Source organism: Pelophylax lessonae (genome assembly GCF_965119305.1).
Source record: "Pelophylax lessonae genome assembly, chromosome: 5".
Taxonomy (NCBI): Eukaryota; Metazoa; Chordata; class Amphibia; order Anura; family Ranidae; genus Pelophylax; species Pelophylax lessonae.
Window position 1 is genome coordinate 449,306,351 of NC_138772.1, and position 144,179 is coordinate 449,450,529.

The 144,179-nt window shown below is 43.5% G+C and overlaps 2 protein-coding genes across 2 annotated transcripts; both read left to right on the forward strand.

Moving 5' to 3' along the window:
- The first annotated feature begins 6,059 nt into the window (after positions 1 to 6,059).
- On the forward strand, positions 6,060 to 55,453 carry RDH10 (retinol dehydrogenase 10). The gene is made up of 6 exons (XM_082257449.1): positions 6,060 to 6,647; positions 12,253 to 12,491; positions 36,801 to 36,899; positions 38,217 to 38,362; positions 51,369 to 51,500; positions 54,893 to 55,453. Exons 1-6 carry the CDS (start codon positions 6,365 to 6,367, stop codon positions 55,014 to 55,016), a joined length of 1,023 nt encoding a protein of 340 aa, XP_082113575.1. The 5' UTR covers positions 6,060 to 6,364; the 3' UTR covers positions 55,017 to 55,453.
- Positions 55,454 to 68,022: 12,569 nt separating this feature from the next.
- Positions 68,023 to 75,591, forward strand: LOC309556552 (E3 SUMO-protein ligase ZBED1-like; the record flags this gene model as incomplete). The annotated part of the gene is made up of 3 exons (XM_082259000.1): positions 68,023 to 68,119; positions 74,589 to 74,932; positions 75,136 to 75,591. The coding sequence occupies 3 exons, from the start codon at positions 68,023 to 68,025 to the stop codon at positions 75,589 to 75,591; spliced, it is 897 nt and encodes a 298-aa protein (XP_082115126.1).
- Positions 75,592 to 144,179: the final 68,588 nt, after the last annotated feature.

The window sequence follows — 144,179 nt, forward strand, 5'->3', positions numbered from 1 at the left end:
AATCTTCATCCTGCATGGGCATGCCAGCTCACCTATGCTTTCACATGAAGTTAGGTATCCCTGTCATCCCTTAGGACTTGCCAGGTTTGGTCAGACTGGTAAATTTAATGTGGGAAACTGAAATGCTGAAGTGTAAAAATTGTATGACAGCCACAAAAGACTGAAAATAATCAACACCACAGTATAATTTGTAATATATCCACATGGTCAGAAATATGTGCTTGTAAGGATAAACCAATGTGGTCTGAAGAACCATAATTTATATAATTTATTGTATAGACATATGTCCTTGTTACATAAACAGGCAATGCTTCCAGCTGATCCTCTTATCTTTGTGATGATAAGGTCTATCTCCTTAGAAACAAAGGAATCAGTGTAGTCTCTAACAACCTCAAATGTCCACAATGCACTTAGTAGACAAAACTCTGTTATCTTTGCCAAGGCTGTAAGTGATATGATTGAACTCATTTTGTTTTTGGCAAGAAGAAGTACTACAAAAGGTCCCCATGGACAACTCAATATTCAGCTGATTCCTGCTGAATGAACCATATTTCAAGCTGTGTGATTCTGAAAGCACCAACTGGCTTGACAATAGTTGATTTATAAAATGACTGAGCCGGGTGGCAAAGTATTGGTCAAACAGTGACTGCATCCTATAAGATTAGGTCAATGTGTGGGTATTCGGGCAGCTGCAGGTGCAATGGCTGTCGTAATACAATACCTAACAATGGTGGTTCCTTCATCCTTGCTGTAAGCTGTTTGCATGGATGAAGGAATCAATTGATTTTTTTTAAGTTCAGCCTGCGAGCTGCGCAAAAGAAAATCTAGCCGCCTATGGCAGCCTTTACTAAAAAAAATACAGTGTACCAGACTTTGTGATGATACTGCAGACCTGTTGCATGTCATTTTTAAAAAAGTTTTCTGAAACCTTAATTTATACCGTACATTTCTTAGCAGATGTCTACCTACAGTATATGGATGAAAGTAGAGTGGTAACGTGGGTGATGTCATCATCATCATACAGTTGCCATTACAATGAATTGAGGAAACCACATAAACTTAGTTTGTGTGAATTGGGGGTCTGCAATGATTGCTTCCTGAAGTCATTTTCTATGTTCTTTAATATTGGTGATTTTAGGGGACCCTGCCTCCAGATCATTTATTTCATCAACAATCTTCCCATAAGATTATAGGTATAAAAGCATTTACCGTATTTTAGGAATGTTATTTACCCGGCCGTGAAGTCCTTCCTTATGCAGACATCCTAAAGCCCTGAGACACCTTGGATGTAATGTCACCAGCCCCCCCCCCCCCAAAATCACAGCTGTCACTCACGTGACACTTTATAGTATTCCTTGTTGCTCCTCCCCTGGCTATTACAATAAAGGTTATGCAGGTAACTGAGGGGGTGAAGGAGCTGGATCAGCGCAGACAGTAATACACACTTCCAGAAGAGTGGAAGGTATGCAAAGAGAAAGGCAGCTGTGTTGAGGAATTAAGGGAGAAGTACAGCCAAAGCTCGTTTGGCTGTGCTTTGACTGTGGATCACAGGAGTGCAGTCCTGTGACCTGTTTTCAGCAGACAGCAGGCTGAAGCCCGTTGTTGGCTGACGTCATAGAGCCGGTCCAGGCTGGGAAAAGATTGAGACTATATAGTTGGGAACTGCCCATATGCCTGGACCGACACTCAGCCCCCTGACCTAGTATTCAGAGTCGGCTTCAGGTGGCCTTAAGAATGGGGTCTACCAGGCTTTTGGCTAGGCAGACCATGGAAACCTTAATCCCTGTCAGGAGCCTTGCGCCCCGGGGGATCAGGGTAGAAGTCCTACCCCTTCGGAGGGTGCACTAAAGCACACCCTTAAGTGCACTTTATTGCGTGTGTTTTACATGCATGTTTTTTGTTCACTTACGGGTTTTTTCGTTGTAAGTTTTGCACCATCGCGGACTTTAAAAAAAAAAACAGTGACTAACAGTCACTAGCTCTCTGCTCAGGGAGCCCTGAGAACTGAGCGATCAGCGGTGCTTGATCTCTCAGTTCTCAATCTTAGAGTAAGCGGGGGGACAGATGCAACATCGAACCAATGCTGCATCCACCTAGGTAAGTTTGATTCAAGAAAAAAAGGAATTCCCATACTTCTCTGTCAAATATGCCTGAACTAGTCAAATTTTCTAGCTAGTCAATAAAGCGTTGTCTATATTAAAGCGGAGTTCCGCTCAAAAGTGTAACTTCCGCTTTAAGTGGTCCCGACCCCCTGATATGCCACATTTGGCATGTCATTTTTTTGGGGGGGGAGTGGGGGCGTGTACCTAGTTTTGACAGGTACCCGCTCCCACTTCCGCTCGGGCCGCCTAGGCGGCTCGGGCGGAAATTCTCCTCTCCTTCTCTCTTACTGCAATCTTCTGGGACACTTCACAGGTCCCAGAAGATTGCCTGGCCAGTCACAACGTGCAGCGCGCCACACGAAGCGCAGTGCGCACCCGGCTGTGAAGCCGCAAGCTGTCACAGCTAAGTGCCCACACTAGAGATGCCAGCGCCGCGGGAAGAAGACGGAGAGAACCGAGGCTCCCCCCGGCCCCATCGCTGGACCGTTGGACAGGTGAGTGTGTGTTTATTAAAAGTCAGAAGCTACACTTTTTGTAGCTGCTGACTTTTAATAAACACAAAAACCAGTGGAACTCCGCTTTAACCACTTCCCGCCCGCCCTATAGCAGATTGACGGCGGGAATGGGGTTGTATTATCCTGACCGGACGTCATATGACGGCGGCAGGATAATACAGCTCTGCGCGCCCCCCGGGGGCGAGCAGAGCGGCGATCGGTGATTCGAGGTGTCAGCCTGACACCCTGCATCTCCGATCTCGGTAAAGAGCCTCTGACGTAGGCTCTTTACCATGTGACCAGCCGTGTCCAATCACGGCTGGTCACATAGTAAACAGGAACAGCCGTTGATCGGCTTTCCTTAGTTCGTGCCTGACAGGCGGCTCCCCTGACAGGGGGGGGGGTCGGCACTGGTAATCAGATCATTGATTACCAGTGCAGACCCTCGGGGGGGGGGGGGGGTGCCACTAGAACCACCAGGGATGCCCACCCATGACCCCAGGGATGCCCACCTATGACCCCAGGGATGCCCACTATGGCCACCAGGGATGGCAATCAGGGCTCAAAATTGTATAACATAAACGAAAAAATTTTTTTTTTTTTTTTTCAAACTTTTCGGTCTTTTTTTATTTGTTTAGCAAAAAGGAAAAAACCCAGAGGTGATCAAATACCACCAAAAGAAAGCTCTATTTGTGGGGGGAAAATGACATAAATTTGGTGTAGGTACAGTGTTGCATGACCGCGCAATTGTCATTCAAAATGCAACAGCGCTAAAAGGGGAAAATTGGCCTGGGCAGGAAGGGGGTGAAAGTGCCCTGTATTGAAGTGGTTAAGGAAAAGCGCTAAAATATGCATTTAAAAAATCAGATTTTTTGTGCTTTTATCTGCAATTTTCTCTTTAACCCATACATTGCCCAGAGGTCTTATCATTTCTTATTGGGCTGTATATAGCCAATACCTAGCAATGAATAATGACTTATGTGGCACCAAGTGTGACTATTTATTCTATTATCTCACTAGGATTTTATATATGTATTTAAAGTATTTGAAGTCATGTATACATTCATCCATAAGACTGCATGGATCTTTTTTTTTTTTTTTACACACTTTTTGTTGCACAGCTCGCCCTGACAGCTTATTTCCTATTCACTTTGTACATGTAGTCTTTTGTGTACTTCAAGCAAAGGTTCTATTTTAGGTTCATTCATTTCTTGAAATGAAGGGAATTTTCTGTTTGATGTGATGTGTACTCAGTACCTGTCTGCTATCTCCATCCATTGTTCTCGCTTCCTCTTCACTATGATAAAAAAAATCCATTCTTATGTGTACAGAAGAGGAATCGATGAAACGCCAGCAGTTCTAAACAGAAAATCAAATGTTACACAACTGGAATCATTCATTCACGGCTGTATCTCCTTTCCTGCAGCACGGTAAAATGTTGTGCGGATAAAGTGCCAGTTCTGGCCGACATGGTGGGCGGCATTCTGGCCGGTGAAAGTGTAGATCAATGATGTTTTTTAACTTTTTTTAAATGTGATCCTGAAAATTGTAGAAATGAGTTGCCGTGAAGGATAGAACCAAACACTGCAGCTCACCTGAAGGCTTTGTTTAACCACTTAAGCCCCGGAAGATTTTACCCCCTTCCTGACCAGGGCCTATTTTTCGATTCGGCACTGCGTGACTTTAATGGACAATTGCGCGGTCGTGCGACGCTGTACCTAAACCAATTTGACGTCCTTTTTTTCCCACAAACAGAGCTTTCTTTTGGTGGTATTTGATCACCTGTGCGAGTTTTACTTTTTGCGCTATAAACAAAAAAAGAGCGTCAAAATAACAATATTTTTCACATTTTTTTATAAGAAATTCCCCCCAAAAAAATTTAAAAATCAAAATTTTTTAACATTTTAGGCCAATTTGTTTTATGCTACATATGTTTGGTAAAAAAAATCGCAAAAAGCGTATTTTGATTGGTTTGCGCAAAAGTTATTGTGTTTACTAACAAAGGGAAAGATTTTTGTCATTTTTGTTGTTTTTTTTTTAACGCGTAATGGCGCGATTTTTTTTGCGGGACTGCGACATTGCGGCGGACAGATCGGACCCTTGACTGACATTTTTGACACTTTTGGGGTTACCAGTGACATTACTACAGTAATCAGTGCTATACATATGCACTGTTACTGTAAAATGACACTGGCAGTGAAGGGGTTAACTTTTTTGAGAGGCAGGGGTTATGTGTGTCCCTAGGGGCGTGATTCTAACTGTGATTGGCTGTGGCTTGAGGTGTAGGAACAGTGATCAGCGGTCCTACATAGTAGAACCGTATTATCTCCATTCTTACACAGGGGAGAATGATAGGCGGCTTGTTTACATCAGCCGCCTGCCTTTCTCCCGCTCTAACGGACGATCGCGAGTGACCGGCGGACATCGGGTCTGTGGTGCTGCGGTCGGCAAGCGGTTAAAGCTGCCCAAAGATTATTATTATTTTTTTTTTCATTCAGCCAGCAGAAAAAAAATCGCAGATCGCCGCCATTACTCGTTAAAAAAAAAACAATAAAAATGACATAAATCTTTCCCGTAGTTAGTAAACGTAATAACTTTTGCGCAAACCAATCAAAATACGCTTATTGCGATTTTTTTACCAAACATATGTAGCAGAAAACAAATTGGCCTAAAATGTTAAAAAATTTTGATTTTTACATTTTTTTGGGGGGGAATTTCATATAAAAAAATGTGAAAAATCTTGTTATTTTTGCAAAATTTATGCTCTTTTTTTTGTTTATAGCGCATGATCAAAAAATCTCACAGGTGATCAAATACCACCAAAAGAAAGCTCTGTTTGTGGGGAAAAAAAGGACGTCAAATTTGTTTAGGTACAGCATCGCATGACCGCGCAATTGTCCGTTAAATTCACGCAGTGCCAAATCGCAAAATAGGCCCTGGTCAGGAAGGGGGTAAAATCTTCCGGGGCTTAAGCGGTTATATAAGCCTCAGAACCAGTGTAATGAATGTGTGGCCTGGTTTAAAGGGATGAAGTGGTAACTCTACAGAGGAGAATGAAAACTCCAACAATCTAACCAGACACTGATGGACGTTTTAAAACGGCTATAAACTGCTGATGAGAAAAGGTATGTATCTGTTTATATTTACTAAAATAATTGCATTTCCATGTTCTGTGTACTGTGGGAGACCAGATATAGTGAATGCTGGGTCCAGGGTTTAGTAAACCTGTCAGTGGTCATAATGTTCTGGCTGATCAGTGAGGTGTAATGACTAGTGATGGTGATGGCAGTAGCGGAGTGTGAGGTGTGGGCGGAGTTAGCGGTGAGTTTAGCAGAGCTCCTCCCCCCAGGCGGCATGTGAGGTTTTGGGCGGAGTTAGCGCTGAGTTTTGCAGAGCTCCTCCCCCCAGGCGGCATGTGAAGTTTTGGGTGGAGTTTGCGCTGAGTTTTGGCCCCGCCTCCTTTACGCTGAGTGTGTGCGGGTTGTAGCGGGCGGGGCTGTGCGGAGTCCCGGTGCCGGGTATATAGTGCGATCCCGGGGCCACAACATGCAGTGTACAGGCCCCCATCTCCGGGACATCACTCCTCATTGGTCACACAGGAGGAGCCGACTCTTCTCTGCCAGCCGGGCACACAGTACTGCGGACGGGACATGGGTGGAGGGAGTGTGAGGATCTCCGAGCATTGACTTCACCCCGACACCAACCGGCACCCCATCCCCCCTTCCTCCTCCTCCGTCACCCACCGCACCGGACTCCTCCACCGGGACTATGAACATCGTGCTGGAGTTCTTCCTCGTCACTTTCAAGGTCCTGTGGGCCTTCGTGGTGGCCGGGGCCAAGTGGCTGGTCCGCCCCAAGGAGAAGACTGTCACCGGCCAGGTGTGTCTCATCACCGGGGCTGGCAGCGGCCTCGGCCGGCTCTTTGCTCTGGAGTTCGCCCGCCGCCGGGCACAGCTCGTCCTATGGGACATCAACACCGACAGCAACGAGGAGACCGCCGGCATGGTCCGACAGATCTACCGGGACCTCCAGGCCGAGGACGCCCTCCGGGGTGAGTGACACATCGGGCACCGATCTCTGCACACACCGATCACTTCACACACACTCCGATCTCTGTACTTACCGATCACTACACACACACACCGATCTCTGTACACACCATACACCCATCTCTGTACTTACCGATCACTAAACACACACCCATCTCCGTACATACCTTTCACCGATCACTACACACACCGATCTCTGTACTTACCGATCACTACACACACACACCGATCTCTGTACATACCATACACCCATCTCTGTATACACCAATCATTACACACACTCCGATCTCTGTACATACCTTTCACGATCTCTCTACACACAGATCTAACGGGACCTCCAGGCCGAGGATGCCCTCCGGAGTGAGTGACACTTTGGGCACCGATCTCTACACACACACACCGATCTCTATACATACCATACACCGATCTGTATACACACACCGATCTCTACACACAGAGACCGATCTCTATACATACCATACACCGATCTCTGTATACACCGATCTGTATACACACACCGATCTCTATACATACCATACATCCATCTCTGTATACACCGATCTGTATACACACACACCGATCTCTGTACATACCATACACCGATCTCTGTACACACAGATCTAACGGGACCTCCGGGCCAAGGACGCCCCACAGAGAGCACCGATCTCTATACACAGTCCACACCATACACAGATCACATGCTCATCGCTACGCTGATCGCTGCACACACAGATCTCACCCCGATCTCCATCGTGATTACACAAGCTGTACACTTTCACCAACTCTGCCCCCAGCACCGATCTGATTATACATGTGATCCCCAATTATATGTAGAGGAGAAATCCCTCCACAACACCGACTGTCCCATCTATGTCCCGACCATCATTGGGACTTCCCTGGATGGACAGTGCTGAACTCTGTAATAATTATGACATCTAGGATCAGGACTGAATGTGGAATTGGGACTAATAATGGGATGAATGACGGGTTTGGGAGGAATCAGGACATCTATAATGATGGATATCTACTATCAGGACTTATAATAATGGGGATAGCTAGGATGGGGCATGTTGGATCAGGACTAAGAATGGGACATCTCCAATGATGGGACAGGTAGGTGCAAGACTAATAAGAATGGGGACATCTGGAATCAGGACTAGGAATGGTGACATGTTGGATTGAAATAAATAGGACAGCTAGTATTAGGATGTCTAATAATGGGGACAGTTAGGATTGGGTCTAAGAATGGGGATATCTGGGATCAGGACTAATAAGGACATCTAGGATCAGGAAGAATAATAATGACATGCTGGAACCGGGCTAAGAATGGGACATCTAGAATTGGGATTAATGATGGGGCAGCCAGGATAAGAGCTAATAATAATAATGGGGACATCTAGGATTGGGACTAAAAATGGGGGGCATCTGGGATCAGAATGAATTATTAATAATAATATTATAATTATTATTCAGGATTTATCTAGCGCCAACAATCTACACTGCGCTTTACAACATGAATGGGCATTTATAATGATGGGAAATGGTGGATCAGAAAGAATAATGGGGACATATAGGATCAGGAAGAATGATGGGGACATGGTGGATCAGGAAGAATAATGGGGACATGGTGGATCAGGAAGAATAATGGGGACATGGTGGATCAGGAAGAACAATGGGGACATTGGTGGATCAGGAAGAATCATGGGGACATTGGTGGATCAGGAAGAATCATGGGGACATTGGTGGATCAGGAAGAATCATGGGGACATGGTGGATCAGGAAGAATGATGGGGACATGGTGGATCAGGAAGAATAGTGGGGACATGGTGGATCAGGAAGAATGATGGGGACATGGTGGATCAGGAAGAATAGTGGGGACATGGTGGATCAGGAAGAATAGTGGGGACATGGTGGATCAGGAAGAATGATGGGGACATGGTGGATCAGGAAGAATGGTGGGGACATGGTGGATCGGGAAGAATAACGGGGGCATGGTGGATCAGAAAGAATAGTGGGGACATGGTGGATCAGGAAGAATATTGGGGACATGGTGGATCAGGAAGAATGGTGGGGACATGGTGGATCAGGGCTAAAGCTGGATACACACTATATAACTTTGATTTTCTTTCAGCTATGTAGTGGACGGTCAGCCTGATTGCACACACATTGGAAGTGTTTAGATTTGACCTATTGTATGATTTTGGTAAATCTAAAGAACATTGTATGGTGTGTATCCAGCTTTAGAATGGGACATCTCAGATTGGGACTAATGATGGGACAGCGAAGATCAAAACTAATAATAATGGGAATATTTGGGATCAGGACTAGTGATGGGACAGCTAGGGTTAGGACTAATGACATCTAGGATCAGGACTAAGAATCAGACAGCTAGGGTCAGGAGGACTACTGATGGGGACATCTAATGGGAATAATATTAGTGATCTCCAGCATTGCTGCCACAGTTCCCCATGTAGTCCCTTCTATAGTTCATTGCAATGAATTTCAGATTTTAAGGTTTAGTCCTACATAATCCCCAGCAGGCAGTTTTTTTTTTTCTTGATCCCAGTGCACACATTGCCAGGAAAGCCTTTTCACATGATGTTCAGTGTCAGCTGTATTCCGGTACATAGACTGCCAGACTTCCGGGATTTTCCCAGCAATAAAACAATGTTGACACTGGGCTCAGCAGGTGAAGTGGGACTGTGCCCGGGGTAGACGGCGAGGTGGGTGAGGGAGGTCTGTGTCCGGGGTAGATGGCGAGGTGGGCGAAGTGGGACTGTGCCCGGAGTAGATGGTGAGGTGGGTCTGTCCCCGGGATAGACGGCGAGGTGGGTGAAATAGCACTGTGCTTGGGGTAGATGGGTGAAGTGGGACTGTGCCCGGGGTAGACGGCGAGGTGGGTGAAGTGGGACTGTGTCTGGGGTAGATGGGTGAAGTGGGACTGTGCCCGGGGTAGACGGCGAGGTGGGTGAAATAGCACTGTGCTTGGGGTAGATGGGTGAAGTGGGACTGTGCCCGGGGTAGACGGCGAAGTTGGACTGTGCCCGGGGTAGACGGCGAGGTGGGTGAAGTGGGACTGTGTCTGGGGTAGATGGGTGAAGTGGGATTGTGCCCGGGGTAGACGGCAAGGTGGGTGAAGTGGGACTGTGCCTGGGGTAGATGGGTGAAGTGGGACTGTGCCCGGGGTAGACGGCGAGGTGGGTAAAGTGAGACTGTGCCTGGGGTAGATGGTAAGGTGGGACTGTGCCCGGGGTAGACGGCGAGGTGGGTGAAGTGGGACTATGCCCGGGGTAGACGGCGAGGTGGGTGAAGTAGGACTGTGTCTGGGGTAGATGGGTGAAGTGGGTCTGTGCCTGTGGTAGATGGCGAGGTGGGTGAAGTGGGACTGTGGTTGGGGTAGATGGGTGAAGTGGGACTGTGCCCAGGGTAGATGGGCTAGGTCGGTGAAGTGGGACTGTGCCCAGGGTAGATGGGGGTAGGTGGGTGAAGTGGGACTGTGCCCAGGGTAGGTGGGTGAAGTGGGACTGTGCCCAGGGGTAGATGGGCAAGGTGGGTGAAGTGGGACTGTGCCCAGGGGTAGATGGGCAAGGTGGGTGAAGTAGGACTGTGCCCAGGGGTAGATGGGCAAGGTGGGTGAAGTGGGACTGTGCCCAGGGGTAGATGGGCAAGGTGGGTGAAGTGGGACTGTGCCCAGGGTAGGTGGGTGAAGTGGGACTGTGCCCGGGGTAGACGGGCGAGGTTAGTACATTATCTTGTGTAATGACCAGACACAGCCGGGGTGTAAGTATTGGATTACTGATTGATGTTGGTGAATTGTAGGTGTCCCCTGGTGTACGCCACGCTGGTTGGAAAGCTTGCATTCCTAATCAGTTAATATGTTTTCCTATGTACAGTACAAGATCCATCACTGGGCTCTGCTCATACATTACACAACACTTGGTTTGGCTGCGTATTGTCTTATTTCTGATCAAAGTACAGTCCCAGTTTGTTTTGGACGAGATCCCGTTCCTTTTTGCATAAATAAATGCCCGCTACATCTGTTATTAGTATAATGTTAAAAGCTGTGCGTTTTATCATCCATGTGCCCGTCCAGATGACGTCATTGGAGAAATGAGCAGCGCTCTACTAAAGTAAATAGTGTAGTAGCTTTGATGAATGAATTCTGGTACAGCGATGGAATAACATGCTTCCTGCCAGAAGATCTGGAGATATTGTCCCCTAAAACTGGCCATACACTACACAACCTCACTCTACAATCTCCTATAGATCTACTAACAAGTATGGATTGCAGGAACTGCCTGATTAGATACATAAGATAAATACTGCTTTGGAAGCAATTGTACGATAATCTGAGCGTTACTACACAGCTTTTGAGAGCCGATCCCGATCGTTCATCCGATATTATCTGATCGGACAAGCATGAACATTTTTCTCGTATGACTTTAGTTTAATCATTACAGTTGTCGTTCGACAATACATTACATCACTTCCAAATTTTTATTCTATTGCACGAGAATTATCGTAACTTTAGTAAACCTTTTATTTTTAATATGAAACTAGCATACAAAAAAACAGACAAACATTGATTTGATGAATCCAGGGTGGATTTGATTTAAATCCATAGTAAAAAAAAAGCTTCATTTAAATCCACTCAATTTAAATCCTAATTTTTAAAGAGCAACTGTCATCTCTGATCTGCTGTTGACTCACCGAAGTCCTATTCACTTTATTGGGGCAGCTGGTGATGCGGCAGTGACACAACAAGGTGGCGGCAGCAGCAGGTAAGTGGATGCCCGATAACAGGTGCTGCCATGACGGATCTGAAATGACAGGTGCTCTTTAAATGGAAGGACTCATTCATACTGGTAGTGTGAATGCATCAATGTAGTGCATATTGCAGAATATACATATATATGCTACATAACTAAGCTCCATTTCATGCTGAATAAACTCAGTTTTTTAAAGATACAATACAAATTATCTTTATATATATATATATTTTTTTTTTTTTTTTTTTTTACTCCAAAAGCATTTTAATAAAATAAATACATTTTAATAATTATTATTATTTTTTTGTTTAGATTCACCCATGGTGGATAAATAAAAGATTTGACAAACTGATTGTATAGTGTTTGCCCACCTTTACCCTCCCCCCCCCCCCTCCCCAAGGGCTTTAAAGCTCAAACATGAGGTTTCCATCCTATTTTTTTTTTTTTTTGTGCCTGTACACATCGGAGAGTCATATTGTCACTCAACGTTTCTAAAAGGTTTATTATTATTATACAGGATTTATATAGCGCCAACAGTTTGTAAAGCGCTGCGCAATGTGAGGGAAGACAATACAGTTACAATACAATTCAAACCAGGAGGAATTAGAGGGCCCTGCTCGTTAGAGCTTTCTTGGGGGCCCAATAGATTTTGATAGGAACCCTGAAAAACACATGATTTATTGTTAACAACCGTCTCCTCCCCCTCCTTGTAACTAGCTCTGCATTGGTTAAAACAAACTCTCAAGCTTAAAAATGCCAATAAATAAAATTAAAATTGCTGTGAAAAACGCTGAGGTGTGACCCCCAGACTTACCCTGTTCTTTTATTCTTATTACAGCGGGAAATCCTATTGAGGAAGACGTGCTGCCGAGCTCCAATCTCCAGGTTTATACATACACTTGTGATGTAGGCAAGCGAGAAAGCGTCTACACGACGGCCGAAAAGGTGCGACGGGAAGTCGGCGATGTCTTTTTGCTGCTCAATAATGCCGGTGTGGTCTCGGGACACCATCTCCTCGAGTGCCCAGATGAACTCATTGAACGGACTATGATGGTTAATTGCCATGCGCACTTTTGGGTAAGATTTGCAATTAAATCTTTGTGTGGGGTTTTATTTATTTTTTTTATCCTAGTAGCATATTTGTTTACAGACCTAACTACTTTTACTGTACTTGTTTGTTCCAAAATTTTGGGATCATCACTCCAAACTTTTAAGTGTCTCTTCTATTAGATCTGGGCTTCTGTAGCAGGGATCCATGGAAGCCTAGGGTTCCCCCAGAGGTTGCTAGGGGTTCCTTGAGTGATGACCTCTCAGATAGGTTTCCCACTGACACCATTGATTCCTTTAGCTATCTATAAGGGGGCAATTCATCTCCATGCCCACAAGTGTAGGGAGCACGGGAGAGTAGGCAGTGTATACTCCTTCCTTAATATAATATCATACTTTAACAATAAATATAAATAAATAATGCAGACAAAAATCTGGCCGCGGCCGTTTATTACTGGTTTAAAACATATTAAATACTCAATAAATATCATCTTAAAACCAGCCCAGCCACTATGGCTCAGGCTTTATCAAATAAATAAAATTTATTAAAACATCCAGTAATAAAACACTTGTCCCCCTTTGTAAAACAAAGGTGACCCACTACGTAATAAAAGCCGCGACAACAGGGGAGGGGGGGTCTGCTGCTGCTCCTGAGGTGAATGAGCCCCTCACAGCTGAGCTCACCTATTTATATCCTAACTTCCCGCCTAGATTCTCCTCAGAGCTCCCCGTGCCACTGCAGGTGCATCCCAGTCACCTGCAGCTACACGTGACTCTTTACCTCAGGTACCTCATCCCGCCTTTTTTTCCCTGAGGAAAAAACCCGGGAAGACCTAATGACCTGAAACTGACCTTTCTTAGTTCTAGCTTTCCCCGCCACTTCTCCCATGTGGAAAAGGGGGCATATAAAATGCCTACCCTTTTCCTTTCATTCTTCCCACTTGCCATCGCACTAATGTATTATGAGTTGTAAGTATTGTCATTTTTTAGCAGGGGATCTCTGGGACTGGAAAGTTCTTTCAAGAGTTCCTCTGTGTTTTGAAAATTGGGAGTCTGTATTAGAGCTATGTATTGGTGCTACAAATGTGAGATATTTTAGGAGCCATGCACACATAGGCAGACAAAATGCCACTTTTGGATGCGTCTCGTGGTTCTATCTGTCTCTAAATGCAGTTCTATGTGGCCATGCACATCAGGCGTTGAGGAGCATTTCCAGGCATTAAAAAAAAAAAAAACGCCAAAGTGCCCAGAGAGGAGCTAGGAGTATAATTTTATGCATGTAAATTGTATTCCAATGAGCAGTAAAATATTTTGGCCAGTAAAATGCATTTGCGCTCAACACCATATGCACCTACGTGTGCGATATTGAAGGAATTTTTTGAATGACCTACTTCTCACAAAATGAAGTTGTAAATTTAAAGACTTGCGGACAGAGAATACTGTATAGCCTAAACGCTCCTTAACCACTTCAATACCAGGCCAATTCCGACACTTCTCGCATATTGTATCAAAAACACATTAAAATATCCTAATGAAATATTCCAATAAGTGGGGGCCTTCCACAAATCGCAAATGATCAAACACCATAAATAAAAATTGGATGTGGGCTTAACACACACTGCTGGTGTTTGATCAGTTCTCACATACATGAAAAAATCTCCTTATTTATTTGGGTTTGTTTTTTGCTAGGAAATTACTTTAAACCCTCACATACATACATACATACATACATACATACATACATACATAATGTGTGTGTGTGTGTGTGTGTGTGTATATATTACCAGAGGCACTATAGAATAAAATGGTGGGTGTTTTGTTTATTTTTTTGGCACGTTATTTGCACAGAGGATTTTCAAATGCAAGTTTTTTTTTTTTTTTGGGGAAAAAAATACACTTTTGAATAATTGAATACCCAATTTTTTTTGTAAAAGATAATGTTATGCTGAGCAAATAGATACTGAACATGTAAGGCTGTAGAATTGCACCAAAGTACGGTACTTAAAATTCTCCCTAGGCGACATTGCAAACACATTTACAGGTTACTAGTTTAGAGATACACACGAGATCTGGTGCTAGAATTATTGCTTCCACTCTTGCGCTCTCAACAATACCTCACAAGTGTGGTGCGATTACCGTTTACATATGTGTGCAGAACTTGCGTATGCGCGCAGATTTGCATGTGGGGGACAGGGAAGCTATTTATTTATTTTTTTTCCCCCCTCTCGGGTCTAAGAAGTTTCTCCAGTTACCATACAATCCTATCCTGTGTGGATGTGATTGGTGGCACTCGGGACAGAGGAAGTGACCATGCAGCCTTCAGAAAGTACACTCCTGGTTATCCTGCGAGGTGCTCTCTGGATTCTAGCTGGATAATACAAAGTTTTGATTAATGGGACTTCTAAATTTTAGCAACGTTGTCATGTTTGCTGGAGTACACCCATAGCTTACATTGCTTTGTTGCTTTGAATTGCTCTTCAATTTGTTATACCTGTGCAGCCTTATGTATGAGATCTATCTCTGTATATGTCTGAGCCTGGTGTTTGCCACTAAAGTGGTGTTAACCCCCAAAACAAACATTGTCATATCACAACTTGCCAGTTCTTAGATGAGGTGGCTGCATTCGTTTTTCTTAAGCTTTTTGTTTATTTTTTAACCTGGTGATCCTGCCATTAGACAAAGCTATCCAGACAAAGTGGCAGTTAGAGGGTGGAGACAAACCATTTACCACTGAGAGGTGTGTTTGCATTGATCAGCTTTAATTTATGTATCTCTTTTTTTTTTTTTTTTTTTTTTTAATTTTTTCTTTTTATCCCAAAAGGGCAAAAAAAAAAAAAATAGCTGTAATTGCTTAAAAAGTGTTAGGGCTCTTTCACACGGTCCGCTCCGTCGGCGGATCCGTGTTGCTCATCAGGGATCGATCCGCGATCCCCGCTGAGCCGGGCGGATGACAGATAGGGTTTCCATCCGTCCAGATTTCACGCACAGGATCGGATGCGGGTGTCAGCGGAGGTGTCTCCGCTGACACCCGCTGCCCCATAGAGCTGCATGGTGGATCCGATCAGATCCGCCTAAAAAACTGACAGGCGGATCTGATCGGACCGCCCATGTGAAAGAGCCCTTAGCTGGAGTTCAGCTTCAGTTTGCTAGTCAAGTCCATTGAAATCTGTTAAAGCATTTTAACACTACTAATTCTGAGAGAGCTGAGCTGACAGGAGGGAAGGGACACCCCCCCCCCCCCCGTCACCTTTTTTATCTCCTGGTGTCAGGGAAACTTGACTGCTTTGGGCAGTACTTGTTACTTATTGGGCTGTGTTATGTCTGTACTGTTGTGCAATCTTCAGAGCTGGGAGACAGTCGGAGTTATTGGGCATCAACTGTCAAACCACAGGTGAATTTTGTCTTCCTAATTCTTAGTGTGGAGCTAAACCCATTATTTAACAGTTTTTCAAAAAGTTTCATGTTCCAGGCATGTCAGGGTAGCTAACTGTCACATTGGTTGTGCTCTCAACCAAACTGTCACACCATCCAATGGCTGATGTCATTATTATTGGTGGCATGATCCGTGCTCTGTCACCGCTGATCAGCTCTCCTTACATTCTGTCAGTGTAAGGCAAGGAGACCCGATAACTGACATTTTCTTATTTTACATGTGATCAGCTGTGACTGCACACGGCCAATCACATGGGTAAAGAGCCGTGTCATTGACCTTTTACTGATATCACACCGTGTCCCAGTGACACAGCGCCTGCCATCGCTGCATGCCCCGCGGGTGATAAAGCACGGTGAGGCTTATGACGGAGGTAGTTAGGGCTCATTCACGCCATGTCCACCTGAGTCCATGTAAACCATTTTTTACAGCTGTGTAGCATAAAAATAGTGTTTCTGCATTTACTTCACAATGCACAAAAATGCATAGTAACATTTTTGATCCTTGATTTGGCCTGCACAGGGGAAAAAGTTTAAACGCATGCAGCGTGTTAACCACTTCCGGACCGCCCGCTGCAATTTTACGCCGGTACTTTGACGGTAAATATCGGTGTTATGGCAGCTGATAGCTGCCATAACCCTGGTATTTTCTTACAGGGCGGGCAGTCCTCTTTCTCATAAAAGTGGTCCCAGTGGCGGATTCGCCATGGGATGACTTGTGGGTGGCAGGAGAGTTGGCGCCCCCCCCTCTCGCCGCTTCCCATTCATTTTCCCCGCTTACTGGATCCCTCGGTAGAGGGTAAAACGATCCAGTCAGTCCATGTCCCAGGCAGGAAGCTGAGTGAGGGCTCCCTCCCAACGTCGTTTCCCCCCCCCCCCCTTTTTTTTTTTTTTTCTTTGCTTTTAAGGGTAGATGTGAGGTCTTTTTGACCCCAACAATAATTCTAGCTCTAGACTTCCTCTGTAACTCTAAACTGGTAACCTGTAGAGATTGTTAAAGCGTCACCTATGGAGATTTTTAAGTACCAATGTTTGTCGCCATTCCATGAGCATGCTTGAAGCATGACATGTTTGGGTATCTATTTGCTCGGCGTAACATTACCTTTCACATTATGGGAAAAAATTGGGCTAACTTTGTGTGTGTGGTGTCCCCCCCCCCCCCCCCCCCAAAAAAAAATTGCGTTTGTAAGACCGCTGCGCAAATACTGTGTGGCATAAAGTATTGCAATGGTCTAAACTTTATTCTCTAGGGTCTCTGCTAAAATAAAAAAAAAAAAATGTATGTATGTATGTGGGTTCTAAGTAATTTTTCTAGCAAACAATACTGATTTTAAAGCGGAGTTCCACTGGTTCCTGAATGGTTGGGCAATCTTCTGGGGCCTGTGACGTGTCCCAGAAGATTGCAGGGAGGGAGTGGAGAGGAGAACCTCCACCCAAGCTGCCTAGGTTGCCCGATCGTAAGTGGGAGTGAATACATGTCAAAACTAGGTACCTGCGCCCCCCCCCCAAAAAACAAAAAGAAAGATAGCTGCCCCCATTTCCTCGTTAGAAATATGTTGGGACCCCCTCCAGTATTTGAGCTCATCAGGGGGTACTTTCCTGTTATCCTTCTAGATCATTGGTGACTACTATGTATTCTAGAGAATCTCGTGGGGCGATTCTCACATTTATGAATGGAGACAGACAGGCAGACATGGGGGTTTATCAAAGTGGAACTAAAGTAAAAAAAATACTTACCTTTTTGTTCCAAACGGTTCAATGCCCATGCTCGCTACCACCAGCATCTGTTCTCCAGCTTCCTCCATGTGTTGGTCTTTGGCCATCTTGATTGTACAGCATGGGATGCCCTTATTCCTATGCGTGTGCAGAATTGCAGTCATCTCAGAACAGGCACTGTGCCCAGACGTAGACTGAGCTGTGCATGTGCAGTTCTGTGTGCTTTCTACAGAGGACTGGGAACAGGCGAGTAAGTTTATTTAAGAGACCTCACATGTCTTCTGTAATGAGTCTGCCGGTTCCCTGTTTTTCTACTTTAGTTCTTTCATTTTGTCACTTAAATGTTAAGTCTAGGTATTGTTTTTGCATAGCTAAATGTTCCATAATGGGCGATCCCTGTGGAAGGCAGGAATCAATGTAGTAGTGGCCGCTACTACAGCAGTCCTCACTATCTTCAGGACCAGCTGCTCTATTATATAATAACCACAGGGGGTCACTCCCATACTTTGTCATTGGTGACGTTCAGAGAACACTTAGAATTTTTTTAGTGAATGCTAGATGTTCTCCGATTGGACAAAGTATAGAGGTGGTGCTCGTGCAGAGTGTGCGACACCCCCCCGTAGTTATTATTCAGTTATTCACCGTGGGATTCAGTAGAGAGTGAGGATCGCTGTAATAGCAGCAGCTACTAGAGTAATTCTCCGCTTCCACGTGGATAGGCCAGCTATGGAATAATCCTACTTCATTGTTCCAAGCTGGAACAAAGTCATCAAAAATATTCATACCTGGAATTTTGACTTTAAAGGTTGATAACCCGCATAAAACTGATCTCTCAATTTGTCATTTGTACACCTAAATAAAAGAGCAAAAAAATAATTGGCCAGCTCAGGTTCAATTTTTATTCAATCAAACCTGACCCGTGATGATAGTCAAATACTTTGTGCTGTCATTATTCTGCCCCTTGTGTTCACTGATAGAATAAAGAGCAGGTCAGTTCTTCCATTCTTTACTATAAAATGTTCAACCCTGATTTCTACCGTAGCTTTGGCCTTCCCCCAGAACACTCCGGTCAGTGCTCTCAGCCATTGGTGCTAAGAGCGCTGATCTGGAGCCGGTTGGCTGTTGGTTTTCCAGCAAGCTTGTCCGACAGAAGTCGGCTGAACAGTTAGCTTCTGTTGGACCGTCTGCCATACACTCAGCCTGAATGTCGGCCGGTTTTTATTGAATCAGCCGATGTCTCCTGACATTCAGCCCGAGTGTTCTAGTCTTAAAGGGAAACTCCAGTCAAAAATATATATATATATTTTTTTTTCCTATTAATAGTATGTTAAATATCTTTCTTTGATATTCATTTTCTGGCTAGCTGCTTGTAAAGCTTACAAAGTCTTATCTAAACTAGACAAACGTTATTCCTGTTCTTCACCGACAATGCTATCTCCCTTTATCTGTATTTGGTAAGCTGCCTTTCACTTCCTAAAAAGGTTGTCAGCCTTTCTTAGACAGACATGCCTAGATCTGCCCAGCCCCACCCCCCCATCCCTCCTATCCTTCACAGAACATGATCTCCTGATAGCCTCGTTTAGGCTAGCAGCTTTTACATAGAGCGAGAGGGGGGCGACTTGTCATGCAACTTTGGACACGTAAAGTCGCGTGACAAGTCACAGCCTATTGACTTCAATGGCACCCATTCATCTATGTCACTTTGAAAATCAGCAATTTTTGAAAAGGCGCCTGCACAACTTTGATGCGACCCACGCCAACCCACCCCCCGTGTCCAGGTTCCTTCTCCTGTGGTAGTCTTCATTCAAAGGACAGCTATACTGTATATGTGCTCCTTCCACTCCCCGTGTCTGGTGTGAATTATTGTTTTCATTTTCTCATGAATTCGGATGTACAATGCATCCTTACTGATGTGAGAATGTTGGGCATGAACCTTTGATAAGCCCCTCCCCCTCCCATTCTGTATACACCCACTCCCTGGAAGTGATGTCACTAGCTTTCAGTAACCACACTCACTTGCTGCTCTTGGAATCAGCAGGAAGAGGGATTGAAGTCATGTGACAGCACTGATTACTGCAAAATAAAGAGAGAAAACTGGGATTTTTTTTTTTTTTCCATTTTGACACATAAGGCTGAACTCCACTCACATTAATGATTGCAAGGGAGAATTTAAGGTATTGGGCTGTAATTCGGCTTTAATCTCAGTATCCTGAGAATCATGTAGGATATCTGGTCACCGAGAGCCCAGCTGTCCTTGAAACTTGGAGAGCTTGTCATGTTCCAGTGCTGCATTGTCTTTGTTCCACCTTTTTAATGAATGAAAACTGGTGACATCTCTGGGTAGAAAAGGACGTATTGTCTGAAGTTCTGAGAATATGTCAAAGGTTATTTTTGCTTCAATTACTTTTCAGGAAGGTTAAGACTAGAATACTACAGCTGGCTGCAAGCCCAACAGTAATTTACAAACCGGCTAGGGAACCGAGTCCATGAGATGTAGCTGGTAATACCCCAACTACTGGTCATCTGTGACTCTAGGCTGCCGGTCTCTGCCTTTATTTCTAACACTATAGTGGCTGATAGTATTTTGCATCCTAGTGGCTGTCATGAATTCAGGTATAAAGACTTAAAACTGTATCTAATCCAAGAGCTAACATTCATCTGCTGCAGTTTACTACTCCTTTTGGCTATGGTGGCTGCATTTTCCCTTTTTTTTTTTTTTTTTTTCCCCCCCGACGACCCCCCCCCAGTAATATATTCTCTCCTAGGGTGACAACACTCACTCCCTGTACTGTATCTACTGAGAAGCAAAGTTGTCATCGGACAGAAGGTGTTAGGACTACAGGACACCTCCCCTTCTCTCCTTCTTCATAACATAGGGCGAGGTATCTTTTAGTTCAAATAAAATCTGGCACAATGGTAACGAATAACAGAGCAGCAGAGTGTACTGGAAGATATCTGCTCACTAGATTTCTGGCAGAATCAAGGGGGGTTTTTACACTTTAACTGATATCACAAAATTCTTCTAGCATTATATTTAACAGACCAAAAGGACAAAAACTGTGCTGGTTTGTCATTGCTGGATTTAGAGCAGCAGTCGCGCTATATATATATATATATATATATATATATATATATATATATATATATATATATATATATATATATATATATATATAATATTCCATGTTCATGGCCGGGCTGTGATGACGTCACACACTTGTTCACATGCATGGGAATCATGACTCCAGCACAGCGCTCTGCATTATTGCCCTGAATGCAGAGTGCACTGCGCATTAACCTCACCGGCTGCTTGTGTTGTGGTGATCTCCTCCTAAACGTAGCAAGTTTAGGAGACTTCTTATAAGCTTGCCTGTAGGTACAAAATCTGACCTCCCAACGACTTTTAAGTGTGCATGTCACCTTTATCACTTTCAATCATTAGTTTACATTCTTTTTCTATTCTTCATTCTTTTACAGTGAAGACTAGGGATGCACCGATCCCACTTTTTTGGACCCGATACCGATATCTGGTGTTGTGAAATCACCGATACCGGAACCGATCCGGAGCTACACACAAAGCAAGCGGCTGCAGTACAGAGCACAGCCGCTGCTTCATGTGTACGGCTCCTCCATTCACAGGCGGAGTGTATCTGATATCCCTGTGAGCCGGGACTATACAGGAAGTAGCGGCTCCCATCCCATACTACTACCTCACCTAGTAAGGGATGGCTGAGCCGTTGCAAAGCAAAAACCGGATCGGCCAGTGGGTCGGTCAATGTTACCGATCCCCCGATCCAGCTATAATGGCCATATCGGCGCTGATATCCGATCCAAATATCTGATCGGTGCATCCCTAGTGAAGACTACGTATGTCATGATTCAGTAATTAATAAGTAGCTTTGATCTGCACAGAAAATGTAGATATATGAGTAAAGGTGGCCAGACCAATCTATCTCTAAAGATCCACAACCCGTCCACTAGCCATAAACTTCTGATTTAGACTTCCATTCAGTCAAACCGAGTCGATTGGCCAGGGTGGAATATTATCCGTCAGTAGCACCGGGATACTTTGCTCATGAAAATGACTGTAAGTTTGGTGGTCAGATTGTGAGACTACATGATGAAAACAGAGATGTGATCGCTTTATTTATAGTTAAAATTGATTGTACCTTACTATCTGTCCAAATCCCTGTGTTTAGCATATCAATTAGAATAATTGATCTTTATTCAACACATTCAATAGGAAGAGATTGATTGATTGATTTATTTTCTGATCAATCATTTGTTGGCGTGTGTATGGCCACCATAACCTTATTTCTTTGCTTTGAGCTCTATTCTGAGAAGGGTGAACTGACAGATTGGCCATTAGGAATGGGTAAAGCTCTGAACCTCTCACAGGGTGTCAACAAGACTGGGAGGAAGGAGAAATTTCAATGGGAACATCACAAAAAAAAAAAACACTCTCACATGGTTTTAATGCTTCTCCTCTATAAGATTGTGTGTTTAAAAAAAAATTGGCTGCAGCTCTGGATGTTCCAAATTCAAAGCTTCCTATAGTGCTCATTGTATTTCAGTAATAGAGTCCATCCTCGTCTATTCAGTGTGTTGAATGGAGTTGATCGCAAAGTGACGCACTGCACTAGAAAATCCCTACAGAGATCACAGATCTGTTATTTTTGTACAGGCTTGTCCATAGACGGGCTTCTAGCCAAGATTTCTCTATGCATTTGTGAGTGTTGGTAGTAACTGCGGGGGAGAGGGTCGTATGGGAGAAGCATCTTTTTACAGGGGGTTTAAAGTCCTCATACAGATGTCAGTAAGTAAATAAAACAGCAGGGGGCACAACAGCTAGCAATATCCTTAATGTTCCTAAGGTTAACTGAAATTATAAATCAAAATATGTCCCATCTTGCCTTTTTGCTTGCAAAATAGTACCCCCCCCCCCTAATAAACCTCAGATGCAGACAGTATGCTCTTTGCGGACCTAATCCTTCCTCACCTCATATCTAAAGCTGGGTATATGCGTTGAGTTTATTTGAATGGGGAAAAAAAACCCTGACAACAATGTGTGATGCGGGGTTCAAGACCGTTCGACAGAAGCCAGTCATTAGATACCACCACCATGATACATTTTCTGAAAGCATAGGACCAAGAATAGATCAACTATGCTACTCCTTCCTGTGTGGGGTTTTTTTTTTTTTTTTTTTTTTTTTTATATACAGTCGGTTTCGGTACCAAAATTTTATATATATATATATATATTTGGCACCTTTAGCACAAGGTAAATGTATCCCTTTTTAAATACCATTTATGTCTTCACACTGGTCTGTTGGGCTTCCGTTGTGATGTTAAAAATCCTGCCTGCTGCATTTTTGGTCGTTTAAAAAAAAAAATGCACCTCCCCATTGAAAATGCAGTAAGAACACAATAATGCATCAGTGCTACGTTTTTGATGCACGTTTTAAGTCCCATGACCTATGAAATGCACCAAGTACAGTAAAACTGTGGTTTTAAAAAAAAAAAAAAGTGTTTTCCTTCCATTATCTGCAGCTTTTTCTCTCATCTGCAAAATGACGATAATCCCATTTTTGGTCGCCAAAATGTTCGTGCATCTCTAATTTATTAGTTGCACACAAACACTCCATAACTTACAAAATTCCTAGAGATAAAACTGTTCGGTTAATATTTCACAAATATAAAATGTTTCCCTTTTTTTATGAAAAGGCAGAAATTGCAGGTATGCCAAACTGTATACAGCCATGGCTGCCTCAGTTTTTATGATGGCAATTTGCATATACTCCCGAATGTAATGAACCGTGATCAGATTTATTGCAATTAATTGCAAAATCCCTGTTTTTCCATGGAAATGAACTTAATCCCATAAAAATTATTTCCACTGCACTCTGGCGGTACTCAAGCTCTGGCGGTAGGGGTGGGGTGGGGTGGGGTTGGCATCCCCCTGCCAGAACACAACAGCTCGGTGGGGGAGATCGCTATACTAAAGTTGGATTGTTAGTGTGTGTATATATATGTATGTGTGTATATGTGTATATATATATATATATATATACATACATACATACATATATATATAAATTTCCCCCCCCCCCCCCGGGTTGAACAAGAAAACTAGTAGTGTGCACTAGGCTTTAGTCTTTCTCTCTGCAGCACAGTGCTTAATAATCACTGTGCTCTATACAAAGCACTTCCTGTTCATTCACAAATTGAAGAGATTGTAAACACGTGACTGATGTTTGCTTCCTTTAATGAATGGACACTGGAGTTGTCATACTATTCCTTCATGGTGTCTGCTTATGGAAAGGATCAATACATGAGAGGCATATTGATCCAAAACAACATCTAAGTGATATACTAAACCTACAGGTAGGCTGGAACCTACAATAATAAAGATAAGAGTACACAACTATGAGTCCTAAACAAGATTGCCTTTTATTATATACCTAGGTGACCCCTATAGAGAGATACCCACATATTATGGGAGTAAAAACTTTGTCCTATGCATACCAACCTGCTATCCTGATAAGGTGATTATCTTTCCTACTTTTTGTATGAGTAGAGTGGGGGAATTTACTCCTCACAATACTATATATATATATATATATATATATATATATATATATATATATATATATATATATATATATATATATATATATATATATATATATATATTTATATTTATTTATTTATTTATTTTTTTTTCTTTTTTTTTTTCTTTTATCTTGTACCTAGGATCATCACGACAGATCTGTGTGTGTATGTATACAACACATTTTGGTCCTAAATTTATTTTCTCCCCTGTGTCTGCCCCAGGCAGGGTTAATTTGTTGGGGGTTTGGCGGAGGGCTGTGCTAGTAAGCCATATTTGTATTTATTATGATGTTCATAAATACAGATTATGTTTATGAAGCACTAATATTGAGTCTGTTCTAAGCGAAAACTCTTTGTACATCTGCATGGTCCTGAAAAAAACCTTGCGTGAAACGCGTCGACCAGTGAACAGACAAAATATCTATACCTACACGAACCTTTATATGTACCAACTTAACCATATCTATGTATGATGTACATGACTGAAATTTTAATAGGCGACGTTGGTCTCCTATGTACAAGCTGAGCTTATTTAAGGGCCAGTTTTGTCATTTTATTGAGATGTGGTTTTAGATCAATAAATGTGATTTTAAGATAAATCTATGTAGTTTTAGATCTGTCTCATGTTGTGCCCTTAAAGTCCACGCATGACAGTGGTTCCTTGTGAACACCTGTTTTGCATTTTTCTGAATAGATAGGTCGTTGGCACGCTCAAGATATCTCTGGTTTTTCTTCTCTTCTGCCACAATCCTTACAGCAATGGCAGGAAAAGAGGTTAAAGATGAAGGTTGTTGCCGGCATTGGAATGCTGATGCCTGAAAGTGTGTGGGTTTTGTGGTTTGTTTTTGTGTTTCTCCCCGCGCCCCCCCCCTCCTTTTTTCTCTTCCATGTGAATGCAGGAATGCTCCCCCAGTTGTGTTGTATTCTGACAGAGGGACTTTCCCCCCTTCACCATCAGAATGCACGGATCAGCGCTGCAGCCTATTGCCTGCAGTGCAGATTGAGTGGACCTATACAAAAAAGTGATAATAATTTTTTTTTTTTTTTTTTTTTATTAGAACCTTGATCAGTTTTAGAACCTTGATCAGTAGACTGTTTAACTACATCCCGCCCGCCCTATAGCAAATTGATGGCGGGATTGTGGTTGTATTATCCTGACCGGACGTCGTATAGGGGCGCGCAGAGCGGCGATCGGTGATGCGAGGTGTCAGCCTGACACCCTGCATCTCCGATCTCGGTAAATAGACTACTGACATAGGCTCTTTACCATGTGACCAGCTGTGTCCAATCACGGCTGGTCACATAGTAAACAGGAAGAGCCGTTGATCGGCTTTCCTTAGTTCGTGCCTGACAGGCATGAGTAAAGCAGCGCCGATCGGCGGCTCCCCTGACGGGGGGGTCGGCACTGGTAATCAAATCATTGATTACCAGTGCAGACCCTCGGGGGGGGGGGGGGGTGCCACTAGATCCACCAGGGATGCCCACCATGACCCCAGGGATGCCCACTATGGCCACCAGGGATGGCAATCAGGGCTCAGGGAGCCCCCCATTGCCCTCCCCATCAGTGTCGCCCACCAGTGCCCATTATTGCCCACCAGTGCCACCCCATCAGTGCCTCCTCATCAGTGCTCATCAGTGCAGGAAAAAACATATTTATTTACAAAATTGTATAACCTAAACAAAACTTTTTTTTTTTTTTTTTTTTTTTTTTTTTCAAACTTTTCGGTCAGCAAAAAAGAAAAAACCCAGAGGTGATCAAATACCACCAAAGGAAAGCTCTATTTGTGGGAGGAAAATGACATCAATTTGGTGTAGGTACAGTGCAATTGTCATTCAAAATGCAACAGCGCTAAAAGGGGAAAATTGGCCTGGGCAGGAAGGGGGTGAAAGTGCCCGGTATTGAAGTGGTTAACCACAGAGTGGTCAGACATGGATCAAAATTCAGACAATCCCTGCTAAACCGACTGAATTTTGGTCCATACATGGCTAGCTTAGGATGTGGCCATACTATGGTGTTATGGGTCAAGTAACCTGTGAGAGCTTCTTTGTAATAATGCAATTTTTGTTTTTACGGTTTGTAAAGTGAATAAATTCGGCAGTGCCTCTTTACCCTAAAGGAGCCCCTCGTATATCCACGGCGCTGAACACTTAATGAACCAGCAGTTTGCCTTTAAAACAATCTGCAGTTTCTCTTGTTATGACCTTCAATGATTAACAATATACTACAGTGAATGTATTTCACAGTTGAGTAGCTTTGCTGTAAGCATACTTATTGTTGTAGTTTTAATGACTGCGGATGGCAAATGGCCTACTTCCCTTTTCTTTACAAGCCGGCGTGGTTTAGTTGCTCTTTATTAAACTTCTAAATAAGGCCGAGATATTTATTGCTGATAAAGGGGCAGCGTTTTTACGAGCTGGAATTGCTGTGCAATAATTGATCTTTTCCCCAGATTTTGTCCCATGACTGCAAAACATGTGTCACTTTTTAGCAATGGCCTTTAAGGGCTGCCTTCTCCCAAATGAAAGGAAATTGACGTAAATTTGTGAAATACAATGAATGTGCTCCGCTGGGCAAAGAACAGATGTCTACAAGCATCTCTTGATGTCATCTAGCACCTCCAATGACGAGAGCCATCTGTAGGACGGAGGCAGCCAATTTCAGTGGTAACTAGTTTATTTCATACAGTGCATTGTTTTCTCCCGGCAGCTGCGAATTGTGCTGTAATGCTAGTTCAAATCTACTAGATAGATAAGGACGGGGTGTGCTATTGTCACGTCACCACAGCTTCTGATGCTGGTAAAGTCCAGTTAGATTTGTAGGGATGGGTCATGAATTGTAGAACACCCCAGTAGTCTCTTCGTTCTGGGCCTCCATTAGTTCTCCTTTAAGCATATAGCTTTGCCATGGAAGGAATAAATGGTTTAGCATGCCCCCACCCACCCCCCCCCCTTTTTTTATCCGGTTTTATTTATGGAGCTCTTAGGTCATAGCTGGCCTCCTGTAGCATATCCAATCTGCACATTTCTGATGCTTTACATTATTCCTGCATCTTGTCATAGAATAATGCTTGCTTGTGAGCATGCCTTGGCTCTAGTAGCAGCTATCTTAGTCACTTCTTGGCAGTAGCACAATCTTTCTAGTTCAGGGCTGCCCGTTCACTGACAAGCACTCAGGTGGTGAAGTCTGCATGTTCTGTAGCTCAGGGTGACATGGGACAGTTCAGGGGACATTCTGTTGCAACCAGTCTTTGACTTAGTTATTGAATTGCAAATGCCAGGAAACCTTTATTTGGGCTCTTCGCCATTAACGTGGTACTGCCTGGATATTGTGGGTAGGAAATCTGTTTTCCTTTCTTGTTACAGCACCATTCTGGGCTAATGCTGAATGCCAGCTATAAAATGCCAAATCATATAGTCCCATATTTATTTTTTAAATGTATTTTGGAAAGTGTAGGTCCCCCGTGATTATGGCCTGCTGAGGGTAAAACTCCCCGGGAGGCATGGCTTCGGGTGGAAGTGAGCCTTGGCTGGAATTGAACTTTTCAGTTAGCAGCCCGTTATTTGGATTGTGGACTACAGTGGAGAAAGAAGAAAAGACACCTCAGAATCAAGGAGGAAACAGGCTGGCCTGTGAGTTGAGTGGCGCTGATCCTTCCCTTCTTGGGTCCCCTGTTGACGCTCCTGGCCACTCCCTCCTGCCAAGTGTCATCAGAGCAAGCAGGCTACAATGGGGGCACTCAAGCAGGCTCGTTCCCGAGCGGCGGCTCTGCCTCTTTCATTCACACACAGAACTGCGGCTCGGCTGTGATTATTGAAAATGGCTCCCGCTGCTGCTCTCTTGCACATCACAGGATGGAGATGGGGGGTTCAGGTGTGTAAGGTTCAGGTGTGTAAGGGGGATGCTGCACAGAGGAGGTTTTTTGCCTTCATGCAAGATGGGGAAAAAAAAACCTTGAGCCTTTAGAACCATTTTAAGCTCTATACACATGAGCCAAAAATAACAGATTAGGCAGGAACTAGCCGACTTTCTGCCCATGTGTATAGCTTCTGTTGAATGAGCACGCTGGAAAACCAGCATCCTGGGGGTGGGGGGATTCCCATGTTTACCTCGCTTTACTCCTGGCCTGCCTTTCATCCAATCAGGTAGTGTTGCATTCTTGTGCAGACAGTGAACATACTGACAGGAGTGAGCACTGGTGTGGCCTCCTCAATATACTGTTATTGCATTATTGTCCATTCAGTGACCTTTGTTGCATCTAGTATTTTTAACCAAAATTTGACGCTGGCTGTAGGTGTCTGGATCACAAACCTGAAAGATATTAAACTTTTCTGGAGTCTCAGATCAGTAAAAGGTTTTTACTGATCTGACTGTAGTGAGCAGCGTCAAGCAAGCATTCCTTTTACTAAATCCAGTGTCGAGAGAGAGAACCGATTTTGGGGGTGTCATTGACTTTATATTGACCCCTGCAGCAGTTCGCAGTGTGAACTACCTGTGATTCTGATGCGGTGCGGGAACCTACACGGGAATCGCCGTAGTTCCCGCAGCACACCAGTGTGAACCGAGCCTGAGGACTGCCATCCATTAGTACAGCTTCACTTTTAGTCTAACCCGAGTTATGGGGAAAGTCTGCCTCACCTGTACTACCCTACCGACAAGATTTTTCCCGATAAGGTAATTTGGGAGAGATTACATGGAATTTGTGATCTGCAGTGAGTGTTTTAATGTAACACCCCAAATGCAGTTTGTTTGCCTGCACTGGATCGCATGGTACAGATCTAGTTGCTGTGCATTTTTTTTTTTTTTTTTTTTTTTTTTTATATAAAGTAGTGTATGCATTACTTTTGCTGCAATCTGGTGAGAGGGAGACTTCAGCTCATTTCACTACACCCTAAACGCATGGGAATCTCACAAACATAGCTCCTTCCTGTGCAATTCATGGCGTGAAACAGCCCAAATTGCAAGAGAGACCTAGGATGTCTTTTGCAATATAAAAAGCTCACCTGCTTGCATAACCCCCTGCCCCCCCCCCTTTTTTTTTTTAATGATAAAGTTCTGCTTTGACCCAGCACATGCATGCAAACACACGTTATTAATGTGAATGAGCTCTTGACTGTGATCATCCAGGGCTGGTTTGTACCTGGATGAAAATTGGGTCTTCTAATCAGGGCAGGGGGGATGTAACAGGACACAGATGTCATACGCTTCACTACCACAAGCATTCCATAAGGGGTTAAGCTGAAAAGAAGGAAAATAAAAGCCTGCTAATCTGTCTGTAAAAGTCATTATCCTAAAATGTAATTATGACACTGCCCGTAGCTCACAATACGTTATTTCCTTGTTTTCCACATTTTGCTTTACTTTTGCCTAATTTGTCTTGACACTGCAGCTGTGGCGGCCTTTTGTGCGACTAAACCTTTCCTCTGTTGTATTTTCATGAAAAGCACTAAAGAATTCTGGAGCGGGGTGGGAAGAAGTGCTAGACTGTTAGAAGTTAATTTGCCATAAACAAGAACGTCGAGAACCAATTACTAAAGCTATGAAGTGACATGTAAATGCTTGTCCACTTTCACACATTTTGTGCCTAATAAGTAATTGCTGGTTGGTGTGTTCCTATAAGTGCCATCCTAAACGAGCAATTTGTTTGTAGCTTGGCCAAGTCTTTAAAAAATTGTTCTAAAGAGAAAAAGCTGTGCTTGTATTTACCGCAGTGTACCAAAAAAAACAACAACTTTGCCACTAACATTGGCAATAAGCACAGTGCTATTCAAAGAATTAATAAAAGGCCATTTTCACAATCACCCCCAACCTTTCAGCAGTAGTTTCTAGTGAACTTTGGATCTGTTGTGGGTGTGAGTGCCCTGATCAATTGAAATTCATGTTCTGATCAAGACTGGTAGAAATTGATTAAAACAATTGATCCTCCTCCCTCGCCTTCCTTTTTCCTTTTCCTTCCTTTGACTTCCTTTTCTCCTTTGCCTTCCTTTTTGCCTTTCTTTTTTTCCTTTGCCTTCCTTTTGCCTTTTTTCCTTTGCCTTCCTTTTGCCTTTCTTTTTTTCCTTTGCCTTCCTTTTTTGCCTTTTCTTTTTTTCCTTGTCCTTCCTTTTTGCCTTTTCTTTTTTTCCTTGTCCTTCCTTTTTGCCTTTTCTTTTTTTCCTTGTCCTTCCTTTTTTGCCTTTTCTTTTTTTCCTTGTCCTTCCTTTTTTGCCTTTTTTTTTTTTTTTTTTCCTTTGCCTCCCTTCTCTGTTATTTACTTTTTTTTTGTGTGTGTGCTCTTGGATCTGTCTATTCCATTATTATTATTATTTTTTTTTTTTAGTGGAGAATTATGAAAGAAAACCAAAGCCTAGGGCAGGGATATACAAACTGTGGCCCTTTAGCTGTTGCAAAACTACGAGTCCCATCATGCCTCTGGGTGTCTTGCTTGTGGCTGCTATTCTTGCTATGCCTCATGGGACTTGTAGTTCTGCAACAGCTAGAGGGCCACAGTTTGCATATCCCTGGCCTAGGGCATTCTTTCTCAAGTAGGGTTCCTCCAGATGTTGCTAGGAGTTCCTTGAGCAGTGAGCAACTTCTCCCTGTCAGAAGACTCTCCATTATCGGCAATGATCTTTTTAGAAAGTTTTATAGGGGGGGGGGGGGGAGGAATCTCTCCAATGACCACCAATGTAAGAAGCATTCTTCTAAGTCACTGGTCTCCAGATGAGGCCCTTTGCTTGGCTTTATCCGGGCATTGGGAAACTATCCCTCCCACTGACCCACAACAGTGGGGCATAATTTCTCCCTCTGATACTGATGAGGCACTATTCCTTCTACTGCCACAAATGATGAGGAACTATTGCTCCCACTGACAACGATAGGCTGCTATTCATCCCACTGACATCAGTGATAGGGGCACTACCAATGATGGGACATTCCTGTTGTACACTCATAAGGGGCACAACATCTCTCCTCAGCCATTTTTTAATTTTAATAAAATATTGCAATGGTCGTCTTTTTTTTTTTTTCTTTTTTCTTTTTTTCTAGGGTCTCTGTTTTAAAAGAAAAAAAAAATGTTTGGAGGTTCTAAGTAATTTTTCTAGCAAAAAATACTGCTTTTTGACTTGTAAGCAACATATGTCAGAAAAAGGCTTAGGCTCCAAGGGGTTAATGCATGGAATGCAATAAAGATGTACAGCCAAAGCTCGTTGGGCTGTACATCTCCTATGGATCACAGGAGTGCAATTTGTTTATCTCCTGTGACCCGTTTTCAGCAGAGAATTGGTTGAAGTCCGCTTTCTGCTGACGTCACCGAAGTCGGTCTAGGAACCACATTTTCATGACCACAGAGTCGGGATCCGCCAGGAGCCTGGACCGACTCTCGGTGAGCCGCTGAGAGCCTGAGCCGGCCGCTCCGCCCCCTCCACAGCTCAGCGCTCCAGTGAGCGAGGAGAGGGCAGAGCAGAGAGCTGCTGACTCTCTGCTCGGGGAGCTGTCAGAACCCTAGGTCGGCTCTCAGTGTAGAGGCTCCGGGGGACAGATGCAGCATAGGACCGATGCTGCATCCACCTATGTAAGTGTAAATGGGGGGGGGGACCCCATACTTCTCGTTTTAAGATAAATAAAAAAAAACTGACTTTACAACCCCTTTAGTTGTTCAAATTAAAGATGTCCAGCAGGCATTAGAAGTTGTGCAGGGCATTTTGACAAGGACAAAAGTTGGACATTTCCAGATTTCACACCAAAGACTTGCTGAAAATCATACTAAGCATAATGGGGTAAAGTGGTATTGTCCTGTTTGTGTAGTGCCCTTTATTTAGAATGGCTCTCCAGCACATTAACATATGAAAAATACAGTAACTGACTGGGACATCAACAACAAGGTATCTCACATTACTTTAGGATGAGTTGACTTTGCAGTAATATAGACTTGTGGACAATTTTTTCAGTTTAATTTGTCTAAACAGTCCCTATAAAAGGTGAGGGGGGGAGGGGAAGGGAGGGAAAACCATGCTAATCCTGCCTTTGGCAGCCATCTATCTGTACAACTGCCGTCTCTCCGTTTTCAGCACTGCTAGCCAACATGGATTAGTTGCTTAACACCTGCAAGCCCACTGTGCAAAAAGGACATGTGGGGCTGTTTAGAGAGAAAATACCATTTTAGAATGCTTGCAGCAGATCTCCTCCTATTCATTATCATCCTGCAGAGTACAAATGTTTGTTTTTATTTTTTCCCTATGAATGAAGTCTGTCTTTTTGGGTATTTTTTAATATAAGATCTAAATTCATGCAGCCCCCCTCTTCTCTAGCGCTTTGTTTCTCTGAATTGGCAAGTGTTGTAATGAAGCTGTGTTGGAAGGAAGGACATGGCGCGATCACAGAATTTTTTTAGATCTTAAACAAACACAAGATGGTTCTCAGGAGTTTGTTGATTAAATTACAATGATTACTCTGTGCTCAGCAGTTGGCACCAACAAAGTCAGAAATTACAGCAGATTTGATTTCAGGGGACGCAGTGATAATCTTGTTAGACAGAAATTAAGAATGCTTCAAAGAATTACTTGGAAATCTTTAAAAGTGCAAGGAGATCCGAAAACTACCTGTTTTTCTTGGCCCAGCCAGAAGAACATTTTAGTAAAACCTTTTTTTTGGCCAGTTTCTTTTAAGGGGTTGAGACAAGAAAACAAGCTAAACTCCTTCTTCTTTTTTTATTTTGTGTATAGCTTGTGGTTCTTGCAGCCATTCCTTTTTCTGGGCTTTTTAGCAGAGATGGGCAAAAATAGGCAAGCGCAACTTACATGTAAATGGAACTCTTAATGTATTCCCTGTGTGGGTTCAGGTGCAGCCCTTAGTGTGGAAATAGAAACTATTATTGGGTGAGTGTAATTTTAATGTAGGGATAGACCGATTATCGGCAGGGCCGATATATCGAGGCCCGATATGCACTTTCCCTGATATATCGGTATCGGCCCCGGAACTGGCGATTATTGCCGCTATTTTTGTGACGTCATTCTGCCTTCTTAGGCCCCCTCCCTTGCCTTGGACAGCCTCGTCTGGAGTTGGGACTAGTCTCGCGGGAGTGTATCCCAGCCATACACCCACCCACAGCAGCCCGGTGCCAGCCAGCCACCCACATCCACAGGCCCTGTACCAGCCAGCCACAGGCCCTGTACCAGCAAGCCAGCCACAGGCCTTGTACCAGTCAGCGAGCCAGCAAGCCAGCCACAGGCCTTGTACCAGTCAGCGAGCCAGCAAGCCAGCCAGCCACAGGCCTTGTACCAGTCAGCAAGCCAGCCACAGGCCTTGTACCAGTCAGCGAGCCAGCCAGCCACAGGTCTTGTACCAGTCAGCGAGCCAGCCAGCCACAGTCCCTGTACAAGCGAGCCAGCCAGCCACAGGCCCTGTACCAGCGAGCCCGCCACCCACCACAGGGTGCCAGCAAGCCAGCCATTAAGCATTAAACAAAAATGAACATGTTCAGTACCAGATTTGTGTCAAAACTGTCTTTATTTTTCAAAACTTTAAATGTACAAAATATCGGGTGATACGTTGTGACCAAAATATCGATATCAGCCCTGAAAAAATCATCATATCGGTCTATCCCTAATTTAAAATTCAGGTGGTGCTCATGGTTTACTAGGAAATGGAAGAGCACTGTGTTCACTAGCCATGTATCAAGAGTCCATAAAGCTCAGCCCACAAGTGTCCTAGAGCTTGCCAGTTACCTGCAGAACCTACCAATTGTTAGGATAGCCAAAAACTAAGATTTCTTTTTCAGCCTGTGGAGAGAAATTCAGTAAATTGCTCCATCCACGCTAGACCGAGAGGATGGAAGAATCTCCAGTGTTGGCTATTCAGGCAGTCGCAGCACCAAAAATCACCCAAGCAATGACTGCCTCTGATGTGATTCAGTCATTGTGCAACAATAAAAAAAAAATACTATATACTATATAATATATATATTAGTATCTATCTTGTAAACAAACCAAAACTGGAAGTGACGAAATCCTGACTATATACAGAGGGGAAGGAACAACAGAAGCTCCTCTCACTCTGTTCTATTGCATCTGTACTGGGCTCCCTGGTGGGATGGGAGAGCCCAGTGGAGGGGAGAACCCCCCCTTTCACCACCTGTAAGAGTGATTTGGTGGCTGTATAGCCTTTAAATTACTTTTGCCGTGTAAAGTATTGCTGGCTGAACAAAATGATACCCAAATCATAGCTGCAGCCCTGATCCAGATATTTCCAACACTTCCCAAGGATGGGGAAGTGGTTAATCTATATTTTATCTGAGGTGTGGTGTTTGTTAGGTTCCAAATCATAAACCTGCTTTACTGTATATTGCACTTTTTGTAGTGCTGATGTTAGTTCATTTCCCAATGGAGACCCAACTGTTCTCTCGTGATTCAGAAACACTGTGGTGGGTCATCTGACTTTTATTTAAAATTGGCCTTGCTTTGCTTTGTCGGTATTAAAGCAATATAAACGTTGGATTTTGAGTGCCTTCAAGCTGATCTGCATGCTTTCAAGTGTAAAGCTTGGTACCCATGGGCCGAATGTCGGACAACATCTGCAGGTTCAATAGCAACTGGCAGACATTCGGCCCGTGTACTGGAGCTGGTTCATCCGGCTTCTGTCAATAGGGCGCAACTGAAAAATCTGCCAACGCCTACCGATCAGTGCTCGAAGCCAGTGGCTGAGAGCGCTGACCGGATTGTTCTTGCAGGGGAGGGGGCATTCCCTTGTCGGAACACTATCACAGCAGGGGAGATCGCTGCAGTAAAATCAGATTGTTAGTACAGCGGCTTCTTTCTGGAATCCCAGGTTTCTTTGATAGCGGCCTTCAGCTCATCTGCATTGTTGGGTCTGTTGTCTCTTATCTTCCTCTTGACAATACCCCACAGATTCTCTATGGGGTTTAGGTCAGGCGAGTTTGCAGGCAAATCCAGCACAGTGATGCCATGATCATTAAACCAGGTATTGGTAGTTTTGGCAGTGTGGGCAGGTGCCAAGTCCTGCTGGAAAATGAAATCCACACCTTTTTTTATAAAGCTGGTCAGCAGAGGGAAGCATTAAGTGCTCTAGAATGGCCTGGTAGAGGGCTGCGATGCCTTTCGACTTGATAAAAACAGTAGACCAACACCAGCAGATGACATGGCTCCCCAAATCCTCTCTGGCTGTGGAAACTTCACACTGGACCTCATGCAACTTGGATTCCCTGCCTCTCCACTCTTCCTCCAGACTCTGGGACCCTGACTTCTAAATGAAATGCAAAAATTTTCCACAGGCCGTGATGATTTGGGGAGCCATGTCATCTGCTGGTGTTGGTCCACTGTGTTTTATCAAGTCCAAATTCAGCGCAGCCCTCTACCAGGAAATTCTAGAGCACTTAATGCTTCCCACTGGTGACCAGCTTTATGTAGATGCTGATTTCATTTTCCATCAGCGCTTGGCACCTGCCCACATGGCCAAAAGTACCAATAGCTGGTTTAATGATCATCATATCCCTGTGCTTGATTGGTTAGCAAACTCATCTGACCTAAACCCCATAGAGAATCTGTGGGGTATTGTCAAGAGGAAGATGAGACCCAAGACCCAAAAATGCAGACAAGCTAAAGGCCGCTATCAAAGCAACCTGGGCTTCCATAACACCTCAGCAGTGCCACAGGCTGATCGCCTCCATGCCACGTCGCATTGATGTGGTAATTTATGCAAAAGGAGCCCTGACCAATTATTGAGAGTGCATACTATATACTGTACATGGACATTCTTTTTCAGTAAGCCAACATTTTGTATATTAAAAATCCTCCTTTTTTTTTTTTTTTTTTTTTTTTTTTTTATTGGTCTTATGTAATCTAATTTTCTGATATACTGAATCTTGGGTTTTCGCTAGCTAGAAGCCATAATCATCAAAGAAAGAAATGCTTAAAATATCACTCGGTGTTAAATGCATTTGTAGAAAATGAGTTTCACTTTTTGAATTGAATTACTGAAATTAATTTTTTGATGATCTAACTTTGAGATGCACCTCTTTGAAAACAGCCTGACAAGTGCATTGTGTGTGCTCTATGGTTTTCTTTTCTTAGTGATACTTTTTAATACAATCTGAGCCCAGCATTTTGCAGATCCCTTCTTCCAACTAATGCCTCTAACTAATCAAATCTTATAATTTAAAAGAAACAAAAATGGCAAGAAAATGAAAACTCCAAATGTTAAAAACCCATCCTTTTTTTTTTTTTTTTTTTTCCTCCAGTTCTGCTCAGGTCAGTGGAGATTTATAGCAGACGTTTAATTGTTGCGGATTAGGCGGAGGAAGGCAGCGAAGGGATTAAACACTGCAAAAGACACTTGTTTTTTTTTTTTTTCTGTTACCTGTAACATTGTGATGTCTTGTGCTGTGCCAAGAAACTGGTTTATATATGGAACGCTGCGGACTGTGCCGGTTGGCACTGTCACTTTACTGGCTATTGTTGTATAGTTGACAGATGGTAAATGCATTGATAGCGGGTGTTAAGCTAATCTCCCTTTTGACTGCCTGCGGTGTCTTAGATAATAGTGTAAATGAGGAATTGTCCTCTGACTCTCGTTGCTGTTTTCTTTTCCAGACCACAAAGGCATTTCTTCCGAAAATGATGGACATGAACCATGGGCACATTGTTACCGTGGCCAGTTCGCTGGGGTTATTTAGTACTGCGGGTGTAGAAGTAAGTATTATTATTATTCAGGTTTTATATAGTTTCAAAAGTTTGCACAGTACATCACAAATTTAAAAATAGATAGTACTGTTAAAATACAATTGAAGACAAGGGTTAGGTGGACCCTGCTCGTGAGGGCTTACAATCTAGGGTTAAAAGAGAAGTGTGGGTTTCTTTTTTTTTTTTTTTTTGCCATTTATACTTACCAGTGATCGACCGATATTGGTATTTCGTTACCGATACCAATATTTTGGCCAATGCATATCGGTATCGGCTGATATAGGCCAGTATTTTTTGTACACTTAAAAAAATGTTACTTTTCCAGGTACTCTTGTGGAGGGATCTGGGGGTCTAAAAGACCCCAAACGCCTCCTCTGCACTTTAAAGCATTGAAAACGCCAAGTTTGGCTGTTTTGAATGCTTTCATTTTTTTGAATCTGGCGCCAGACAGTACCCGGAAGTGATGTCACTCATGACGGGATTCCCCCTTTCTCACATGCAAGGTGGATGGAGGAAACCTACCAGCTTTCCCATTTGGTATTCTGCTGGTGGGACTCCTTTGCAGGACTCTGATGCAGGTCATGTGTATGAAGATCCCTCAGCCTGTCATTGATTTTTAATAGATTGGCTGGATGGACTAAAGCAGCCCATACATTTACTTGATTTTTCTTTCCTCCCTTTTCTCTCAAGGGTGGAAGGAAAGCATTATGCTCCCCCACTTTATTTTATGTATTTATTTCTCTGGTGTAGTATTGGTGGTTTTGCACGTGTATCAAGCTCCAGGCACAGCGTGCATTTAAAGGCATTCCAGTTAAAGTCTATGGAGTCAAAAATGCCTGACTACACTTAAAAAATGCTCATGTACTTTTTCGAGTGTAGGGCCACTGAGCATACAAGTGTGAACAGGGACAATTAGAAACCATTTTCTAGATTCTGCATAGACAGGTGATGGGAAATGAGCAGAAAAATGCTCAGGTGTGAATTTAGTTTCTGATCTTACTGCTGTAATTTTGAGACCAGCAGTAGGCTGTGGCAGTAAATCTTTTAAGCTAGCCAGCATCGTGTTTGTCACCCAAGGTGACCACTGAGCAGTGAAGTATCCCATAGATAGTGGAGTCGATTGTATATATGTGATCCTGTCAAAATTGCATGTATCAGATTATCACGTTTTCTCCTTCTTATATAAAAATAAATGATTTTCTAATCTTGCCTCTTATTGCCACTTATAGATTGTCTGTCTTTGTCTTTATCTCCTTAAAGTGAATTTATAAATGTATATGCCAATGCATGGATTTTTATGTAGATCTCCCTCCCTTTACAACACAGGATTACTGCGCTAGCAAGTTCGGCGCTGTGGGTTTCCATGAGTCTCTCAGCCATGAACTGAAAGCTGCAGACAAAGATGGGATTAAAACTACTTTGGTTTGTCCCTATCTGGTGGACACAGGCATGTTTCGAGGTTGCAGAATCAGGTTAGTTCATATAGAAGCCTTTTAGTAATCTGTCCTTGATTTAGTTGTGTTTTATGTGTCCATCTGTCCTAGCAAACGATTCTGAAATGTAAAGCACACTTGTTCATATGTCTGCAAAAAACTTTAGTGGCAGGAAGTAGGGAGACTATTTTTAGTTATACATTAGTCCTCATGGCAATCAACCCATATATGTAGTGGGGAATCTTTTTTTCTCTTACGTCCTCCGACAGTCGCCGCCTCTTCATATTCGTCACATATGGGGTATTAGACTTTGCTCCGAAGGAGTAGCTAGGCAACAGAATATGTTAATAATAAAGCTTTTAACATATCCCACCCTCAAGGGGTGGTCCCCTCAGTCAATACCCTCCTACTTCCTGCAACCATATCTCAGTTTTAATGTCTAGCTTGTCAGGAGTGGCTGGCTCTCTCTGTGCTGGGACTTTCTGTCCCAGACTCTTTCTTCTTTTTAAAATTTTGTTTGAGTTTTCTCTCTACGTTTACTTAGCTGTTATTTTGTCAGCGTTAGTTAGTTCTTCGGATGAAGAGGATCATGCGGACTGGGTCTCGGGCTGATCCCCCTGGTCGCAGGTCGTGGGTCAGTGGCTTCCCAGTCTGCCATCGAGCGTTCAGCCAGGTAACGCTCCTGGCACAGTGAACGACCCATCCCTGTTCGGTGCAGGGATGATTGGTGAGGTGGCTACCTCACTGGACGCTGTGCGGTTTCTTAACCCCCATTGTGTGCGTCTTGAATGCGACTCTCCCTGCCTCATGTGCAGCGGTTTGTTCGCCTGTGCGGGTCCCCCACGCCATGTGAGGTAAGTGTATTTATGTGGGGACCTGTCTGTCTGGGGGGGTGTCAGTCTGGGACTGTGTAACCTGCCTCTATTCACACTGCTTGTCTCCCTATCTCTCGGCTGCATGCTGTGGGCTGCAAGGGGGGGGGGAGCTGTATGACACTGTGTGTGTCAGACTGGTCAGTGTGAGAAGCTGTGTGCTGTGGGGCATGTTTTTTTGGCATGTTTGGGCATATACAGCGATCGCTGCGGCGATCTGACATGTATTCTGATTTTGGAATGTAATGTGTGTTTTAATGCACTGTGGAGCGGCGGTTTCGGCGCCAAACGACGCCATTTTGCCTACACTCGCTCCGGCCGCATGTTTTACATGCATGGCGGCCATTTTCTTGTAGCCTCCATAGGCTTACATAGAGCGCCCTGGCAGCATCACTTCCTCTTTCCAGGAACACCGATCGAGGCAGCAGCAGCGGCGAGGGTCTCCTCAGGTTTTATCCTTCTGTTTCTTGCTATCCATTGCCTGTGTTCAGTTTGCATATTCCCTGTGGGGGTCTTATTGTGCTTGAGTGTGGTGCGGTGGGCTGCGCTTGCCGCGCTTGCTTAAAAGGGGCAGTTAACCCTTTGTTGTCTGGCATTACAGGGGCAATGGATTCTCAGGAGGGCAAATTTCCTACAGCTTTGGTGGAAAGCCAGGGGACCGCTGTTTCCCCCCCAGGGGGGGATTTAGCCACTATTGTGGCTGGCCTTGCTGCTCAGGTGCAGATGCTGGTGGCTGCTCAATCTACTAAAAGGCCCAGAGTTGCTCTTTCCTCTGATTCTGAGGGTGAAGGTGATGGGGCTGTTATGGCGGGGGCCTCCTTATCGGGGTCCCGCTCCTCTCTTGATCTAGTGGGGTCTGAGGTGGAGGCTGAAGTTGAGGGGGTTGATAATTCTCCCCCTGGCTCGCCTGAAGAGCTTGCAATCATGGATGAGTTGATTGCTTCCATTAAGCAAACGCTGCGTTTGCAGGACGAAGTGTGTCCCCCCCGCTGCCTTGGCGGCTTATGGGACGCAGAGAAAACGCAGGACGCCGCAGGTTTTTCCCTGCAATGATGATTTTCAGCGCGCTGTTAAGGATCAATGGCGCAATCTGCGCAAACCTTTTGCGGTACCAAGTAGATTCAAGCTGCGTTATCCTTTTTTCGCCTTCCACTGATGAAAGGTGGTGTGTGCCTCCCCCAGTGGATCACGCAATTGCGGTTTTGAACAAAGCCACTGCGATTCCTGCAGAGGATTCCCCTGTGTTCCGTGATGCCACGGATAGGAGACTGGAGTCTCTTGCCCGTCATACTTATTCTGTTACGGGTTCTATGCTTAAGGCTCTGTTTGCTTCTCTCATGGCGGCCCAGGCGATCGCAAGTTGGACGCAGATGCTTAGGCGCGTCCTAGTGGCCGACTCGGCCTCGCCGGCGACCCTGGATATGGTGGATCAAATCCACCAGGGTGTCATGTATCTGTGTGATGCGGACCTGGACCTGGTTCCGTTGGCTGCACGTGTGCACAGCGTGGCGGTGTTGTCTCGCCGTCTGGTTTGGTTAAAATGTTGGTCGGTGGACCAATCTTCACGTAAGACCTTAGCCAATCTACCTTATGATGGGTCTCGCCTTTTTGGGGAGTCCCTGGATGTGTTGATTAAGGGGATCACCGGGGGTAAGAGCACTCTCTTGCCCCATTTCCCCAAGGCTAAGGGGGCTTCTGGGAAGAAGCATGCAAATTTTCGGCCCCCTCAGGGGTCCTTTCGTGCCTTTCGGCCGCACTACAAGGGCAAACCGTTTAAAGGTCAAGGCTCTCAGAAGAAGCCCTGGTCTGGTAAACAGAAGTCCGGCCAATCCGGATCTGCAGCCCATAACAGTTCGGCCTGAAGGGGCGCCCTCACCCAGTTTGGCAAGGTTCTTAGTGCGGCTGTTCCCTAGGGTCCCTTGTTGGGGACTCTTGGCTGTTGGGATAAGTTTTTGTATCCCCTGGTTTTTTGTCTTTTCCTGGGTTGTTGCTCCTGTTGAGCACTTGTTTTTTTGCTGTTGCCCAGCTGGTTTCCTTCCTTTGGTAAGGTTCCTTTCTTTGATGCGGAGACTGCGTTGCCTTTCGGCGCGGATGCGTTTCCCACCCCTCATGTTTGCACTGCTTTGGGACGTCCCCATATGTGACGAATATGAAGAGGCGGCGACTGTCGGAGGACGTAAGAGAAAACGGAATTTTTGTAAAATCTTACCTGTAAAATTCCTTTCTCTGAGTCCTCCGACAGTCGCCGCCCCCGCCCCTCTTTTGGGGTTTGGTTGTATACTCTACTGCTATTCCACTAAAACTGAGATATGGTTGCAGGAAGTAGGAGGGTATTGACTGAGGGGACCACCCCTTGAGGGTGGGATATGTTAAAAGCTTTATTGTTAACATATTCTGTTGCCTAGCTACTCCTTCGGAGCAAAGTCTAATACCCCATATGTGACGAATATGAAGAGGCGGCGACTGTCGGAGGACTCAGAGAAAGGAATTTTACAGGTAAGATTTTACAAAAATTCCGTTTTTTTTTATTTTTTTTAATTCTGGCTATACCCATGGGCAGTCCGAGGGGGTATATACTCCCTCTCTCTGCTATAGCCACTCAGCTTTTTTTTTTTTCTGCCTAGTCAGGAGTAAGGACCTATTTCCTTGCTGGGATCTTTGGTTTAAATAGAAAGTTTTTTTTTTTTTTTTTTTTCTTTCCTCCAAACCTTTTTCCTGTGAGATCTACAATCCGCTTTTGGACTGGGCAACAGACTGGATCATCTAGATCCAGTGGTTACCCAGTCTGGCCAGCTGCGCTAGGTCGGCCGCGACATAGTGACAGGGGGCTGGCCTGCGAGTTAAACGCCTCACATGGTCGCATATGACCAGGTCTCGTCCAGAGTCACAGCATTCCTCCTGGCCAACAACAATTTTGATGGAGAGGGGCTCTGTCAGGAGCTGGTTCCTGATATGGTTAGTAGCTGTCCCCCTCCCCCTGGAGGTTTTTGGGGTGGACCTGGGCCCCTCCTTTGGACGGTTGCATCCCTGGGTTGTCCTCCTTTCTGCAGAGCCCCCCCCCCCCAAGTTCCTCATCCTGCCCCCTCCACGCTTGGGCTATTTGGGTTGTCTGGCCACTTACCTGGGTTGGAGGCAGGGCGCTAACTGGGGATGGGGTGGTGCGCCACTGACGACCAGACGATCGATTGTGCGGAGGGGGGGGGGGTTGTACCTGATGGGTGCTCCTGCTAGGGCTCCCTTTCCTGCCTGGATCTGTCCTTGCGAGCGGAGTCTCCCCCTGCTCTGGTGAAGAACCTGGAGATCACAATATGAACTCTGCGGGAGTTCGGTTGGATTCTGAATTTTGTAGTTCTTAAACTACCAGGGCACTGATGAGCGCTCTAGGTAATTCATTGATTCTTCCTGTCATTCAGTAAGCGAGCCTCACCATTATGAGGCATGTGCATCTGCGCACACGCTAGTGATTTATTTTTTTTATTTTTATTTTTCCACGCATGCTTAAAGAACGGGAAGGTTTCAGACTTCCTTAGAAGCAGTCTTTGCATGTACGCAGAACGCCGGGGAAACCAGCAGATGTGCTGCAAGGGTCTCTAGGGATCTGGGCTCTGTGGCCATATCTGCACAGGGCAGGGGGGGGAAATCTTGCCTAGGCAACAATTGTGGAAATGCTGCTTTGCAGCACAAATAAATTGCTTTAAAAAAATAATACATTTTAGAAGAGTGGGAGGGTGGAGGAAACAACACAGCATGCCCTTTAGGGTGAAGATCCACTTCAGGCAATTTTTATTTTAATTTTGGCCAATGGAAAGAGACCAGTTGTTACATGCTAAATAATACCTGGAAAAACAACCCTCACACACTTGATTTGAGCATTTACAGGCATTCCTATTAAAGTCTTTGGGTCCAAAAATGCCCAAATCTGTCTTAAAGTAGCTCAGCTCATGTAGCCTTTGGAGCACCAGGTGTTGAGCAGGCATCTGACCGCTCATGTGATTGGCCACCATTTAATTACATGACATTTTGTTTGAGCTTCAAAACACTTAGGTATGAATAGGGGCCTAAAGCCTAATACACATGGGGACAATGCTGGATTACATCGGCTGGTTCAATAGAAATGGGCCGACATTCGACCCGTGTGTACTGTAGTCTGTCTAACAGAAGCTGCGATCAGCGCACTCAGCCAATGTTCTGGAGGCCCCCCCGTCAAAACCCAGTAGCACAGCAATGGAGATCACTGTACTAAGGTTGGATAGTGAGTACAGCGACTCCTCCTGAGCTGTCAGGTTTTTTTTTTGTTTTTTTTTTTTGTTCAGCCCCTTGGGAGACCTTCGAGCAGTTTAAAAAAAAAAATAAATAAACAGCCAATATTCGGCCCATGGGTATGACAGCCGGTCCGACAGAAGCCGGCAGAGCATGCTGGAAAACCAGCAGCCAACCGACTCCCGATCAGCGCTCTCATCCAACAGCGAAGGCCCCTTTCACACTGTCAGTTTTTCAGGCGGATCTGAACGGATGCCCCATGCATCTCTATGGGGCATCGGATAGATCTGTCCGCTGACATCCGGTCCATCAAATCTGGACTGATGGAAACCCTATTTCTCTTACGTCCTCCGACAGTCGCCGCCTCTTCATATTCGTCACATATGGGGTATTAGACTTTGCTCCGAAGGAGTAGCTAGGCAACAGAATATGTTAACAATAAAGCTTTAACATATCCCACCCTCAAGGGGTGGTCCCCTCAGTCAATACCCTCCTACTTCCTGCAACCATATCTCAGTTTTAATGTCTAGCTTGTCAGGAGTGGCTGGCTCTCTCTGTGCTGGGACTTTTTGTCCCAGACTCTTTCTTCTTTTTGATTTTTGTTTGAGTTTTCTCTCTACCTTTACTTAGCTGTTATTTTTGTCAGCATTAGTTAGTTCTTCGGACGAAGAGGATCATGCGGACTGGGTCTCGGGCTGATCCCCCTGGTCGCAGGTCGTGGGTCAGTGGCTTCCCAGTCTGCCATCGAGCGTTCAGCCAGGTAACGCTCCTGGCACGGTGAACGACCCATCCCTGTTCGGTGCAGGGATGATTGGTGAGGTGGCTACCTCACCGGACGCTGTGCGGTTTCTGAACCGCCATTGTGTGCGTCTTGATTTGCGACTCTCCCTGCCTCATGTGCAGCGGCTTGTTCGCCTGTGCGGGTTCCCCACGCCATGTGAGGTAAGTGTATCTATGTGGGGACCTGTCTGTCTGGGGGGGGTCTCAGTCTGGGACTGTGTAACCTGCCTTTAATCACACTGCTTGTCTCCCTATATCTCGGCTGCATGCTGTGGGCTGCAAGGGGGGGGGGGAGCTGTATGACACTGAGTATGTCAGGCTGGGCAGTGTGAGGAGCTGTGTGCTGTGGGGCATGTTTTTAATGGCATGTTGGGGCATATACAGCGATCGCTGCGGCGATCTAACATGTATCCATATTTTGGGATAATTTTGTGTGTGATTTTATGCACTGTGGAGCGGCGATTTCGGCGCCAAACGGCGCCATTTTACCGGCGCCCGCTCCGGCCGCATGGTTTACATGCACGGCGGCCATTTTCTTGTAGCCTCCATAGGCTTACATAGAGCGCCCTGGCAGCATCACTTCCTCTCTCCTGGAAGCACCGATCGAGGCAGCAGCAGCAGCGGAGTCTCCTCAGGTTTTATCCTTCTATTCCTGTGTTCCATTGCCTGTATTCAGTCTGTATATTCCCTGTGGGGGTCTCATTGTGCCTGAGTGTGGTGCGGTGGGCTGCGCTTGCCGCGCTTGCTGTAAGGGGGCAGTTAACCCTTGGTTGTCTGGCATACAGGGGCAATGGATTCTCAGGAGGGCAAGTTTCCCACAGTATTGGTGGAAAGCCAGGGGACCGCTGTTTCCCCCCCAGGGGGGGATTTGACCACTATTGTGGCTGGCCTTGCTGCACAGGTGCAAATGCTGGTGGCTGCTCAATCTACTAAACGGCCCAGAGTTGCTCTGTCCTCTGATTCTGAGGGTGAAGGTGATGGGGCTGTTCTGGCGGGGACCCCCCTATCGGGGTCCCGCTCCTCTCTTGATCTAGTGGGGTCTGAGGTAGAGGCTGAAGTTGAGGGGGTTGATAATTCTCCCCCTGGCTCGCCTGAAGAGCTTGCAATCATGGATGAGTTGATTGCTTCCATTAAGCAGACGCTACGCTTGCAGGACGAGGTGTGTCCCCCAGCTGCCTTGGCGGCTTATGGGACGCAGAGAAAACGCAGGACGCCGCAGGTTTTTCCCTGCAATGCTGATTTTCAGCGCGCTGTTAAGGACCAATGGCACGATTTGCGCAAGCCTTTTGCGGTACCAAGTAAATTCAAGCTGCGTTATCCTTTCTCGCCTGCCACTGATGAACGGTGGTGTGTGCCTCCGCCAGTGGATCATGCTATTGCGGTTTTGAACAAAGCCACTGCGATCCCTGCAGAGGGATCCCCTATTTTCCGTGATGCCACGGATAGGAGACTGGAGTCTCTTGCCCGTCATACTTATTCTGTTACGGGTTCTATGCTTAAGGCTCTGTTTGCTTCTCTCATGGCGGCCCAGGCGATCGCAAGTTGGACGCAGATGCTTAGGCGCGTCCTAGTGGCCGATTCGGCCTCAGCGGCGACCCTGGATATGGTGGATCAGATCCACCAGGGTGTCATGTATCTGTGTGATGCGGACCTGGACCTGATTCCGTTGGCCGCGCGTGTGCACAGCGTGGCGGTGTTGTCTCGCCGCCTGGTTTGGTTGAAATGTTGGTCGGTGGACCAATCTTCACGTAAAACCTTAGCCAATCTGCCTTATGATGGGTCTCGCCTTTTTGGGGAGTCCCTGGATGTGTTGATTAAGGGGATTACCGGGGGTAAGAGCACTCTCTTGCCCCATTTCCCCAAGGCTAAGGGGGCTTCTGGGAAGAAGCATGCTAATTTTCGGCCCCCTCAGGGGTCCTTTCGTGCCTTTCGGCCGCACTACAAGGGCAAACCGTTCAAGGGCCAGGGCTCTCAGAAGAAACCCTGGTCTGGAAAACAGAAGTCCGGCCAATCCGGACCTGCGGCCCATAACAGTTCGGCCTGAAGGGGCGCCCTCACCCAGTTTTGGGGTGGGGGGACGCTTGCTCGGTTTTCTTCAGCCCTGGTTGGCCCGTGTGCGGGACAGATGGGTTCTGGAAATCGTTCGATCTGGTTACAAGATCGAGTTTCTCTCTCGGCCAGAGAGCAGATTTTTTCCCTCAAATCTACAACTGTCTCCAGAGCGCCTGCGGGATCTGCACCTGGCGGTGCGGGACCTGAGGGCTCAGGGAGTGGTGGTTCCGGTGCCTCATCGGGACAGATTTCGGGGGTTTTATTCCAATCTGTTCACTGTGCCCAGAAAGGAGGGCAAGGTTCGTCCAATTCTGGACTTGAAAGCTCTGAACCGCTCTGTGAGGGTTCGCAAGTTCCGCATGGAATCCCTGCGCTCGGTGGTGGCTGCCCTGGTTCCGGGGGAATTCATGGCCTCCATCGATTTGAAGGATGCGTATCTTCACATCCCCATATTCGAAGGTCATCAGAGATACCTTCGATTTGCCATTGCGGAGGATCACTACCAGTTCGTGGCGTTGCCCTTTGGGCTCGCCTCGGCTCCGCGGGTCTTCACCAAGGTGCTTGCACCGGTTCTGGCATTATTGAGAGCCCAGGGCATTTCTGTCCTGGGGTATCTGGACGACATTCTGATTCGGTCTGCGACCAGTCAGGGTCTGGAGAAGGACCTGTCTGTCACGATGCAAACTCTGCAGGAGTTCGGTTGGACGATAAATGTTCCAAAGTCGACACTGAGTCCGTCGGTTCGTCTTCCCTATCTGGGAATGATACTGGACTCGGTGCAGGCGAGGGTCTTCCTGCCGGAAGACAAACTCAGGACTCTTCAGGAGGAAGTCAGGTCCCTCAGGGACGTTCCGAACTCGTCTCTGCGGACGTGTATGAGATGTCTGGGATTGATGGTCTCGGCTTTCGAGGCGATTCCTTTCGCGCAGTTTCACACGCGGGGTCTCCAGGCGGAGATCTTGTCCAAGTGGGACGGGCGACCTCAGTCTCTGGATCTTCAGATCTCGTTGAGTCATCGCACCAGGGAAAACCTTCTGTGGTGGCTCCAGTCCCCGTTGGTGTCCGGGGGCAAGTCGTTTCGTCCGATCTCGTGGACGATAATCACCACGGATGCCAGCCTGTCGGGCTGGGGTGGTGTTCTGGGCGTTCTGTCCGCCCAGGGGACCTGGTCGGAGGGGGAGTCTTCCCTCCCGATCAACATTCTGGAATTGCGTGCGATAAGGCTCTGTCTTCATCGCTGGACGGACCGGCTGCAGGGCTGCCCGGTTCGGGTGCAGACGGACAATGCCACGGCGGTGGCCTACATCAACCACCAAGGGGGCACCAGGAGTGCCCGAGCGGCTCGAGAAGTGGCCGACATTCTGTCTTGGGCCGAGACTCATGTCCCGGCGATAACGGCGGTTCACATTCCGGGAGTGGAGAACTGGCAGGCGGACTATCTGAGTCGCCAGACCCTGGATCAGGGGGAATGGTCTCTCCACCCGGCTGTCTTCCAGATGTTGTGCGCGAAGTGGGGTCTTCCAGATGTGGACCTGTTCGCGTCTCGCCTCAACTACAAGGTGAAGAGGTTCGTGGCAAGGACGCGCGACCCTCGGGCAGACGCGTCGGACGCGTTAGTGGCCCCGTGGCATCAGTACAGGCTGCTGTACGCGTTTCCACCGATTCAGTTGCTGTCCCGGTTCCTTCGCAGGTTACACTCGGAACGCAGCACGGTGATTCTTGTGGCACCGGACTGGCCTCGCCGGTCCTGGTACGCAGACCTCGTGAATCTGGCGGTCGACGCCCCCTGGCGTCTGCCTCTTCGGGACGATCTACTGTCTCAAGGACCGATTTACCATCCTGCTTTACAGTCGCTGGCTTTGACGGCCTGGCTGTTGAGACCGAGGTCCTGAAGGAGAAGGGTCTCTCTCCAGAGGTTGTTCATACCTTGATCAACGCGAGGAAGTCTTCCTCGGGATAGGTTTATTACCGTACTTGGAAGGCCTATTTTGCCTGGTGTGAGTCCAGGGGGTTTTCACCCCGCACGTACTCGGTTTCCCGTGTGCTGTCTTTCCTTCAGACGGGTGTCGATCAGCGTTTGGCGCTGGCTACGATAAAGGGTCAGGTGTCTGCGCTGGCCGTTCTGTTTCAACGTCCCGTGGCTTCCAACTCCTTGGTTGGCACTTTTATTCAGGGTGTGCGGCATCTGGTTCCTCCTAGGAGGGATCCCTTGCCCCCTTGGGACTTGAATCTAGTCCTGTCTGTGTTACAACGTGCTCCTTTTGAACAGATCAGGGAGATCTCGTTGTCTATGTTGTCCAGAAAGGTCGCCTTTTTGGTGGCGATCACTTCGGCTCGCAGAGTGTCGGAACTGGCGGCTTTGTCCTGCAAGTCTCCGTACCTGGTTGTTCATTTGGATAAGGTGGTCTTGCGACCTAATCCTTCTTTTCTGCCGAAACGAGTTTCGGAATTCCATCTTAACGAGGATATTGTTTTGCCTTCGTTGTGCACGAAGCCTAAACATCCAAAGGAGGTGAGATTGCATTCTCTGGATGTTGTTCGGGCGATTAGGGTTTACCTTAAATCGACTGAGTCTTTTCGAAAGACGGACTCCTTGTTTGTTCTTCCAGAGGGTCCTCGGAAGGGCATGGCGGCTTCCGCCTCTACCATTGCCAAATGGATAAGGCAGACCATTGAACAGGCCTATGCCTTGCAGGGGAAGGTTCCCCCTGTGCCTGTGAAGGCGCACTCTACTAGATCTCTGAGTACGTCTTGGGCCTGTCGTCATGGGGCTTCTGTAGCCCAGGTGTGTAAGGCGGCGACTTGGTCGACCGTACACACTTTCACAAAATTCTACAAAGTAGATGTTCAGGCATCGGCGGATGCTTCCTTTGGCCGCAAGGTTCTTAGTGCGGCTGTTCCCTAGGGTCCCTTGTTGGGGACTCCTGGCTGTTGGGATAAGTTTTGTATCCCCTGGTTTTTTGTCTTTTCCTGGGTTGTTGCTCCTGTTGAGCACTTATTTTTGCTGTTGCCCAGCTGGTTTCCTTCCTTTGGTAAGGTTCCTTTCTTTGATGTGGAGACTGCGTTGCCTTTCGGCGCGGATGCGTTTCCCACCCCTCATGTTTGCACTGCTTTGGGACGTCCCCATATGTGACGAATATGAAGAGGCGGCGACTGTCGGAGGACGTAAGAGAAAACAGAATTTTTGTAAAATCTTACCTGTAAAATTCCTTTCTCTGAGTCCTCCGACAGTCGCCGCCCCCGCCCCTCTTTTGGGGTTTGAATGTATACTCTACTGCTATTCCACTAAAACTGAGATATGGTTGCAGGAAGTAGGAGGGTATTGACTGAGGGGACCACCCCTTGAGGGTGGGATATGTTAAAGCTTTATTGTTAACATATTCTGTTGCCTAGCTACTCCTTCGGAGCAAAGTCTAATACCCCATATGTGACGAATATGAAGAGGCGGCGACTGTCGGAGGACTCAGAGAAAGGAATTTTACAGGTAAGATTTTACAAAAATTCCGTTTTTTCCATCCGTCCAGCGGATCGGATGAGAACGGACAGGTGGTCCGCTCTCATCCGATTTCACCATAGAGAACAGCGGGGACTCGACAGCTCTGTCTCCGCACTTCGGAGACAGAGCTGCCATGCGCCTGCTCAGCGGGGGATTGGCGGATCAATTTTTTCCCCCCCGCTGAGAAAAACGGAGGCCGCCAATGGACTTGCATGTGTGAAAGGGGCCTAAGAGCACTGACATGAGTGTTTCTGGCAGGGGGACACAATAGCTCAGCAGGGGAGATCACTATCCTGAGATCGTACTGTTAGTACAGCGGCTGCGACTGGAGATGTCAGGGGTTTTTTTTTTTTTTTGGGTTAAACGGAAAAAAACTATTACCAGGCTTTAGGGTTTGCAAATATTTCTGGAATCCCTTTTCTAATCCAATTTGAGTTGGTAGCTGGGAGTTAGAATCCAGTTACATAAAGCGCTTCTTCTCTTTTTTAGTACAAGATTCTGCTGGAGATTTGGGTAGGCATGAGATTCAGACCCCATTCACACTAGCGCAACTTGTCAGGCGACTTGGTCGCCTGACAAGTCGCGGTCGGTCGCCTGCCATTGATTAGCACAGGACCCGTTCTAATAGGAGCGACACAAGTCGCTCCGACTTAGAAAAAGGGTCCTGTACTACTTTGGGGCGACTTGCATTGACTTCAATTATATGAAGTCCGTGCATGTCGCGCCGAGGTCGCGGTGCAAAGCGTGGTCTTCACAGGTCGCCCCAGCAAGTCGTGTCGCCCCTGTCTGAATGGGCTCTTAAGGGTCAATAAGGGATTCAACTGATACATTTTGTTTCTCTGGTGTGAATTGTGTAATATATGCTTTTGGGGTGTTGAAATTCTGGCGGCAAAACTCCATTGCCAAAGACTTTAGGAAGCCAATTACTGACCTACTACCAAGATGCCATTTAGCATTTGTGAATTAGTGAAGGGTTTTCTATGTTCTTGCTGGCACCAATGACCCTGTACTTGCATACAGAATCAGCGCTTTTTGTTGACTGTGGCATGGTCCTGTTCTTTCCTTGTTCCATCTCTGCCCAGAAAATGGTAAAATCCCAGCATGGGGAATACAAATTCAGCTGCCTTCATAGTGCTTATGCTGCTTCCATGAGAGTGCAGCCCCAGAAGGTCTTCAGCTTTGTTGCCCTGGAACTAGCATGCAACAAATTCTAGCCAAATCTCGCTTCATTGCATGCACAGGCATTTCAAGCCTTCCTATTTTGCACATATGTTTGCTTGTTTAATATGGATAACTGTACCTGAAATCTAAGCAGCTCATATTTCCCAAGCATCTGTCACTTTAAATGTATGTTATGTTAGTTTGCTACAAATGTACAGTTTATTTCTAAATCGGTTAGGAGAGGCTGTTATCTATAGAATATTTTCAAATGTATCTTTGCTGAGCAAAACCAGACAATTCCTAATGGGCAGCCAACCAGCTTTTATCCAGGTGCACCTCATTATTCTATGCTGTTATGAAGGATTGAAACAGACCTGGAGATGGAATGTGTAAATAAAACTCACTGAAACATTTATCTTTTCAGGAAAGAAATCGAGCCTTTCCTCCCGCCCTTGAAACCAGATTACTGTGTGAAGCAGGCCATGAGAGCCATCCTTACAGACCAGCCGATGATCTGCACGCCTCGTCTCATGTACATTGTGACCTGCATGAAAAGGTAATGGGCTTATCCCCACCAAGTGCATTGTGCATGTCTGGAAAAGTATTGACAGCTTACCCAGCACGCTGTTGGCATCAAAGCCCTGTTGAGAATATCCCAAGCAAGAAAGATTTTCCATCCATTTAACCATAGTGACGAGAAAAAGTTTAAAGCAAAACCAATTGTAGATTTGTCGCCATTACCCATTTAGACAATCAAACTTGTTAAAAAAAAAAAAACTTGAATGGAAAAGTTGAGTAGAAGGTACTGTCAATGCCCCTGGTGAGGACTATGTTTAAAGTGAACCTATTGCTTTGCTGTACAAAAACATAAAGTTTGCTTTCCAACTTCCACTGTAATCGGTCTGGGTTCACTGTAGTGGGAATTGGATGAGGCTTTCTCCGTATTGAATTTGCATGTCAGGAATGGAGCCGGTTCACACAGCTCTGGGACGGCTGCAGAGTGGTTTGCAGAAGGGTCCTGTGTGTCCTCTGAGCCATTTCAGGACCCAATTAGGCCAAACATTCGTAACTGAAACAGGGACGCACTGGAACTACTGCTGCGAGCTGCACCGCACAGTGTGAACCCAGCCTCAATCAGAAGTTTTCTGATCAGACTGATTGATAAATTCTTGATTCCAACTTAAAGTAAGCATACACTACAATCCATGTGGCCTCCTGTAATTCTGGCCAGCTAGAGTGCTCACTGTGTACAGTCCGTGTAAATAAAATGTACCATTCTTATCAGGGAAATTTTATCTGTGAAAAAGATACTGATTGATTACATTTTTTTTTTTTTTTTTTTTTTTTTTTTTTTTTTTTTTTTTTGATGAAAAGCAAATTATAAGCTGTGTGTTATGTTTTATAGGGCTGGCTGATGAAAGTCCTATTTTTGCCCTTGTACGCCCTTCTCATACCCCAAAAAAAATAAAGTCCATCAATGTATGGTAATGGATGAAAGCCCCCCATCAGTCTTCAAAGAAAAAAGACCATTAAGGAAAAAAAACGCAAAAACAATAAAACTAAAAGAACTGCAGGGCATGTTAAAAGTGTAAACCCACACCTGTAAAATCAGTCTGTAAAGCATGCTTGTTATATGAACTATGGAACCTAAGGGGTTAATCCTCTGAATTGTGTAAAAAGGCTGTTGGATTCTGACTTCTCTGATCCCTCCCGTTCTTCCACTGGCCCCAATCAATCTGCTGATGGTAAAAAGCCTTTTAAGTCACTCACTGCACAGGTGTGATCAGCACTGTCTCGACAGAGGTTTCCAAAAAACAACAATATCTCTCCTGCGCTCAAGTGGTATGCGGGAAGGTGAATCTTCTAGGCGGTTTTATGACACAAAAGAAGTGGTCTTGCTGCCCCTCTCAGGACCAAGGGTATCCAAAAGGCACTACAAGAAAACAACAAGAGAAGGGCGCACCGACCTTGTGCATTACCACTTAAAAGTTTATTAAAATCAAAGAAAGGTAGCGTACAATATACTCACAAACGTAGCATATGAACAAGCATATAGGAAATGGGCACCGCTCGCTTCCAGGACACTTATCTACTGCTGGATAGCGTGATGGCGTACTCAGTGGCGATTTTGGCTCTGAGGAAGAGGGTCCTCCCTCGAAACGCGTAAGCCACATCAGGTTTTGAGGACGCCATCACGCTATCCAGCAGTAGAGAAGTGTCCTGGAAGCGAGCTGTGCCCATTTCCTATATGCTTGTTCATATGCTACGTTTGTGAGTATATTGTACGCTACCCTTCTTTGATTTTGATAAACTTTTAAGTGGTAATGCACAAGGTCGGTGCGCCCTTCTCTTGTTTTCTTGTCCCGACAGAGGGTCAGGGGTCCTGCAACCTAATAGAACAGTCAGAGAAGAATGCAAACTCCTCCTACAAGCTTTAATCAGACACTGTTTAAAGTCGAAAGACTGAGATTTACTGCCGATGAGATAGAGGAAAGGTGTTTAGCAGTTTTTATTTTTACTAAACCTTTTGCATTTCCATGTTCTGTGTACTGTGAGAGACCAGATATGGTGAATGCGGGCTCCTGGGTTTACTAACACTAAGGCAATGAATGGAACAAGTTAGGACTATAGTGGGGTCTCTGTATTCTAAAGATTGCAGTATCCTGAATGCCTTTCAGCAGCTTCTGTACCGCCCTCTTAAAATCGACCCACTGTGGTTTGCTTTTCATAGACCCAACACAAGTGTTAACTAGGCCTCAAAACCGCCTTCAGCTCTAGTGTGGGAGTGATAATATGAACTATAGCGATAATACAGGCTGGCTGTGATCATTACTTCCTACACTTCCAGACTGCAGCTAAAAGGTGCTTGAGAGAATACCTGTCATGAGAGAAATACAGAGACTTGTGCTCCTGACAACCTTTCTAGAACGCTAGTTGCCTGTTATTTTGCACCCCTAGGCTCAGTACTTGTCCATTCACAGACTTCACTGATCTGCACACCAGGGAAGAGGAGGAAAAGTTTTTGTAAATTTGTGTCCCCTTACTTTACATGTCACAGCCTGTGTGACCTATACTTTAAGTATTTATGAACTCTGCAGTCAATAGTGATGTGCCGGAGGGATTGAGGGGTGGCTCCATGCTGGTTGAAAGCGTACTAGATTTCAGGGTTACCAAAAAAGTCTACAGAGTATGTGAACATGTATGCAGTCACCTCAGTGTGTCTGCTTGTATTTCTTGCCTTAGTATTACTATTAAGTGGCCTCAGGATACCTTTTTTAGGTTTGTGGTTAGTTCTCTTCTATAACCTCTTCACTTGATCTGGTTGGCTTGTTTTATTCATATGCAGAGCAGTACAAAATAGAGTAACCCATAGCCACCAATCGGAAATAGTCTAACGGAGCTGTCTGCAACTGAGAAAAAAATTGGTTGTGTTGCATTGTATTTAGAATCTCCATTGCACTTTGAACTGTTTTATTGTAAGGTACCTTTCATGCAGATGTTCCGTTCGGGTCTGTTTTTTTTTTTTAGGCAGACCTGATCGGAACCTCCGTTCTTCTCTATAATGTGGCGGATGGGGATCTGTTCGGGGGATTGGATGGCTAGCTATTGGATGGCGTGTGTAAACGGACGTGTGTTTGTTTACACTCGCCTACAACCAGTCTGCCAAAAAGAGATGGAGGGGGATTGGATGGCAGTCAGGTGTAAATGGACAGGCAGTCCAATTGCATCCGACCGCCCATAGAGGAAAGCAGTCAGTGTCCGCTCTGCAAGAGCGGAGCAGGCACAGACCTGTCACTCGCCTGTTAATCAGGGTCAGCGGAGCGATCCTCCTGCTGAGCAAGCAGATGGCAGATGCATGTCCGCCCCGTGTGAATAGTAATAATAAATACCGTATATACATAGTTTATTTTGCTTTAGTGATGAGCTTTTTTTCTTTTGTCTTTACAGCATCCTGCCGTTTGAAGCCGTGGTCTGTATGTACCGGTTCCTCGGAGCAGACAAATGCATGTACCCTTTCATTGCTCAGCGGAAACAAGCCACAAACAACAATGAAGCTAAAAACGGAATATAAATTTCCCATTTATTTAGTGTAATTTTTTTGTCTCGTGATTAGACTGATCTTTTATTGTTGAAACAGTCAACACATTGAAAGACTGATTCAGAAAAGGCACTTGTGCGACAGATTTACATATGAGACTACTTCTTCCTTATTATTTTTATTTTTCACTACACGTCTCAACTTATCCTTTAACTCATGGCTGGACTCTGAATTTGTACGTGGTTCTTCAATTTTTGTTTTACACACTGTAAATTTGGCAAGAGATTTGAAAATGTGACCAACTAAAGACCTACAATGAGCTTAAATGTAGCAATAAACGGTTTCTGTAGAGCTACTGTAAAACCAGTTTCTACAAATGCACTGTTACATTAGCTTGCTTTAAAGAAAGGAGAGGATCAATAAACTGCAGAAATAAAACGTAGAACGAATTAGGATGTCTGTATAGCAATCTGCTGCTTAACAGTATATATAATACGGTATAACAGTATTTTTTTTTTTTTTTTTTTTTATCCCCTCTCTCGTAACTTTTGAAGTGTACTTGTAAAGCACTGTGAGCTGGATCTTTGTGAATGCTGGAGCAAAGAATTGTAGAGCAAAACCAGAGCATTTGTACAAAGCAGCCAATCATGTCTCAGCTTTCATTTTGTTAAAGAAAATGAAACCAGGAATGTGGTTGCTCTGGGCATAGTTTTTGTAATAACTTTCTGGTGAATTGCCATGCCTACAGATTTAGGAAAAGCAAAAAAATAAACTTGTCCTTTTAGCAGTCAGATTCTCCCATCCTGTTCTTGAAGAAGAATGTGTTTTCTGGCTCTTTCGTAATGGCAAAGATAAAATAAGCAACTGTTCAGATGTCTGCTTCCATCGCGTCAGCAATGAGAAAATACGATGTGCAAGAATAGAACTCGATTATAAGCCTTGTATACGTCCGTGTCAGTCTAACCCACAAAATAGATGCTGTTACTATTTCTCCTATGTATGTCCTATGGTAACCCATTACTTGCACCTAAAGGAGTCTGTGTGCTTTGAGCTTCAATTGTTTTTATATTCTTAAAAAAGATAGATTATATATATTATTATTTCAGGTACTTGTATAGCGCTGTCAATTTACGCTGCGCTTTACATATACATTGTACATTCACATCAGTCCCTGCCCTCAAGGAGCGTACAATCTAAGGTCCCTAACTCACATTCATTCACACATGCATATCTATCTCTCTCTCAAGAATTAGGGTAGTACAAACTGGGGTACAGAATCTGTGGATTAATTTTAAATGGTTATGTACTTTGGTGTGTACAATATGTGCCACCCTAACATGTTTACCAGCTAACATTAGCAGGTCTACAAATTAAAAAAAAAAAAATTCAATGTAACTGTGATGATTATGCCCGCAAAATTTAGCAGTCTTTAAAGTGAAGATAAACTGCCCTAACAAAAAAAAAAAAAAAAAAAATGTTGGGGCCCCCAGGAGTGGTTTGCAATGTGTGCCAGTGTGTAGCATATTGCCATGTTATGGCAGATTTGCATTGCAAGCCACCCCTTCCGTTGCTGGCATTTCCATCTTCTCCAAGTCTACTTCTCGGTGGTTTCGGCCTCATGCCTGGCCGGGGTGACATAACTCCCAATAATGCGTGTGAAAGTTAGTACATCTCTGCACAGAATCGTGCCCCGTGTACACTGAGCTGCTCTTGCACAACTTTGACAAGAGGTTTACAGAGTCTTCTCTGTTGGTTGTCTGAACCTAGAAGTAAAGTCTTCCTTTTTTTTTTTTTTAATTATTATTTTTTTTACAATGTAGGGAATATTGTAAATCATTCAGGCATTGCATACATGTTTTTAAGTGTGCAAGCTTTGAGCACATAGTAAAGGATCACTTGTAGAAGGAAGTTGACCAGACTGTCAAAAACCCAGACTTTATTTATTTCATATATATATATTAAAAAAAAAAAAAAATTATATATATAACATCTCAAGACACAAATATAAAATGTTTTCCTGTAGCAACACATTTGTTCACACTTTAATTCTAACCTCTACTAAAAAAATAATTACTGCCATCTTCCCTGCTATGGGTACTATGAGATCTTTTATGCCCATGGTTCAGTGGTGTGCTATAACTAAACCGTTTTTTCTTTGCCATTATACTTTAAAAGTTGATCTGTGATTGGTTGCTTTGGGTCTTTGCTCTCTAGTGTAAATGTATTATTAAAGTGGACATAAGATCAGATATATTTTTCATGATAAATCCATGCATACGAAGTGTCTGTTCAACATGTAAGTATTTCTATTTGCTCACTGAGTATTCCCTCTGTCTGCATTTCTTGTTTGGAAGGAAAGCACTGTCTTTGTTCAGGAATTTTTCAGGGTTGAGCTCTAAGATGCTTAGAGGGGACACAATCATGTAAATCCTGGTGTCTGTACGGTTCTTTGTGTGACACCAATCAGTCTCTGCTGCACCCTCTTACCTTGTGACTTACTACAAGGTTAGTGCTAATGCTTTTGCTGCACTTGACCTATTTGAAATGTATGGCAGACTACACATTCCCATTTACCTGAATAATTTGGTATCCATGTCCATTCTGAGGCTGCTTTGTGTTGTTTCTTTTGGCTGCAGCAAGTCCTATTCAAATGCATTTGCATTGCAATCAAAGCATTTTGATGCAACCTTTTGCTGCGTTTTTCATTCAAATGCATAATTTTGAGTAGCTCTATGCTCAAATGCAGAAGGTAGCTTTCAGGCTCAGTTCCCACTTCAACACTTACATGAACCAAAGCACCCATAGTGTTAATAAACATAAAAAATGCACCCCAGATTTCCTTTGAGTAAAAAAACCTTGCTCATATTTCATAAATGTTTGTCAAATGTGCTGTAAATACCATAGGAGTGTTTACTTCATGTTACCTAAGACTTGAAGGAGTTTGACTAATTTTAACTTCTCCCAGACTCGACCTGTGGCTTCATTTTTGCTGCACAGCAAGGCAAACGCTATGTTTTTGTTTTTTTGTTTTTTAGGCTAGGTTTACACTGAATTCGGAGCGGCTTGCAGCAGTGGGTCCATTGCAACCCTGTGCACCGTTTCAGGTCCGGATTTTTTACTGGATTTGGACCTGAAACAGACCAGAAGATGCACAGGACTTATAGTTCATATTCCTATCGCACACCTTCCTGGTTTGTAGGCTTGTGTATATTGGGTGCTGAAGCGATCACCAGTTGGCAACTGGATTATTTACAAGTAAATACATATTCGCCAGCACACCAAGGATCTTGCAAAAGCAGTCCAAAAACTTTATTCAAGTTACGATCACATCAAAAAATAGTGCAACGTTTCGGAGCCGCACAGGACCACATGCACAGCACCAATACCTTGCACTATTTTTTGATGTGATCGTAACTTGAATAAAGTTTTTGGACTGCTTTTGCAAGATCCTTGCTGTGCTGGCGAATATGTATTTACTTAGATGCACAGGACTTTTCTACAAGGTCCTCCGCAGCCAACACGGAGCTGTGTGAACCCGCTCCATTGAGAGCTGGGCATAATCTCCTGTTGTGCGAATTGGATGCGAGGAAACCTGCATCCAATTCGCAAGTGTGAACCCAGCCTGAAATATGAACAGCTCTGTCTGTATTATCCATTGTAGGCTGCTTTATTAGTCGTCCAGGGAGCAGAAAAATGCACCCTAAATGCCTGTTTTTCTTTTTTTAATGTGTAAATAATATTAGGTGTGAATAGGGCCTTAACAGAAATTCCTGTCTACAAGCCCTTACAATACTGTAATCTAATCACTGGGGTAGAGGAGACTAGGGAAATGCTTCCTTACCACCTGCAGCAAAGTCACCTGACTGGAGCTTAAGAACTACTGTTTTATGGTAAAGGAATAGTAAATTAAAAAAAAAATTATACTCTTGCTGTATATTGGAACGTGTCCAGGAATTTTATTTCTACAGACTTGTAAAGTTACTGAAAGGTCTGCATTAATAAAGCTAATTTTGTTAATGAGGCCTTTTGACTTTTTCTTAGGAAGGGCTCCAGTGATGATTGTCCCTGATTACCAATAAATTCATAGGCTCTTATTCTGCTTATGTACAATAAAAAATGGCTACCCTCATGGTTACTAGGCCTCAGTAAAGGTGGCAGAACTTGCACAAAATTGCAATGGTAATGTAACGGCATAATCTGTTTTGCAGACAGCTAGACAGACATCAACTTCTTCTACCTGTACTTGTATGTGATATATGTAGAGGTGTAAAGATTTCTTTTTGTGAGTGTGCTGCAAAATAAAACTACTTTTTTTTTAATGTTTTTTTTTTTTTCCTGTATAGAATACATTTTACAGTTGTGCCTTGAATGAAGTAAAAATATAGTTAGAAAACATTTGTATAGCGACTTTCTACCTCTGTATCTATATTCAATATTTCTTGTAAATTTACTATCAGACTTCTGTGATTTTACATTTTTTTTTTTTTTTTTTTATTATTATCGTTATGACGTCTTAAATATTGACCAGTGTCTGGTTTTATTAAAGGAAACTACCTTACTGAAGAAAGTGGTTTGTCAGCCAAGCTTTGAGTATGCTTGTGGATCCGTAGCATGTGTCTGTATAACTATGTGATTGGTGAGATGTATGCAGATTCTTTCTCCTGCCAGTGGTGGCTGCCTCTTGAAATGTGCAGCATAAACACTTTTTTTTTTTAACCTTTCTGGGCTGACCATATTAGTGCCTTTTCTAATTGGAAATCCCACCCATTTTTGTCAGGCCTGCCTGCTGCACTACATAACTTTGCCTTTCTTCTTAATACACATGGATTGGTTTCTTTCCAGCAAAACAATGCTATTACCTTAATTTATTGGCTGGAGTGGAGGAGGTGTGCAGATGTCTCCGCCAGTTGGGAGAGGGTGAATTTCCATAACCCGGGCAGAGGTTGCAAAAAAACCTACAGGTGTTTTAATCCCTATCCGCTCTATACAAAACAAAATAAAAGGTTTGCCTTTTAGTTATACTTTAACCTATGTGGACATCAAGAATGCTTACCTTCATGTACCCATCTTTCCTGTGCATCCAGTTGGGTTCCTCAGCTTGTGTCTCTCCCTTTCAGGCTCTTGTTTGTAACTCAGGTATTCATCAAGGTGCTGGAGCCAGTGTTATTCCTCCTGTGCTCTTATGGCATCCTCCATTGTGTAATACTTAGAAGACCTTATAGGCAAAACAGCACATGTTCAGCTAGATAATGTGTCTTTTGACTGTCCAGATGTTACAGCAAATTGGATGGATCCAAAACCTTCATAAGTTGTTGCTGAAACTGACCTCATTTGGACAAGCAAAAGGAGGGGGAGTTGTGGGACTTTAAATGAGACGCATGGTGGGAATTGCTGTGCGACTCCATCCCTATTCAATAGAATCAACAAGGAAGGTCGGGACTAGGAGACATAGACAATCTGTCAGGATAACAATTACATTTATTGATGTCAGCAGATGTACACATAGTCATAAGTAAGTAAAAATGAAAACTCATAAGTATTACATGAACTGATAGGAATTGCTCAGATCCCATGTTCATAAAATTGATTTACAGATGTCGACACAAGAGTGATAAAGTAGTTGGATAAAATCACAACGAATAAAACAATGTTGCAACGATGTAGAATATAATCGAAACTTCAAAAAAACTTGACGCGTTTTGTGGACTTATAGTGCCACTTCATCAGGAGTAGGTGTTGGTTTCATATCTAAATAATATATATATATGAAGCAACAATAGCTATATAATAGATGAAAACTGGAGAAAAGGGGGAAAAAAATGAATCTCCCAGTTTGTCAAAAATGTACGTAGCAATTGATATGCCTGCTCGCACAAGAGGTAAAGACATAGGGCCAGAGGTCTCCCACGGGAGCTGAGGGAACACAAGGCAACGGGCAGAGGCAAGGGCACCACACACCGGGAAAGATGGGCTAAGCTGAATAAAGTAAAATGGTGCATATAAACAGCAGAGAAAAAATATATATAATAATCCTATATATTAATATTGCACAGTATGCAAACTGGTACAATTATATAAAATTAAATGAAAAAAATATATTATATATATGATGCAATATATACATAATGCTGCTTGACGATTAAAAGGTATAAAATATACTAATAAACCGTGACACCCAAGGGAATGTTGATAAATTGTGAAGTATGAGCCAATTGTGAAAAGTTGTGAGCCTAATATAACAAGGTGCAAGAAGGGAGCTCCAGTCGTGAGGACCACATGGGAATAGTGAAAAGTAAAAACCAAATAAGGACGTGAGAAAGTGGAAACTGAGAGATAGAATAGGAAAAACCAAACCAATGATATGAATGTGAAGGAAATGAATAAGTACCAGAAAGCATAGCCCAGGCTTCCAATGGGTAGGTCCAAGAACATCGCCCCAACCTAGTGTCCCCAGCGTCACGCCAGTGCATACGGTGGATCAACAAGAGGGCCAGGACGCCGAGGTGGACCGGCCCGCAGGTGATCCGAATGCACTGAGAGTGGACCTATGTCTTTACCTTTTGTGCGAGCAGGCATATCAATTGCTACGTAAGTTTTTGACAAACTGGGAGATTCATTTTTTCCCCCGTTTCTCTCTTTTGTCCAGTTTTCATCTATTATATAGCTGTTGTTAAAAAAAATGTGAAAAAAGGAAAATAACTGCGCTAAAGGTGAAATACAAAATGTGAAGCAGCAACTTCAAGTGTGACAACGCCCTCAAAACAATATGTAAAAAATAAGTCGCGCTAAATGATATAGAACAGATAAATGTCCAAAGAACGTAAAGTCCCAATGTGTAAACGTGAATTTGTTGAAAAATAATGATGTATATATATCTTGATCAGTGAACTAGCATTCCAGGGTCTCTTAGGTAATATGCTTACCAGACAGGCAATCAAAAATTGCAGGGATTCACATGCAGGGCTGACTTGATTGTGAGAAATCATGTGTTGGACACTCAAATAAAGTGTCATAAATCATGAAAAGAAGAAAAACTCCATAGCATAATACCGTAACAATAAGTAACCTTAAGAAATACACCACAGAAGGTGTGATTATCCGTCACCAGTTGTGAGACTGCTTACCAGATAAATTATAGTAAAAAGGACATAAAAGACAATCCCAGTGTTGGAGAAGGAAGGAGAACCACCACCGATTGAAATAGCCTCCTACCAGATTTGAGGAATAAAACGGCAGAAATAGGAAGGATCCTAAGTACACCAGAAACGCCAACAATAAACTCTGAGCCCCTTACCAGACCAAAAAAATTGTATTGCTCAGGATGAGATCTCGCCCAATACGCTCCTCCAGCATATAGCACCAATACCAGGCAGTCTCAGGAACCAGAGTCCGGTGAAGGATAATCCCAGCAGATCAAAACAGGCCAATCCCAACAAAAGGAAAAACGCCAATAGTGTAAAATTGTACAACTTGTTTATTAATTAAAAGAAATACACTTACATTCAGTAAGAAGAACGAAGCATGTAGAGAATGTAAAAGCCGCCGGCCGGACGGCAAGGCACATCCGCTCACTCAGAACGCTTCCAGGGATGACGTCAACATGCCGTGACCTAACGACCTTTTGTCCTAGAAGACGTTTTCAAACTTTGTTGCTTCATATATATATATATTAGATATGAAACCAACACCTACTCCTGATGAAGTGGCACTATAAGTCCACGAAACACGTCGGGTTTTTTGAAGTTTCGATTAGATTCTACTATTTCTACATCGTTGCAACATTGTTTTATTCTTTGTGATTTTATCCAACTAATTTATCACTCCTATGTCGACATCTGTAAATCAATTTTATGAACACTGGATCTGAGCAATTCCTATCAGTTCATGTAATACTTATGAGTTTTCATTTTTACTTATTTATGACTATGTGTACATCTGCTGACATCAGTAAATGTAATAGTTATCCTGACAGATTGTCTATGTCTCCTAGTCCCGACCTTCCTTGTTGATTCTGACCTCATTTGGAGTAGCTAGAGCTAAGCTTGGACACAGGTCAAGCCAGGTTGTTCTTTCCACGAAGAAACTCTCCATCAGGCTTGGGGGGGGGGGGGTGAAGGAGTAGTGTTCTGAGCACCCTGTAAGTGCAGGGGACTTGGTTGTTGTCAGAGTAACGTATCCTCATCCAAAACCTGAAACTGTAGTACAGCAAGATGACTGTCTCTAAAGTGTTGGTCTATCCTGGAGGTTCATCTGATCTGGATTCACCCTGCCCAAGGCCATGGTGGTGTTGTACAGATATAATCATTGAGGGACCAGAAGTCTTTATATGGCAAAATTGGTAGATCCACTCCTGTCCTGGGCAGAACTTCACATTCCTGCTTTGTTAGCAATGTATATTTCAGGTGTGGCCAATTTGCAGGAATAATTCCTTAGCCAGCAGTGCCTGGGCCAGGGAATGTGATCCCTATACCAGGGGATGTTTCCATGAGCTGTGTCGTAGATGTCCCTATGGCCTCACAAGTTCAACAAAACCAACTGGACAGGTTTGTTTCCAGATACAGGGCTCTTCTAGTGGAAGCAGTGAATATTTTGGTGGCTCCATGGCATCATTGCACCCTTATCTATGCCTTTCCTCCCACAAAAATTCTTGTCTGCTTCATAGAATTGAGATGAAGGGCATGCTGGTTATCCTCATTTCTCTTAACTGGCCAGACAGATGTGGTACACAAACTCCTGCCCAATGCTGGCAACAGCCAGATTCAGGATTTTCTATCCCAAGGAACACATATGCGTTCAGGTTTTGAGGCACAGGGGCATCTCCGGGTGTGTGATATCTACACTGCTAAAAACTAAGAAGTCTACTTTCCGCAAGATCTATCATTTGATGTGGTAGGCATACTGTGCTTTACTTGGGTTCTGCTCAAGGACTTTCTTCATGAAATAAATCTTCTCCATCCTGCAGATGGATCTGGACCAGCGTTTTGCTTTCAGCACTATCAAGGGTCAGGTTTTTGTCCTTTAAGTTCTGTTTCAGAATGTTGGTCTTTCACTCAATAAGACCTTTGTACAAGGGGTCTCCCATGTAGCTCCCCAAGTCTGTTCCTTTGTGTGTATTCTGAATCTGGTTCATTGCACTTCAGAAATTGCCATTTGAGCCCATTGGGAACATTCCTCTCTACTGTCACCCACAAAGTAGCCTTCCTTGTAGCCATCAATTCTGCTAGGAAAGTATCTGAATTGGCAACTTATCCAGCAAGGAACCCTTTCTGGCTTGAATAAGGACCAGATTTTATTGATGTCCATAATTTCCTTTGTGCCTAAGGTAGCATTTTTCTTTCACCTCAACCAGGACATCATTCTTACATCCCTATGTTCAGCTTCAGTTTACCAAAAGGAGATTTCCCCTATTGTCTTGTTTCCGCTTCTCATTCCACCATCTCTAGGTGGTTTAGGCAGACCCATCATTCAAACCTATGGTCTCAAGGATCAGATTCCACCCTTTCTTGTCAAGGTAAACTAGACCTAAGACCTTGTCAATTGTTTCCCAGATTTGCAAGGCTGCCATCTGGTCCTTTTTTATTCTATCTCTTAAGTTTTCCTAGCTTGACATTTTGGCCTCATTTGATGCCGGTTTCAGGCTTCAGGCATAAGGTCCCTTAGGAGGCTCATTGAGCTACAGACAGTACCCAGTTTTTATTTGGTTGTCCAAAAAGTTCAAGACCTCCTGTGTCCCTAAATAAACAAGAAGGAAATAGATTTTTGGCCTTCGCATTAAAATCCTTTTCTTGGAATCTATTTAGGGACATAGGTCCTATCATCTGTGTTTTATGATCATGCCCGTTGGTACTGTTACAAAACTGGCACATGCTGGTAGTAGGAGGGTGTGACAGATGCAGTGTAAAACCACTGCCACCTTCACCAACTTGAGACAAAAAGCGCTAACAGATCGAGAGTGCTTGTTGCTGGGTTTGGTTTTCTACGCAATTAACTCTTTACTCTCCCACCAGATATTTTTATTGTAACATAAATACTGATCACAATATTAGCTATAATCATATTGACTTAAAATAAATGTCTGTAACACACACTGTCACCACAGACCGGTATAGCCAAAAAATGACCATATAGTAGCATTCTTCAAAGAGACGGGGGTTCTTTAACCACTTAAGCCCCGGGAAAGATTTTACCCCCATTCCGACCAGGGGGTATTTTGCGATTCGGCACTGCGTGACTTTAACGGACAATTGCGTGGTCGTGCGACACTGTACCTAAACGAATTTGGCGTCCTTTTTTTCCCACAAACAGAGCTTTCTTTTGGTGGTATTTGATCACCGGTGCAATTTTTTGATCACGCGCTATAAACAAAAAAAGAGCGTCAATTTTGCAAAAATAGCAATATTTTTCACATTTTTTTATATGAAATTCCCCCCAAAAAAAATGTAAAAATCAAAATTTTTTAACATTTTCGGCCAATTTGTTTTATGCTACCTATGTTTGGTAAACAAAATCGCAAAAAGCGTATTTTGATTGGTTTGCGCAAAAGTTATCACGTTTACTAACAAAGGGAAAGATTTTTGTCATTTTTGTTGTTTTTTATTTTAACGCGTAATGGCGGCGATCTGCGATTTTTTTGCGGTACTGCGACATTGCGGCGGACAGATCGGACCCTTGACTGACATTTTTGACACTTTTGGGGTTACCAGTGACATTTCTACAGTAATCAGTGCTATATATATGCACTGTTACTATAAAAATACACTGGTAGTGAAGGGGTTAACTTTATTTGGGAGGGAGGGGCTGTGTGTGTCCCTAGGGGCGTGCTTTCTACTGTGATTGGCTGTGGCTTGAGCTGTAAGGACACTGATCAACGGATCTACATAGTAGATCCATGTGATCAGTGTCTTTACAGCGAGGAGAATGACAGGTCGCTTGTTTACACAAGCTGCCTGACATTCTCCCTCTCCCCCGCCGATCGCCGAGTGGCCAGCGGACATCGGGTCCGCTGGTCACACACGCGGGGGGGTCCGTGACCACGCGGGAGCGAGAGCGCGCCTCCGGCGGCGCGCGCTCGCTCCCTAGACCCTCACAAGCAAGCAACGTAGCCCTACGTTAGTTTGCCTGTGAGGGGCTGACCGCAGACGTAGATAGTCGTGCGGCGGTCGGCAAGTGGTTAAGTTCTGCGTTACTGCAGTAGAGCTGATAGTAACGATTTTGAAACATTGCATCATTTTTTTAACTTTTTTATTTAACAAACAAAACATTTACAGAAAAAAGGTATTACCAAGGAAAAAGAGACAATACAACTGTGAAATAAAAAGGGTTAAAAAAATGAAAAGATTTTAAAAATACGGTTGGCAAAGTCCAATCAACAAGCAAGATGGTTCAGTGGCTCTTATAAGTTATAACATTCCTTGTAAAATCTTCAAACACTTACAGGTTACTTGTTCCTTGTATATTATAGTCTAGCATGAAATTACCTTTTAAAGTGGTTGTAAAGGCAGAAGGTTTTTTTTTATCTTAATGCATTCTATGCATTAAGATAAAAAAAACTTCTGTATGGATGATCCCCATCTAGATCTAGATCGCCCAGGGCTCCCCTCCTCATTGGCTGTTTTCTCCCGCTGTTGTTAATCAAAGTCAGTCAGCCAATAAGAAGAGAAGCAGGGCCGGGCTGAGGCTCCGTGTCTGAATGGACACACAGAGCTGTGACCCGACTCGGGTGCCCCTATAGCAAGCTGCTTGCTGTGGGGTCACTCAACAAGAGGTAGAGGCCAGGAGCACGGAAGAGGGACCCTGAGAAGAGGAGGATCTGGGCTGCTCTGCGCAAAACCATTTTAACAGAGCAGATAAATATAACCTGTTTGATATTTCTAACTTAAAAAAGACTAACTTACAATCACTTTAAATGAATCCAAACATGATGGCTATTGGATGCCTATTTCACCTAAGAGAGGTAATGTGTCCAGTTTGCTTTCTGTACCTTCTAATATAGTGGTGTTTGGGCATAAAATGTTTCTAATTAATGGATACAGGTTAATATGTCTTTTTGTCTTTTGTACATTGACAGACACAGCTCCTGATATTCATAACCATTGGGTTATACTGCTCCCTACAGTAGTAGGACACTAGGCAGAAAAGAATTCTGGCTACACCCATGGGCAGTCCCAGGGGGTATACTATACTCCCTCTCTCTGCTATAGCCACTTAGTTTTTTTTTTGCCTAGTCAGGAATAAGGATCTATTTCCTTGCTGGGATCTTTAGGACCGGCAAAATTTTTTAGATAGAACATTTTTTTCTCCTGGATTTCTTCCTGTGAGATCTACAATTAACTGCCGGACTGGGCGACAGGTTGGATAATCTAGACCCAGTGATCACCCAGTCTGGTCGGCGAACGCCCGCAGACCTCACTTCCGGGCTAAATCGGCCTGCGACATAGCCCCACTGGACTGCGCGTTAAATGCCTCAGGAGGTCGCATATGACCAGGTCTCTGCCTGAGTTGAAGCATTCCTCCTGGCCGAAATCCCCCCTTTTTGATGGAGAGGGGTTCTGTCTGGTTCCTGGTATGGTGAGTAGCTGTCCCCCCTCTCCCCCTGGAGGGATTTGGGGTGGACGTTGGCCCCCCTTGGGACGGCTGGTCACCCATGTTCCCCTCCTTCCCGCAGGACTCCCTCCCCCCCAACCAAGTCCCTCCATGCAGGGGCTATGTGGGTGGTCTGGCTAGTTTTCAGGGATGGGGCAGGGCGCTAAATGGTGATGGGGGGCTGGGGGGGGTGCCGCCGGGGGGTGCCGCCAGTGACTAGACGATCGATTGTGCGGGGGGAGGAATGTACCTGGTGGGGGGTCCTGCCAGGATCTGTCCTTGAGGCCTGGTCTCCCTCCTGGGTCCCTGTAAGCCATGCAGGGCCGCCATTTTGTTGTAGTCTGTGTGTTTCTATACACAGCGGCCATGTTTGTGTAATCCGGCAGCCATTTTCTTGTGGTTTGCTATTGGAAATACCAGCGGGCATGACAGTGGAGCCCTGTTGGCAGCTATTTCGATGGTAGGAGACTCTCGTTATCCCCTGGTGCTGACTCCTGGATCATTTTACTTCCTGATCGTCGTAGGTGTAATGCAGATTCTCCTGGTGACTGCAGGTGCCTGTTTTATCAGATTCTGAATTGGATTCGGCCACCGTGGACGCGGGTCACCCTGCTGGGTCTGTAACCACGCGCCTGGAATCTTCTGATAGTGAGGATGATTCCTCCACTTCTGCGACCGCACACAAAAAGACGCTGGTGGATGTACTGATTGTATCTGTGCGTGAGAACCTGAAGATGGAGGACACAGCTGAAGCTTTCGACAGAGGCGCAGGTGCCCTTTGGCACTCACAAGCCAGCCAAAGCAGCAAAGGTGTTTCCTTTCCCTGCCTATTTCATCAGAATTGTTGCTAAAGAGTGGGGAAGACCAAAGCGTCCCTGTGGGATCCCTAAGTGCATTAGTAGGCGTTACCCCTCCGAGGAGTTCCTTTCTTAAGAAGTGGACTGTGCCACTGGTGGTGGACCCTCCGGTTTTCTAGATTAAACAAGGCAACCATGATTCTGATTGAAGAGTCCCCAGCCTTTAAGGATCCGGCTGAATGGAAGGCCGAGGCTGTGGCCTGCACTATGTACACTCTGGTGGGTTCGGCAATGAGGCCGGTATTCACCATTGCCCTAGTGTCGCAAACTCTGACCGAGTGGACTAAGCTCCTACATCGTGACCTGGAGGGGGAACAGCTCCCCCTGCCCTTGTCGAGCTGGTGGACCAGCTGGTCCAGGGGCTGCAGTTTATCTGTGATGCCTCTTTGGATGCGGCTCCCTTGATAGATTGTCTCTCTGTTTTGGCAGTGGTCCTTCGGCGTGTTCTTTTGCTCAAGTGATGGTCTATGGATCAGACTTCAAAAAAGGCCTTGACTGATCTTCCTTTTCAAGGAGATCGCCTGTTTGGAGCTACCCTGGATGACATCATTACAGGTCTCCCAGGGGGGAAGAGTACTTTTCTTATGCAGGCTATTAAGAGCAAGGAACCTCATCGTAGAGGTGGGCCTTCCTTCTCAGCTCATAAGAAGTTTTTTCGTCCTTTAGGGTTGACTAACAAGGACTCAAAGCCTTTCAGGGCCTCTTCTGGAGGATCCAAACTAACCTGGTCTGGAAAGCCAATATCAGGCTTCTCCAGACCTGGAGACAAGGCTCCTTCTGCATGAAGGTGCTCCCCCACCGTATCAGGAGTGGGGGGAGGTCTTCGCTGGTTTCCGGACCCATGGACTTCCCGGTTGCAAGACAAGTGAGTCCACTAAGTCATTCGGTCCGGCTACAAGATTGAGTTTTGCTCTTGTCCCCTGGCAAGGTTCCAACTTTTGCCTGTCCCCAGCCCGCTTACAGGGCCTGTTTGGGGCAGTACAAGACCTGTTCCTTCAAGAGGTCATTGTCCCGGTTCCGACCTTTGGAACGTTTTCAGGGTTTTTACTCAAACCTGTTCACAGTTCCCGTCTCGGCTCAAGAGATTGGTGAAGAGGTTTGTGGCTCAGATAAGGGATCCTTTGGTGGATGCCACAGGCGCGCTGGTTGTCCTATGGGGTCAGTATCGTCTGATTTACGCCTTTCCTCCTCTCAAGCTTCTGCCAAGACTTCTACACAGGATCGAGGCAGAAGGGATTCCAGTCATCTTAGTGGCTCCAGACTTACCTCGCCAGGTTTGTTACGCCAATCTGGTGTGGCTGGTCGCCGACGTTCCTTGGCAGCTTCCTCTCAGGCAGGATCCGCTGTCCCAAGGACTGATCTTCCTGTTGCCACCTTAGGACCTTAATTTGGTGCTTTCAGCTCTACAAAAGCCTCCCTTTGAAAATATTCGGGAGATTCCCTTGCTTACACTGTCCCAAAAGGCCATCACCTCTGTGCACAGGGCGTCGGAATTGGCGGCGTTATCCTGTCGTTCACCTTACCTGGTGATTCACAGGGATAAGTTGGTTCTTCGCCCCTGTCTGCCATTCTCTCCAAAGGTTGTCTCTGATTTTCATTTGAATGAAGACATTGTGCTGCCTTCCCTGTGTCCCAGACCTTAACACCGAAGGAAATTGCCTTTCATGCCTTGGATGTGGTCCGGGCGATTAGGGTGTACCTGGCAGCTACGGAGTCTTTCAGGAAGTCAGACTTTCTCTTTGTGCTCATGGATGGACCTCGAAAAGGGTTGTCCACTTCCTCTGCGACCATTTCCAGATGGATCAGACAGACAGTGGTTTAGGCCTATTCCATTAGGGGTCAGGTTCCTCCTTTCCCTGTCAAGACGCACTCTACTAGGGCGCTTAGTGCCTCCTGGGCTTTTCGTCATCAGGCGTAAGTGACGCAAGTTTGCAAGGTGGCCGCCTGGTTGTCGATGCACACTTTTAAAAAGTTTTATAAAGTGGATGTGTTGGCATCTGCGGATGCTTCTTTGGCTGCAAGGTTTTGCAGGCTGCTGTTTAAGAGGACCTGATCCTCTTTGAGGATGTGTTGTTTTTTTCAGGTGGGCTCCAGTTGTTTGGTTTAGCTCCTGTTGCCTGGTTGGCTAATGTTTTTTTTGTTGTTTCCATCCCTCGTGTTTAACACCACTTTGGGATGGCTCAATGGTTATGAATATCAGGATCTATGTCCGTCAATGAATGAAAGAGAAAATGGGATATTTAACTTACCGTAAAAATCAGTTTCTCTGATGTTTATTGAAGGACAGCACCCACCCCTCTATGGAGTTGAAATTCTCCTGACACTGCTTGTAACAAAACTGAGTGGCTATAGCAGAGAGAGGGAGTATACCCCCTAGCACTGCCCATGGGTGTAGCCAGAATTCTTTTCTGCCTAGTGTCATTCTCCTGTAGGGGGCAGTATAACCCAATGGTTATGAATATCAGGAACTGTGTCCATCACTGAACATCAGAGAAAGGATTTTACAGTCAAAAATCCAATTTTTCTGGTTTACCATTATCAGCTCAAGAGTTATTAGATGCACTGAAGTTTTTGATTCTACAAGAAAAGATAGACACCAATGTGCATTTGCTGACTATGCCAGCTAAGTTATTTACGATGGGGGATTATTGAAGAGAGGATATCTGCTTGTGTTCCTATTTACCTAAACTTAGACTAAGTTTTTATAGTGAAACTGAAATGTGTATTGGGTTAATTGGGTTGAGAAGGTCTGGTGTCCTCTCAAAGGACTGAAAAAAATGTTTTGGAATGCAGCTAAAAGCCTGTTAATTGTATACAATGAAGTCCTAATATAGCCATGTCCAGAAAGAAGGAGGGGGGGGGGGTGTTTGCTGCTGTCTTATTAAAAAAAAAATGTAATGGATGACCTGGATCCTGAAAAACGTGGCTGCATGGCCCTGTCACGCACCCTTTTTGGTGTGCCCAGTTTGCATTGTCATCACAGAGGAGTTATCTTGGGCTGGTCTACAGTTTGTTCATTTTTTTTTTTGTCAGTGTCCACTTCTCCTGCATGTGGCAGCATAACTCAAAGCTTTGAAGACTTCCTGTATAATAAACTCCAAGAAGAGAATTTTAAGATGAGTAAAAAAAAAGCTTTTTAGAAAGATAGCAATTGTTTATAACACACTGTGTTTTAGAAATGCACATGCCATCCACTTAAGGCTGAGGTCTGTTTCAAGTCCAGCACTACTATTTACAATAGCCTGACACAGAATGCCAATAATACCACTGCAATGAAAATTACATGCACTAAAGCCCTGTACACACAATTAGATTAATCTGATCTGTCGTCCGTTTTTTGTGGCATGCTAGTCTGATGTGGAAAGTGAAGAGGTTATTTTCATATGAATTTTCCCGTACGACAGAATTCTACTTCAGAAGTAAAGTCATGTGTTGGATTGTTTTGTATGTGTTCTTTCGTCTCTGAGCACGCCTAGTCTTGCTCTTAAGATTTTTTTCCGTCGAAAAATATACTAGTGAGACAAAAATCGGACGTTGTGTTGAAGGAGGATAACAATTTTATAGCCTGCACATCATGATTTTTTCGGCCGAAAAGTCTGAATCGGTTGTCGAAAGCACCATACTAACAATCCGAAAATTGACAGATCGGTCGTCGGACGAAATTTCCCTACTGATTTTCTTATCGTGTCTACGGGCCTTAAAACATTTATAATACAGTGAAATGAAACCAGTAATTTTAGTGCTGATAAATGATGTGCCATGTGATCTGTGCCAAAATGCTTGCACTAAAAACACTAGCTGAAGGTGCCTGTAAACCTTGCCTTTCTAGCAAGCGTACACGCTATAACAAAACTAATAATCACAATCACTGATGTTATGAATTAATTATAGGCTATGGATTCAAGGTAATCTGAGGCTCTGAGGTAGACATGCATACAATATGCCTATAGAGTAGGCCTGCGGAATATAATCGGAGCATCGATGCATCGCGATTCGACCCTTCGCGATTCTGCATCGATGTGGGGTGCCGGCAACATCGATTAGGAAATGACGTCATCAACCGCGGCCATGCCCTATCGCGCATGGGAGAAAAAAGTCACAAGATCACAGCTGATTGGTGGATTAGTGCGGGAAATCACAAGAAGACAGCTGATTGGTGGATTAGTGCGGGAGCTTAATAAAAAGGCTCCGTCCCTCCTCTTCCTTCTCTTTGACCCAGGCCGAGGCGCAGCAAGAACATCCCCCGCGCAGCCAAGAAGCCAGCCAGCCAGCCAAGCCAGTCCACACTCCACACAGGAGCCCCGAGTGTTGCATGCAGCCAGCATCTAGGACCTGGAGCCCAAGCGTCCCCATCGCAGCCAGCCAGTGCCGCCCGCCTCACCGTGGTCGTCCCAGGCCCAGCCGCCCACCACTGAGCCGAGAGAGCAGCACAGCACCTGTCCTCCTCTGCAATGCAGTGCACAACAACCCACACAGTCACACAGCAGGTATGTAGTCCGAACGAATAATTGTATAATAATCATTCATGGGGGTCTCGAGTCTGTATCTCTGGGGGATGCCTGTGAGGGGGGGGCCTGGGACAGGGGACGGTCGGTCGGTCGGGGCCCGAGGGTACTGTTCTGCGGTGGCAGGCTGGCAGCCAGGGGGCTCTCTGAGTGTCAGTGGGGGGTCTCTGTCAGTGTCAGCTGTGGGGGTCTGGGCAAGGGGGGGACTCAGTGTTTGTCAGTGCTGTGGGTGATTGGGGAAGGTGTGGGACTTCCAGATCTCTGTCAGTGTGTCAGGCTGTCAGCTCAGCTGTGGGGGGAGGGGGGTCTCTGTCAGTGTCACTGTCACAGGCAAGCAGCTGTGGGGTAGGGGGGGGGTCTCAGTGGCTCTGGCTCAGTGCATGCATAAGAGGGACTGACAGACAGACAGTCAGTCATATTTTATGAAAGATGTTGCTTGCTTGTTGCGGCTTAGTTTACAAGCGCTATTTTTTTTTTTTTTAAACACTGACAGAGTTTGGCAACTTAAGTCATCCGTCTCCGTCACATACGTGGTAGTATGGTAATGGCAGAAGGAGAAAAAGATCGAGAGATAAAAAATGCACCTAGCGTTTTAAGAGCAAACATCTTGGGCACATTTCGGATTTTACGAACACACAGGGAAGCGTGAGTTGGACAAGACACACGACATGTGTAAAGCCTGTCACACTAAAATGAAATACCTAGGGAATACTACGAACTTGAGAAACCATGTCAGCCGTTTTCACTCTGAGTTAGTAACACCTGTCGCCACCAGCAGTGCCACCACTGCCAAGAAAAGCTGCTAGAACCAGATCAGCCAAGAATTGATGCCATACTGTCAACTTATCCGCCCAACTCTGAAAAAGGGAAGAAACGAACCAAAGCTGTGGCAGCTTTCATCGCCAAGGACCTACGGCCTTACTCAGTTGTGTACAACGCCAGGTTTCGCTACCTTTTGAAGACGCTAGAGCCACGTTATAAGATCCCGTCACGCAATTACTTTACAGAAAACGTTATACCTGCACTCTACCACGACACCAAAGCTCAGGTACTTGCGGCAATGTACCAAGCCAGTCGAGTCGCAATAATGTGTGATTCATGGACTTCAGTCACAACGGAGTCCTATGTTACAATAACAGCACATTACGTTACTAAGGACTGGCAGGTCTTGTCACATGTGTTGCAAACGAGAGCCATTTATGAGTCTCACACAGCTGCTCATCTGGCAGAGCTACTGTCTCATGTCGTGGAAGAATGGCAGCTGTCTGATAAATCTGTAGTGCTTGTGACCGACAACGCGGCGAACATGATAGTTGCAGCTCATGTTGGTAAATTTCCTCATGTTAAATGTTTTGCCCATATACTCAATCTTGCATGTCAGCGGGCACTGAAAGGGGCTACGCTCTCCAGGCTTCTCGCCAGAGTGCGACAAATATCCACATTCTTTCATCGCAGCACTAGAGCAAGCCACTGTCTAAAAGAGAAACAGAAATGTCTGGGCCTGAAGAATCATAAGCTAATAACTGATGTGCCAACAAGATGGAACAGCGCATATGACATGGTCGAGAGGTTCTTAGAACAACAACCTGAGGTTTGTGCCACCTGGCTGTCTCCAGAAGTCAGAAAAGGAGAGTCTGATCTCTGCACTCTCAATGAAACAGATGTGTCAAATGCAGAGGACGCTGTGAGTGCATTAAAGCCAATAAAGGATGCAACCTTGCTGATGTCAGAAGAGCGCAACCCAACAGTGTCTCTCATTGCCCCTCTAAATGCACAACTGCTCCAGAGCATGACAGACACCATGGGGGACACACCCATGACCCATGAGATCAAGAATGCAATCAAAACAGATCTCCTGAGAAGGTACAGCAGTGAGGCAGAGAAGAAGATCCTTCATACAGCCTCTGCACTGGATCCTCGCTTTAAAGGACTGCCTTTTATTCTCACAGAGGAGGAGAGATCGGAGATATACAGAGGAGTGACTGAGGAGGCTGCATCTTTGGAGGTAATTCGAATTTCATCATGTTTCCTCCCAGACAGCTAGAAGCTCAGCTACATTGTGTAATAACAAGCCCTGATTCACTGATGCGGTGTGGGAAGTGGAACTGTATGGTATGGATTACCGTGCGGTTTCCCATACCTCATCAAAGAATCACACTCTTAGTCAGTTCAGCTCTTCTTATACTATTATCTTTTGTTCAAACACAGATTACATCTAATAGAAGGACAAATGTGGATGAAGTGCCTAGGGAAAAGGCAACTGAGGAAGAAGAAACACCCATTGAGGACAGCCATTCTCCTCCCAAAAAAAAGGCCACAACATCGCTGCTCATGACTTTGCTGGGGCAGTCTTTCACTGATGGTGCAATAGAACCTAAGACCCCCTATGCCAAGGCAGAAGACGAAATGGAAAAATATTGTAAAGCCCCACCTCTGCCTCTCACTGAGGACCCTTTGAAATGGTGGCGTGAGCATGAGGTCATATTTCCCCTCCTCTCTCAGCTGTCAAAGCAATACTTGTGTATCCCAGGTACAAGTGTATCTGCAGAGCGGGTTTTCACTACTGCAGGAGATGTTATATCAGCGAAAAGAAGCAGTCTGAAACCTGAGCATGTGGATCAGCTAGTGTTCTTACAGAAAAAACTACATGTTCCCAAATGCTAAGCACTCACTGCAATAATTACTAATTCATGTTTTTAATGAATTAGTAATTACTACCAGTCACACCACCAGTGTTGTTTTATATCTTTATAGCACTGATGGTTTGTTTTTGAAGATTGCCCTGTCCAATGTGTCCATTGCCAATTCATAATTCGTTGCTTCACACTAAAAGTGTCTAGGCAAGTAGGCAGGGTTTAATTTAACACTCAACCAAATAAATAATATTAAAGTGTATTTTCTTCTAGACAACTGACACCAAGCCAGCCAGGTTGCCAGCATTATAGGAAGGAAAATCATTGAGACAAATAACTTGTACATTTGAAGCTTAACCTTGAGTAAATCTTATCTTATTGGATCACAAATAAATACACCAATTGTGGATTCTTGTGTAATATACTATATTTGTGAGTTTGTGAATGTGACCCCATAGGATTTCCTCAAGGTTAAGCTTCAGTTGACAATTTATTCCCTCAAGGATTTTCCTTCCTCTAATGGTGGCTTGTTGGCTAGCTTGGCTTCAGTTACAGATGTAATCGACGTGGTAGAGTGCTGCTCAGTGCAGTGCAGGTAAAGTTTTCTTTCTGTAACGTGACTGACTGTTGTGACAACTCAAGAGCTTATAACGCAGCTCTAGCATTAACTCAACACACACACAATGTGTGTGTGTTGAGTTGATGCTAGAGCTGCGTATAAGCCTTTGAGTTGGCATGAGTCACAACACACACACACTGTGTTTAGTTGACTGGCAATAGCAGGGGCAAACACAATCATAGTGAACCTGGAACATTTTATATTTTTTACAGCTTTTCTGGCACTGGAGAGATGGAGAATAGCTTGTTTTCAAAAATGGTCCATTCACATAAGTGAATTGATATTTAAGCTTAAGCTTATATTTATATAACTCCCCTCTAGCAGCCATCAACTCACTTGAGTTGACTGGCAGTTGCAGGGGGAAACAAACATCACGGTGAACATGGAAGTTATGCAGCAGTGCACTATTGCCAGGTTCACCTTTGATGTTTGCTACTAGTGCTCTGTTTTGTAGAGGACAGGTTATGGCAGCACACACCTGGAATTTATTGCAACGCATGTCTGTCTGGTGTCTGTTGTACTCTGTAGCAATAGCAAGTGTAGGGGGTTCCCTCAACCAAACAAATACTAAAGGTAAAAGTGTATCTAGACAACTGAAGGCAAGCCAGCCACGGTACAGGAAAGGACATCCTTGAAAGATTAAATCAATCATACATTGAAGCGTAAAACCTTGATTAAATCTTTACTGGATCACAAATACACACAAACCTGACCTAACCCATATGCCTTGAGTTGTACCAGTGCCAATGCCAAACCTTTCTTCTGATGCAGACAATCGTGTTGTGTGTTCTTTTGTGATCCCATGACGATTTACTCAAGGTTTAAGCTTCAGTTGATGATTTACTCTGTCAAGGGTTTTCCTTCCTCTAATGGTGGCTTGGCTTGGCTTCAGTTGGGTTTAATCATGGTAGAGACAGAGACTGTCTGCAGGACAGGTAACGTTTTCTGTAAAGTAAGTGACGTAACAGTGACATAAGTGAATTGATAAGCTTAAAGCTTATATTTATAACTCCCCTCTAGCAGCCATCAACTCACTTGAGTTGACTGGCAGTTGCAGAGGGAAACAAACATCACGGTGAACATGGAAGTTATGCGGCAGTGCACTATTGCCAGGTTCACCTTGATGTTTGCTACAATGCTACTAGTCAGGAAGCGCTCTGTTTTGTAGAGGACAGGTTATGGCACACCTGGAATTTATTGCAATGCATATATTCACATAAAAGGATTTATATATAATGTTTTGTGGGAATTTATGACCATTTTCACAAGAATATTAGCTTGGCTGGCTGGCTGGCTGGCTTCTATCTTGGCTTTAAAGTACAACTAGGCAAAACTTTATCCAAAATCAAAAAAGTTTTGCCTTTAGTTGTACTTTAAAAGGTGGTAGACCTTATATTAATATTTTCTTTTATGAAGCAGTAAACTGCACTACTACAGTTTTTTTAATCATTTTACTGTTACTTCTAGTAAAATACTAGTGTTGTCTGTCTCTGCTATGCTATTTTAATTTTCAGACCTTCCTATATGTTTGCAGTGCAAGTGCACTAAAGTATGCAGGGCTTGCAGGCCATGAGGGTCCAGGGAAGTGTCCTTTTAAGCAAGTGAAAATAAAAAGGATTCTTTAATTTGTGACTGCTTGATTGTATGTTTTTTTTTAAAAAAGTTTTGAAAACCATTGGGCAGTGGGCTGGGCATGGGCATTGGGCAGTAATCGTGATGCATCGCGGAATCAAATCGTATCGAATCGCGACCCTAATAATCGTAATCCCATCAAATCGTGAGGTAAGTGAAGATGCACAGCCCTACTATAGAGTATGATAGAAAATATACACATGATCACCTGTGCACAAAGCTTTAGCCTTACAAATAGCCAAATAGGGAATTATCAGCAGAAGCTTTTTTTTTTTCCTCCCTTGCTTGCCTGTTTTCTATCAGGACAGGAGACCCTGTAGTACACATCATTCTCTGTGCACGTTCTATTCTGCAACATATTTCTCTCACCTGATAGGGCCATGAAATCAAATAGTTATTTAGTGATAGTGTGCAAAGAGCAATGATGTGCAATAACCCATCAGTGAGAAACATAAGACACAGATTAAATGTTCACAAACAAATAGATTTCTATACCTCCTGAAGTAAGTCTCAAAATGAGCCCACATTCATTAGTTCTGCTTGCTCTGTATGATGTCTTTTAAATGTAGTCTGTTTCTCAAAATTGGCATTCAATGGTATGTGCGTTTCCCAGAGGTTTAGGTAAAAACTGTTTCGGCACTGATTAATAGCCTAAAGAGAACCAGTCACCAGAGGGCATCTGTAATCTTAAACTGTAGTAGTAGTTTGTGTGAGCCTACCTCTTGGGGTTTCTCTTTTTTTTTTGTTTAAAGTGTATTTAAAGTGATTGTAAAGGCTAAATGTTTTTACCTTAATGCATAGAATATTATCATGTATTCTAAAGGTTTCATGCTTTCAGAAAATATATAATGTTTTGGGGGTTTATTCATTTGCAGGTCTGATGCTAGGTTCCCACTGATGCAAATTGGATGCGGGTTTTGAGGAAGGATTAGGGGGGAGGGGGGTATGATCAACATGTATACAGTATCTCACAAAAGTGAGTACACCCCTCACATTTTGGTAAATATTTTATTATACCTTTTCATGTGACAACACTGAAGAAATGACACTTAGCTACAATGTAAAGTAGTGAGTGTACAGCTTGTATAACAGTGTAAATTTTCTGTCCCCTCAAAATAACTCACCACACAGCCATTAATGTCTAAACCGCTGGCAACAAAAGTGAGTACACCCCTAAGTGACTATGTCCAAATTGGGCCCAATTAGACATTTTCCCTCCCCTGTGTCATGTGACTCGTTAGTGTTACAAGGTCTCAGGTGTGAATGAGGAGCAGGTGTGTTAAATTGGGTGTTATCACTCTCACTCTGTCATACTGGTCATTGGAAGTTCAACAAGGCACCTCATGGCAAATAACCCTCTGAGGATCTAAAAAAAAGAATTGTTGCTCTACATAAAAATGGTCTAGGCTATAGGAAGATTTCCAAGACCCTGAGCTGCAGCACTGTGGCCAAGACCATACAACAGTTTAACAGGACAGGTTCCACTCAGAACAGGCCTCGCCACGGTCGACCAAAGAAGTTGAGTGCATGTGCTCATTGTCATATCCAGAGGTTGTCTTTGGGAAATAAACATATGAGTGCTGCCGGCATTGCTGCAGAGGTTGAAGGGGTGGGGGGGTCAGCCTGTCAGTGCTCAGACCATACACCGCACACTGCATCAAATTGGTCTGCATGGCTGTCACACCAGAAGGAAGCCTGTTCTAAAGATGATGCACAAGAAAGCCCACAAACAGTTTGCTGAAGGCAAGCAGACTAAGGGCGGGGGATTACTGGAACCATGTCCTCTGGTCTGATTAGACCAACATAAATCTATTTGGTTCAGATGGTGTCAAGCGTGTGTGACGGCAACCAGGTGAGGAGTACAAAGACAAATGTGTCTTGCCTACAGTCAAGCACATTGGTGGGAGCGTCATGGTCTGGGGCTGCATGAGTGCTGCCGGTACTGGGGAGCTACAGTTCATCGAGGGAACCATGAATGCCAACATGTACTGTGACATACTGAAGCAGAGCATGATCCCCTCTCTTTGGAGACTGGGCCACAGGGCAGTATTTCAACATGATAACGACCCCAAACTCACCTCCAAGAAGACCACTGCCTTGCTAAAGAAGTTAAGGGTAAAGGTGATGGACTGGCCAAGCATATCTCTAGACCTAAACCTTATTAAGCATCTGTGGGGCATCCTTAAACGGAAGGTGGGAGGAGCTCAAGGTCACTAACATCCACCAGCTCGGTGATGTCGTCATGCAGGAGTGGAAGAGTGCTCCAGTGGCAACCTGTGAATCTATGGTGAACTCCATGCCCAAGAGGGTTAAGGCAGTGCTGGAAAATAATGGTGGCCACACAAAATATTGACACTTTGGGCCCAATTTGGACATTTTATCTTAGGGGTGTACTCACTTTTGTTGCCAGCAGTTTAGACATTTATGGCTGTGTGTTGAGTTATTTTGAGGGGACAGAAAATGTACACTGTTATACAAGCTGTACACTCACTACTTTACATTGTAGCAAAGTGTAATTTCTTCAGTGTTGTCACATGAAAAGATATAATAATATATTTACAAAAATGTGAAGGGTGTACTCACTTTTTGAGATACTGTAAATACATAAGTGGTCCATATAGTGAACTTGGTGTTTAGTTTTTTCACTTGATGGTCACAGAGGTCAAGGGGGCACTCTTTACGTCTGGGAAAAAAAGAGATTTAATCTCCAAATACGGAAAGGCTTCTTCACAGTAAGAGCTGTGCAAATGTGGAATAGACTCCCTCAAGAGCTGGTTCTGGCCAGCTCAGTAGATTGTTTTAAGAAAGGCCTAGATTATTTACTAGATACACATACTATAACTGGATACTAATATTTATAGATAAAGTTGATCCAGCGAATATCCGATTGCCTCTTGGGGGATAAAGAAGGAATTTTTATCCCTGCTGGAGCAAATTGGATCATGCTTTATTGGGATTTTTTTTGCCTTCTTCTGGATTAACTGTGGGTATAGGATTGCGTATATACTGTATAGGAACGTATGTATATGTATGTGTGTGTGTGTATGTATATATATATATATATATGTATATGTTTATTATATATATATGTTTATTATATATATGTTTATTATATATATATATATATGTATCTATATATATATATATTTTTTTTTTCTCTATTGGTTGAACTAGGTGTCTTTTTTCAGCCAGGCTAACTATGTAACTATAAGAGTGTGACCGGCTCTCAACAGAGCCAGTTCAACAAGCCCTGGGGCGGCCGCAGTCTGCACTGGAAAAGGGTCATGTACGTCTTCTGGTCCATTTCAGGTCCAATTTCAGGCAAAAATTCGGACCTTATTCACACCTGAAACGGAGAACCTTATTCGCACTAGCTGCATACTGACATTCAGCTAAACCACTGGACAATGCACATATACATATAGTGCGAGGTGGGTGAACCAGGCCTCATGCCCTTTATCCAGTCCTAGGCTGCTAACCTGTTGTGACACATTAGGATATATTACATTTGCTTCTCTGTGGAGTACAACTATTGATTGCTTTGGGGAATACACTTCTTCATCTCTACCTTTATTGGATTACAAATACTTTCCTCGGATTGTTGGGAATTCCTTGCTGGTGAAGACAAGTGAGGCCTCACTATCCAGGAGACACTTGCAATTCATCATAAAGGGGGCCCCCGTTAGTACACAGAGTGCACTCTGATAGTTGTTCTAATATTGATATATTGCTTACTTTGCATTCAAGTTACCAAGTGTAGTCACTCTTATCTGTGGTCACTCTCTAATTACATCAGCTTGTTTAAAGTATTGTTCATTGCTGCTAAACGCAATAGTCTAGCATACATATGCATTTGTTTGTCTATATGTATGTGTGGCCTGTGTTCTGGATCCTGAGTGCTGAACTAAAAGGCTTAAACCCTTGGTTGGGAATTCAGGATCTATCCCTGTACAACATCTGTGTTATATCTTATTCTGTTTGCATATTCTTGTTTTTGCATAAAAAGTCAAAAGCAGTAAATTGATCATTCACTGCAATACTTGTGGTCTCAGTTATTCACAATGACGGAACCAATAGTGTCAGATGGGTTGGAGCAGGCTCAGGGTGCAAGAAGTGAAGAGGATACCCATGCAACAAGCCACTCCCTTTGGGACAGGGCTACAAATAGATGGGTTATTAGACCTAAAAATTAGCAAAAATTAAAAGCAAGATTCACACCCTCCTGCCCATCCATAGACTTCAGTTGGGTTCAGAGCAAGGTTTGCAAACTTAGAGCAAAATTTGCAAATCTATTTCCCTTATATGCCACCCAAAAACCCAATCCATCACAATTCAGCATATACCAGCACTATATCAGCAGCTTTAGTTTAAGTGACACCAAATTATATCTTTATTTTCCAAAAATAGTCCATACACATCCACTATTATTGCCCTGTAATCTGTTTTTCATTAAATAATTTTTACTGTGTTTTTCTGCCCCCTTGTAACATCCTTTGTGAGCTCTCTGTCATATTCGTGGGTAGAAACCAAAGTGATGAGAGGACTTTCCTTGCGGCTCTGGTCCGAGCACCCCTGGAGGTGGTGAAAGGGAGTGCAAGACACAAAGTGGCATGAGTGCCAAGCATCCAGTTTGCTGGTGGCTGCTCCTTGATGTAGTAAACATAGTAGCTCTCTTGCCAGGAAATTGGAGCTTCAGTGGGATCACTTAGAGACAATGTCCAAGAGCAGGTCAGGCTCAGCAGCTGATGGAATGGTGATATTTATGGTAGTAAGAGATGATGCAGGATAGGACCATCAGGGAAGGACTGAAGGGTAGCAGTGTTGAGGTCAAGAGCTAAACCAAGGTCATACACAGGTGAGCAATAGGACATAGACGAGAGAGTCAGGGTCTGAAGCCAAGCCAAAGTCATACATGGGTGGTCAGTAAGAGTTGGAGATAACAGAGCGGTCAGGAGCCAAAGCTAAGGTCATACACAATTGATTAGTAGAGACAAAGTCCTTAAACAAGCCAAAGTCACAACCAGAAATCCGACAGAGCGAAATTCCAGGGCAGGCTGTGTCGGCAAAAGGAAATCAGGATAACCATGAAATCAGCATACTCAGGAGCAGGGAACATGGAGTGGCTGAAGATTATTCAGTAACCATCTGTCACTACTCCTTTTAAAAAGGGTGTTTGGTGGCAGTTCTAGAATTGGACGTGCACAAGATACTGGTGGAAGTTCCTAGATGGAGTATTGGCACAAGCGCACCTTTGCTGCAGATGGCATATCTCAGTTACACTGTTTGGAAAGAGCATTGCAAGTTACTTGCAGTCATATGCACTGCTTTATGCATGCTACAAATTGTACATCTCAGGACTGTGCAAGAAAAAGTGGCTACATTCCTACTTACAGTGGAATCATGGCGAACAAACATAGCCACAAACATAGTGCACCCCGCTGTGCGATGTTGCCGCGATTTGCGCCTGCCGAATCGCGGTAACATCGCGCAAAAAAAATCGCGGGACGCATGACACCCAGAAAAGGTACAAGAGCTTCTTTGGGGCGTCATGCGTCCCGCGATTTTTTTTTGCGCGATGTTACCGTGATTCAGCAGGCGCAAATCGCGGCAACATCGCACAGCGTTTGGGGTGCTATTGCAAATCACGGGCAACGCACAGGCGTCCCGCGATTTGCAATGATTTCCGGATCGCGGGCAGAATCGCAGTGATTCTGCCTGCGATCGATACGCTGACATGTGAATTAAGCCTTAGTGTCTGATATATAAACAACGCACCCAAACACATACACTGTTCAAAAAAATTAAAGTAACACTTTGAAAACACATCAGATCTCAATGATGAAAAATATCATGCTGGATATCTACACTGATATGGACTGGGTTATGGGTTAGGAACAAAAGGATGCCACATTGTTTGATGCAGCAGGCTAGTACATATGGCTGAAATTTTTATTGCAGTAATTTAAAATGGTATTCAGTAGTTTGTATGACCCCACGTGCTTGCATTCATGCCTGACAATGTTGGGGCATTTTCTTAATGAGACGACGGATGGTGTCCTGGGGTATTTCCTCCCAGATCTGGACCAGAGCATCATTAGGCTCCTGAACAGACTGAGATGCAACCTGGCAGCGTCCGATGGATCGAAACATAATGTCCCAGAGGTGTTCTTTTCGATTTAGGTCAGGCGTGCATGGGGGCCATTCAATGGTATGAATTCCTTCATCTTCCAGGAACTGGCTGCATACTCTTACCACATGAGACCAAGCATTGTCGTGCACCAGGAGGAACCCAGAACCTACTGCACCAGCATAGAGTCTAACAATGGGTCCAAGGATTTCATCCTGATACCTAATGGCAGTCAGGGTGCCATTGTCTAGCCTGTAGATGTCTGTGCATTCCTCCATGCATATGCCTCCCCAGCCCATCACTGGCCAACAACCAAACGGGTCGTGCTGAACAATGTTACAGGCAGAATAACATTCTCCATGGCTTCTCCAGACCCTTTCATGTCTGTCACATGTGCTCAGGGTGAACCTGCTCTCATCTGTGAAAAGCACAGGGCGCCAGTGGCGAACCTGCCAATTCTGGTGTTCAATGTCAAATGCCAATCCGGCTTCATGGTGCCAGGCAGTGAGCACAGGGCTCACTAGAGGATGTTGGGTGATCAGGCCACGCTTATGAAGTCTGTTTCTGATTGTTTGGTCAGAGACATTCACACCAGTGGCCTGCTGGAGGTCATTTTGTAGGGCTCTGGTAGTGCTCATCCTGTTCCTCCTTGCACAAAGAAGCAGATACCAGTCCTGCTGATGGTTTAAAGAGCTTCTGCAGCCCTTTCCAGCTCTCCTAGAGTAACTGCCTGTATCCTGGAATCTCGTCCATGTTCTTGAGACTGTGCTGAGAGACACAGCAAACCTTCTGGCAATGGCACGTATTGATGTGCCATCCCGGAAGAGTTGAACTGAATGTGTAATCTCTATAGAGTCTACAGGTATAACCTCATGCTACCAGTAGTGACAGTGACCCTGCAAAACTAGTGAAAAACAGTCAGTCAGAAAAGATGAGTATGGAAAAAAATGTCAGTGGCCTCCCCCTGTAAAACCATTCCTGTTTTGGAGGCGGTCACATTGTTGCCCATCTAGTGCACCTGTTGTTAACTTCATTAACACCAAAGCAGTTGGAACTGTTTGACAGCCCCCTCTGCTACTTAACTGACCAGATCAATATTCCAAGAGTTTACTTGACCTAATGCTATACTCTGATTAAAAAGTGTCCTTTTAATTTTTTTGAGCAGTGTATTTTAAGGGCTGGTGGAGCTATAAGAATATTATATCCACTTGACCTCCGAAAGATTTACTCCCCTTCATGACCAGGCCATTTTTGGCAGTACGGCACTGGATTATTTTAACTGACATTTGCAGGGTCATGCAACGCTGTATCCAAATAAAATTGATGTCCTTTTAAAGCTTTGTTTTGGTGGTATTTGATCATCACCTGGTTTTTATTACTTGCGCTATAAACAAAAGAAGGACAAAAAAAAAAGAAAAAGCTATATTTTTTACTTGGTAAAAACCATAACTACAGCGGCTGCATGTAACAATACCTATGCCATCCATCCCGGACTAACATGGAAAGTGGCACTAGGGCAAAAGCAGGGGAAGGGATGGGGACTTTGTTGATGCCCAAAAAAGTGCTTTACTGAAAAAACATTAAAAAAGTTCCCAAATAGACCTCTTTGATAATGCCCACAAGGCGGGCGAAACGCATCGACGCACTTCCGGGCAGCGGTACGCTACAGCGTCATTTCCTGTGAACCACCGTGGACCGTACGCCGGCAGCGGACACGGAAGCGAAGGGACATGCTGTATTATGCTGACTAATGCCAATTTACACATTACCTTTGTGAGTACAATTTTTAAACCTTGATTATATTAATAAAACCTTACGGGCTTCACAATGTTTGGCTTCTTCCCTTTCTTCTAATTTACTTCATTGGGGAGAGAGTGGAGAGGAGCTAATAAGGAGCCATAAATAAGAGATTGCAGTCATCCATCCAAGGGAGATCTTATGTATCTGTGAGGCTGCATTTTCCCTTTCATCTGGAATACCATATTTGCTTAAGGCTCATTTACATCCTAAATTTGGTGAGTGCATCCCCATAGGGGGATTTTTTTCCTGAAGAGCACTTGGGCACTTTTTTGGTTTATTGAGCACCTTTCTGGCACCATAACTTCTTTGGAAGAATATTTGTTTGGACTGCACCTTAAATACATCTTGCACTTTATATGTGATTATATTTTGGACACTGGATCATATTTATTGTTGCACCTTATGAACTTATACTTACTGATTTTGTATGCACCTAATTTTTAGAAGAATCTTAATTCATTTTTTTCACAGTATATGGATTTCTTATTTATATAGCACCTATTTATATATTTTACCTGCTAGCGCTGCCTATGTGTTTTTAGACACAGGGGATGTCACCACAACCCCCAATGAAGCAACCCCCCCCCCGGTGGACCCAGAGGGGGCTTCACGTGCCGGATGTAGGGGAGTGAACTGGCCTGATATAGACTCCAAAGGGGGTTAGGGAGTGATGTAAGGCACTCAAAGCAGCATAAAATTCCATGCTTTCAGAGGGACCTCCAGCATTTACAAGTATATACTATGAACAATCATTATAAAATTATACAGTATATGCAGATCAATGCAACAATAAAGTGTGGAAAAAAAAGGTGGGTTGTGTAGGCATAAATAAATGAAAAAATCTCGAATCCATTAACCCTTTAGTCATTAAAGAGACATAGGCTATTAGGTTATTAATGTCACATAAGGTGTTCTGATCTTCCAGAAGAGAAACCCTCCAGAAAGGGTCTATAGCTAATTATTTCATTCAGACCTGGAGGCTTAATGGCCGCCAAGCTGTGTATCCACCGGGTTTCCTTCTGGAGTAACAGTTTGTTTTCAGTCTCCCGGAGAGGGGGGACATGATATTGGTGCACTTTGATAATGTGCCTACCAATGGCTGAATATATGTCCACTGAGTTGGTTGCTGTCACATGTTCTTTGGTTCTCTGCCAGAATTCCCTTTTGGTTTTTCCTATATGGAAAGCTCCACAGGGGCAGTCCAAAATGTAGATTACCCCCTGTGTTTGGCAGGTGACATATGGCACTTTTCCACTGCAAGTACCGGCTAGTACCGGCTCGGCTCTACTCGGCCTTGCTTGGCCCGGTTTGCTTTTCCACTGCGGTACCGCATGGTATAGTGTCGGAACGGTTCGGTACGGTACGGTATAGGTTTGCTTTTCCACTAAAGTAGTACTAAGTTAAGTGGGTGGGATAACAACGGGGTGGGTGGGATTTTCTGACCAATCAGTGGCTAGTAGTGACTGCATGCAAAGGATTGTGGGATATGGTACCGGTTTGGTACCTGTTGGAACCACAATCGAGTAGGTACTGTTTTTTCAGAGCCGTACCGTACCGTACCGTTCGGTTCCATGCAGTGTAAAAGCAAACCTATACCGTACTGTACCGAACCGTTCCGACCCTATACCATGCGGTACCAGCAGTGGAAAAGCACAAAAGGGTGCCGAACCGGTACGGTTCCATGCAGTGGAAAAGCGCCAATAATGTTTGGGCTTGAATATTTGACCATTAGGAAGAGTATGTAGAAGAGATGACCTAACGTAGCCACACCACTGGCAAGCTCCAAACGCCCAAGTGCCCCTTGACGGGACGTGCGAAGCAGACGTGGATGTGAACATGCTGGACATTAGTTTGTCCCTAATAGATTGTGCCCTCCTGTACGTGACCAGGCGGGGCTGGGGGTATTATTTGTGCAATTCTAGAATCAGCCTGTAGGAGATGCTAATGTTTGTAAATTTGTTTCTTAACCAACTGGTGTTGGGAATTATGGGTAGTAATGATTCTCAAGGGTTTGCCAGTCGTTGATTGAATCCTGCTTTTAAAGAGTAGATGGGTACGAGATGGAAACAGGATTTTGAATATTCCCTCTCAAGGAGGCGATTTCTCAGATTGTTTGCTGCAGCTTTAAACTTCCTATCATCACTACAGTTGTGTCGTAATCTGAGATATTGCGAATACGGAATAGAGCGTAGTAAGGGTTGTGGATGTGAGCTATCTGCTCTAAGTATGTTATTACCCACAGATGGTTTACAAAATAAATCACTGACAAGGGAACCCTCAGATGTAGTTTCCACTATTACGTCCAAAAAGGTTACCTTCGATTTATCAAAGGTCACCGTGAAGGAAAGATTATAATTGTTAGAATTCATAACAGAAAGACATCTGTGCAGTAAGTCTACGGGGCCATCCCACAACAAAAAAACATCATCTATATAACGCAACCATAACGAGATATGTTTGGCGACGGTTGAATATTCATCTGATAGCAAAAAATTATGTTCCAATTCCCCCAGGTACAAATTGACGTAGGATTGGGCACAACATGTCCCCATCGCTATGCCCTGCACCTGGAAGAAATGGGAATCATCAAACATGAACAAGTTGTTGAAGAGGATAAACCTCAATAAATCCAAAACAAAATCAAAAACCTTTTGACAACAGGAAGGCCTTTCTCATGTGGTATGGAACAATACAATGCTTCCACATCTATTGTGACAAGAACTGTATGTGGAGATATAGTTATCCCCTCAATAAACTGAAAAAAGTGAGAAGTATCTTTAATGTAAGAGAGTAAACTGAAAACGAAAGGTCTCAAAAAACTATCTACCCATTTACTGGCATTCTCAGAAATGTTGCCATTCCCCGAGATGATAGGCCAACAGGGGGATCTGTTAGGGATTTATGTATCTTGGGGAGGACGTAAAAAATGGAATGGGTTATCATATCACTTTGTACAAAGTTTGACTTTGTTATTTGTAATGTTCTTTGATTTTTTTTCTCATGAGTTCTACTTGGGAACTTTTTCAATGTTTTTTCAATAAAGCACTTGTACTTTTTATACATCATTTGTAGAATTGTTTTGGGGGTTCAACAAAGTCCCCTCCTTTCCCCTTCTTTTGCCCTAGTGGCACAATCCATGTATTTCTTACTTTCTGCTATAAAAGTTATCCAATTAAAATCAAAATCTAATTTCTTTATAAATTTAGGCCAATATTTATTCTGCTACATATTTTTGGTTAAAAAATCCCAATAAGCGTATATTGATTGGTTTGCGCAAAAGTTAAAGCGTCTACAAACAATGCAATATATATACTGGAATTTTTTTTTTTTTTTTTTTGTTATACTAGTAATGGTCGTGATCAGTGACTTATAGCGGGAATGCAATACTGTTGTGGAAATTTTGACACTAGCTGAGACTTTGTGGGAACCAGTGACACTAATACAGTGATCAGTGCTAAAAATATCCACTTTCACTGTACTAATGACACTGGCTGGGAAAGGGTAAATTATCTAGGGCGATCAAAGGGTTAAATGTGTTCCTAGCCAGTGTTTGTGTGTACTATGTGTGGTGCTTTTGCTTTGCAGGGAAAGAAAATCCATCCCTTCCCCCATCAGGACAAAGCTCTGCCTTGTTTACTTAGGCAGAGCTCCTTTCTGTGTGTTTTCCCGACGACCGGCGGGTGCTGGTGAACATTCATTGGCGGCTCCTGCTGATCACCTTAGTCACAGCAGAAACGGCGTGCCCTCTAACCGAACATGCAGAATCACGTATATATTGGGGATTCTGCACAGTGCGGCTGCCATGTAGCAGTAAATATGCTATAGGGCTGTTGGCAAGCAGATATACCCTATAGTGTCAAAAGTATTGGGACACCTGCCTTTACACGCACATGAACTTTATGGCATCCCAGTCTTAGTCCGTAGGGTTCAATATTGAGTTGGCCCACCCTATACCAGCTTAAACTCTTCTGGGAAGGCTTTCCACAAGGTTTATGAGTGTGTTTATGGAAATGTTTGACCATTCTTCCAGAAGCCCATTTGTAAGGTCAGGCACTGATGTTGGACAAGAAGGCCTGGCTTGCAGTCTCCGCTCCAATTCATCCCAAAGGTGTTCTATCAAGTTGAGCTCAGGACTGTGCAGGCCAGTCAAGTTCCTCCACCCCAGACTTGTTCATCCATGTCTTTATGGACCTTGATTTGTGCACTGGTGCGCAATTCAACAGGAAGGGACCATCCCCAAACTGCTCCCACAAAGTTAGGAGCATGAAATTGTCCAAAATGTCTTGGTATGCTGACGCCTTAAGAGTTCCCTTCACTGGAACTAAGGGGCCAAGCCCAACCCCTGAACAACAACCCCACACTATAATCCCCCCCTCCACCAAACGATTTGGCCAGTGCATAAAGCAAGGTCCATAAAGACATGGATGAGTGAGTTTGAGGTGGAGGAACACTTGACTGGCCTGCACAGAGTCCTGACCTCAACCCAATAGAACACCTTTGGAATAAATTAGAGTGGAGACTGCAAGCCAGTACTTCTCGTCCAACGTCAGTGCCTAACCTCACAAATGCGCTTCTGGAAGAATGCTTAAACATTCCCACAGACACATTTTATAGCTGTTATAGCTGCAAAGGGTGGGCCAACTCAATATTGAACCCTATGGACTAAGACTGGGATGCCATTATTTTTCATATGCGTGTAAAGACAGGTGCCCCAATACTTTTGACAATATAGTGTATGATCAATAACCCTAACCAGGGCTGCATTAACACATCATGCAACCCAACACACACCTGATGACTGAATTTTCGTACCATTCATGGTTTGAGTTTGTAAAATTTGTAATTTAGTTTACCAAAACTCACACAATACTTATTCTTTTAAAGTTTGGGATCTTTAATCGTTGCAAGATGAGACTGAGCTTTTTTATTAGAAGGAGGAATGTGAGCCTTTTACAGATTTTGCTATAGTGTACAGTTATTTATAGGTATAGTATTTTTCTGCACCTTAAATAAGCATAAACAAAAGTTGCCTCTTGTTATATATTACTGATGGAGAGATTGTAAAATCCTTAAATCTTGGTAATTTTAGATTATTGTTTAGATGGTTTGTTATTCCCATCTGATATGACAAATGAAGCATTGGCTCAGTTTAAAAGGAACTACTGGTCTGTTTTCACAGCAGTGTAACTGCAGTTTTTGCAGTTTAAGCAGTCTGGGAAACATGTGCTAATGCCTTAGTAAACATAAGATGAAAAAATATACTTTTGTATATTTTGTCACAGGCTTTACAGCCATCGCAACCAACCCACAATTGAGCTCCGGTGGGATCTAACAATAACCTGCAGTATATGGGCATAGTGGTCAGCATCCCTTGTTTTCTACTGATAGTCCTGGGTCTAAAAATGTGTCCCATTTTCTATAATGAACAACTATACCAACAAATCATTATTTGTGAATTAAGGTTTTATAGTTTATTGATAAAATATACAAATATCAAAAAATTGCTTTTAAACGTAACCCACTTACTTAACTAAGTCTGCTGTTCTTGCTTATGTGCTGGAGCTGCTTCCATTAATGACTGTTGGTGGATTCAGTGATGTCGTTGATTCTTTTTGAGGTCATCAGGTAGGCATGGGCAGCTTATGCTCCAATCTGTAGGTGGCACTGTGTTTTTCTGTACCGCTGTACAGATGGAGTGAAAAATGGGAGGAACATTGTTCCTCTGCAGGCTCTGTAGGTGTCACCAGGGGAGCAGTGGTCCAAATGGATACTGCAAAACTGGGTGACCTTGGTTGCCATCTTTAGTGTGGGCAATGCTAATACATAGCAGTGCCCCGCTGCGTGTGAGTAGTTAGAGTAGGGAAAGAAACTCTGCTTGTTATAGCTCAGTGCAATAGCTCAGCAAAAGATTCCTGTTCAAGAAGAAAGAGATTCAATATCCATTATTAAAGTTATTTTAAATGATCAACTTGTAAAGCAAGCCATTCATTTTAAATAAGGAATGAAAGGCAAAACATTTTTGTATAGATATATAAAAAAAAAAAAATATATATATATGTATATATACTGTAAATACCTTTTTTCCCTTTTTTTATAAGTGATCTCATTCCCTCTGTGCTCAGCTGCATACGAGCTGGGGGGAGGAGAAGCAACAGCACACTGAGCTTCCCAGTGAATGGCTGTGCAGCGGGGGCATGTCAGGACAAATCTGATCATTGGAGGAGAGCAGGCTGAGTTCCCAGCATAGCTAGAGAACTGACCAAGGTGTACTCTCCTGCTTAGTATGGTCAGTTTTTATTAGGCAAGGGGACTAGTAGGAACACCAGGGATTTCACATAAAGGAAGCAATACAAAGAGAACAGGATAATTTCTCATACAAGTACATGGTGCAGCAGGCACAGGAATATGAAGTGTTGGGGTAACAAACGCTTTAACTCATCAGACCCTCACAGGTCTTCCAAGTGCAGCTTGTACCATTACTTTTCCTGGCAGTCACCCCCCTGCACTAGCTGCTCCAGTAATAAAGGCGATGCCAGTGTAATATCTGTGATTCTGAGGATCTCCTGGTGTACTTCTAGTATTACTGATACCTCCACTATCAGCATTCCTGTGGTTGTACTTTTAGTGTTACTCAAACAGTATCTGGAACTGTTATCCATGTTATGCCGCAGTTGCTACAGCCACACTACTAGTATTAGTTATTGCTAATTGCTCAACTTTTTATCTTTTTCACCTGCAACTCAACAAAATAATAACTATTCATCCTTTCTCTGGACCTTGTGCACTGTTGTTCCAACTCAGGTACCAAGCTATGGGCTCCACCCACAATCATGCTATACAGCCTTAGAGGACCCAACCGCTGGCCAGCCAATAAATATGCATAAAACTCCACCTATATCTCTTGCTGATAATTTTTGACATGCATTATTTTCAACTTTTAGTAAGAACTAGCCAGAAAAGGATCATTTTGACACAGATGGCCATGTACTGTAATATTTGTGACCTTAGCCCTGCTTTTAAAGCAGAACTTGGCATCTTTCCATCTAGTTTGCTCTCCTTCAGCACTCACAGATCCATGTTCACTGTCACTGCTCCAACTCTGGTATTTTCTTTGGCACGTCTTCCAGACAGAGAACTTACTTCAGCCATTGGGTGCTATCTAATGAGGTGCCTCCTGTGCATGCACACTGTAGCTAAATTATTGCAGCTACTGGCTTCATTTTAAGGCCTCTTTCACACGGGCGTTCCGTATGTCCGTATATCACCCCATCCGTTTGCGGGTGATATACGGACATAATGCATGTCTAAGAAAGAAGCCTGAGCATCATGGAGTCTCATGTTTCCTTGAAATATTTATTTAACAGCTTGCCGACCGCCGCACGACTATCTACTGCGGCGGTCAGCCCCTCACAGGCAGAGCGACGTAGTACTACGTCGCTAGCCTGTGAGGGTCTAGGGAGTGAGCACGCTCCCGCGCGGTCACAGACCCCCCCACGTGTGTGACCAGCGGACCCGATGTCCGCCGGTCACTCGGCGTTCGTCGGTGCAGAGGGAGAAAGGCAGGCGGCTAATGTAAACAAGCCACCTGTCATTCTGCCCTGTGTAGGAATAGTGATTATCCGGTTCTACTATGTAGGACCGTTGATCACTGTTCCTACAGCTCAAGCCACAGCCAATCACAGTTACAATCACGCCCCTAGGGACACACATAACCCCTCCCTCTCAAAAAAGTTAACCCCTTCACTGCCAGTGTAATTTTACAGTAACAATGCATATGTATAGCACTTATTACTGTATAAATGTCACTGGTAACCCCAAAAGTGTCAAAAAAGTCAGTCAAGGGTCCAATCTGTCCGCCGCAATGTCGCAGTACCGCAAAAAAAAAATCGCAGATCGCCGCCATTACGCGTTAAAAAAAAAAAACAACAAAAATGACAAAAATCTTTCCCTTTGTTAGTAAACGCGATAACTTTTGCGCAAACCAATCAAAATACACTTTTTGCGATTTTTTTTTTACCAAACAGATGTAGCATAAAACAAATTGGCCTAAAAAGTTAAAAAATTTTGATTTTTACATTTTTTTGGGGGGGAATTTCATATAAAAAAATGTGAAAAATATTGTTATTTTTGCAAAATTTACGCTCTTTTTTGGTTTATAGCGCATGATCAAAAAATCGCACAGGTGATCAAATACCACCAAAAGAAAGCTCTGTTTGTGGGAAAAAAAGGACGTCAAATTAGTTTGGGTACAGCGTCGCATGACTGCGCAATTGTCCGTTAAAGTCACGCAGTGCCGAATAGCAAAAAAAACCCTGGTCGGAATGGGGGTAAAATCTTCCGGGGCTTAAGTGGTTAATATGCAGTGCAGAATTGAGATTCCCATGGTGTGTGGGTGGAGGAAGAAAGGCCCCAGAATTCTGACAGGGGCCCCTCATTGCTGATGTCACCATGAGGTAATAGAAGGCAATAGTGAATAACTCAGCATTTATAAAAGAGGTAAAATATCTTATTCAAATACATTATAAACCCATGAACACTGAAATCAGTATTAATTCTGAAAATTGAGTGTACATGTGAAGAAATGAGGAATCTTCTAGCAGTGTGAATGTTCCTTATGAAAAGAGCAGAATTGCTCAGTCATTTGATCCCGGAAATATTTAAATATGTTAGCAACTATAGGGCCAAGGCAAGCGACTAAATACAATTACATTCTTCACAGATTCAGCACACATGCAGTGAAGATTTGCCAAATAACTTTTTTAGAATTCACTTCAGATATTTGCCATTCAGCTACTTAAATACAAGATAATGTTGTAGGTAGATACAGGCCAATCTGCTTGGAGTTGCCCATCCTTTTTAAGCAGGCCTCTATTTATGGGAAAGGAAATGGAAATCTCTGCCAAAATGGCTGACTGGTAGATAATCAGCTTATGAGAACCTTGTCTCTTGATGTCTACAAATTGCCAGGGATTTTGATGGATCCCATTACACTAGTTTTGAGAGTCTTTTGTTTCTGAGGAACATCATTTGTGCCTTTTGCCTCCAGTCAGCGGATGGCTTGAGAAATCCCCACCTGTAATTGCAAAGATCAAAAGCAGCTATGAGAGGATATCAGAGACTGTCTGTGTGCATCCACTCTTCATCTTTCAGGGGGAGACAAAAGACAGTGTGTGCGTGAGATGATGGGATCCCTGAAGTTTTTTTTTTTACTTGCTCATAATGCTGTTGAGAATTGATAACAATTGGTGTGTTCTTCTAAAGCAGCAGCCCATGATAGGCTCTAAGTGCCAATTCTCTGCTTTTTTTTACAGACCTTCCTATATGTTTAATTTTATGAGCCTCATACATTCAGACTGGATAGTATTATTAGCTCCGTCAGTCTCTCAATCTCTGTTTTAATTTGGTTCTGCTGGAACAAAACTGCTGGTGATTCTGCAGAGATATATAGTAACTAAGTAGAACTACTTCACTACTGTACTTAAGTACTGAAAGGCGGTATCTGTACTTTCCTAGAGTAGATTTTTTTTCTCCTACTTCCACTTTTACTTCACTACATTTTTTCGATGATTTCAACACTTCTACTCCGATATTTTTTTTTTGTGCTGCGTAGTTACTCGTTACTATTATAAAAATGACCACTGCCGGAACAGTAGATGGCAGGTTTCATGTAGCTCACAACATGTGTATTATCAGCGCATACGAAAATAAATGCTACTGTATGCATAAATAAAAGCTGCATTTGAAATAATAAAAAACAATATGATGTTCAAACTTTTGACTTCTTTCTTTAATAACTACATAACACAGTACTTGTACTTTTACTTTCAGTACTTGAGTGGCAACATTTTTAAAAAAACTACTTGCAATACCTAAGTACAAAAAATGTTGAAAACTTTAGTACTTCTAATCAAGTCACTTTTTGATCGAGCACTTCCACTTCTACTCAAGTCCCTTTTTGATCGAGCACTTGTACTTTTACTCAAGTATGGGTTTATACAACTCTGTGATTCTGTAACACTCCCCTTGTTTTCACTTACAAACAAAAAGGTTGAAGAAAAAATACTGGTACTATGAAGTGTGTCAGAGCCATCATTAAGATGAAAAGCTGCACATTGCTAGTGTGACGGTGTTCATCATCACTGGGAGTGAAAGACAGATAATTAATGGTTTGAATTAGATGGGACAGTAATATTTGTCAGAAATATCTCTCAGTAAATGTAGGAAGATGAATGGTTTGACTTTTCAGATTGCTCGATAGAGAGATGGGGTGGGGTTTGTTATTGGTATGTGCCTGTATTCCTTTGTTCTATTGTTTCTGTCTGCCTTAAGATAAACTTATTATGGGATGTATATGTGTATGTGTGTATGTGGATTGGCTGCTAAGGGGAAGGGGGGATTGTCCCACAGTGTATATCTCTTTGTGCATGTGTTTTTACCCCTTCATAAAGTCATGACTCATGTTTGAGGGAATATGCTACAAGGGATTGCTATGCTCTTCATCCTCCCTTGGATAATCACTAAACTCTTGTAAGAGCTTGTTTTTGCTTCACTCTCTCGGGAAAGAGAGCCTTGTCGTAGGTCCAGGGTGGGTAGGGTACAGCGAGACCCCAACCAAGCTGCCGCGGTTCATGGGGTCTGAGGTGGTTATGGTGTCTGGTGGAGTGCTTGGAGCCCTCAGGAAGCACTAGGAGCATTCGTCAATGGAGGAACCCAGTCGGGGTGCCGGTTGATCCGTTACAGCTAGCTCAGCTGAAAAAAAAAAGACGCACGTCTATTAAGTCTCCTTTCTAAGATTCTAGCAGTATTGGTCCACAGAGTGGCAAAATAACCGATCCTATCCATTTGACAGATGACAAAATTCCATCACATGGGGGAAATTACTAATACCAGTTAGGTTAATTATCTGCAAGAAAGAAAAAATTGTAGGATGTCATATTTAGGTCAATATACTTCCATAATTATCTGACCAATTCATTTGTAATAATCGGATACATTGGTGGGTAACATATTTATATAAGTCATTCAATCTCTGTTGGATTCTTCACTGAAATAATGAGCAGAGTTTTGGCCCATTCATATTTCTAATGGCTGTTGCAGTGAGCATATTGTATCACAGCAGGCCCATTAAGGTGAATACATCACTTTAAGAACCTAGAGATTCTTGTATTTAAGAACAAACTTCATTTTCACTTTAGTTGATTTTGAGATTCTTATAGCAGCTCCAGTCATAAAAGGGGAACTGTATTTTTTGTGCTTCCCTTATTTCCTTTAACTCCCTTTAACTCTGCATTTAATAATGGTTACTTGTATCTAAAGCTAATTTAATATAGGAGAATATACAGTGCTGTATTTGCCTTTCCGTAAGTGCATCTCTAAACACTGGTTATCACTTTAGGTCTCACATGAATCTTTCCTTTGTGTTGGCACACACATCAAAGAATACACAAGGTAAGAGATACCACTGTTCCCAAAAGTGAAAGCTAAATTACAGTAAATCTGTACTACATGTAATAGTTTCTTATGTTCAATAATGTGTATTATTGCAAATCCGCCATTTACAGTATATAAACAACAAAATAAACCTAGAATAATTAATAATATGGCCAATAATTGACTTTCTAAAGTTCACAAGTAAAAAGTCTTTATTGGAGGCTGAAATACCAGCCTAAAAAACAGCTCTCATTTCCCCCCCTCTGGTATTGAAAAACTCCTGGGGTGAATAGACTCCACAGTGATTTGTAAACAATATGTAAACCTTTTTTTTTACCAAAGTCCCAAGTGTATCTTAAGGCAAACTTTTTTCATTCTTTAGTTTTGGATGGAGTAGGGACTAGTAAGAACCTCCTTTGGTGGTTTGCCTGCTGTCACCTCACTGGGGGGACTTGCCCTCTCTATTTGTCCTAATAACTGGGATTGAATGTGATTGGAAATTCAACATTTTACGCTGTCACCAAAATAGGAATAGCGGTGATGTCTTCCAGAGACATTTATTACAGTGGCAGCTGTCTAAGAGTGAATTTCCCTCACTTTTGGGAGATTATTTCCTAGGTCCTCTTGTGTTTACAGGATAGGATGTGATAGAAAATCTTCCCAAAGGGATACAGACAGGAAAAAAGATAATAAAAAGCCTAGAAGCTTAAATAAAATTGAATCTGAACCCTGTTTATATGCATTCATTTTTGCACATGTAGCGCTCACTTCCAAACGGGCCAGCTGATTTTACACAGGTTCCTCTCCCAGATTAGTGCAGTGACAGCCAAGTATACAACAACACTTGCTCTTTCTGGTTCAAAGAACAGTCTAGGGGTTGCCTTTTTGAGATTTATTGCTGAATAAACTTGGATGGGGCACAAGGAGCTGTGGGATACTCCATTAACACTGAACAGTAACAAGAGGACACTCTTCACTTTGTCATTACTTCTTAGAACAGTCCCTTTAGTAGAATCCAGGGGAATGGACAGCACAGAGACACCGTAAGGTATGTCCCAGATCAAGCAAGCACTAATCCACAAAGGATAGTAGCAGTGAACGGCCACTATGATCCTACACTTGGAGAGTGACCGGTGCCCCCATTAATGCAGAGTGACCAGTGCCCCATCAATGCAGAGTGACCAGTGCCCCCATCAATGCAGAGTGACCAGTGAACAGTGCCCCCATCAATGCAGAGTGACCAGTGCCCCATCAATGCAGAGTGACCAGTGACCAGTGCCCCATCAATGCAGAGTGACCAGTGCCCCCATTAATGCAGAGTGACCAGTGACCAGTGCCCCCATCAATCCAGAGTGACCAGTGCCCCCAACAATGCAGAGTGACAAGTGCCCCCATTAATGCAGAGTGACAAGTGCCCCCATTAATGCAGAATGACCAGTGGCCCCATCAATGCAGAGTGACCAATGAACAGTGCCCCATCAATGCAGAGTGACAAGTGACCAGTGCCCCATCAATGCAGAGTGACCAGTGCCCCCATCAATGCAGAGTGACCAGTGCCCCTAACAATGTAGAGTGACCAGTGCCCCCATCAATGCAGAGTGACCAGTGTCCCCATCAATGCAGAATAACCAGTGACCAGTGCTCCCATTAATGCAGAGTGACCAGTGAGCTCCCATCAATGCAGAGTGACCAGTGTGTCCCCATTAATGCAGAATGACCAGTGACCAGTGCCCCTATCAATGCAGAGTGACCAGTGTGGTCCCATCAATGCATAGTGACCAGTGTGCCCCCATCAATGCAGAGTGACCAGTGCCCCATCAATGCAGAGTGACCAGTGACCAGTGTGCATCCATCAATGCAGAGTGATCAGTGTGCCCCCATCAATGCAGAGTGACCAGTGCCCCCCCTCATAAAGAGGTCCATGGGGGCTGTGTAATATAAAGGGGGCCATAGGGGGGCTGTGTAATGTGAAAGGGTCCATGGGGGGCTCTGTAATGTAAAAGGGGTCCATGGGGGGTGTGGAATGTAAAGGGATCCATGGTGGGGCTGTGTAATGTAAAGGGGTCTATGGGGGGCTGTGTAATGTAAAGGGGTCCATGTAGGGGCTGTGTAATGTAAAGGGGTCCATAGGAGAGGCTGTGTAATGTAAAGGGGTACAGAGGTGTGGGGTGGGGTGCTGTGTAATGTAAAGGGGTCCATGAGGGGGGCTGTGTAATGTAAAGGGGTCCAGAGGTGTGGGGCGGGGAGCTGTGTAATGTAAAGTGATCCATGGGGGAGGGCTGTGTAATGTAAAGAGGTCCATGGGGGGGGGGGGGGGGCTGTGTAATAAAAAATTAGCTTTGCAGCACAATGGAGCAGCAGCGTTTAAACTGGCTTTCACTCATGTGAATATACCGATATGCAATGACCAAAATATCAGTATCGGTATCCGCAATAAAAAAAAACGATATCAGTCGATCACTAGTACACACATACTGAAATTTGTCTGGTTCCTTCTGAACCAGCCAAATTTCGGTACATGTTCACCATTCTTAACTTATAACCACTTTATTGTTTGCAATACTTACATTGCATTAGTGTAGTCAGGTTTGGCAAGGAAAGAAAAGTGGATGAAGACGTTTTAGTATCTGCCAGAGAACATCTACTACTTTAAAAGATCTAGCACCCTACATCTTTCTTCTACCTTGAGGGGAAAAAAAGCATAACAGGACTTTTAACCCTTCCATATGCCATCCAATGCTAAAATGAGGTTAAGCTTTAGTTTTACTTTAGCTCTTTCTAAGAGCCCCTGATTCACCCACCATTCCTTCTTTCTTTAGTGGCGGAGGTCTTAAAGCAGAACTACACTACATTTGAGCACCACAAACCAAAAACTCTATTTAATTCCTTTTTAATACTCAAAGCAAACGCAGCCATTCATCTATGTCTCCACATGTTATTTTTGATGAGTAATAACTTTGAAAAATACTCTCTAGAATTTCCGGCCGTGGTCATATCTTGAGTAAGGGCAAATGATTCATGTGGCATTTACTTACTAGAGACCATCTGCCCTTAGCTCAAGCATTCAGGCAGAAGGGTGCGCTAAGCTAAGAAAATCCCTCCTACTCTGCTTTTCTCCTGAAGACTCCTGGGATGTATGATATCATTATTCCTAGGCCTGTAAAACAGAAAATAACTGAAGAAATATATAAAAAAAAAAAGTTTAAGCCAAGTAAATATGATATACTTCCCTATCTAATTACTAATGCTAGCAACATAAGGATTAAAAATAGTTGATGTTGATTGAGAGGGTGAAGGTCCCCTTTAAAGCAGGATTTACCCATAACAACTTGACAAAAAAATAATGTTATTTAGCAAAGAACATACCAAAATTATAGTTTGCTGTAAATTTCATCCAGCATTGCGCCTGTTCCTTCTTGCTGAAGGCTGTCCCTGAGCAGCAGTAAATATTTAAACTGTCAGCAGATAGGCCCCTAGCGGCTCTGATTTTCGGCACAGTGCCAAAAAATAAAGAGCAAATGAGAAGGTGCAGAGCATGGCAAGACAGTTTATTACTGGTTTTTAAACAGTATAGTCACTTAATTTTTAGTTTTTTCATACCTGCAAAAGGGGCCAGCCTGAAGTGATCTAGCAGGACCTAATTTTATGACTAAATTTTAACTTTAGGTATTTTAATCCAAACAATATCCATATTTGTTTTGTTTACATTGCCCAATACCCGTGTTAACTGTTAGGCCTCATGCACACTGGATGCCATAAAACTCCAGTAGCTTTGTAGTGAGTTTTTCAGCATTTTTCATTTTTTTTGTCCTGGCGTTTTGTAGCGTTTTTTAGCGTATTTTTGGCGTTACCGTTTTTTAGCATTACCGTTTTTGGCGTTTTTAGCGAAAAATTACCTCTCTGCTATTATAGTAACTCCCACTTTCCCACAATGCAATGCTTGCCAGAATTGCATCGCGTGGGTGTTCACACCCATGCGATAAGATAAGTGCGGGGAAAAAGCGTCCTGCAACATTTTGATGCAAATGTGGACCCTTTTTTCCCTGCATCAAAATTGCATCGCATGGGTGTGAACATCTATGCAATTTTGATTTCTGGTTTACGGACATCGGCACGTCACTTCCGGTACGGTGGAACGCACGCCGGGACCAGGAACCATCTGGAGCGTTCTCCACGGCCAGGAAGATCTCCAGACTCGCCAAATTATTTCATTTGCCTCAACTTGCATCAAGAAATGTGAGTGTAACCTTTTACTTTATATCATTAAAAGTTATATCAGAGTTACACTATTGTGGGGTCTCTTTTCTCCATTTATGTACATCGGAATACTGAGAAATACAGAGAGTCACAGCTACCATACCCCCAAGAATATTTCCATCAAGTTCCTTACTGGGACACAAGCCTTATTGACCTTTTAGGCTATATGGCTTAGGGGTCATTTCAGTCCGGTAAGTTGAACATCCAGAGGGGGAGGATTGTCACTTCTTTCACTGCACTGGATTGAAGGCATGCTTTTGCACTGTGATTTTGGCACATAAGCACCTTTTTTGGGATTCTGTGGAACTTTCAATATATATATTTATTTGGACTTTCACTGCTTATTATTACTTATATTGGACTGACACTTGTTCATTCTTAATATTTCAACCCTTGGAGGGGGATATCACAAATTTTTATTTTGCACATGTATTGCACTTTGCACTTTAACATTTATTTTATGAGTGATATTTATTCTATTTGTCATCTATTTAATTAATATTTATTATTGTATACCTTTTGCGCTGGTATTTGGCACTGCACTTTAGAAATTTGGTTATCACCATTTTTGAACAGCTGCATCTAGGTATAGTATTTTATTTTATTTTACCCATAGCGCAGTACACTTTTTGATTTTTGGTTATCTATGCAATGCAATTCTGCATTTTGCAATCTGTTTCGGGGTGTCGTTCGTGGAACATTAAGCCCCTCTTAAGAACACCAAAAAAACTCTGCTAACTGGTGTTTTTTGATGTTTGTTGGCGTTTATCAGCGTTTATTGATGTTAGAGCGTATTTACAATTGAAAAACGCCACTCAAAACTCACTAGTTTTTTTTTTTTTTTTACAGCCAGAAAACTCCCCTGCCAAAAACTGCTGATAATAGCCTATGTGTGCATGGACACATCGGATAACATGCTGGGGCAATTATTGGCTGTAGAAAAAAATGTCTGATGCCAAAAACAGCCGCTGTAAAAACGTCCAGTGTACATGAGGCAAAAAAAAAAAAAAGAAATTGGTGCAAAAAAGTTCCAAAGGGCTCGAAAAAAAATGAGCTGAGGGGAGGGTTTGTGAAAAAAAAAAAAGCTTATGCTTAAAAAAAAAAATTAAGCTCAAAAAAGCTCAATAAAAACGTGCAGAAGAGCACAAAAAAGAACAAGCTTCTTCAAGCTCAAATGCCTGGAGCTGCAGTGTGCATGAGCCCGTAAAGAATCAAAATCCTAAGCTTCCCCTCAGTGAATAGATCATTTTAAATACATTGGTTTGGCAATTACAAGAGATATTACACAATTATTTATTAAATCATTTGGATAATTAGACATTTTTCAAAACACACTTTTTAGACTACAGTGGAACTTACCCTTTATAAATGCATAAAGTCTTTTAAAGAGATACATAAAACCAGTATTATATGGAAAGTTAGACCTGCAAAAATGGCACTTTCAGCACTGTACATCTGATGGTGGGGGGGTCTAATCAATTTTGGTTATATTACTTGGCTGCAGTTTGAGTTAAATTTGAGTATGGTTGACCCATATTATAAACAGCCCATCTGTTAGGCTGTAAACAGCAATTCTGGGTACCCCTTTCCAATCCATTTATCACACCTCTGGGAATTTCAATAGTTTGGTTTGCATAGACATGTAAAGCAGACAGTCAGTTGTCTGCATATTTTTCCAATTGGGATGTACAGTATCTCACAAAAGTGAGTACACCCCTCACATTTATGTAAATATTTTATTATATATTTTCATGTGACAACACTGAAGAAATTACACTTTGCTACAATGTAAATTCGTGAGTGAATAGCTTATATAACAGTGTAAATTAGCTGTCCCCTCAAAATAACTCAACACACAGCCATTAATGTCTAAACCGCTGGCAACAAAAGTGAGTACACCCCTAAATGAAAATGTCCAAATTGGGCCAAATTAGCCATTTTCCTTCTCTGGTGTCATGTGACTCGTTAGTGTTACAAGGTCTCGGGTGTGAATGGGAATCAGGTGTGTTAAATTTGGTGTGATCGCTCTCACTCTTTCATACTGGTCACTGGAAGTTCAAAATGGATCTAAAAAAAGAATTGTTGCTCTGCATAAAGATGGCCTAGGCTATAAGGAGATGTCCAAGACCCTGAAACTGAGCTGCATCACGGTGGCCAAGACCATACAGCAGTATACCAGGACAAGTTCCACTCAGAGCAGGCCTCACCATGGTCGACCAAATAAGTTGAGTGCACATGCTTAGTGTCATATCCAGAGGTTGTCCTAGGAAATAGACATATGAGTGCTGCCAGCATTGCTGCAGAGGTTGAAGGGGTGGAGGGTCAGCCTGTCAGTGCTCAGACCATACGCCGCACACTGCATCAAATGGGTCTGCATTGCTGTTGTCTCAGAACAAAGCCTCTTCTAAAGATGATGCACAAGAAAGCCTGCAAACAGTTTGCTGAAGACAAGCAGACTAAGGACATGGTTTACTGGAACCATGTCCTGTGGTCTGATGAGACCAAAATAAACTTATTTGGTTTAGATGGTGTCAAGCATGTGGGGTGGCAACCAGGTGAGGAGTACAAGGACAAGTGTGTCTTGCCTACAGTCAAGCATGGTGGTGGGAGTGTCATTGTCTGGGGCTAAATGAGTGCTGCTGGCACTGGGCGGGCTACCGTTCATTGAGGGAACCATGAATGCCAACATGTACAATGCCCAAACAGACCTCCAAGAAGACCACTGCCTTGCTAAAGAAGCTGAAGGTAAGGGTGATGAACTGGCCAAGCATGTCTCCAGACCGTAACCCTATTAAAGCGGAGTTCCGGCCGCAAAATCGTTATCTTAGATTTTGTGGCATCCGCTTCCTTATTGTACCCTGAAAAAGAATTGGATATTCCCGAATTTTTTTTTTTTTTACTTACCTTGTTTCAGCAGAAAATATACTCACCTTTCCTTCCACTTCCTCCCTGTGCGGCCGCGGCCCGCGCCGTCACTTCCTGTCCCGCAATGCGTCCTGGGAGCTCTTACTGATCACTCCCAGGAGGCAATGGGCAGTGACGTAGGCGGCCGGCCGCTCCTCTCATCGCGTTATTTCCAAACAGAAAATGATGCGATCAGAGGCGGAGCACAGCGCGGACGGCGCCAGCTTATTGCCAATACTTTCCTTTGTACTGGGCATGTGCGAGATTTCGCGCTGCATTGATCGCCCCCCCTCCATCTACAACCAGGAAGCAGGTCATATATGTGCACACTGCGGCTTCGGGTGACCATGGAAAAGATGGCGGCGCTCTGCAAAAATTTTATAAAGTGAGATTTTAGTATTGTCAATCTATTATTTACATGTATAAAATTGGATTAGCGGATGTAAGAAGGGCGGTGGATCACTGTTTGGGAGGTGTTTAAAAAAAAAAAAACGAATCTGTGGCCGGAACTCCGCTTTAAGGATCTGTGGGGCATCCTCAAGCTCTCTAACATCCACCAGCTCCGTGATGTTGTCCTGGAGGAGTGAAAGAGGACTCCAGTGGCAGCCTGTAAAGCTCTGGTTAGCTCTATGCCCAAGAGGGTTAAGGTAGTGCTGGAAAATAATGGTGGCCACATAAAATATTGACACTTTGGTCCCAATTTGGACATTTTCACTTAGGGGTGTACTCACTTTTGTTGCCAGCGGTTTAGACAGTTTAATGTCTGTGTGTTGAGTTATTTTGAGGGGACAGCAAATTCACACTGTTATACAAGCTGTACACTCACTACTATACATTGTAGCAAAGTGTAATTTCTTTAGTGTGTCACGTGAAAATATATAATAAAATATTTACAAAAATGTGAGGGGTGTACTCACTTTTGTGAGATACCGTATATGACTTTCACTTTAATGGTCATTCTAAATTATAGTTATGGGCTAGGTATGGCATTACGTCTATACATGATCTCATTCCTTAAAGCATAGTTTTTACATTTAATAAATGTTATCTATCTAACCACATCTACTTCAGGTTTTCCCATCCTAGCTTGACTCCATCTTAGCTCCTAAATTGTCCTAAATTAGAATTTGATCAAGTGGAATATCTACTTGATAGATTATATCTGTCTAATCCCTCCAATTGCCATATGCCTGCCTAATTTCAAGTTATCTATTACCTATTAGAAATGTAAGCAGGCATTCCTCAACTTACCAAACAGGGGAATTAATAGGATTTCACATTTACTGCTTCTATTTGGATTAAAATCAAACTTTCAAGTACAATTCATACATGTAAAAAACTTGTGGCCCATCTCCTTATGATCATAGTAGTTATTGAATGTATAGTGCTACAATTGGTCCTGATGAAGTGGACGTATTCTTTGAAACAGCATTTTCTATAGCCACTATGTACATGATTAAGATGGTAAAGTCACTTAGTTGCTAACTTACCGTGTGTAACTGAAAGTATTTTATTGATTTTTAAATTTGTAAATTTTAAGGTTCGGATCAATAAATTATCTTTTTATTAGTATTGTGGCATCTCTTAAATGCTGTATTTTAAGGTCCTGATACATAAAGTTTCTGAAGAATAGGCAAAGTCCAAGCAGGGTAGACCGCTCCAGGTGAGACTGGGATCAGGTGCTGGTCGGATCCGCAATCCAGGATAACTTCAAACAAAAAGGAATGACCGCACTTCCGATGAATTTTCAAAGAAAGGAGTATCTTTATTCCACATCAATCAAATGGCAGGTACAGGTACACACTGTGAATGCAGGACAATCGGTGGACGCGTTTCACGACTGGATATGTCGCTTATTCATCACCCATGATGGTGATGAATAAGGGACATATCCAGTCGTGAAACGCGCCCACCGATTGTCCTGCATTCACAGTGTGTACCTGTACCTGCCATTTGATTGATGTGGAATAAAGATACTCCTTTCTTTGAAAATTCATCGGAAGTGCGGTCATTCCTTTTTGTTTGAAAACATAAAGTTTCTGCTCTTAAAAAAAGTCACTATACAAGGGAGTGTTTTATGGCTAAAAAAAGGTCACAACCAGAAAACCCTCTCCTGATTCCCAAATGTAGTTTTACTTAACACTAGGTACTTTTGTAGCACTGCTCCTGTAGGACCCAATGGATAGGATGTGTCCCCTGTTCTTTGCCTCCACCTTCTCAAGAATGTCAGCCCCTCTGACACAACAGGTTGAGTGTGCAAACATACAATATCACAATAATTCACTAAAAGTAATACTTAATACCCAATAGGATTGCTATATCAGAGAAAACAGGCACGAAACCAAGCAGTAAAAGCGAACGTAATATACTGTCACCCATTATGGTGGTAACAAGGCATACATAAAATAGATTAACATTGGTAATAACACAATTTAGCAAACAAAGTGATAAACATTAGGGACTAGGCATGAGATGACATTTGGTGTTCAGATCAGCATAAACAGTTGCAAGGCCACCTCAAGTGCAGCAATGAGCAGGAGTTTAGAAGTTTTATCTACTGGGTGCAGGAGCTATACTGTCAGAGCTATGGCAGCGGTGCTTGTCCTAAACTAATTGGCTATGCACTGTCCAAAAGAAAAGAAGTTGGTAGTGGAGGGAGCAGAGGAACAAAGGAGGCTTGAAGAATAATTATTACAGAAGGAGCAGTCCTTTGATATGTTCTTCTGCTGGCTATCGTTGGGGCCCTTTAGGAGCATTGGTGCACTTAACAACAGTCTCAGTTAACCTGGATGCAGTATAGGTACAGTATAGGTATGGTATAGTCTTGGGACATGTACAAGGTTCATGTGGTTCAGATGCAGTAAAGGTTCAGTATAATGCAGTATAAGGTTGGTATAGGTGCAGTCTCAGTTTGGAATAAGTGCAGTGAAGAGTGCAGTGTGGGTGCAGCAAGGATTGGGTACACTTGGTCTCCTTCTCTCAGTGGCTCAATCTCTGCTACGATGGGCCCTTAAGTTGTGAAAAATAAACAAAGATCCCAGTGCAAAAAGAGGCAGTTATTGGCATTTCCTTTCCTCAGTGCTGTCACTGTGTGTGTAAGGTAAAGAAAGCCGAGTATCGGCTTTCCTGTGACAGGGGACATTTATACTGTTAATCAGGGCACTGATCATCAGTGCCCTGATAATCAGTGCAGCCCCATCAGTGCCCACCAGTGCAGAATATAAATGCCCATCAGCGCAGCATATCAGTGCTGCCTTCTCAGTGCAGCCAAATCACTGCCACCTCAAGAGTGCTGCTTCATCGATGGCCATCAATGCAGCCTCATTAGTGCCCATCACTGCAGCATATCAGTGCCCATCAGTGCAGCTTATCAGTTCCCATCAGTGCAGCTTATCAGCACCCATCAGTGCTGCCTCATCAGTGGCCATCAGTGCAGTTTTATCAGTGCCCATCAATGCATCCTATCAGTGCCCATCTGTGCAGCATATCAGTGCCCATCAGTGCACATTTTCAGTGCAGCCTCATCAGTGCTCATCAGTTCTGCCTCACGAGTGCTCATCAGTGCAGCCTCATCATTGCCCATCAGCACAGCCTAACAGTGCCTATTAGTGCCTCATCATCAGTGCCCATCAGTGCCCATCAATGCAGCCTATCAGTGTCCATCAATGCCGGCAGCTGATGTCAAAGTACTGTCCCATCAGTGCACCATATCAGTGCTGCCTCATTACTGCCACCTCATCAGTGCCCCTTCATGGGTGGCCATCAGTGCAGCCTCATCAGTTCCCATCAATGCAGCATATCAGTGCAGCCTCATCAGTGCCCATCAATGCATCCTATCAGTTCCCATCAGTGCAGCATATCAGTGCCCATCGGTGCAGCATATCAGTGCTCATCAGTGTAGATGATCAGTGCAGCCTATCCGTGCCCATCAGTGCCCATCAGCACAGCCTGAAGGTGCCCATCAGTGCAGCCTTGTCAGTGCCCATCAATACAGCTGGCTGATGTCAAACAAAGTCCTGCATGCTGGACCGGCTACTATGAAAGCACACTGGTTCAATGCAAGGAAATTTAACCAATGTGCTGTCTATCATAGGAGCCAGTCCAGGAGGCGGGACTTTCTTTGACAGTGGTCGGCGGTTCAGATCCAAGCTGTGCTAAAGTGGGACACCCCCTCTCTGTATGATCCGGCCAGCTCTCTTCTCGATTCCTCCCTGTGATCCCTGTGCAGTGTTTTGTTTTCATCTTCCCCACAGTTTACTTGCTGATCGCTTCTGACTGAAGCAATGCAGCCCTTTTACAGGGCATCAGAATGGCCCAGGGGGCAATTGCCTCTTGCTTTAGAAGGGCCCCCCCCCCTCAGTCTCTCTTCGAAGACCCTGGTTATCAGTGGTGGGAAGCAAAGAGTGAGTGGAGTCTCCAGTCTCCCTGTGGCAGCTGTGCAGGTGCTGTGATGTAGGTGGTGCTGTACTGCCCCCAGGTGTCTTCACTCCCAGGCTCGGATTTCTGCTGGTAGGGTCTGCTGTTGGCAGGCTAATATCCAGACAGAGATTCTCTTTAGCTCCCTCGCTGCCAAGAGGAAAAACATTCCTGGGCAGTTTAATAAAAATAATCTCTCAACTCTTTCTCTCCTACTGCACAGTGCCTATTGGGATCTGTAGTGTAAGGAGTCTATTCATCCTATTATATGGCTGCCACTCCCAGAATTCCCAGCTCTCTGCATAGAAGTCCATGAGCTTGCTTGGCTTTAACTCTCCTCCCGCTGGCTGAATGGTGCAGTCAAACATCAGTATCTCAACAGAGGAAGAGAAGAATAAAAGGCAATGTCTCCTGCTCCATATTGGTGTAACCCAAAACCTGGATACACATGAGTTCCCTAACTTTAAGCTTAAGCCTTACCTAATGGTCATCGTTGTGACCAATAATATAGTGGCCTTTTATTGTGTTTTTTAGGACAGGGTGCAAACATGTGGGAGAGCTTTGGCCAGAATTTGGAGGCGTCAGGCCCAAGTAAAAAAAAAAAAAATGGAAACCTAATAAAACAGGTGCAAAAGAAAGGGTTTTATCACCAGGTTAAAACAGGTTTTGTGTGGATCTGCTCTTAGGCTTAACAGGTCTACTTTTATTAGGTCATTGACATTCGAAGGTCCTAATTGAATTGTTTCTAGACTGATTCCCAGATTTCACTTCCTTGCCAAAGGAAATATTATTATTACATGCATTTATATGCCAACACTTTACGCAGTGTTTTACATACTGTACATTCACATTAGTCCCTGCTCTCAAAGAGCTTACAATCTATCATGCAATCCCACATGCAATCCTTACAATCCCACATGCAAATGTACATGCACATCCATACTGGGGACAATTTAGACATTTAAACAGAAGCCAAATAACCGATTAGCATGTCTTTGGAGTGTGGAAGGAGAGAAAAGAAATCCATGTTAGCACAGGGAGAACATGCAAACTCCATTCATATAATGGGATTCGAACCAGAGATATGGAGAAACGATAATTCATACTATGAAACACAAACAAAAAAACTGACCAAGAGACTAATTCAACCTAATGCTCATTATATCAGACTCTGAGAATGTTTTTTATATAGAGTGTGAGTTGTTGGACTGTTTTGATCTGTATGAGAACAGATCTAGGAATCTAATTTTAGAATTTTAGGGTTTTTTTTTTCCCTGTGTCTTATCATCTGTTTAAACAAGCCAAACAAACTACAGCAGAGGAATCTCAATTGAGAATGAAAGCAATTTCCTTTTATGTTTCCTTAAATGCTGGCAGAATGTTTGATGTGAATTTATTGTGTTCCACTGATGAGTGTGCAGCTTGTTATAAATGACTATGTAATTATGAAGAATAACTCACAGGAAAACACAAAGAAAGTGAGGAAATTAAATCCACCAGCAATATGTAATTCAAGGATACTAAATCATTCAATTATTGTATGCGCAAAGGAAAATGTCCTGAGTTTAATCTTTACAAGTGAATATTTGTTTTATTCCTGGTCAGGCTATGAATCATTTATATATACATTTATTCCTCTGGCAAGACAGAATGTGTGGTAAAAAGGGTCCTGGCGCAAAATCTTAGTAGAGACACATTTGTATTACATTATTCAGCAGTGAAGGGCTTTGCAGGCACTGAAGTACTAATGTGCATGTTTGTCCCCTAATTTAGTCACCAAGGCTCCTGTAGAAAGCATTGGAGATCTTTAGTTCCCTGGTGCTCAACCTTTTGGCACTTTTGTGTGGCCCTTCAAGCATCAATATGTGTTTCCCTATCAGTGCAGAATATGTCCACCAGTGCAGCATATCAGTGCTGCCTTATCAGTGCAGCCTCATCACTGCCAACTCATCAGTGCCACTTCATCGGTGGCCATCAGTGCAGCCTCATCAGTGCCCATTACTGCAGCATATACATGCCCATTAGTGCAGCCCCATCAGTGGCCATCAGTGCGGCCTTGTCAATTCCCCAAAATGCATCCTATCAGTTCCCATCAGTGCAGCGAATAAGTGTCCATTAGTGCAGATTATCAGCGCAGCCTCATCAGTGCCCATCAGTGCAGCCTTTAGTCTCCTGGTGCTCAACCTGCGACCCTTTGGCACTTTTGTGCAGCCCTTAAGGCATCAATAGTAGGGTCTTTAAAGCAATAAAACTTAGGGACATGTGCATATATTGCAGAGATGTACTGCACATGTTTTTAATTCTCCTAATATACACTTTAAGCTCTGCTTATGTGCGCCTTTAGGGGCTTAAATCTTCCCTCTCTCCACTCTTGGCTTGGATCTCCACTTATATTCAAAACTCAAGTTCTCCGCCTCTCTCCTTCTTCCTCCAGATTTTCACTCAAAATAAACAAATTGGAATCATAGTGCTTTCCATAAAATAATACATTTATTAAAATAAAAATAAAATGGCACTTTCATAGAGTAGTGCACAAATCCATTGCACTTTGGTTTTTACATGTGCATGTCTCCTCAATAAAGTCTGTTCAGTTCTTCCTGGCGCCTGACCGATTCCTGTAGTGCACTCTGATGTCACTGGCTCTGCTCTTACTCGCTGTGTCACAGACCACATAACTTCATCAGAGGATCGGCCACCAGTGACTAATGCCAGTACTTATCTCCGCTACTTGTTGACATGTTCCCATGGAAATCTTCAATATAACATCTTAAAAACCTGTAGCTAGAGGCTACAGAAATCTTTTGCAGATAAATGACTGGATAAGCTTTATAACACCTATTGAGATGTTATAGGTTTTCTTGATAGTGATATACTATATATTTCAGAATACACTGATCAGCGGCTGCAGCTGCTAATTAAGGAATGTTTTACCCTTTGACAGTAGTTGATCAAATGATTGACTTTCGAGCAGGAACAGCCACATATCAAAAGTCAGCCAGTTGAGCAGGGAATTTGGATCAGTGTATGGTCACCTTTAGAGTTAGATATAGGTCTGAAATGTTAAATTACTGTTTATTTGCAACAGTTAACTACATAAAACTGACTACATGTTACATTCTGACTGTAGAATCTCCAGGGTGTATACCAAGTATAACTATACAAAAATGCTAAATGCTTTGCAGCAATGACCCGCAAAGGAACTCCTGTTTCTAATAATGCCTCACCAATAGTAATATAAGTGGGCCTTATTAAAACCTGCAATAATCACCTGAACATAAGAGGTAGTTAAACAGGGCTGATAGTAGTAAAGGCCACAGGCTGATAACAGCAAAAATATGTATTCATACAAATAAATGAATAGAGCCGGTGTTTGTTTTCTTTACCACCAGTGAAGGGCCTTGCCTGAAATGCTCGGAGCCAGTGGAGAACGACATTACAAGCAATAATAAACAGCAATCAGTGGCAAAAATATTGCCAGTGTGAAGTAAGAGAAATGTAGCTAACTATGGGTCCTAACTGCAAACAAAAACACACTAGCAGTGGCATTGCTATACCTAGGGGTGTTCTGCAAACACCATTTAGTAGGAGCCCACATTCTGCACAGTATATCCTTGGTCTTGTCAGACTACAAGCAGGAGCAGTAAGAAAAGAGTGATCTGACATCAGCCTCTAGCTGCTTTAGTTTGTGATCACATTGTGAAGCACTACAACAATGGCCAGATGTGCTGGAGGACTCAGTGGGAGCCAATGGAGAGGAGCCCCATGCCACTCACAGTGCCAAAGTCCCTCCATTGACACACTTCTACATCATTCTACCCGCCAGACACCAAGAGCCCATTGAAGAAGCACCCACCTAAAGGAGTGCAGAAATTAACAATCTTCTTTATTAACAACACATACGATTTATCCCCATGTTAATCTTGGAAACACATAAATGTTACCCGGAATAGAAACCTTCATCAGAGATCTCAAATTTGAGCACAGACGAGTAATTTGCTTTCTTTCAAACACATACATGTATTTTAAGAAGTAATTTCATAAGAAAGAAAGAAAGAACAGCTAAACTCCTTTCTCTGACTTACAAATTCATAAACTAGAAACCTTACACAAAAATCCATTGCTACTTTCCATGTTGTAGAACTGAAACTTTCGAGAGACCTGGTAAAAAAATTGTTAATTAATATTAAATAAAAAACAGGATTCTTTATAATTATCAAATGTATTACAAATAAGGAAATACATAAGGTAAACTCATAGCTAGATCCTTGAAAGACAACGAGGCACGTTTCTTTGTCACACCGCTGTCCTTATCCCAGGCCATAAATTATACTAATCCAAAAATACAAAGTAATCAAACTATTTCAGTAGCTTTTACAAAACACTTACAGTATCTCACAAAAGTGAGTACACCCCTCACATTTTTGTAAATATTTTATTAAATCTTTTCATATGACAACACTGAAGAAATTACACTTTTCTACAATGTAATGTAGTAAGTGTACAGCTTGTATAACAGTGTAAATTTGCTGTCCCCTCAAAATAACTCAACACACAGTCATTAATGTCCAAACTGCTGGCAACAAAAGTGAGTACACCCCTAAGTGAAAATGTCCCCATTGGACCTAAAGTGTCAATATTTTGTGTGGTCACCATTATTTTCCAGCACTGCCTTAACCCTCTTGGGCATGGAGTTCACCAGACCTTCACAGGTTGCCACTGCAGTCCTCTTCCACTTCTCCATGACAACATCATGGAGCTGGTGGATGTTAGAGACCTTGCGCTCCTCTATTTTCTGTTTGAGGATGCCCCACAAATGCTCAATAGGGTTTAGGTCTGGACACATGCTTAGCCAGTCCATCACCTTTACCGTCAGCTTCTTTAGCAAGGCAGATGTCGTCTTGGAGGTGTGTTTGGGGTCGTTATCATGTTGGAATACTGCCCTGCGGCCCAGTTTCCGAAGGAAGAGAATCATGCTCTGCTTCAGTATGTGACAGTACATGTTGGCATTCATAGTTCCCTCAATGAACTGTAGATCCCCAGTACCAGCAGCACTCATGCAGCCCCAGACCATGACACTCCCACCACCATGCTTAACTGTAGGCAAGACACATTTGTCTTTGTACTCCTCACCTGGTTGCGACCACACATGCTTGGCACCATCTGAACCAAATAAGTTTATTTTGGTCTTATCAGACCACAGGACATGGTTCCAGTAATCCGTGTCCTTAGTCTGCTTGCCTTCAGCAAACTGTTTGCAGGCTTTCTTGTGCATCATCTTTAGAAGAGGCTTCCTTCTGGGACGACAGCCATGCAGACCAATTTTATGCAGTGTGCAACGTATGGTCTGAGCACTGACAGGCTGACCCCCACCCCCTCAACCTCTGCAGCAATTCTGGCAACACTCATACATCTCAAAGCCAACCTCTGGATTTGACGATGAGCACCTGCACTCAACTCCTTTGGTCGACCATGGCTAGGCCTGTTCTGAGTGGAACCTGTCCTGTTAAACCGCTGTATGGTCTTGGCCACCATGCTGCAGCTCAGTTTCAGGGTCTTGGCAATCTTCTTATAGCCTAGGCCATCTTTATGTAGAGCAGCAATTCTTTTTTTCAGATCCTCAGAGTTCTTTGCTATGAGGTGCTATGTTGAACTCCCAGTGACCAGTATGAGAGAGTGAGAGTGATAACACCAAATTTAACAGCGCTGCTCCCCATTCACACCTGAGACCTTGTAACACTAACGAGTCACATGACACTGTGGAAGGGAAAATTGATAATTGGGCCCAATTTGGACATTTTCACTTAGGGGTATACTCACTTTTGTTGCCAGCAGTTTAGACATTAATGGCCGTGTGTTGAGTTATATTGAGGGGACAGCAAATTTACACTGTTATACAAGCTGTACACTCACTACTTTACATTGTAGAAAAGTGTATTTTCTTCAGTGTTGTCACATGAACAGATATAATAAAATATTTAAAAAAGAACTGAGGGGTTTACCCACTTTTGTGAGATACTGTACCTAGAGCAACAAGCCAATTTAAACCCTGAGGAGAAGGACTCTCTAATAAGACACCACCTGGAGAATTCAGGACTACCAAATCTTTCCAACCAAGCTAGAGGGTCCATGGAGATGCCCATTATCGTAGACAAAGTCTTTACAGTTATTAAGTCTAGGGCATACGGGCTAAGCAATGGGGCCCTAAGGCCCTATGTTTTATAAGAAGTTTCAATAACCACTCTCAGCCTGGTTCTCTAAAGCATACGACTATTGTTCAGAGCTACCTAATCCCTATGGACACACTTATGAAGAAGGACAAAGAATCTGGATCGGATCTCAAAATCGAAATGGAAGTTGTTACCAGTCGCCTAATATGCCATCTATACAAGATCAGGTGGGCTTTATGTCTGGCAGAGAGGCTAAAAACAACATATGCAAGACCCTTAACCTGGTCCATTTTTCTCAGACAAAAAGCATTCCCACTTTATTTATTTCAGGAGAGTGAACTGGGGCTTCTTGAAACACTGTCAGTCAAACTCCTATGAGGAGGGAGCAGGGGTCTGACTTACCAGCACTGTGTGTGTCAATGGACACACCCAGCTGGCTTGGGAGCATGTCAACATGGGTTGATAAGGGGGTTTCTGGAGCAAGAAAAAATAAAAATGGACAGCATCCAAGGGGGGAATTCCAGAAGAGGAGGTAACATTAGCATTAAACAAGAAAAATCAATTATCCAACAACAAAGGAAATATTAATTTTGTTGCGCTACCAAATCTAAACCAATCAATTCACAGCCTTTCTTTGGCTGCGGGCAGCAAATTACACTGTATTTAATTGTTTCATATGAAAAGATTTAGGAAAATCGGTTCTACTTCTACCACCCACTATGGAAAACATAATAGTTTCTTTGCTGCTGTTACTATTGTTAATATTTTCCGTACCATAAATTTAAAAAAAGTATCCTTTTTCATTTTAATACAACTTTATGGATGTTTTAATGTTTAGTTGAGCTGTAAGTGTGAAATATGCGTTAAAGCAAAAAGTTAATTCCCAAACCAATCATCCTTCTAAATTACCAGAGAAACATTTTTGTAAAACAGTTTACCTTGGAAACAGAATCCTTCACACTAGTGAGTAATTTTCAGGTCATGATCAGAAGCAAGTAATGTGAGGTAATTGTTCCCAGTACATATTTAACAGCTCCAAGAGTGAACTGCTGTGGGTCTTACACAATAAGAATGTTTTGTAAAAATAATCATGGAGTATACAGTATCCCATCAATTGAGAACCATGTGCCTAACACTCTTAAAATTATGAACTGTGTAATATTTATAAAATTTACAATATTTTGAAATCTTCTACTGTACGGCAGAGCCCATTTATGTGAATATAAAGCTCATTCTTATATATTCGTGTGGCATTTATTTCTCCAGGTCAAGTTTATATCATTGCTTTAAAATAAAAGTATAATTTTCCTTTAAAATGAAAAATGAGGTCAGATTTAAGAAGGAAGTCAAGGCACTGGAATAATTACAGTATATACTTCGGAAAACCCTAGTATATACAATAAAAATCCTTGACTTGAGCAAAATAAATACTGAACCTACCATAAATGTGTCTTCTAAAATCAGGTCACATGGTCCAGCTGGGTCTGCTTCCTGTTTCAAAAGATAAAAATGAGAAGGAATTGCGGCAAAGGTAACGTGACGTAATCACAAGGGATGAATGGAATTTTTCATAAATATTTGCTTAGGTTTACTCTAAAAAAATGATCTGCCTTTAAAAAACCTTCACATGTTGCTTTAAAATCTATCAGATGCCTTTCAAGCTGCCATGGGGTAAAAAGGGTGCCTCATATAAATATAAGGATAATAGGGTGTAGCTTTATAATTAAAGGGCTACAGGACATTCAATTACAGGAAAACACAGCAATCCTGACAACACATGGGCTACAAACTGACAACATGGTGGGTTAGTAATTAGCACTTTGTACTTAAAGCGGAGTTCCGGCCTCAACACGAAAATTTGACATTCGCTTGCTCTAAGTAACCTGAAAAAGAATTGGATAATCACAATATTTTTTTTTGCTTTACTTATCCTGTTTTTGAAGAAAATATACTTACCTTCCTTCCACTTTCTCCCTCTGCGGTCGTCTCTTCCTGCTTGCATTGACTCCTGGGAGCTGAACATCATCGCTCCCAGGAGTCAATGCCCTGCACCGGCCCTGCTCGTCACTTCCAGTTCAGGCGCGTCATTCCCTGCTAAACAGCTTCTGGGCATGCCCAGAAGCTGTGCAGGGATGACGCGCCTGCACCGGAAGTGATGAGCAGGGCCGTTGCAGGGCATTCTGGGACTCCGACGTCACCGAAGAGGACACCCTGGCTTCAGCTGCCCACACCTGAGATGGCAGCGCTAGACAAGACAGTTTCAAGGTAAGTATTTCTTCTAAAAAGTAAGAGAACCCGGGGACAATTCAGAGGCTATCATTGCTGAAATGCACTAGCCCTGACTGTCCCGGGGGTATTTTTATTGAAAAACATTTTTTGAGGCCGGAACTCCGCTTTAAGTTCCTTGAGGGCAGGGACTGACGTGAATGTGCAATATATGTAAAGCATTGTGTAAGTTTTCTGTGCTATATACAAATGTAAATACCTGTAATAAATAATAAATAATAGTGACAATATGCAAGTTACAAACAGGTAATTCCGACACAAGTAGAAAATGGGCAATCATGGACTATATGAGGAACAACAAATAGGTAAGTGAGAAAATATGTGTTCAACAAACAGGCAATCATTTCTCATATAAATCCTTTTTATGCTGGGGAATTTGTCACTTTTTTTAGTATTTATATATTAACCACTTGCCGTCCAGCCGTCGCAGATATACGGCGGCAGATTCCGGAACGACGTACCCGTAAGTCGCTTCGTGTGAACAATTGTGGGGGGTGCCCATTCGTCAGCGGGGAAGCTGATCTGCTGGGCTAGCAGCCGCGATTGCCGCCAGGCACCTGCGACTGCTTGCCATGGAGACAGAACAACGTTTTTCTGTTGTTAACACAGCAGACCGTTGTTCTGTCAGCAATCAACACAGAGCTCCTGTGTTCCTCCTATTTAGGAACTCAGGTCCTTGGGATAATTCCATAAGCCCATCCCCCCGCAGTTATAAAACACCCCCTAGGCATACATTTAACCCTTTGATTGCCCCTGGTGCTAACCCCTTCCCTACCAGTGTCTTACGTACAGTAACAGTGCATATTTTAAGCACTGATTACTTTAGTAATGTCACTGGTCCCCCCAAAAGTGTCAAAAATGTCAGTTAGGTGTCCCATCTGTCCGCCGCAATGTCGCAGTCCCGCTAAAAATCGCTGATCAACGCCATTACTAGTAAAATAAATAAAAATTACATTAATCCTTCCCCTAGTTTGTAGAAGCGATCACTTTTGAGCAAACCAATAAAAATACGATTATTGAGATTTTTTTACCAAAAATATGTAGCAGAATAAAAATTAGCCTAAAATGATGAAAAAAATAGATTTTTAATTTTTTTTTATTGTGAATGTTATATAATGTTATTGTTTGGAGCTTAAAAAATAAAAACCACAGAGGTTATCAAATACCACTAAAAGAAAGCTCTATTTGTGGGGAAATTTTTTTTATTTGGATACAGCATCATATGACTGCGCAATTGTCAGTTAAAGTAACGCAGTGCTGAATCGCAAAGAATGGCCTGGTCAATAAGAGGAAAAATCTTCCGGTCCAGAAGTGGTTAAACAACATTTGTTGCTATAAATTCTGGAGAAACTTTGTTCCTGTTTGGTTCCTTTTGCCTTTAGCATTCTGTTTCAGTGATGTTTTGGGATGCAGCCAGCATACTGGGTTGTGCGTAATACATTTTATTGTTCAAACATATGACCTAAAAACACACAATCATGACAATGTGCAAGCTGCAAACAGGTGTTTGATACAATACGTGAGGCAACAAACAGACAAGCATTACAATAAGCAGAACAACAATTGGGCAATCATCACTATGTGTGGACAAATGTCAGTCATTAAAATACATTACAAGAAACAGGCGGTCATGACAACATGTGGCCAACAGACAGGCAATCCTAAGAATACACAGGCAAAAAAATGAGTACCGTAATTGTGATAATATGTGGGCAACAAATCGTCAATTTTGAGAATACATGGCTAAGAAACAGGCATTTAAAACAATTATTTAATGCTGTTTCCCAAAATGCCCCTTCTACATTTTACAAACTCAGTTTATTGTAATCCAGGCCATACTAACTGCACCCGCTTAGGTCCCCGTAAACATGAAAGGACAGTTTTTGGCTGGAATAGGAGAAGATCTAAAGCAGGGGCGTAACTACAGGGTTTGCAGGGGTTGCAATCGCTACCGGGCCCCATGCTCCAGGGGGCCCGGTAGCAAACCAGTGGGTGAACTTCCAGGATCGCAAAGGTCACACTTGCGACCGGACCCTGGCATTGCACCACTGTGGGGAGGCCCCAAGATTGCAGGGAGGGGGCCCACAAGATTGCAGGAAGGGGGCCCACTGCAGAACTTGTGAAAGAATCCTGCTGCAGGACCGTAATAAAAGGCCATGCAACAGGTGTAAAGAGCCCCAGGATTAGTGGGAAGAGCCCTGGGCTTGAAGGTAAGGGCCCCGGCTAGGGGTCTGGGGGGCCCTTCATGGTTTCTTGCATCAGGGCCCTGAAGGTTCTAGTTACGCCTCTGATCTAAAGTGTACAAAAGCAGAGAAGACCATTCTTGAAGGACAAAGAAATGAGGCAGGTTAGAAAACGCTGATTGACCACTATTGCTTTATACAAGGACTGCCTGTACACAGCTCTCATGCTTTATTTTCCTAACCAGAAACACTCATGCATCTAGTGTCTCCTTGTTTGGGGGAAAACGGACCTCAATTCTCTGTACCTTCCCAAGTTCTTTGAGCTCCTTTCTTCTAAATTACTGCCTGCCGCAAGGGGTTTAATAAACAGTTGGACTTGGGGACAACAAAGAACTGTCAATTTGAAAGGGGGCTCAGATTTAGATTGTGCATGAGATATTTAAATTTAAGATGATACCCAACATTTTCCAACATCATCAGGAGACTGCTGATCAGTCTTTGGGGGAATTAAACACTCTCATTACTCAGAGTAGGAACGAAGAGGATGGAATGATGGTCATTAGGTCGCATAGCTGGAACTCAGAAACAGGGGGAAGACAAAAGTCAGTAATTTCGATGATCTCTTCTGCCTTTAGTAGCCCTCTTTCAAATTGACTCTTTAACAGTTCTTTAGTGTCCCCAAGTCCAACTGTTCATCAATCCCCTTGTACTTATGACAGGCAGTTATATCAGAGACTAGGTTATTTCATTTAAAAGAAGGAGCTCACAGAACTGGACAGAGAATGTAACAATGGATTGGAAATTCAAGAAATTCAAGAGGTTATTGTGTATCTATAGTAAAAAAAAAAACATTTTGGATAGAGTAGAGATGTGTTAAGACCCTTTTCAAGTTGTTATTGCTGTCTCTGCTGATCAGATTCATCCTATTTGTCCCAGTGTCCATTGTCACCAGACAGAAAGTGAGGGGGGAACAAAACTCCCCCCCCCCCGCCAGAACACTCTGATCAGCGCTTTCTGTCATTGGCTGAGAGCACTGACCGGGAGTTGGTAGAATGATGGTTTTTCCAGCATGCACGTCCAACAGAAGCCAGGTCCATACAAGGGCTGAATGTTGTCCAGGTTTTTTTAACCGGTAAATGTCTCCCAACATTCGACCCGCGTGTACCCGGCTTTAGCCAGAGCAGGGACTGATAAGACAGTGAAGACAGTTAACAGTAGGCTAGACAGGTGAAAGCTGGCCAGAGCCGGGACTGATAGATGAGATTAAGCCACAGCAGTGAATGATAGACAGAAGAGACGGGTAAGTAGGCCAGACAGTTGAGAGTTGGCTAGATTAAGGACTGATTGATAGGGAAGAGTAGGATGGACCTGATAGAGTGTACAGGCAGGATTTGTGAGCCATTTGGCTCATTGCACTAGGAAGCAGGTGTTAGTATCCCTTTTAGAGAGACCACACCCTTGAGTCATGCTAATGGGTGAATTACTGTACCCTTTATAATCCAGAGTGGTTGGGTAGTTTATTTGAAACTGGGATAGGAGAAGGGATGAGTGGGATACTCCAACTATGAATTATGCACAATCTTGAGAATAACTGTGGTGTGTGGCAAGGTCACTGCTTCACCTTGCCACTGAAGTGAAGATAGGGTTCAGGGTTTTAACTTGGCACCCCCTTTCTCACTTGCTGAGTGCGCTGACACCTGTCCACTGACTCTCCACTGGAGTGGTCCCCTTCCTGGGCAGACCCCTGGCAAGCTTCCTGGAACTCACGGACACTGTTTTTCCCAAAGTTGCTCTGCCTCCAACTCCACTAGTCAGTTCTGCTGGATCTCCTGGCTCAGCTCCACACTCCTGGTCCACAAGGCCGACCGCCTGTGACCACCATCCACTGCAGCAGGAGGAGAGACAACTGTCACCCTCCTTCTGGGACTTGGCTTCCCGCCTAAAGACACCCTGTCACATGTGCCCTTGGCTTTTATAACATATCCCATGATGCACCACTGTTTGTGCCAACCCACTGGGATAGTTACAAAAGCCTGCGTGTCACTGGCTGGGTTTCCTCCACTGTCCAACAGGCTCCCCTATTGGATACAGTGGGGACACCCCCTCAGGCCAGATGAATCACACATGGACACATGCAACAGGCAAAACTACAAATCAGGCTCCCCTGATAAGCAGATGGAGACACTAGGATTTACCTACCTAGCACCTACTTAGGAGGGTGCTACACTTACATTTGGCGTCAGCAAGACAGGGCACGTCACTGCTTGTAAAGATATGTTGGCCTCCCTTGAAGGAGCCAAACCAGGAGGTGAGGAAAAAGGAAGTGTGTCCCGTGGCCAGCACTATACATCTTTAAAATGTCTGCTGACCAGACACGTGTGGCCACATACGCTGTAATATATGCAGTTGTGGAGGTGGCTAAGCCTCGGTTTACCTGGCCACATTACAAGGGGGTCACGGTGGATATTAGGCTGCTTGTGACTTCCCAAATCGGACTTGCCACTTGTGTAGGAGAGTGATTGAGATGCTAGTGCCTGTCTGTATAGATTTTGGGCCATCACAGCAAAGTTTGCACCTTAGGCCTGCTGTTGGTACTGTGAGGAATTCCTCTATGAAGGTTCTCCTGGATCGTGAGCGTCCCTGTGAGAGGTGAGTACCATGAGAGGAATACATTGTGTGGGTGGCAGTCAGCATCCAGGCAGATCCACTGCAACAGTCGAAGATTGTGCATCCAGGCTCTTCGCACCTGGCCTCTTATGTAGAGAGCAGCTGGCAGAAGGGATTCCCCAAGAGCACCAGGGTTCAGCTACTCCTTAGAGAGCCTGAAGATGCAGATTGGGAGGCATCTGAATTACTACCTGCAGTGAAACGACTGCTGATCAGCAACACCAGCAGCAAGGTGATGGCTAAGTCCTGTGCCAAAGTGGCAACAAAGTACAACAACCTATGGATCCTCTGGGTCTGGAGAAAAATCAGCGGGGGCTGTTACAGTTCCAGAAGAAGCACCAGGTGCATTAGGAATTGCACTGTTGCCCCAAAGGGTTGAGGAGAAACCCTGGTTCTGCAAAGTACCCAATCCTTGGACAGAAGGAATTTCCTTTGTCACTGCTGAGGACAAGCTGAAAGGAGCTGAGCCAGGAAATGCGGGCACCACAGGACAGAGGCCCAGCTCCAATTCACCTTCCAGTAAGGGGCGCTGATGTCGGTTGACCCTGGTATCTCTGCTCCACAGATACTAGTTTTGCCATGTGTGCCAACTATATTGGCTTAAATTTCCATACATTTCAGAAGCCTTGTTTAAACTGGTGGAAACTGAATGCCAGACAAATACACAACTACCATTTGGGAACATTTAAAATTGTCTAAATCTCAGTGGTCCCTAGACTAAAATTCCCAGACTACAAAAGATTGCTAGCTAGAGCGGAACTATTGTCGTCACGTCCATATGGACAAGGTGGTGTTGTCTTAGCCGGAATGAGATGACATCCTGTATTATGTGCATACAATGCTGGGTTTATCTTGAGATTAACTATTATTTGTAGTGATGTAAGTGTTCTGCTATTATGTAGTGCTGGCCTATCTGGTTTAATATACATACTGTGTATGTGTTCATGTTTTATAGTTTGTAACTTGTTCAAGCTGGGTACCAGCTATAATGTTATATAAGTCTTGTGTTATTTGTTAGTTTTTAGCCAAGGTTAACGGGAGAGAGTGTAAGCAAGTGTTAGTATTTATTTTAGGGAGACGACTCCCCTGAGTTATTCTAGTGGGTGGATGCTAGTGCTGATAATCTGGTGTGGGTGGGGCCCTGTGCAGACAGTGGATGAGTGCTGTCTACCCCTGACTTACTTACAGCATGTAGCTTTGTAGTCTGGACAGTAGTAGGCCTTTTGAGCATAGGTCCAAAGAGAGACTCCATGTGAGAATCCACTGTTGGTAAATTAAGGAAAGTGCATGTTGGAAGATGGATAAACTTTGAGGGTTTGAGTTGGTGGCACTAATGTGTTCTGCACTGTGAATGGGAAAAAGTGAAGTTGAGAAGCTGTTGTGGCAAGTTCTTGACTATATCGTTATTCAGTAAACCGTTGAAAAAGCTTACTGTGTTGACATTCTTTTTTCTAGCAGGGGGGCCTTAGACCTGTGGGACACAATACGTCTAAGTTTCTCTTAAAGACAGGTATGAAGATTCAGGAGGGTGGGGTCCCTGGCCAGCTTTACAGGAAGCAGCAGCAAATCCAGGTCGTTTAACCACCTCCTGCTGTATAGACAAATGACAGCGGCGGGGTGGCCCTCTCCTTTTGGGACGACGTCTTATGACGTTGTCCCACTCTTGCCACGCTTGCATGCCAGCGGGGGCGCACAGCGAGGAGATTGGCGGAGAGCTGTATCCCCGATCTTGGTAAAGAGCCGATGATGAGGCTCTTTATTCATGTGATCAGCTGTGTCTAATAGCAGCTGGTCACATGTAAACAAGGAAATGTCAGTTATTGTCTTTCCTCTCCTCACACTGACAGTGAGAGAGGAGAGCCGATCAGCAGCATTTCTGCACACATAATCAGGGCAATGATCATCAGTGCAGCCCAAACAGTGCCCAGCAGTGATGCCATTCAGTGCCCAGCAGTGATGCCAATTAGTGCTCATAAGTCATGCCAGTCAGTGCAGCCTTTTAGTGCCCATCAGTGCCGCCTATCAGTGTTGCCTATCAGTGCTCATCAGTGCTCCATATTAGTGTCATCGATTAGTGCCCATCAGTGCTGCATATTAGTGCCACCTCATCAATGTAACCTCATTAGTGCCATCTAATCAGTGCCCATCTGTGCAGCCTATCATGCCCATCAGCGCCGCCTCCCAGCACACATCAGTGAAGGAGAAAAATTACTTATTTACAAAATTTTCTAACAGAAACTAAGAAAACTTTTTTTTTTTTAATTTCGGTCTTTTTTAAACTTTTTAACAAAACTTAAAAACCCAATGCTGATAAGATGCCACCAAAAAAAGCTCCATCTGTCTCAAAAAAATGATAAAGATTTCATTTGGGTACAGCGTTGCATGACTGCTTAATTGTTATTCAAAGTGCGACAGTGCTGAAAGCTGAAAATTGAAGCTGTTAAACACTGCTTCGGTCTCATTTTTTAGGAGGTCACAGGCAAGAGTCAGAAGCAGGTACCCTCTTTTGCCATCCATGTGAATACAACGTAATGCCCCATACACACGTGCAGATTATCTGCAGACTTTTGTCTGCAGACTTACCAAAACCATATAATATGAGGTCAAACCTAAACACTTTCAATTTGTATGCAATCCGGAAGGCCCTTGCACTACATAGAAAAGGTAAATCTGCAGACAAAAGTCTGCAGATAATCTGCACGTGTGTATGGGGCATAAGATGTAAATCCATCCCTGGTCACAGATTTTACACAAAACAGAAAAAGTAGGTGGTTAAATTAAAAATATACTGTCAATTGTAAAAGAAGATTGTTATAAAAAGGACAAGAATTATAGACAGAAGTAAAATGGCAAAATAAATTTAACGATCATTTTAGTGAAACTAGTATTCATTTAGCATTTATCACTAGGAGACTTCTGTAGGGTCATGTTAGATCACAGCTGAATCAAATTCATTTAATGGAACAATGCTTTAGGTGTTCTAGAAAGCAAGTTTTCTCATTAGTGGCGTTGTGATAGCAAGCCAAACTTCTGCACATGATGTGAGATTAAAGATTAGACAAAATCAATTACTTTAATTTCACAATAGACCTTGTGTAAGTGCGAGTGCTAATGAGAATGTTCCCGAACATTCTCTGACTTGTTGGCAAGCTAATTAGAAATGAATGAAGAGACCTATTCATGTAGTAACACACTGAGTTATTACTTTATTTGTTACTCTCTTAATAGGAAAACTAAAAAAGTATTTTTGTGATTTTTTTTCACTAAATCCAAAACTTTCCTTCTGGAGGGTCTTCCATGTTAAATGACTGCTGGTCATATATGAATGGTTAAATAATAATGGTTGGTGTTTTAATTATGCAATTGTTTGAGCAATTTAATACAAATAGTACAATCTGCAATCCAGGAACTGATCATCCAGCAATAAGAAAAACAAAATATTAAAGTTCCAGGCAAACAGCCAAATACTGTATATGGTTGAACACACATAAGTGATCTGTCCTACCTGAAAAAGGATTTGTAATTCTGTCCAGATCCATTTGTGAGTCATACACTTCAGCCAGGCAGTGCAGCCAAGAGAGTGACACCACTTTTTGGCCCTTGTCCCCACCACATGGTGATGGGGACAAGGGCCTCTTCCAGGCAACCTTAGGCTGTGGTTGTTGGGCTTATCGGAATCTGGAAGCCCCCTTTAACAGGGGCCCCCCTATGTGATTGGTTATTGGGTAACCCTACCCATTCACCAAAATAGTGTCAAAAAGTAAGCACAGGAAAGTTTTTGACAAGTCCTTTATTAAAAAAATAAACAATAAAAAAATAGTGTCCCTGAATGTAAACCAGTCGTCAATCACGACGCCTGCTGGACCCGATAAATAGAAAAAATAAAAAATACGCTCCACCTCTTGGGCACCCACCCCCCCCATGTTGAGGGCATGTGGCCTGGTATGGTTCAGGAGGGGGGGCACTTGCTTGTCCCCTCCCTTTGCAGACCTGCCAGGCTGCATGCCCAGATAAGGGTCTGGTATGGATTTTGGGAGGGGGACCCTACGCCATTTTTTTTTTCGTGTGGGGTTCCTCTTATAATTCATATCAGACCTGAAGGGCTTGGCATGGACTTGGGGGGGACCCTACGCCATTTTTTAAAATGTATTGCTGGGAGCTAGCAATACATTACAGCCGTGGGCAAGTTTAAATGACATGTTTTCCTTTAGAAATGTCAGAATTGCTGCAGCAGGCTCTATACATCCTACAGATGTGCCATTTTACAGGCAGACTTTTTCCCTGGTTGAGATGTTCTGGTGTGAACCAAACAGGTGGGTGTTCGGCCCATCCCTAATATAGAGGATGGTTATAAATTGTTCAATCTCAGTGTTCACTGATGTTAAGAAGCTAAGCAGTCTAATAACTTCACAGCAGGATGTAGAAACCTTACAAGAAGACGTTGTATGAATAGGCCTCCCCCGTAAAAAATTAAAAGTCAGCAGCTACACATACAGTAGCTGCAGATTTTTAATATTAGGACACTTACCTGTCAGGGAATTCAGCGATGTTGGCACCGCAGCTGATGTTTCCATCGGCTGTCCGGTCTTCCGCCATCCTTGCCAGTAAGGGAACCCGCTTCACGGCCGGGTCCCTACTGCACATGCGTGAAGTGTGCTGCGCTCTCTTACTGGCCTGGCAGCAGGGGAAGGAGGATGGAGGAGGAGGGGCTGAGCTTCTGATGTACCTCTTTGCGGCAAGTTCTTCCAGAAGTGGGGACAGGGTACCTGTCAAAAACAGGTACCCGCTCCCCCCCCAAAAGGTGCCAAATTTGGCACTGGAGGGGGGGGGGGGACAGATAAGCGGAAGTTCCACTTTTGGGTGGAACTCCGTTTTAATAAAATAAAAGTGTGGGCAACTACATGGCTAATGAGGTTTATTATTGAAAAATGTATTGCATTTGGGGGCTAAAAATCTGAATGCATTTTGCTCACTCATAGGAGATCATCTGGGAGAATCAAGGATGGAAAAGGATCTTGGGGGTCCAAGTTGATCACAAGCTCAGAAATAGCATGCAATGCCCAGCTACAGCAGACAAAGCTAGCAGACTATTAGTGTGCATTAAAAAGGTTATTTATTCAAGAGGTAAAACAATAATTCTACGCTTTACCACTAAATTTGGTTCTGCCACATCTTGGGTATGCCACCCAGTTTTGGTCACTAGTCCTCAGTAAGGATGTGCTGGAACTGGAGAGAATCCAGAGAAGGGAACAAAGCCAATAAGGGGACTGGAGGACCTCAGTTATGAGGAATGACTACAATCATTAAACTTATACTCCCTAGAGAAGAGACATTTAAGAGGAGACATGATAACAATATACAAATATATAAATATCCTAGCATAACATCAGGTTGCTTAAGAGGACACTCAATGAGGCTTGACAAGAAGCGGTTTAATTACAAACTCCGTAGGGGATCTTTACTGTTGGAGCAGTAAGGATGTGGTACTCCCTTCCACGGTTGGTGGTGTCAACAGGGAGTGACAATATTTTCGAAAAACATTTAGATGGGTTTCTGAGCAAAGGATATATACAGGGATACAGGAAATGGCTGTGACTTAAACATACACACAATGACAGGTTGAAATGGACTGGTGTCTTTATTTAACCTTATCAACTATGTTACTATTAGAGACAGGCCGAACATCCCCCAGTTTACAGACCAAGGGGGAAGCATTGACACTGGTAGAGGAATTTAGGATGGATTGGGACAAGTAGGTAGGTGTCTGATAAACCTACAGAGCATCCAGTCTCCCAGATTTATCAATAATAGAATTGATTGGATGGTCTCTATCTTACACGACTCCAACTTTCTGTGCTTGTTGAGTTTTTTCAAGTTTAGCACTGGACACAGATTACCTGTGTAGCACCCTCCCAGGTAGGTGCTAGGTAAAGCATATAGTGGCCCTGTCTGCTTATCAGGAGGGCCTGATCTGTTAGTTAGCCTGTCACATGCTTCCAGCTGCGACCTGTTGAGTCTGGGGAGTCTCCCCACTGTATCCAATGAGGGACCTTGTTGGACAGTGGAAGAAACCTAGCCAATAGCACACCAGGATTTTTGAATGTCCCTGTGAATGGGCAATGCTGGGATTGGGAATTAACCCCGGAGGGGGCATGTGACAGGGTGTCTTTTGGCGGGAGCAAAGTCCAAGGAGGGGGTGGACGGCTGTCTCTCCTCCTGCTGAAGTGAGGAAGTTAAGCTGTGCTGTAGAGGATCCAGTGTGCTGACCAGTGGAGCTGCTGGGCAAAAGACTTCAGGAAAAACAGTGTAGTGAGTACTCAAGGATCTGCCCAGGCGTCTGCCTAAAAGAGGGGACCACTCCAGAGAGGTCAAGGGGATCACGGAGCCAACTAACCCAGAGTGTTACAGCAAAGGGGGTGCCAAGTTGTTAAGCCCTGAAAATTAGGGATAAAGGGGCGCCAGGAAGTTGTTCAGCAGTACAGTCTACCTCAAGGCATAGCTTGCCTTAGGAAATAATTATCTCAGGAAGCTTAAAGAGAACCTTTCACAGCCAAGGGCAAAGTGAAGCAGCGGCCTAGCCACGACGACTATCTCAATCAGCGTTAGCCAGCATTTTTCTTGATCATCCCACCTATTGTGCATAGTTCAGTTCAGTTGGTGTATCCCACTCATCCCTTCCCCTATCCAAGTTCCTAATAAAACATAAAAACCAAAGAAACCGGACTGGTCCTTGTCTGAAGTAAAAACACTTGGAAACATGTCAGAATGTTCTACTGTTGCTAATGGTAACCCAGGGGAACCCATCTCCAGCAGCTCCCTTGGGAGTAGTGCTACACCTGATTTTGATTTATTTATTTTTTTCTTTGCTAGGAACAGAGGTGAACCTTATCCTCATCTCCTCTGGGCAGTTGGAACCTTCACAATTGCTCATTTTCCATTTAATCCAGCTACAAACTGGACCAGAATTTTACACTTTTCCATCAAATTTGGTAGCCTGGCTGGCAGAGATCGGAAGGTGGACAACGTCCACCAATGTCACACCAATATAGCTGATGAGGCACACTGATCCTGAATATTTTCTATCCAGGTGTTTGCAAAGCTTTACACAGGCACCCCCTTGATGAGTTCACTCTAAAAAGGACTTCCGCTGTTCTCCTAGGACAGGTGCCTTAGATTTTTAAGGCTTCAGCAATAAAGATTGGGTACTTCTCCAGTTCCTTTACTAATCTTTTCCCCGGTCCGTAGGAGTTTGCCTCCTTATCTTCTTGGGAGTTGCCGCTTGTATGCTGAATATTTTTTGATTTTTTAATGTTTTTTGTCAGATGATATTCACCCTGACCTGCTAGTGGTCACCCTTGAGATAGCTGTATCCTGTCTACTCCCAAATAGATTGGATCTGTTGTCTAGTACTTTGCACCAGTTTTATTTTTAAGGCGGGATCCTCCGACCATGGCTTCAGCCATAAGACCCTCCTTGTCGTGAACGCGGGAAACACCGCTCTTGAAAAACATCAATTGACGTCTACTGACACATCCGCCGCAGAGTCTCCTGCCAATTTCAGCTCTTAAAAAGCTGTTACCACCTTGCCTCTCTTCATTTCCTCTAGAAGGACTTCTTTAAAGGGTAACTCCACTTTCCTTTTCAATCTGCAGGGCTGTAATTTTCTGTAAAATGCAAGGTAATTAGGCTATCTGGAGTTGTTCTGTACACAGAATGTGAACAGAATGCCCCCCTGAAACATCATTTCCTGCTTGAGTGATTAGCTCACTGATTTTACCAGAAGTCTGCACGAAGATACAAATCAGATTTTTGGCATCCACTGCAACAAAAATGTAATTTCTGGTAAGATACTCCCAATCACGTCTAAATGGATGCAGACTCTGCCACTTTCCTCCAGTCCTGCAGGTGCAGCAGCTGGTTGATAATTATGAAACCACTTCCATTAGACTCACTCAGCACATGGACTGGTTATTGCTGGTCTGCAGGCATCTGCAGATGCTACAGTACGTAGGAGCACTTCAGAGCTGGATCTCATTTTTTGACAAGAGCCTCCTTGAACACAACCTTCATATAAGATAGGGCCAGGGACTATTCATAGGATTCAGATATATTGGGCAGACTAGATGGGCCAAATGGTTCTTATCTGCCGACACATTCTATGTTTCTATGTTTCTATACAACCGCAAGGTGACGTGTCTTGCCAGCTGCAATAATGAGGAATCCACCATCGGAGGAGACCGCAGCAGGTTGATCTTTAGCTTTTTCAGGGTATACAGTTTTGACAACCTGTTTATACAGGCCTTTTTCTCTGACCCCTTTTATTCTTCCTGGATTAACTCCTCCAGTTGTTCAGTGAAGGGAAATGAGTACTTTATAACCTTGTGGAGAGTTTCCTCCACTTCACTCCAGGAAATGTTGTCCTTAACTGCCCTTGCAAAAGGCTCTATTGGGCAATCGTTAAAGCCTGTGGCCCCTTTAATGCCTTTTTCCGACAAGCTTTCCAATTTAGACACCGCCTACTGGCTCTGGTTGGAAGTGCTAGGCAATTCAGCCACCGACTAGGAAGTACAGGCTTCATGCATCAATTCCGATTCTTTATTTAAGGCGGTTTGTCAGGCAATGACTTTACCCCACAAACGTCATAACCATTGGGGCTGGTAACCTGTGGTGTTTGTAAATGGGGAGCAATAATAATGAAGGGCGAGATGATGACCTTAATCAATGTTTCCTGGATGTCTGTGCCTAAATGGTAAATGTTCTGGCTTTTAGAAAGCTCCCTCCATCTTGAGGTCCTTACAGGGCTGTATCCTGCTTGTTCCAGGCAGACTTGACATATTAGCTTGGCAGGCAATGACTCTCCACCACAAATGCAGCAACTGTTAGGGCTGGTAGCCTGTGATGTTTGTAAACGGGAAGAAATTATAATGAGTGGCGAGATAATGACCTTGATCAACATTGCCTGGATGTCTGCTCTTAGGTGGCGACTTGTCTTGACTTTTTAGAGGGCTCCTTCCATCTGGACTTTTTAGAGGGCTCCTTCCATCTTGAGGTCCTTACAGGGCTGTAGATATTAGCTCTTTTTTTCTCAATCTTCACTACTTACCTCATCCCTATACCTCAAAAGCAATTAGTGGTCTGACTGGGCAGTGTTCCCCATAGAAACAGAGCAAAGCAACAAAAACAGCATGACACAGTGATCCCACAGCAAGCATTGAGAAGCGGATAGGAAGAGCCAAGGTGAAATGCCATGAACAGCACAGTGATCCTAGAGCAACGCTGAGAAGGAGAAAGCAGAAGCCCAGTTGAATGCCATAAAAAGCACAGTGATCCCAGAGCAACACTGAGAAGGAAAAAGAAAAAGCTTAGGTGAATGCCATAAAAAGGGAAAACATACCTGCAAACAATGACCACATAAGCATCCAGCATGCATGAGTAGAGAGCTCCACCATGTGTTGCCCAAAAATGCCATAACACCATTTAAAACTATCCCATTTTGCCATTAGTGATGATATCAGTGCCTGAGCATGCTCAGATTTCCATCTTGGAAATGGGCTAGCCAAGAAACAGGCCACAGGAACCGCATCACTTCCTGCCTTTCATGCTCAGAGTATACTTGCACTGCTGCAGCCATCTTTGAAATGGCAAATGCCCACAAAAAAGAGAAAAGAGGTGAAAAGCATATGGAATGCAAGGGGAAAACGCTGTCACTTACGGCAAAGCTTGTTTAAAGCTTTCCTTGATAGACCTGCTCCGTCAGAATGGGGCTCCAACCGTATAGCTCGTATAGAGGCTGTACAGGAAGGATTTCCACCCAGGAGAGGCTGAACTATGCCCCCCCCCCAGACCACCAGAATGGGGCTCCAACCATATAGCTCATTTAGAGACTGTACAGGAAGGACTTCCACCCAGGAAAGGCTAAACCTGGCTGGGGCGACAAACGGTAAGGGATACCTTGCGACTCCAGTCTGATCAGGTGAGGACAAAAAGGAGAATGCTGCGAGCCGGGTATGTCTTTGATTTATAGTTATCAGTCCTATCAGGTTGTGGGGGTGGAGCCACAACCCAAGGGTATGCAGCCATGATGCGCCAGGAAAGTTTGGACCCGAACTGTGAACCCTATTAAAGTCTTGGGGTCCCCCACTTGAAAATTAAAAGTCCCCATTTTGAAGGCTTATATGCAAGTTATTGTTGCTCTGACAGCGCTCTGTGCCCAGTGGTCAGATGCATTGCTTCATTCAATTAGGGCTCTAGAATGCACTGAGCAGTTCGCATCCCACTGAGCGGCCTTCGAATTCAGGTGTTTACCGAACGAGCGAACCAGCTTTTGCTTGGCCCAAACTGCTCTCCCAACTCTAATTGCTATGTTACTAAATTTAGTGCCTCTGTGGTGAATTTTGAATATGCATTGCTCTACAATGTTTATTGCTACAAAGGTGGATGAGAGCTTTTACTGCTTGTTCAGAATCTGTAAATACTTTAGTGTGCATAGTCTGGACACACGTTTACTTTAAAATGATATCCCGATATTATGAGCAAGAAGTACCTCTTTAATAAGACCTACCACCAGAGGCATTCCTAGGGTTGTGATCATGGGCATCCGCAGACCTTTTTCAGGGGGGGGGGGGGGGCGTCATTTTAAGGTCACCCATGCTCTGCCCCTTTTTGACAATGTCATGAAGGGGAGGGGCTTAGTTATTATCACATAAAGTGCAGGCATTCAAAGGTTTGAGAAACCTGATGCAAAAGCTTAATAGAAGAATCAAGCTGCCATTGTCTGATTAGCAGTTTCTAATCTGTCAATATGAGATCCAAAGAGCTGTCACTATCAGTGAAGCAAGCCATCATTAGGCTGAAAAAAAACAAAACAAACCCATCATAGAGATAGCAAAAACATTAGGTGTGGCCAAATCAACTGTTTGGAACATCCTTAAAAAGAAAGAACGCACCGGTGAGCTCAGCAACACCAAAAGACCAGGAAGACCACGGAAAACAACTGTGGTAGATGACCAAAGAATTCTTTCCCTGGTGAAGAAAACACCCTTCACAACAGTTGGCCAGATCAAGAACACTCTCCACTATAGGATGTGTGTCAGAGTGAACAATTAAGAGAAGACTTCACCAGAGTGAATACAGAGGGTTCACCACAAGATGTAAACCATTGCTGAGCCTCAAAAACAGGAAGGCCAGATTAGAGTTTGCCTAGCAACATCTAAAAAAGCCTTCACAGTTCTGGAACAACATCCTATGGACAGATGAGACCAAGATCAACTTGTACCAGAGTGATGGGAAAAGAAAAGAAGAGTATGGAGAAGGAAAGGAACTGCTCATGGTCCAAAGCATACCACCTCATCAGCGAAGAATGGTGGTGGTAGTGTCATGGCGTGGGCATGTATGGCTGCCAATGGAACTGGTTCTTTTGTATTTATTGATGATGTGGATGTTGACAAAAGCAGCAGGATGAATTGTGAAGTGTTTCGGGCAATATTATCTGCTCATATTCAGCTTCAGATCTCCCTGGACGGCGCTTCACAGTGCAGATGGACAATGACCCGAAGCATACTGCGAAAGCAACCAAAGAGTTTTTTAAAGGAAAGAAGTGGAATGTTATGCAATGGCCAAGTCAATCACCTGACCTGAATCCGATTGAGCATGCATTTCACTTGCTGAAGACAAAACTGAATGGAAAATGCCACAAGAACAAGCAGGGACTGAAGACAGTTGCAGTAGAGGCCTGGCAGAGCATCCCCAGAAATGAAACCCAGCTTCTGGTGATGTCTATGCATTCCAGACTTCAGGTTGTAATTGACTGCAAAGGATTTGCAACCAAGTATTAAAAAGTGATGATTTATGATTGTTAATCTGTCCCATTACTTTTGGTCCCTTAAAAAGTGGGAGGCACATATACAAACTGTTGTAATTCCTACACTGTTCACCTGATTTGGATGTAAATACCCTCAAATTAAAGCTGAAAGTCTGCAATTAAAGCACAGCTTGTTTGCTTCATTTCAAATCCATTATGGTGGTGTATAGAGCCAAAAAGATTAGAATTGTGCTGATGTCCCAACATTTATGGATCTGACTGTAGATAGATAGATAGATAGATAGATAGATAGATAGATAGATAGATAGATAGATAGATAGATAGATAGATAGATAGATAGATAGATAGATAGATAGATAGATAGATAGATAGATAGATAGATAGATAGATAGATAGATAGATAGATAGATAGATTGATACATAGACATGAGACAGTGGGATCAGTAGGCAGAGAAATAGATAAGTGAAGCAAGAGGAATAATACTGTAGCTATAGGAACAGCTATTTAGACAGAAAGAGATACTAGTGGAAAAGACAGATGAGCGGATGGACAAACAGAGCTTTTTCCTTATAACTTGGACTGGCCAAAACCAAAACTAGTTTCCCTAATGCTGAACAAATTAATTGAACTTAACAACTTATGCAGATAGACCACTAACCACCACCAATACAAGAGATATGAGCAGGAAAGGTGCTTTGTAACTTGATGGAAGCACATTCTCTTTAACTAGTGTTTTGTTTTTTGTTTTTTTCTTTCTTTTTGATTCCAAATGTTATCAGTGCAAACGGCCATTTGGTGAACAGGGCAAATATAATCTGAAATATTTCTGATAATGTACAAAATGATTTAAAAGTGCAATCACATAAAATGATTGCCAAACCATAGTTTATTCACATGCAGTCCTTCTGATAAAGTTTCTTCACTAACTCTTAAAAAAAAAGCTTTTGAAAAGGTCAGATAAGATGAGATAAAGTGCACCCCCACCACTTGCACCCCATAGTTAATTTAGGCGCCTTTATATTGGTCACAGAGGCACCCAAATTGCATTGCAAGATGCTAAGGAGAAAGTCTGACCTCTGACTTGGAGTAGACGGTCACCGCCGCCACTTGTGTGTTCCGACTCTCTCCTCAAGGCTCCTCTGCGGGCCGCAGCTCCGCCCCTCCTGACTGATGAAGGAATCCTTGGTCCAGCCTGTCCCCCTGTTGCTGTCTGAAGTGGAGAGGACACAGAATGAGGAGAGAGTTGGCGGGTCACTTGGCTCGGTGGTGATCGGCGCATGGAGGTTGGCATTCCAGGGGGTGGCACTCCCTCTTGCCCCCCCCTTGTGGACGCCCATGGTTGTGATAGACCTGGGAAACAAATGTAGCAAACTTCCCCATCCCCCATAACAAATATTCTCCCTATGTCATCCTTTCCCAAGCAAAAATCCAATCTCCAAGCATAAATGTACTCCCTTAAAAGCCAAAATCCACACAACACAAATCTCCTTCATTCCTCATTCACTGAACACAAATCAACCCCTTCTCTCAGCAAAAATAAAACCCCTCCTAAGCAATTTCCCCCACCCTAAACAAATTCAAATCTTCTGGATCATGTAGCAGAGCCAAGGAGAAGCCTAGGGGCTTCCTCTGCTCTGATCTATATGTAGCACTGCCCCCTAGAAGACTGCTGAAGAATTACACTTTTGGATTCCCCTGGGTTACCCGTAGCAACTGCTTGCAGAAATCTTAATACTTTAGGTTCTTGGCTCAGTCAATGATCAGTCTAGGGGTTGTTGTTTTTTGTTGTTTTATTTATATTGGGATAGGAGAAGGGATGAGTGGGATACTCCAACTGTTAACTATTCACACTTCAGAAGACTTCTAACTTGAAAATGCGGCAAGGTCACTACTTCTTCCTGCCACTTGAATGAAGATGAGGTAAGTATTCCTATTTATGTTTCTCTTCAGGGTACTCCCCCAGTACCCCCCTTTCTCTGTACTAGCCAACACCCATCCACTGACTGCACTTCCCGGAGTGGTCCCCTTCCTGGGCAGACCCCTGGGCAAGATCCTCTGTACTCACGATACTGTTTTTCCAGAGTCTCGGAGTGCCCCAACTCCTTAGTCAGCTCTCCTGGACCTCTGGGTTTAGCTCCACACTGTAGGTTCACCAGGCTGACCACCTGTGACCATCACCAACTGCTGCAGTAGAGGAGGCAGCCGCTACTCTCCTTCTGGGACTCTGCTTCCAGCCAAAGACCTCTACCTCATGTGTCCGTGGCTTTTTATACCCTGCCCCATAATGCACCAAGACCAACTGTCTGTGCCAATTCCTGGGGCAGTACCAAAAGCCTGTGTGTCATTGGTTAGGTTTCCTCCAGCATCCTATGTGCCTCCCCATTGGATCAGCTGGGGACGCTCCCTAAGACCAGATGAATCACACACTGGGCACACTGAGCAGACCTAACTACAGATCCTGCTCCCTGTTAAGCAGAGAACAATATAGATTTTGCCTGCTGCTCCTCTGATAGGCAGACAGAGCCAAAACTATACTCTCTACCTAGCACCTGACTAGGAGGGTGCTACATCTACTTTATCGTAGGTCTGACCTGAACATTAAAAACTCTTCTAGCTGATAAAACCAACATTCATGGTCAAAACTGAGCCCCCCCACATCTACATGCCACAGTTCACAAGAGGTGGACCCAACCCAACTGTATACATCTACAACTGAAATAAGAGTTTTGAGTGGATTTTCCCTTTTTTACATTCCAACATTTATTTACCAAACACTGAAATTTCATATACATTTTGAAATGTTAATGACATTTCAAAAGTTGTTGGCAATCTGTTTAAATCTGCAGCTTTCATTAAATGGATGTCTGTCATGAAGATCCCTGCCCAGGAGCTTCCTGTTATGGGGTGAAAACCCCATCTCCTAATTGTGGTCCTGCATTTGCACCCTGTAAAGACCGTTCTTAGTGGAAACTACAAAAGATACAATGTGCAGGTATGGTCCACCATTACTGCCATCAGGAAGTCAGTCCTGACCGCTAATGCACAGCCCAGAATGGAGCATGTATATGAAGAATGGAAGTTGTTAAAAGAGGCCAGAAGACATCTGCTGCACTGTGATGCAAAACATAGATGAATAGAAGGCGATAACAGTATTTTATGGAGAAGAAACATGCCAACCGTTTATATACTTGTGCTTTAGAAATCTAAATTTCATCTAAATAGGGTTTACATCTACTTTGACATAAGCAATAACACCTCCAGGGATGTTGCTTCATGTTCCTGAAAATTAAACTATGCCAGTTCTCTCTGCATCAAGAAGATGCCTCTGAACAGAAGGGAATAGAATACCATTTTCTTTCAGATACCTTGGGAATCTAAGTTTGTGTTACTCAATATATCAAACATTCTTGAACGTGTCCCAAAAATTATACCTTCACATGGGACTCACAGTCTTCTGCCCAGGAAATTCCTACACTAAGCAGACTAGAGGATTAGCAGGACTGAGAAGGGAGAAGGTCTCATAGCACAGTAAGAGCCAGTAGGAGTTACATCCCGAAGGAGAAGCGCACTCACCCTACATATTACAGCTGTGATTACAACAGACTCATTCATTCCTGGAGTCCCCTTGCATCACTGTCTTATAAAAGTCATAGTCCATTTCCTGAATCCTGTGTATATTGTGTTGTAAAAACACTGATTTACAAAGAAATGAGTGAAAGTTTGTGAAACATTGTGTTTTAAGGGGAAATGCAGTCATTATATTCCGGTTTGCAATACTTTCCATATGAAGCATTATCAGTGCAGGTGTTGACTCTCTGTCCTTAAAGGATCAGTCTGCTTAATCCTGTTATTTTATTGATATTTTATTTATGAATGTGAATTAGGGACATTAGATTGGGTAGGGATGTGAATGTACAATATATTATATGTAAAGCCAATGTAAATGCCTGTATTAAATAAACAAATAAATTATGGTTAGAGGCTGTACCTTAGGGGTTAGAGCTATCTGTAAGAAATATTCTCCAGGCATTTTGTTTCAATTTTCTTGCTTGTATCTTGAAATAAATTGAGTTTACATCTTGACGTCTCATAGCAAGCAATTTTAAAGTGCATTGCAAAGCTCGCCGACGTGCATTGACATATGTTTCACAATTATCACAGGCAGGCATGTGTTTTTAAGTGTGTCCATTGATTTTAAATGCACAGTATTGATGTGTGTTGACAGATAACTTTTATGCGTAAGTGTGACCACAGCCTAAAGGCTGAATCCCTGGCAAATTATATTAAAATTACATTTAGCATATAGTATAGTTTAAGGTATAGTATAAGGTATCATTTAGTTAAAACCATAAATAAAATGTATCTTTAACCACTTAAGGACCGAGCCCATTTTTGACACATGTTGTTTACAAGTGAAGATCAGTATTTTTTGCTAGAATACTACTTAGAACCCCCAAACATTATATATATTTTTTTGGAAAAGACTCTGGAGAATAAAATGGCGGTCATTGCAAACTTTTTTGTCATGCGGTATTTGCGCAGCGGTCTTTTAAACGCCATTTTTTTGGAAAAATTAAATTTCACTGCATTAAAAAAAAAAACTAAACAGTAAAGTTATCAGATTTTTTTTGTATATTGTGAAAAATTATGTCACGCCAAGTAAATAGATACCCAATATGTTACAGTTTAAAATTGTGCTCACCCACGGAATGGCGACAAACTACGGTCAATAAAAATCTCCATAGGCGACGCTTTAAAAAATTTTAAGGGTTACCAGTTTAGAGTTAGAGAGTAGCTCTTTTTTTAAATTATTGCACTTGCTCTGGCGATCGCGGTGTGTTTAATTTTAGCACAGGTTTTTAAAAAATAAATAAATAAATCTGATCACTTTTATTGCTATCACAAGCAATGTAAACATCACTTATGACAGCAATAGGCAGTGACAGGTACTCTTTATGGAGGGATCGGGGGTCTAAAAGACCCAAGATCCCTCCACAGCACTTCAATGTATCAAAAATGGCGAAAACAGCATTTTTGAATACTGTCACTTTTTAAATTCGGCGCCTTTAGCAGCCAAGTAACCCGGACGTGACGTCATGGACGCCGCCTCCGGTTTACGTCATCGGAGACCCGATCAAAGCCACATCCGGCTTTGATCGGGACTCCATCCAGCCGGTGGGACGGGAGACCCGGGCAGAGCCGCGGAAGGTGGCGGGAGGGGGGGTGTCCCCTCCCGATCGCTGCCGTAATGATCGAGCGGCTCCCGAACTGCCTGAAAGCCGACCGCCGGCTCTAAAAAATGGTACCAGGAAGATACCTCTAGCTGCAGGCATCACCCCGGTACAGCCACTTATTACAGCCGACGTAGGTCTACGTCGTTTGCGGTAAGTGGTTAATTGCAATTTATGTAAGTATCTGAATCTGTTTTGAAAGCATTGACTTGTAAATTGTAATCCCATGCACAGCAGCACTAAAGCCTAGTACACACTAGTAGTTTTTTTTTTTGTCAACCCAGCAGGCAGCCGAAAAAAAAAAATGAAGAGCTCAGGAGCAGCCGCTACACTAACACTCTGATGTTAGTACAGCGATCCCCCTGCTGAGCTATTGTGTTCGGACAGGGAGACTGCACTTTTTAGCCATGCCCCTTCTGTTGGTTATTAATAAACCAGCTGATGCCATCTGATATTCGCCCATGTCTACCCTATGGCCCTTTAGACTGGGAGAGGCAGGGTCAGCACTATGAACTAATCAGTTTCAAGCACATGTGCTGGCAAAAAATAATATGAACCCAAGTATAGAGCCTTGTTAAATTGCAGTTGTCCAGTCACAGGCATGTTCAGTAATCCCACTCAAGGAAATTGCATAAGGCTGTACTGAGGCTGTTTGAATATGTATCTGTCTGTATATGTGTAACATTTTGAAATTATTCCAGAAAGGTTTAATGAAAGTGAATGATGGTCACAACTTTATTGATACAAATCATGGATAGCTAACAGAAAAAGAAAATATGTCTATATTTTTGCTCATTTGTTGGAAAATCTACAACCTATAACTATCTACAATTTATAACCTATTAAGATACTGTGAATCAAAAACAACATGCCATTTTTTAACCACTTGACTATCAGAAGGTTTTACCTCCTTCATGACCACACTGTTTTTTGCTATTCGGCACTGTGCTATTTTAACTGGAAATTGCTCGGTCATGCAACACTGTATGTAGATTATATTTATAACTTTATTTCACACAAACAGGGCTTTCTTTTCACTGCATTTTAATATATTTTTTATTATATAAAAAAATTCCAAAAAATTACAAAAAACTCACAGTATTCTATCATCTGTTATAAAACATATCCAATAAAACAATAAAAAAAAATGATATTTCTAATAAATTTAGGCCAAAAGATATTCTGCTATATGTCTTTGGTAAAAAAAAAAAAAAAAAAAAATCCCAATATGTGTATATTAACTGGCTTGTGTGAAAGTTATAGTGTCTCCAAACTGGAATTTAGGCAGCAATAGACATTATATTGTAATGGCGGTAATCAGCAACTTATAGTGTGATTGTGATATTGTGGCAGGCAATCTAGTGCTAACAGACACTGGCTGGCAGGGTCACTAACTGACTAACTGACATTATGTTGCTGGTGACACTAATACAGTGATCAGTGATGGTACTGGACACTGTATTTATGACACTTGCTCGGAAGGGGTTAACATCAGGCGCAATCAAGGGGTTAACTGTGCCTATCAAGTGTAATATGTGCTTTTACTTACCATAGGCGTGCGCAGCCTATGGCATTAGGGTGTGCACCTCAAACCAAAGCTCAAACACGCACAGTGTATACACACACACAGTATATACACACACTATACACACACAGTATATACACACACACACACAGTATATACACACACTACACACACACAGTATATACACACACTACACACACACAGTATATACACACACTACACACACACAGTATATACACACACTATACACACACACACAGTATATACACACACAGTGTACACACAGTGTATACACACACTCACACAGTATATACAATACACACACAGTATATACAGTACACACAGTAAACACACACAGTATATACATACACACAGTATACACACACAGTGTATACACACACAGTATATACAGTACACACTATACACACACACAGTGTATACACACACAGTATATACAGTACACACTATACACACACAGTATATACAGTACACACTATACACACACAGTATATACAGTACACACACAGTATATACAGTACACGCTATACACACATACAGTGTATACACACACACACACACACAGTGTATACAGTACACACACAGTGTATACAGTACACACACAGTATATACAGTACACACTATATACACACACACAGTATATACAGTACACACTATATACACACAAACACAGTATATACACACACACACAGTAGATACACACACACAGTATATTATATATATATATATATATATATATATATATATATATATATATATATATATATATATATATACACACACACACACACACACACTATATACACACACACACAGTATATACACGCACACACACACAGTATATACACACACACACACACACAGTATATACATACACACACACACACACACACACAGTATACACACACAGTATACACACACACACACAGTATATACACACACACACAGTATATACACACACACACAGTATACACACACACACACAGTATATACACACACACACACAGTATATACACACACACACAGTATATACACACACACACACAGTATATACACACACACACACACACACACACAGTATATACACACACAGTATACACACACACCAGCACTTTCCATCTAAATATCAGCCTGCCTGGTTGAACACACTGCTGCTGCCCCAATTTCATGGCATGCTGGTACTTGTAGTGCTCCAGCAGCTCACAGACATTGAATGTAGTAATGCAGAAGAGGAGGAGGTGGGCAGGTAGTGATTAGGGAGGAGTAGCAGAGATTGGGGGAGAAGGTTAGAGCATATCCTCCCTCCAGAAGCAGTGCACAGAAAAAACAACAGACTCAGAGACAGGAAGAGAAAACACAGCCTCCTCCTCCTCCCCCCTCCTCCTCCCCAGCAGGGGAAGCACTGACAAGAATACATTTAGTTTAATCTTCCCCAGCTCACCTTCTTCTATAAAGGCTGCAGCCCCTCCCACACTGCAGGCTGTGTACTCTCCTCTCCTCTCTTCTCCAGGTCGGCATCTCCTGCTCTCATGTCAAACAAGGCGCGCTGGGGAAAGGGGCGTGTATACTGTGCTCCTATTGGTTGAGGAGGCAGCAGAGAGGCGGAGCAGCTATAACCAATGGATTTTTTTTCAGTGAAAGGATGTCCGTAACTGACATTTCAGGGAGTCTCAGAGACAGTGAGACTCGACTGAAAAAAGTCAGTGGTGGTGCGACGGACCTGCAAGGACCGCTGATGGACACCAGTGTCTGTGTGCGGACACCTTGCCGCCCCTGGACAGGGGAGGGTGATTAGGGTGTGCCTGGGCACACCCGGCACACCCCGTGCGCACGCCTATGTTACTTACTAATCTGGCTGTTTTTTCCCCCTGCTTTTCAGGGAGAAAAAATAGCCAGATCGCTGTTCTCTGTACACAGAGTTCTGTGTGTTTGTAAACACAAAACTACGTGTGTGATTGGACACAGCCAATCAGCAGATTTCAGACAAAATCATTGGCTGAAATCTGCTGCCAAAGTCGTGCTGTGTGCAATCATAGAACGGGTCAGCAGGGGGCACGCTCATGTACACCCCAAACCTGGAACCAAGCCTACAATGTACGTGTTTGTTGCCAAGCCTGCATCTGCTGCCCGCTCACAGTATAATTCCAAATCATTTGGTGGAAGGGGGATTATGGTGTGATGAATTTGATTTTCAGGGGTTGGGCTTGGACCCTTAGTTCCAGTGAAGGGAAATCTTAAAGTTTCAGCACACCACGACATTTTGGACAATTTCATGCTCCCAATTTTTTTGGAAAAGTTTGGAGATGGCCTTCCTGTTCCAATAGGACTGTGCACCAGTGCACAAAGCAAGGTCCATAAAGACATGAATGAGTGAGTTTGGGGTGGAGAACTTTGACTGGCCTGAGTCCTGACCTCAACCTAATAGAACACCTTTGGAATGAATCAGAGCGGAGGCTGATAGCCAGGCCTTCTTGTTCAACATCAGTGCCTGACCTCACAAATGCGCTTCTGGAAGAAGGGTCAAACATTCCAATAGACACTCCTAAACCTTGTGGACAGCCTTCCCAGAAGAGTTGAAGCTGTTATAGCTGCAAAGGGTGGGCCAACTCAATACTGAACCCTATGGACTAAGACTGGGATGCCATTAAAGTTCATGTGCGTGTAAAGGCAGGCGCCCCAATACTTTTGACAATATAGTGTACTTTCAGTTAGAGGGGCCACCCTAGAATTCAACATTTTGGTTTCTAAATTGTCAAACATGTCTTCATTCTTTATTTGCATTTCTTTTTGGGATCTAAATGAATTAGAAATTAGTGATCTAGAAATCACATCATAATAAGTTTAGGCATGCTGGGTTAGTTGATACCAAAAAGGACATCAGAAGGATATGAAAAAGACCTGTCTGAACCTGACATTGGCGGTAAGTCTTGATTACCACTCATCTGCCACATCAAGCACTAAGAACCTGGATTCATTTCAGTAGAAATGCACTACAGAGAACATTTAGCGGTCTCGTTATACTTGTAGTTAAGGTGCACTTTCTAAGAATCTCTTCTCAGTTCTAGTAATTACATGTAATGTATTCCTGTTATACTTTTGTTCTTTTAGTTTATGAGTCTCGGCTGAGAAGCATTTGGAGTCCAGATTGTCTCAGCTTGCCAACACAATGTTTCCATACCTCCGCTAAGACTTCAACAAGAAGTGGAATACTGTAGATACATGAGGCGTAAAAGAGAAACTATGTTCTTGTTTTACTTTACAGGTTTTTCTTGTTACACAGTGGTAGGATGAATTATTCACCACCTCCTACATTTCTTTGGTGTCTATACCATCTTATTCTGTCTTCTTCTGTACATCAGTAACTGTGGTGGATAAATAACTACTGAAAATGGAGGAGAGTAGTAATTGTGGCCATACACAGTTCAAATTTTTTATCCAATTTATCTTCAATTCAAACAGAAAGATCAAATCTACAATAAAATCAAATAGCCATAACTTCCCTTCTGACCAATTAAGACTGAATAAACAAGAAATA

Coding starts and splice junctions, on each gene's coding strand:
- RDH10 (XM_082257449.1), top strand. CDS start 6,365: ATGAACATCGTGCTGGAGTTCTTCCTCGTCACTTTCAAGGTCCTGTGG. Junction 12,492..36,800: donor ATTGCCATGCGCACTTTTGG/GTAAGATTTGCA, acceptor TTTCTTTTCCAG/ACCACAAAGGCATTTCTTCC. Junction 51,501..54,892: donor ATTGTGACCTGCATGAAAAG/GTAATGGGCTTA, acceptor TTGTCTTTACAG/CATCCTGCCGTTTGAAGCCG.